Here is a 128995-nt window from a genome sequence, read left to right as displayed (position 1 = left end):
ACAGGTATATTATTGACTGAATATCTTAAAATACATACAAACTTCATCTTCTAACACATATTAAAAAACTCATCGTACTTCATTTTGCTATTTGAAATAGGAAATTGTGAAGAAGACGAAGAAAAAGGCACAAAAGGCCCATATTACGTATATTCTATTCTATGTATTGCTAAAGAAAAACAATATATTTGACAAACTAGAAATCTTGAAAAACGGATAGCACAACACCAAACCAATCCTCCGGAGGTAATTAAAAGGATGACATTCTTCGAAAGGTGAGATGTTCCCCAAGCTTGGGGGGAGATTTGGCACATCTTGAATGATTTCTTCTTGATCTCACTCCAAAGGTTTCTAGGGCTCGTGATAGTGTTTCGACCAAGGAATCCCTTTGTACCTAATCAATCCTTTGTGTGTCATTTTGAGCTTCAAGTTGTAATTCTTTTTGGTCTAACTATAAACTATCAACAAAGGATTACAAGTTTATTTAGTACTGAACGTCTTGCTCAAGTATTGAATTCTCCCCACCCTCTCCTTCTACCTATCTTGGACTACCGAGAAACTTGGGATGTCTGGATTTTAGTCTTTGTGTGATGACATCTTGGCTCCTCCAATTCGATAGCGCATACAAACCTTCGACCAAGGCTGCTAGTGTGGGTGTGAAGCTCACTTCATCAGGGGGTGAGGTGTATTGTTATAGTAAGTCTACACCAACAAGTACTTGCAACTATGCTCAGTACTCGGCATTCATTTTTGGGCTACAAAAGGTCTAAGAACATCGCATCAAGCAACTTGAGGTGCAAGGAGATTCTCAACTCGTGTGTGAACAAGTTAGTGAAAATAGCGCATACAAATCTTCGACCAAGGCTGTTGGTGTGGGTGTGAAGCTCACTTCATCAGGGGGTGAGGTGTATTGTTATAGCAAGTCTACACCAACAAGTACTTGCAACTATGCTCAGTACTCGGCATTCATTTTTGGGCTACAAAAGGTCTAAGAACATCGCATCAAGCAACTTGAGGTGCAAGGAGATTCTCAACTCGTGTGTGAACAAGTTAGTGGAAGGTGGAAGGTGCGGAGCGAAGGCTTGGTTCCATGACATCAACAAGCATTGAAACTTTGCCAACAATTGGAAGAGGTAAAAATTTAGCGTATCCCTCGAGCTCAAAATCTAGTTGCTGATTTCTTGGCACATGAAGCTTGTACTTCAATCACGTATGAAGCGAGTGGAAGCACCGCCCCAACAAAGCCGCAAGCCACAAATGAGGGTGATCATTTGTAAGGAATGCAAAGGTTGTGGTCATCATCATGAAACCAAGCCTTGGGCATATTTGATACGAGTTTATTGACTTCGAAAGATCATCAGAAAGGTCCTCAAGGACATTGCTCAAAAGAAGGATGCCAGACCGCATCTTTCAAAGATTTATGTAGATGGTGTTTGCTCCTTATTTGGGGGTTTTCTTGGAGGTGTTTTTAGATGATTTTTTTATATTCTCGGCACGGAAGGAGCATGTCATGAAGGTTAGGTTGGCATTCCAAAGGGTTAATGATGCAAATGGTAGCCTCAACCCTGAAAAATGCACCATTTGAGCCACTCAAGGGAGGTTACTTGGACATATTGTCTCATCCGAGGGCATTAAGTCTGACCTCGAGAAGGTAGAAGCTATCCTCAAGCTCTCCCCGCCAACAACCAAACGTCAGGTACGCTCATTTGTCAATCTAGTAGAATACTATCGTTGCTTCATTGATCAATATGCTGCTTTGACGTGACCCATGACTATGCTTTTAAAAGATGGGGTTGATTTCTCTTGTGAGGATTGTGATCATGGGTTTATACAAATCAAGAGTGCTCTGGCTTCAGAACCCATTCTACATAATCCTGATTGATCAAAGACTTTCTATATCAATCTTGGGTTTGGTTAGCACACTCTGGCAGGTATTCTTCTCCAGCAAGGGGAGGATCGGTTCATGTATCCTATTCGATTTGCTTCTCGATAATTGCTCGAAATTGAACGATGCTACTTTGAGGCTGACAAGCATGCCTTGTGTTTGGCATTCTGCATTGAGAAATTTACGCATTATGTGGCTGGAAAGTCCTTCATTATAATCTCTAGCAATGGTTTTGCAAAGCAGGTTCTTCAATCACTAAATCCCATGGGCCGATTAGAGTTTTACAAGAATATGATTTTTCTTTCAAAATTGTAAAAGGAGGTTGTTCCAACTTAAAGAATGCTTTGATTGATTTAGAGGAGTGCCTCGATGTAACCCTTGTAGCGGCCATCGAAGTTGGGGACCCATGGTATGGTTGTATCTACAGATTTTTGAGCACTTTCTCCTTTCCTCTAGAAAGTACTAGCTATGAGAAAGAAGATCGGTAGAGATAGTAGGTGCTACTCTCTTTGATGGGGTGTTGTACCGTCAAGGCATGGATGGAGTACTAAGATGGGCCATTGATGCAAATGAAGTACCTAAGGTATTGAAGCATTATCATGATGGATTTTGTGGAGGCCATTATGCCGGTGAATATACAGCTAAGAAGATTTTACATGCTAGGTACTATTGGCCGACCTTGTTCAAGGATGCCACTATGTATTGCAAAACTTGTGAACCATGTGAATTCTTTGGTAGGAAGGATTTGCATCCTGGGAAACATCATCCAATGATGTCCATCCATCCGTTTCAAAAGTGGGGAATAGATTTTGTTGGGCCCCTGCCCATGACTACCTGCAAAAAGAAGTATCTTTTGGTAGCCACTCAGTATGTCACTAAGTGGGCTGAAGCTATCACCCTTCCCGCTGCAAATGGTAAGACAGTTTCAAATTTCATATTTGAACATATTTGCACAAGGTTTGGGACACACATGGAAATAGTATGTGACCATGGGAGTCAATTCTTAAATGAAGCAGTGGAGTTGCTCATGGATCGCATGGGTATTGATCATCGCACTTCTAGCACCTATTATCCAACTGGCAACATCCATGGGACAAACGGAGGACAAACGGAGCGGACCAACAGCCTCCTTTGTAAATCCATGTGAAAAATGGCCACAGGGAACAGGAGCCAGTGGGATCAGAAGGTCATTGAAGCCGTGTGGGCTTACAACATCACCCATAAAACGTCTACAAGTCACACTCCTTTTGAGTTAGTATACAGTATTGAGGCAATTTTACCACTAGAGATAGAGATTCCGATCTTGATTTTAAATTAATGATGGGAGCTTTCTGATGATTTATGCCCACCTTGTATTTCACAAAGTTATGTAAATTTTAAGTCAAGCTTATTGGTGGCATAAAAAAGTTGAAGAGGCCTCTATGGTTTGCTTCAAAAAATTACCATGTCCTTAGTATACTTCATTGTCAGATGGAAAGTTATTGACTAGAGAAGGAAGTTGGTTCCTATCTTTGAGTAAGTATTTTTTCTTATAGTGTGTACTAGAAGAGCCCATGCATTAATAGGATTCATCTTAGCTTCATTATATTCCCTATGATCTTGATTGCATTGTGTTTGGTCACATGCTCATACAACCACTATTGGTATCCTTGAATTTTTTTGATGAGAGGTCAACCAAGGTGGAATAGGCTATAGAAGGGAAATTTTACATGGGATATGCAAAAGATAATAGACTACAAGATAACTATGATTTGCAAGACTATAAAGGGAGATATGATTAGCATATCATCACCACTTTGAATGAAATTTTGATGTCACGATGGATGATTTCTTTTAGAAAATATGCATATCTTCAAACCATAGTAGAAAAAGACCTTTTGAATGGAAAGAGGGGGGGAATTTCGATATACCTCATAGTAGAAAAAGACCTTTCGAATGGGAAGAAGTTGGCGAATTTTGATACACCTCATAGTGAGATTCCAAGGTAGTCAAGCTAGGCTAAAGGAATACCCAACAAGAAAATGAGAGCATCCATTACTTCCACAAGTTCATTGATCTTGAAATAGTATGGAATACAAAGGGGGAAAGATGAACTCCATTGAAGATGATAAAGTAGGCATAGTGATCGGGAACAAAGAAGAGGGGGTGTAAGCATAAAGACAAGCGATCCTCGATCAAGATATGATGCACAGTGTCTATTTGTTAGAAGATGGGGGGGGGGGAGAGAGAGAGAGAGAGAGAGAGAGAGAGAGAGAGAGAGAGAGAGAGAGAGAGAGTAGTGCACAACCAAGATGGCTAACCGTACACTACTTTCAAGATGGCTTAAGGTTATGGATTTTCCTTATGCTCCTATAGTTCTCTCTTTCAATAGTATAAACTAGCAATCCTCTGTGAAGAGAGTGGGAGAGAAGGATGGAGTCTCACTTGCGGCTTTCTCACATACACAATGGGGGAATACACACAAAGGTGGAGGCTGAAAACAGTTTTCCTCTTCTTAGTTGTGAAAGCCAAAAGAACTCTAAGTACAAAAGAATAGGTGAACCCTATACGTGGGTCTCAAACCAAACTCAACTAACTAAGGTGGCATACTAACTGAGCCACTAACTAGAGTACATAAAGATAGCTGTCATCCAGCTATTATTCATGGGTGGTGTACCAACCGCATCTGCAGCTAAACAAGTCGGTGACATAAATGCACAATGGTCACCCTGGCATATCACGAGTGGAGCTCGATATCTCAACACTCCCCCTCGAGCTCAATCCCAATCTTGCATACCAAGCAGGTCTCTGAACTTGCGCAGCTTCTCTGCACCCAATGCCTTCGTGAATATGTCAGCTACCTGATCCTCTGTGCTGACATAAACTAGATCAATAAGACCTACTAGAACCTTCTCCGGCACATAGTGATAATGCACCTCAATGTGCTTTGTTCTAGCATGATAGACTGGGTTATTTGCCAAGTGTATACTGCTCATGTTGTCATAATAAATGATAAATGGCCCATCTGTAGACTGATGCATATCATAAAGTAGCTTATGCAACCAAGCTACCTCACATGCAGCCATTACTGCACCCCTATACTTAGCCTCTGTACTCGACAAGGCAATTGTAGGCTGTATCTTGCTGCTCTAAGTGACTGTAACACTCCCAAAAGAGAACACATATCCATTGGTAGATCGTCTATTAGAAATACTACGAGCCCAATCAGCATCAGTGTATCCATGCAACTGTATCTGAACCCCAGTCTCATAAAATAGTCCATACTGCAATGTGGACTTCACATACCTCAGTATGCATCTAGCTGCATCCAAATGCAGTTTCCTTGAAGCCTGCATAAACTGACTTACCAAACCAACAACATAGCTTCAATATGGCCTGGTAATAGTCATATAAATCAAACTTCCTACTATGCATCTGTACATAGTAGGGTCTTCCAAAAGCTCATCTGCATCTGCGCTCAACTTTTTGCTCCAAAGGAACTGAAATAGGCTTATAGCCTGTCATCCCATATTTGGACAGCATGTCCAATCCATACTACCTCTGCAAAAGCCATATCCCACTTGTGGATCTAATCACCTCAATGCCCAAGAAGTAACACAGCTCTCCCAAAACCTTCATCTCAAACTTCTGCTTTAATATCATTTTCACATGAAGGATATCTTCATCACTATCACCTGTGATGATCAAATCATCAACATAAATGACAAGCAGCATAATACCTTTCTCTGTTTTTCTCACATAAAGTGAGAAATCTGCCTTGGAAATTTGAAAGCCAATAGTGACAAGATACTGTCCTATCTTGTCAGACCATGCGCTGGGTGCTTGCTTCAATCCATACAAGGCTTTCTTCAACTTGCAAGCAAACTCAAGATGAACAGCATGAACATAACCTGGTGGCTACTCCATATAAACCTCTTCTTATAAATCACCATGCAATAAAGCATTCTTTACATCCATCTGATGTAAAGACCATCCCTTTGATGCAACCATAGCAATGACTGCTCTTACGGTTGCCATCCTTGCAACCGGGATTGAATGTTTCTTCATAATCAATGCCATATGTCTATGCATACCCCTTGATAACTAATCTTGCCTTGTATCTGTTCACAGAACCATCTGCATTATGCTTCACCTTATAAACCTACTTGCAACCAATTGCATTCTTGTCGTTAGGCAAAGGCACCAATTCCCATGTAGCATTCCATGTAGCATTTGCTTCCAAGGAATCCATTTCTTCATCCATGGCTTTCTCCCATTTTTGTTTTCCCATGGCTTGCTCAAAAGAAGTGGGTTCTGGTTTATGTATTACCTTGACCATATAGGCATAGTGAATGACTGTAAATCCATCATAATTCAGCCTATCCATAGGATACTTAGCTCTAGTAGACCTGTGCAAAATAGGCTCACTACCATGTGCTCTTAAAACATCCCTTGTCTTCCTTACTCCATGTGTAACAACAAAAGGAATACCCAACTCATCATCAAGGCTCTGTTCTGAGGCTCTGTTCTGAGCCACTGGATTCACCATCCACATAAGAGGGACCTGCATTCACATCAACCATGGGTTGATCTACTTTCTCTTTTCCTTTTTGTGATACTTGCATACCACTATCTGCATTGCTTCGAGGAGATCCTCTTGATCTCAATGTGCTTGTCCATGGCAGAGTATGTGAACCACTTCTAGAGGACACTATATGTCCACTAATATTTTGTGATTGCTGCTCTGAATTTTGTGCAGCATTACCATTTTGTGCATGTACATCATCACCCATGTGCAAACATTGTTGCACTCAATTCAGGCATGTCTACATCTAACGTAAACATCCTGCCCTTCTTCTTCCCTTTTGTTATCAAGCGACCTTTATTTTTCATATCCTCAACAAAGCATCCATGAGGATTAAATCTGACCTGCAAGCCTTGCTCAACCATTTGACCAATAGAAACGAAGTTCTTGGTGATATTCGGGACATGAAATGCATCAGACAGGTATTTCTTTTTTCCATTCTGCATAGACAAAGGAATTTTACTAATCTGCAAAATAGGATGTGCAGTATTATCACCAGTCTCCACAAATCCTGGTCTTTCCATTTTCCTTGCATCCTACATCCATTCTGCATGACCTGTCATGTGGTTTGACGCACCTGAGTCAACATACCACACATCATTGCTTTCTTCTGTACTTGTCACAGAATTGATCATGTGCTGCACCATAAACAGATGCTCATTTCTGTCATCACCCTGTCTACTAGAGGATGCATAATTGCCTTGCTGCAATTTTCTAGTCATGATGTCATTTTGCTTTTTATAGCAGTCTTTAACCATATGACCCATTTTACCACAGTAGAAGCATTCAACATTGTTGTTTGCATTTTGGCCTCTCTGCCATCCACCACGACTTCTTTGGCTCCCCCTGCCTCTAAAGTTACCACGTCCTCCTCTATAGGACTGGTTTTCTTAAATTTGCTTCATATTCTGATTTCTGCCACGGCCTCCAAATCGGCCTACTCTACCTCTGCCTCTACCTCTTCTAGCATTTGCATAGAAGACAACTTCTTTTGAAGTTCCTCTTGAAGAAGATGCACCACCATTTCTCTGCTCTTCAGAAATTAGAAGAGCAATCAACTCCTCAAAATTAGGGAAATTCTCACGGATGGCAATGGATGTCCGGAATTGTGCATAATCCCTAAATCATCATCTTCCACTGGCAACCCAATAGAATTTTCTCCTACAAGAGTAAAATTTTAAACATTCAATATAAAAAATAAATGACTATGATCTAAGTTGCTATTCTATTTTTGTGGTGAAGAAAATTTTTAATATCTAGCAATGTGTGGGAAATATGATAATCTCGGTTCTACATCTTTGTTTGACAAAGCAAGAAACAACCAAGAATACCTATGAAGAAGTACTTTGATTTAGAAGACTTGTATCAAAAATAGAGATTCTTTTATGAGAACCTTTAGTACCCTCTTTTGACAGAATTCAAAAATCAAAGAATCCATGTCTTCATGCTAGAACAAAATACATTTATGTGCATGACCACTTCATCCTACAAAAAGTCCTCAATGAAGAAATAAACCTTGTTCACTATCCAACACAAGAACAAATCGCAAATATCTTGATGAAGCCACTTTCCCTAGACAAGTTCTCACATTTTTTATAATAGCTTGGTCTTCATAAGATACAATTTAGGAGGGAGACATGAGGGCTAATGTACAAGATCTTGTACTAGTAGAATGTACAGCTTGGTCTTCACAAGCTACAGTTACTTAAGAGGGAGACATGAGGGTTAATGTACAAGATCTTGTACTAGTAGAATGTATAGACTTCTGCTAAATATTTAGTCACTGTGCTCACTCATGCTAGTACTATGTTGATATTTTTTAAGTTTTGAAATTGCTATCATATGCAATAGTAAATCCAAAAAGTAAATATTGTACCTATATGCTCTATTTATGTAGTGCACTTTAAAGGGGGTGTTCAGAATAGTATAACTTGCACTATTCAAGAGAGGACTATAAGAGTAAAAGGATAATCCCTAACACTAAAGCCAAAGGGATGATGATAGTTAGTCATCTTGGTTCTGGACTACTCTCTCTCTCTCTCTCTCTCTCTCTCTCTCTCTCTCTCTCTCTCTCTCTCTCTCTCTCTCTCCCCCATAAATCTTGTAACAAATAGACACTCTTCATCATATCTTGATCTTGAGGATGTTGAGATATCGAGCTGCACTTGTGATATGCCAGGGTGACCGTTGTGCATTTATGTCACCGACTTGTTAGCTGCAGATGCAGTTGGTACACCGCCCATGAATAATAGCTGGATGACAGCTATTTTTATGTACTCTAGTTAGTGGTTAAGTTAGTATGCCACCTTAGTTGGCTGAGTTTGGTTTGAGACCCACATATAGGGTTCACCTATTCTTTTATACTTAGAGTTCTTTTGGCGTTCACAACTAAGAAGAGGGAAATTGTTTTCAACCTCCACCTTTGTGTGTGTTCCCCCATTGTGTATGTGAGAAAGCTGCAAGTGAGACTCCTTTCTTCTCTCCCACTCTCTTCACACAGTATCAGAGCTTGGTTTGTGGTAAGGAGCTCAAGAAAGCAAACCAAGTTTGCGGTGTCCTAGTAAGAGGATCAGTGGTGCTTTCCTTTTTTTTCGAGTTTGGGAGCAAATCTCTGTAGGTAGCACAGCCGATGTCTCAGATTGGGACGCCCTTTGTGGTGTGGCAAGAGGGCAGTATATGCTACATTTTTTTTATTCAAGGCCATTTTGGGGCCCGTTTTGGTGGCATAAGTTTTTCGCAGACACTGAGGAAAGTGCCCTCTTTTTGCTGTGCGACCACTATTCTACAAGTTAGTGAAAATTTATCGTAAAAATTACATCGTATGCCTGTGCATAGAGATATTGGGAGTGACAATATCATTCTTATTGCCTATTGATGCATAATCATCACTAGGAAGTGATTGTGTGGTCAAATACCACTCTCGTCAGTTTTGCAGATTTGCCCTTGTGAGGTAGAAGAAGTGTTTTCTGCAGTGACAGAATATTTTACAGTGTTCTGTAATGGCATTTGATGCTCTTTCATAGATTGTCACTGAAAAGCTTAACAAGAACAACTTCCAAGCATGGAAGTTTAGAATGACGAATTTCCTTAAGGGAAAAGGCTATTGGGAGTTCATTACTGGAGCTGAACAAGAACTAGTTATTCCTAATGTTCCCAATCAATAGGAGTTGGAGGCATTTAAAGGCTAGCATGAAAGAGCTAGAAAAGTTATATACTGGCTGTCTATTAGTATTTTAGATTCTATGATCGTGCATATCCAAAATGCAAGCACACCGAAGGAGGCGTGGGATACTTTTATAAAAATGCATAGCACAAATAGCAAGCCAGGAAAATGCAGCTCAAGTAGGAGTTGCATAATGTGCAGAGAGAAAATATGAGCATCAATGACTACCACATGAAGGTGAAGAAGATTGCAGATGCACTTGGAGAGAATGTATAGGAGGGGAGGAGTCGAAACTCGGGTTGTGCCGAGCCACCACTCACTAGCACCTGCATAGAGGGATCGAGGTGATGAACTTTAAGGGATAGTAACTTTTGCATCTAGAATCGGATTGGGGATTTTCCAAAACAATTATGAAGGTCATATAAAAGCTATTGGCTCACTTGTTGGATCATGATGATAACTTAATTTTAAAAAGTCGAGAAGGGCCATCTGAGTCAAGAATCTAGGATTTTGGCTAAGTATTGACCATTCTTGTGTTAGTATAATCTAATTTAATCAGATGGAAGCTATTGCAATAATAAGAGAGAATAAACAGACAAGTAATAAATAACCTTACATGATTTGATGGCATGGTCAATATCTCAAGCTTGGAATGTAATTTCTCCATAATATAGGAACATTAATTGTAAATAACTAATAAATAGCACTTAAAATGTTAATATTTTCATAAGAAGATATCCCAAGTTGATTCACATGTGCATGCAAGAGATATCCCAAGGTGATTCACATGTGCATGCAAGTGTACCCTCAACGATGGAAACCAAATTCGCACCAAGTATAAAATCCACAAGAAGTTTATTAAGATTAAAAAGATGGACAAAGTTATGTGCATCTACAACTCTTTGGTATCATAGCTCACACATAATCTCCCCCATTCGAAAACAGATTGAACTCCATTTTAAATGGTGATAAGTTAACATAGCACAAGGCACCTTGTTGAGCGAGGACCTTGGATCAATTTTGTTATGTAGATTACTTTGGAATTCCCTTTGTGTTGGAGGGAAGATGAGCTCAACATCAATGAAATATGTATTTGTAGCAAGGTAATGAATGTGTTGAGATCGTTCTTTTTTTTTTTACTTCCCTTGTTTGGTTTTGGAGAGTAGATGCATGCAAAATTAATAAAATATGTGTTAATAGCAAGGTAATGAGCATGTTGACATAGGTCTTCTCCTTGTAGTGGTAGCATGCATGTCTTTGCTAAAAGAATGGTGTAGGGAGTTTGTACCTTATTTGCTAATTATAATATTATAAATCTTTGTCTTTATTATGTTCCAATATTCCCTTGCAAGGCCTAGGGCCTAGGCATCACTAGATCCACAAAGGACTATTTTCTATTTCAACATAATATATAGAGATTTTCTCATCTCCCAAATCTAGATGTGTGATTTTTGAGTTTTCTCTGGACCTAAGCATTTAACATTACCATAGAACCCCTTTGACCTACAAACATGCATATTCTATCTAAGAATTCAAAACAATTTACATCTGCAAATGTTTCCTCTCAAATGGAAATGTGAAATGTTTGTGTCTTCTCTCTATAACTAGGGTTTTTGATTTGGAAATGCTTACTTGCACACTAAAGAACTAGAAAGTTTTACTAAAGCCTAGGACACTCGAATGGCATGCAATCTTGCATGTATTCAAAGTTGGGATGTTAATAGGCAGCATACAAGAGTCTCAAGTTAAACCAAGATGACATATAATCCTATATAGGTGACTTGAATGGAAGGAGTACTAGCGGGTTGGACTAGGTGATAGGAAACCATTGCAAATGATGAATCAGAGCATTGATTTGAGGGTTGAATTCACTGACCAAAAATAACAATTATCAAGATTAATTTGAGTTGTTAGCCATGGATCAATGCCACTAACATTTGTACAATAGTGAGAGAAGGGAGGAAGCACTAGAATTTATAAAGGATGCATGAATGAATTTCAAGGAAACTACTAGAATTAGTGGGGAGATAAAGCTGAGTGCTGTCACATTAGTCATCTATGGAGTCTAGAGTAAAGGTACTGGGAAGAGAGGCTAAAATACAGAATGTAGTGGCCAACTACATGAAGCCAAGAAGCTAGAGCATTGTGGAGTTTTTGAATAGCTGGTCCAAGAGGATGGACACTAGAGTAACATAAATAAGTCACATAGTGAGAACCCTTGCAAAGGCAAGCAAACACACAAGATCTCATTGCACCCCTTTGAGGAGGCATGTAGGATCCACTTGTTTCCTTCATGGTTGCAACCTAAGTGTTTTTCTATACTTTGACATGGTCAAAAGCATTGAAGCCCCATCATAGCTATGTGTAATCAAGGCTTTGATTTTGGTGTGACCCATTGTTTGAATCCAACAGTATTTTCCATGTGTGTAAAATCTTCAAGCATGTTATCATGGAACAAATCAAGTGTAGGACTAGATAGAAGCTTTCAAGATCAAGAGTCCCTTAATGAAGAGTTTTCCACTATGCATTAAGGGGAATAGCTAGAAGACAGTTCTAATAATGAACATATTGATGCTATGCAGCTTGGTTGAGAGTTTCCTACTGTGCATTTAGGGGAACAATTGGTAGACAATTCTAAACATATTGATGCTATGAACCTTGCATGATTGGAAATGAGACATGCATGGTAAGCATATCGATGCATAATTTCTTAGCCCTCATCTACCATGTTCATAAATGAGAAAATGCATGCCCCACCACATAAATGATGTTTGATATCATGAAAATTTTCAAGGACATGCACCTAACTCAAAAGAAGTCTCTTTCAAAGTTTCATGACCATCAAACGAAAACACCTAAGGTAGAAGCCTTTCTACATGCAAGTTTGAGACACTTCTATGCCATGCATGGTCGAAAATAAGATGATACACAATGCCCCACCCTACAAATTATGTCCAAAGCTTATGAAACTCTACAAGTACATGGACAATTATAAAAAATAGGTTCTTGCAAAGTTTCACGACCATAGGATGCCTACGTTTATGCCTACAATCTTGAATTAATAATCAACTTGCGATGCTATTCATCAACAAGATTCATGAAGATTCAACGAGATAATGAGTTACTTTATGACTATATAAGAGGCTATTATTCCAAGAGAAATCTAGGTTGAAGTTGTAGGATAAAGATGGTCATGGCAAGGCATTTATTGCTTCTACCTTTGGGAAGGAATTTATGACCATGCACTACTAATGGGAAGGTAAAGGCAAACTTGGAAGGGGAAAAAAAGAAATATTCTTCAAGAGACTCTTCAAACAATGAGACTAAGAAGAGAGGAAATGCTACCATTGTGATCAGAATAGACATCTTGTGCAAGATTGCGAGAAGAGGGGAGGGGCATAGGAAAAAGGTAGTCTAGAAAAGCGAGGAGCCCAATAAGGAAGTCTAAATTAGGTTTGCCTAATCTAGGAAAATGAGAATTGTTCTTGGTAGTTATGGTAAGAAGCCTTAAGGTTGGTGTCAATGGATTTGGGCATGACTATACATGTCCTTAACATAGAATGGTGCTTAGAGTATCTTGGGCCTTTTGTGAAGGTGATGCAAATGTTTCTTAGATATGCTAACAATAAGGGTGTAAAGGACCAGATTTAGGAAGAATGTGAAGTAGTGGAAAATGATTGTGAGTTCCTAGGGATTGATGCCTAGGGATTGAAAATGAGGTTCTTTTAATGGGCTACTTTAGTGAGGTGCCTAGCTTTCTTGCACTGGGGTATGTTTTCCCTTTAAGATTATTGTTAGTTTCCAATACATGCTATGGTCACACTATCTCGTCAAATGAAGAGTGACATAATCCCACAATAAAAAGGGAGTTCTCTTAAGGCAAAAAAGGTCTCTACTTATCATTTGGAGCCATTGGTGTCATGGGACAGAAGCGGGTGTAGATGACATTGAGGATTCTCACATAAGGATCAAAAGCTTTATGGTGAACAATGATGGTGACCTGATTAAAGACATTATAACTATTATGGGGAAGCCAAAAGATTATCAAGGATTGATTATAGCTGACCTTGGTGGGATCAAGATTCAAACCTGAGTGGAGCTCAATGAAAGTTTGGTTTGGGATGTTGCTAGTAGTTGTTTGAAAGCAAAGAAAATATTAGGGGGCAATTTTTTCCCAATGGTGAATTTGTGGGATTTTCCAAGTTGGATGGGCTAATATTTATGACCTCAAATATTATAAGTTCACTCTAAAAATTATAGTAGGGCTAATCTTTGTAGCCCTACATTGGGGAGAGATTTGTGCCCTAGATTTTCATAACTAAGAGGACCTCTTATTTTTTCCCTATTCTAAATCTTTTGAAATAGACCAATTAGTGGAGATATATGTGGCATAACCACAATTTTGTCAACATACAAGATCTAAGAAATAAGCTCGTGGTTGTGGTTGTGTCTAGAGGATGATCAAGTTTAAATATGCCCAACATGATCTCATCTATTCTAAGACTCTAAGGGGGACAACAAGATGTATCTATTGGTGCCTAGGTGTCTTGAGGATATGTAATGCTTGTATAAAGATTGGGAGGGAAATGCAATAATGTTGGGATTACAAATTTGATTCAATTGTTTGTGTACAATGTAGAGTGAAACCTAGAGGTATTGAAGGTCCTAGACTATAGACCTAATGTGATAAAGTATGAAGCAATAGAGAGACTAGGAGAGAGGGCACAACTAGAGAGCACACCAGAAATGACTAATTGTATACTAGATTAGCTATGAGAATGAATATATACAAGTCCGTTTGGGTTAGGGTTAAGGTTTCCAACTTTCTCTTTTTTAGCACTCTTGTGTGTTAGTGCTTATTCATACTATAACATGTGCTATTGAGATGAATCATCAACACTTTCCCTCAAGATCAAAATCATGAAGTGGGATTTCCCTCAAGATGACGACTACAAGGTTTTTAGAGACTCTTCTTTACTATGCATACTTGATCTGATTTTCTAGTTTCAACATATCTCTGAGGTTGTTGCCTTTAAGCCTCTTCATCTAAACATCCATTAAGAAATGGATTCTTGACATCTAGCTGATGCATATCTATTTTTTGATGGTTACCAATGAAATGAAATATGTGATAGAATCCATTTTGCCTGCTAGGCACAGAGTTTTTCATAGTCTTTCCTGTATTATTGTGTAAATCCTTTTGCAACAAGTTTTAATTTATGTGCCTAAATGCTATCATTTGGATTATACTTAACCTTGTTGACCCATTTGTTTGCAATTGAACTCCCAAGTGTCGTTTTTTATACAATGCATTCATTTCTTCATTCATTGTTTTTTGCCATTTTGGTTGCTAGACTACATCTTCAGCTCTTTTGTTTGCATGATTGTTGTCATGCAAAATTTGTGGTTTCAACTTGGATTACTTTCCCTTTCTAGATATAAGTAAACCTTCCTACTTGTTCCTTTATTTTGGTGATCTTCTTAGTCCTCATTCTTTTGGTTGTTCTAGTTTCTCTCTGATATATTCCTTCATTTGTACCATGATAAGACTACATATTTGGGGATTATATTTGATTCTAGGACTTATATGAGAAAAAAGGGTCTTTGGAAAGATTATAAACTCCTAGATTCAAGCATCTTTGGAGAGGAACGTGAAAAGATGATATGATGAGTACATAGGCATAAGGAAACACCTTTTGGGTTCAAGGACAAGAAAAACCATGTCTAGCATATGGACATACTAGCAACATGTAGTGGTTCTTGAAAGAGGAGAACTTAGACTACCGGCTTTAGAGTTAGGATAGGGTTTCCAATCCTCTTTACTTTCTAGCACTTTTTTTGTGTTAGTTCTTATAGAATTAGAAATACTGAGATGAATCTTTAACATAAAGCTATTATCTTTGTCATGTTCTTCAAATTTTATGCATGGGAGAGGAAGAAGATTCTCTTAAGCTACTAAGTTGCTTGATATCTATAGGAGACATGGGTTTGAGAGAAGCTGTGTGAGTAGAGGAGAGGATTGTCACATGGGGTGAATTAAGAACTACCACATGGGTTGCACTAAGAGCTTCCATGTGGCAAGAACATTACACCCTTCTTGTATTGGTTTTAGGGCAACCTTTAAGGAGACCTTGGTCATTGCTTACGGATAACTATATGACAAGATCTCGGACTATATGTGGGATAGAGTAGGCCTTGACATAAGGTAGAAGGGTCCTAATAAAGAGCTAGGTATATATGGCCTTATATGGCATTGAGAGGTGCTTGTATTTAGTCCCACAAAGTGCAATTGCAAGCAATTTGTGGTAGGTTCAACAAGGACATAGGTATGTTAGTTGATATATTAGTGGTTGTGTGGATTTGGTTGGCAAGATCTAGGCACAAGACAATTCAATCTACAACAATTTGAGCATCCTTATGAGCCAAATCTTAGGGACACCAATAAAAGAGCTACAAATGGTACAAGTGGGAAGAGTAGATGAAGCTTCTATAAATAGCTAATTAAGCCTACGATAGTATGTGCCAATGATTTAGGAGAAGCCTATGTAAGGAAGAGGAGTAGGTGAAGCTCCTATGAGTAACTTATTGAAGCCTATGAAAGCATGTGGTGATGATGTAGGAGAAGGTGGCATACAAAGCTAGTTATATGGCTTTTCTTTTTGGATATAATACAGTTGTACTTTCTCTAGATTTATATCTCCTATTTACTTGTATGAACACACTAAAGTGATATAAAGTATTGTAGTATCCTATCATCGTGGAGTACAAGGTTGCACATGAACTAGGGTCATACTATACCAAATAAGAGTGTGGTGCACTAGGGGTTAAGGGCATAATACCTAACACACTAAACAAACACCAAAGAATTTTCTTGTAGGAAAGCATATGATGCAAAGGTGCCTTGCCTTGTCTTAGTAAAGTAAACCACAAACCTAAAATTTTGTTGTCCAATCAAATTCATGTGCATTATTTAAATTCATTAAAGGCCTTATTATCCTATAAAAGTTTGGAATGGCTATTTTGTAGTACCTTATCTTTCCAGTGAAAAAAATCAACTCACTATGGGATTGGAGGATAGTAAAGGTCCCACTAGCTATTAATGTGACACATAAATGCTAGTTCTTTTGAATGCCCCTTGTTCTTTTCATCTTTAATGCCTTTCCAAATTTTAAATATAGATAGAGAACAAGCCTTTTATGCTAGACAACCTCCTTTAGCTTATGCCTATGGTTGCATAGATGTACTTGTTGCAAATTTGATATTTATACAAATCAAATCAAACCTCTAAGAGAAATGAATTCCAATTGTTTTCCATTTTTGAACCAACCAATTCTATGTTTTGCACCAAATGTTATGACCCCTTAAGTTGGGACTAATCAGATTTATGAAGATGTAGGAGCCAAGGACCACCAAACTCATGTCCCAAAAGGTTAGGCACTAGGGGCCTATAAGTAAGGAAGGTTACATGTTTGATTCCCTTACCGACAATTGGCAGGTATACTTTTAATCACACACTCTAACTGAATCCTATTTTTGATAGATCAATTTCTAATCGAGCTACTAGTCCAATAGTTAGCTGAATATGAATGTTCATATTTCCCAAAAGCTAACCAGCATACTGATTTATAGTCTATGACACGAATTGATCCCATACTAATGGTCTTCCCACACTACTTCAACTTTGACCACAAGTCATGCTACATCGCAATTTCCAATCGAGCTACTAGTCCAATAGTTAGCTGAATATGAATGTTCATATTTCCCAGAAGCTAACTAGCATACTAACTTATAGTCTATGACACGAATTGATCCCATACTAATGGTCTTCCCACACTACTTCAACTTTGACCACAAGTCATGCTACATCGCAATTTTGGTACACTCACAGACTAACTAACTAATGACCTTCATTGCATAGACTAAATGAAATTCATAGAACCCTTGAACCCATTGTGAAATGTCCGAATGGATTGGCTTGGTTAAGTGGTCCAACACAACCATTAATGCTAACTCCACTACATTGTGCTAATGAAATCTCTAACACACACTATACACAACACAACACATAACAAAAGCATAATTGCCTCTTTGAAACGTCAATGCACCAAAATGAAAATAGATTATGATTCAACTATGTTTAACCAGATGATTCCTAATGACAAAATATGAGTTTAACTAAACACTACGCATTAATGATTCTATAAAGAGAAACACCTGACAACATAAATTACCAAAATGAGATTGGAACAGGTAAGAAAACCATGTCAAATCAATGAAATCTACTCAATTTCTAAGTACTATCTACTCACTAACACCAATGATAGAATGGTTCCTGATCCATACCACCGATGCAACAAATTCTGACTAACTAGATTGCCTTCAACGACAATCAACACATGAATGGACTACCTTTTGGGTCTGCAGATCTTCTTATAGACTTTTGCCAAACTTTGCTCAAGCTCATTACTCAATAATCTAGAAAATACAATGATTACAACAGCAATACCAATGTAATGGGACCAAGCCACAACACCACACAAAGCTCGTGTTTGGTACATGGCCCTCAGCTCACTATCTTTTGATAGACTGTGGATCAATATGGATAGCAACAGTTGATAGTTGCCTTCTATAAATATGAGAATGGAATACTATAGTGCACTCAACGTTCAATTAGGCATCCTTTTTCAAAAGAGTAAATGTGTGTGAGAGAGAGGGGACGGTCAGGTAGGTCCTCCTTTTATCAATAGACTTGGATTGTCTAGCTCTGTTGTGACTATCTTCTACCTATATCTTCCACTTATATGTTGTAACCGACTTCCACCCATGTCTTGGCCCCTTCCAACCCTGATGAGACCCAAAAGGTATGGAAATTTGAGGAAGGATGACCCTTTCCACTAGCCAAGACCATCAATATAGTCAGCATATTAAAAATATCAATGATACTACGCCATTTGCATGCATTTGAAATATAGCCACAAGGAAACCATGGGTAAAGTGACCAATCCTAGTAATAACTACATCATATATGATGTAAGAAAAATCCATGGCACCTTAGATTTGAATCCAAATCAATTTGACTCTCCTCAGCATCACTAGCATACAAACCATGAAAATGGAAACATAGCCATAACATTTCATAGGTAACTCAAATCAAAGTTATCCAAAAACTAAAATGACCAACACGGCATCCACTAAAACTTATAGCATCCAAAAACCAAAATTATCAGCATGGAATCCACTACAACTTTGTAGCATCCAAACTAGCAATTGACAATTGAAACTCCAAATAGAGACCATAAAGCCCCCAAACATCAATGGCAATACTATGCCATCCAATGATTTACTTTAAGAACTTTCTCATTTAAGAAAGTTGAGATCCCTTCACATATAAACACAAGATAATCCAACACATCCTAATCAATGTCACAGCACCTTAATAGGAAAAAACAATTAACAATCCATTACTAGAGCATAGAAGGCATCATGACTGTGAAACAATGTGCATGGGCTCTCTCATGTGAGTGAAAGTACAATAGGTAAAATTGCATGGCTCCATCTCGTGAGTGTTGGTGCAACAATGTGCATGGCTTCTCACAATTGAGTTCTAAACAAAGTAATGCCTTTAGGCAGATTCAGACCCTCAAAAGGATAAATCCCACGAAAGCAATCTAAACCATTAAAACTTGCAAAGGACAACTCTTGACTGGTTCAACACTCCATTCCCTAACTCAACACTCTTGACTGGTTTAACACTCCATTCCATAACTTATGATAGAAATAGGCTCCTCTAAAGGATTTCTTACCACCACATGCACAAAAGCCCAACCCTCTTACATCACTAAATGGCAATTGTACTGCTAGCTTCTAAGCAACCCATAATAAATCCACAAAGATAGGTGTCTCAGTGCCCACCAGTACAAGTGAGTGATGCCCATATGTGCTCGCACTAATCATCATAGCAAATGGATAAACATGATCCAAACACATAGTGATAATGCAAGTGCTAACTGAGTGGGGAACCCTTCCTGGTAAATGCACAACCATGGTACCCCCTTATAAGTGGAAATGGGACCCTCATGGGCGATGTAACCCAAGCAAGCAACCTGACCCTCCCATCAAATACTTAACCCTCATTTTCAGCTAAGGATTCTACTCAACTGCAAACCTTACCAAAACCCTCATCTCATTTGAATTCCTTTACTTCATCCTCCTCCTCTACTCCTAGTGGCTAGCTAAATGAAAACTACATCCTTGAACACCAATGTATGTTAGCAAGGTTTGCCCATTGTGAGGTGCATTCGATAGTGTCTCGTAAACACTATTTAGGTATAGTGGCAATCCTATAAAGTCTCTCATAGCATGCACGAATTGCATGATTATGATCATCTTCTTCTTGGGCCTTCTCTTGTGTAAGTGGTATCTTGCCTACTTTTGGTGTAAGTGATCTCTTTCTTGCTTAAGGCTATATCGTCAGATGATGGGTTGTCTCTTTCTAATGCTTTGTCAAGATGTGTAAAGGAATGCCATGGTAGCCATGTGTATGTATGGTCATTGAATGTGTTATGCATGAAGTGCATTGTGTAGCCAAGGTATAATGCATTTACAAATTTAAGCACAGGGAAAAATGTAGTCTACATATAATGTTTCACACTTGCACTACTAACACATGTATGTTTGAAATTTAAATGCATGCACATGTTTGAAATGCACAATCATGATGCAACTCTTTTGGCCTTGTTGTCGCATGGTGACTTATCTCCTTTTGATGCTTTATCAAGCTATGTATAGGGAGGTCATGTGTATCTATGGTCATTGAATGAGTTATACATGAAGTGCAATATGTAGCAAAGGTGTTATGCACTCATAAATTCAAGCACATGGAAAAACTTACTCTGCATATATCATTTCACATTTGATAGACTGAAGCATGTACATTGGAAATTTAGGGCAGGAAAAAAAGTGACTATATTAATATAAAAAAAACTTTGTACATCATAAGAGTTGTCCTTCTTGTAGTCAACTAAGACATCAAGTTAAGCTCAAACAAAAAACCATTGAACTACGAGTAACTAAGTGATAACATGTAGGGGAGAGAGAAGAAGAAGAAGAAGAAGAATGTATTACCGTCCTCTGGGGGCCGAGAAACCGACCCATGGGACCCATGAAAATCACAATACAAGTGTCTCCCTTCTTTTATGGAAGGGGTAGGAAAACAACTATTCTGAAATACATTGAGTAATACAACATTCCCGATATTGAAGAATCTTGGCAATAAAATTGCCCAGAGTGGCTATATGGGTATGTGAAAGCAAGCTTGCGAGGGTGTCGTGTTCCTTTGTAATGTTGTTAAAGTCCCTCCTTATGCATGCATATCGTGGGCATGTAAGGAGGACATGTGCCTCTGTCTCTACTTGTTCTTGGTCACATAACTTGCAAAATCTTTGTTCCCTTGAGACATCTCCCCAAGCACCTTTCTCTACCTCCAAAGTGTGTGATCGGGTGCGGATGAGTGCAATACTTCTTCTTGCATTTGCAGGTATGGGTATAGTTATGTACTTTTGTGCATTATCTTCCTCCTTGGAGTAGGTGTCCCAATAGATGGGATTGATATGTGTACAATAGTACTCATACTTAGCCCTTTTCTCAGCTGATTGCCATTTTTGTTGCAATATTCCCAACAAAGCTTTATGAAATGCCTTCTCATCCATTTCCCCGGATGACATCTCAAGGTAGGATGTTACTCTCCATCTTTGGAACCATCTTTGAATGTCTTGCCACCAACCAGATGATAACATCTTGCTTTTGTTTGTCTTTTGAGGCCTTTTACTTGCTTCCCATGCTTTCATTGGTAATCTCTGCCACCCCATGTTCTTGACCTTCTTCACATATTTGAAAACCCTTCGTAGTGCTCTCAGTTCAATGGGCCTTGTACCAGTCTCAATAAGCATGATTGAGTACGGTGTAGTAATTTTGACTCCTAGATGCCGTCTTAGAAATGATTTCTGTATTTTTTCAATATCATTCCATTTTGATGCTGAGATGCTTCCTCCCCATACTTCTACTGCATATAGCACTGTTTGCACCACATATGCATCAAATAGAATCCGTTTGATGCTCCATCTCTTAGTGTCACTATTTCTGCAGTCATTTTCAAAATGATAATACTTTCCCCACCCAGCATCTATCCTTCTATGGACACAATCATTCCATCTATGATTTGCTGGCACATCTATTCCCAAGTATTTGAATGTGTTTACCCTCTCAATTTCCTGCTCATTGAACATAATACTTGGGGTGTTTGCAGGCTGCTTTGTTTTTACTATCATCATTTTAGTTTTGGTGGCATTTACCATGAGTCCACTCTCTGCACAGAGCTTGTGTAGAATGGGCATCATCCTCTGCATACTTTCTGCTGTGTATGAGAAAAAGACAACATCATCTGCATATAACAACAGTAGTACGGTGTATGCACATATTTCAGGGCCCTCTAGCTGCTGCTCTTGCATCATTTCTTTGACCAACTCCTCCAATCTGTCAATACATAGTCCAAATAATGTTGGTGACAAAGGGCAACCCTGTTTAACCCCCATATTACTGTGGAATGTATTTGACAATCCGTTTCTGCCTTTGAGTTGGCAAGTTACCCTCTCATACAATCTGAAAACTGCTGTTTTTAAGTGGTTTGGCACTCTTAATTGGTCCATTCTTTCCCCCAACTTGTTTCTAGGCACTGTGTCAAATGCCTTCTTGAAATCTATGAAGCAACAATAGAGAGGCTTTCCTTGCAACCGGCTCTCTTCCATTAGAACCCGTAGTGTGACCAAGTGATCCACAGTGCTATGGTTTCTTCGAAAACCAGCTTGTCCGATGGCCCTCTTACCATTTAGTTCTGCCCATATACTAAGTTCTGTCTCAATGATTGTGCCAAAGAGCTTGGCCATGGTGGATCCCACCATGATGGTTCTATAATTGGAAAGCTGGTTACGATCTCCACCTTTATATATTGGTTTTATCCAATTTTCTTGCCACTTTGGGGGGAAGCCATTGGCAATTGCATCATTAAGCAAAGAGACTAGGCATATTCGTGTGTAGTCCCCTGTCCATTTTAGTAGCTCAGCCTTTATATGCAATGTATCATCTGCTTTTCCATTGGCCATTTTCTTCAAGCCCTCATTCACATCGTCCAAAGAGAAAATATGTGGGCTATTGTAGTGAGCTATGTCTGTGAATATAGGTAAGGCATGTGGATGGGTGTAAAGTTGCTTGGCATATTGGAGCATTTCCTCATGTGTGAAGTCTCCCATGATTTCTTTTGATCTCCCTTTAGTTTGTCTCCATGTTCCTCTCGGGTTCTTAGCAAAATCAATGGCATCTTGCCACTCTTTGTCTAACTGATATTTCCTCTTTTTTCTCCGAGTAAGTGCATGGAAGTGCTTTTCAGCCTCTTTACGTTGCAAGTCATTTGGCATCTGTTTAATTTTCAGCCTGACTTTTATGCATTCACCATCAAACCATTTGTTTTGTGGTAAACCCTTTGTGCTTACTCTCTTGATCTTTTTCTGTCCCATGACTGTATGTGCAGCTGAGAGTAAAGCCTGTTTCATTTCACTCCAGTTCAGCCTGCAAACATTCTTAATAAGAGCATCAGTGGTGTCAGCATACTCCTCCCTCTTGTCTATGTCCATCCGAAAAGACCAATTCTTTGCTGCCTGGGCTGTAGTTTCTGCCGAATGAGGTATGTGCATTTTGAGATAAAGGGGGGTATGATCTGATTCTGGATATTTTGGGCCAATTATATAATCATGTACCAAATGTACTGCATCTAGTGAAATTAAGGCGTAGTCTATCACACTTGACCCTCCACTAGCTGGGAAACATGTTGGAACTTTTGTATGTGGAAAGAGGCCTGATCCATTCAGCACTATCATATTAAGCCCATTCACTAGGCTTGTCAATGCCTCTCCATGTGCATTTACTTCCTTGTCCTCCGAGTATCTCTGCCACTTGTAGGGGAGAGAGAGAGAGAGAGAGAGAGAGAGAGAGAGTGGAGGAAAGGAGATGGGGAACAAGAGAAAATAAAGGGGGGGGGAGACAGGGGAGTGCAGGAGAGGGGAGAGGAAACAAGGAATAGGAGAGAGGGAGGGAGGGAGGTGTGTGTGTTCTTCTCGAGTTGCAAACATGCTATATTTATTTATTTTTTAAAGAAAAAAAGGCAAAAATAGGACATGTGTGTGTGGGCATGCGAAATGGCCAGATGGCATCACTGTTTGGTTGATACCCATGCTCATGCACACATTGCCTATTCTTGGTGGCAACAACAAGGTGTTAACACCCTATAAAGGGTCAATACAAATATTCCGATCATGAGATGTAACACTTGGGGTCTAAATTGCAATATCTGAGGAGGGGTACTGAGCAGCAAATCCATGAGTAGTATTTTCTTGGATAGAGGTATGAACAACTTTAGCTTGAGAGGGTGATTTCTTATGAAGCTAGTGAGGTTGCTTATCATGTTATTATTCCAAAGTACATCTGCTTATATGGTCAGCAAGATCTTGACTCAACTTGGTGTGCTCAAGATTGTATGCACTTATTTGGAAGTCCAATCTCCTTTTCCTGACCCACCATGCAACAAACAGAACATCAATAAGCATCTCAACATCATTAAATTGGAATTTGTTCCTAGATATCCATATGAACCATAAATCATGGGCTCTTATATGAAACCAAAGCTCTGCTTGATCTTTAATGTATCCCCTAACAAAATGGCATTCTATTTAGCTGGCTCCCAAATTTCTATCTGGATGTACTTCCATACCTTTCAAGCATGAGGATAAGCAACAAACAAATGAAAAATATCTTCAAGAACACCAAGGCATCTTCTGCATTTACCATCTCCTCTCCCTATTCTGAGACCTCTTGAATTAGTCCACACAACTTTATGTAAAATAAGCCAAGCTAGGCATGACAGCTTTTTAGGGACCTGCTTAGTCCATATCTTCCCAAACATTTTATACCACTTTTCTCTTTTGTCCTGCAGTGTCCATCTAGTATTCAGAGATTTGAAAAGATCTTCCATATCAAAGGATGGGGTGGGGATCGGAAGCAGTGCGGAGCTTCCTACCCAGCTAAACTCTCTATGATATATTTAAACAGGTCTTCCATCTTAATTGCTCCTTGTTCCAAAGTTGACCCCAAGTTTGCAGTCCTTTTTTAGAGAGGATGCTGGCTAGAGAGAAATGTTCATCTTTGGGTTGAGCATTTCTAAATATAGTTGAGACCCATATAGAGTCAATAGCCATAAAAGCTCCTTTGCTGAAAATTTGCGAAAAGCCTTTTATCTCCTCAAAGGCTCTCTAAATAGACTGCCAAAGGGAGTTCCCTTAGCCTTACAAGGCTCAAGATTGTATATAGCAAAGAGAATAGGATAATTCTTCCATTTAAGGGCTCTAATTGGCCTGACAAGATTTATATTTCTCAATAGAAGTTGTGCCCAGTCACATTTTGATTTCAAAATAGCTTTAATCACCTAAGTTACAAAGAGTTTTCTAGCTACTGAAGCTATATCAATTACTCCTAAGCCCCCTTCTTCCTTAGGCTTGATGCAATAGGTCCATCTTACTTTGCATATTCTAGAGTTCCCTCCCCAGAGAAAGGATCTGGAAATCCTAATGAATTTATCCAGTCCAGCTTTGGATGGGGCCCAACAAGATAAGTATAGAATGGATATAGGATAGATACAATGATTGAGAACTAGCCTTTTGCCTACAAGATTAGCTTGATAACCTCTCTATTTGTCTATCTTCTTTTGAAATCTCTCCATAAACTAGTCCCATCTTTGTTTCATGGTTATATCAAATCGCATGGGAATCCCAAGAAATATGAAAATAGTTCCCTTGTTGATCATATGGCATCCTAGCTTTTTCAATAAATCCCGACTCTTCCTTTAAGAGTAGCATAACCACTTTTTGTATGATTAATCCTTGACCCAAATGCTTTACAAAAAATATCCAAACACTACATAGTGCACCTTACATCATGATCTATGTTTCTCTGAGTAAGAGTTATGTCATCAACAAACTGGTGACAAACTAACTGCTTGCCAGACATCGATTCTATACCCCTGAGGTTACCCTCCTAGACTTGCTTTTAAGAAACCACCTAAGACAATCAATAGAAATTGCAAATAACAGTGGAGCAAGGGTGAATCCTTGTCTAATTGATGTCTTCAAGGGAAAAGAAGGGCTCATTTCACCATTGACACATATTTTAACAGAGGCATTGGTGAGCAGCATGGGCCAGCCCCCATATCCTGCAAGGATTGAATGAGGAAGTCCCACTCTAATCTGCCATGAGAAAACAAATGTCTTGCTTGGTCTCTTTAGCATATTTACAACCCTCCCAAATGTTAATGATAGCCTCAAGAAGATGATGTCCCTCAATAAATCCTTTCTGTTCTTGCAATATCCAATCCTTCATCTTCTTTTGTATCATAAGTGCCAAAACCTTGGCAAAAATTTTGTAGTTACAATTGAGCATAGTAAGAGGCCTCTAGTTTTTGAGTTCATCTTTAAAACCCTCCTTGGGGGTGATCTTAAGAACCCACCCATTGATATGTGGTGGTAAAGCTCCATTATTTAAGCTTTCTTGCCATAGTAGGAGCAAGTAAGGACCAACCACATTCCAAAAACCATTGTAGAATTCAATGGGTAGTCCATCCTCACTTGGACTTTTCCCCTCTGCCATAACTTAGACAGCTTCCTTAAGCTCTTCTAGTAAGAGAGGCTTCTCTAGACACATATCGAATTTCTCCACAGACTTGTCTCTCACTACCTGACAAAGCTCTCTAGCCCTCTAAACTTCTTCAAGTGGTATCACAAAGGAAGAAAGGAGACTTTAAAAGTGGCTCTGAATCAAGTTGATGTTCTCCTCTTTGGAAGAGACTAACGTATTATCACTCTTCTTCAGCAAAGTGATTTCCTCATGAGCCCTCTTTCTTTTGCTGAGCTTGAAAGTCTCCTTAGTAGGTCTATCTAGCTTGCCTACCCAACAATCTCTATAATAGATTTTGGTGTCATTTAGCCTGATTTGCTCCTACCTTTTGAGCTCTACATTGGAAATTTAAGTGTATGCACAAGTTTGAAATGCAAAATCATGATGCAACATTATCAACGCACATGAATAAGCATGAGTGCAAAATTTCATGAATGCAACATGATATGATGCAACGTTATGGTGCTACATATGCAACATGAGGAGGCAACATGGCAAAGCTACATGACGATGCTACTACATGAGATGATGCATGATAGGATTCATCATGTCATGCACACTCAATACTTAGGTAATTTTCCCTTGGTCTAATGTACTTGGCAAGCCCTCGCAACTCTACAATTGTTGCATTTGAAAATTTTGGATGCAAAGCCCATTTAAGACAATGATGTTCTAGGGATGTCTTGTATGACTTTTACAATATATTAAATTTCTTGCTTGGATCCAGTTTTGTGGATTCAATTGGGGTGGCAGTCTCTTCTTTTGGTCTTTAGATTAAACTACATGTGGGCCCTTTGAAGCTCTTCTATCTATTACCTATCCCTTAGAAACCTCTTCTTTTGTTTGCATCCTCTCTCTCTCTCTCTCTCTCTCTCTCTCTCTCTCTCTCTCTCTCTCTCTCTCTCTCTCTCTCTCTCTCTCTCTCTCTCTTCTCACACACACACACACACACACACACACACACATGTGCATGCACGCGCATGCACACACACACACACTTGTGCATGAATGCACGCATGCACTTGTGTGCACATGCACATCCATGCGACATACATGCATAGGCACATGCGTGCGTGCACACACCTAGCTTTGTGGCTTATCCCAACATCCAATCTAGCTATCCTAGTGTCCTCTCTGGAATAGGTTTTCTGGCATGTTCCAATGTTTCTTTAGGGTTGTGACCCTCCTTTTTAGACACATTTATGCTCCTCCAAGTATCAAGATTTAAATTTTTGCATCATGATGATTGGGCTAAGTCGGTGACTTGTTGATTGACTAAGTGGGCATGTAAATCTTTGCAAAACAAGGTGGAGGATCCGTTGAGGCCCTGCTTTGAGAAGGGTCCATGGAGTTGATATAAGGTCAATGGAAGGTGTATGGATTAAGGTACATGCATGAAGGTATTGTTTGTTTTTAAAAATTATGTTTGCTTGTTTGTTTGTTTTTGGTTGATTTCGCTGGATTTGGTGAATTTATGGAGTTGCGTACTTAGTTATTGTTGAGGAGTAGGTAGTGAAATGATTTTCTCTTGTTAGAGTGCTGTGTATGCAAAGTAAAGGTAGAATTGTTTTATTTGTAAATTGATATGCTTTTTTTGTGCTCTTGTTTGTGGTTTTATTTTTCCTTGAATTAACAGTTTTTATTTTGAGTTTTTGGAATTGTTTAGGTTTTTTTTGTTTATTTGTTTGTTTTTTTGCTTGGCAGATGCTGAAGGTGGTTTCATAGTTGTTTTTTTTCTTTTCTTTAAGGTTGTTATAGGGACTTAATTATCGACATGTATGTAGATCATAGAATGATCTGACCAATATGCATATGTAGATCTACAGTGGTTATTTTTGTTAGACATGTTAGGCCAAATATGATCTAGTTGTGACCCATATATTGTTGTGATATGATGGCATTGTAGTGTGTAGCCGAAAATGTTCATAATCTCTTGCAAGATTTGTGAATTTTTTGTTTTTTGAAGCATGTCATTATTGAAGTCTCCTACGAGAATTATTTTTTGTGTGTTAGTAGTTACCGATAATTTTTTGCATAGTAATTGAAAGAATGCTTTTGTGTTTTTGGATGGTGGTCTATATATGTTTATAATTTCATATCTTTCATGTTTTGTTTTGACTCTAGTTGTCATGATTTCAATTCTGTGTAGTAAAATTTTGTCTGCTTTTTCAATGGCAATGTTGTTGCATACTAGGGTACAACTATTGTGATTGTTTATATATTGGAAGTCGGGTGTTAGATATGGTTGACAGTGTTTGGTTCTTACTTCTTGTAAACATATAAATTGGAGTTTATAAGTGACTATGTGGCTTGTATATTATTTATATAATGACCGTGTTTAAAGATTGTATCAATATAGTTGTATCTATGTGTTGATGGATTTTATTATTTAATGTTTCCCATTTTGATTGAGTCGTTAGTCTTTCCATTTCTTTGTGAACATCTTTGTCTACAAGGAGATGTTGTTGTTGGAGTGGAAGTAAAGGTTTTCTATGTTTTTTACATGTGAAAGTGCTGTGTATGCAAGGCCATGCATGCGAATTCCTACTGATGAAAAAGCTAGTTTATCCATCGTTAGACCTTGTGCTTTATGTATTGTTCTAGTAGTATATGCTTGGATCGGGAATTGCTGTCGAGTAAGGATATTTGTTTTAGATATTTGTACTTCCCTTGTAACTCGGAATATGGGTATCCATTTGTGATTGATGTTTGTAGTGTACGCATGAGAGTTGTTTTGTCAGGTTTCATTCCCAATTTGTGGGTTTTGAAATTGAATCCACACAATGTCATTGTTGTCATAGGTGGACATGCCCATAAAAACTCCATCTACACCATTAACTAACCCATCTTATTGATTAATGTTCCCTGCAACTAACATTCCTTCTTTGATTTGTATAGTTGTTCATAGTCCATCTTTTTCTTTAGGATTTTCTAAAATTTTAGACGAGACACAACTGCCATCATTGAATGCATCGATTGCTTTGATATTGTATTCTTTATCTATTACTTAATGGAATATTGTATTATGTTTGTTTGTTTCAAGGTTGGTATAGTAAAGGTGGGGGAAAGTATGGTCTTTGGGTGGCTCACGAAGGCAACATTGGTTTATGTATTGTATTTGTTTAGTTGTATGTGTACAATTTTTGAAAGAGTTCAATGTTTGTATAAACTTGGTATTTTTTGGCGTATTGTTTTTTTGAGTTCATAACATCGTGGCTTTGTGAGCCAGTATGTGTTTGCCATTGTTTGTAATGTGTCTTCCTATGGTTTAAATACCTAGATGTCTCTTACTGGTTTGACTTGATATAAATCTCCACAGCAGATGACATCAACATTTCCAAAGTAATCTGAATTATTTCTTTTCAATGTTCTCATATGAAGGTCTATGAAATCCAAAGTACGTCTTCCTATTAATGAGATTTCATCAAAGACAACAAGTTGTAATTGTTCATAAAGATGGATTAGTATTAGTATGTCAAGCTTTTTCCCTTGAGAGGGAGGTTAAGTTTTTTGTTTGTAATGGTAAATGCAATGCTCAGTGTATAGTGAGCCCGTTTATGTTGTAAGATAGCATTAATACATCTAGTAGTTCATAATCTACACTTGAAATGGTTTGATTATAAAACCGGAGTAAGCCTTAGACTATAAGTAAGAGAAGGTATGTTTACCTATGCTAGCTCCACCAGTGAGAAATAAATGAATTTTTTTTTATAGATAAATTCTTTTGGGTATCATAATATCGTTAAATAGTTGTCTTTGTTTGATGAGATATTGGTAATGCATATGCCCATGGACGGTGTTTATGCTTAAGCCATTTGGCACTTATTGGCATTTTGGATTGCCATTGCAGTTGGCATTTTCTTTTGGGCCAGATTTGCTCATATGGATGCATAGTACATGCACATGAGTCAGCTGTATCTTTTGATGCTTTGAGCTATGAGTTTTGGTGATATTTCACTCTATTATGGCCTACACATTTGGGTGCACCTGGTATTTGGTGTGATTTCTCTTTTGCAGGCACTAGCATTTGGGATTTTGCTTCATTTGCATCATGGCATCATCTTCCATGTCTGAAAAGGAGTTTTTCAGCATTAAAAAGTTTGATGGGAAAAACTTTTCTTTGTGGAAAGAACAGATAAGGGATGTGCTTATTCAAAAGAAGCAGATAAATCCCTTGCAAGGGATTGCAGCTAAGCCTGCAGCTATGTCCACAGATGAATGGAATGAGTTGGATGCATTGGCAAAGTCTACCATTAGACTTCATCTTGGGAAGATAGTTTATTTCATAGTAGTCAGTGAAAAGACTACAGAAGCTTTATGGAAAAAGCTGTGTGCTACATATGAGAAAGAGACTGCCTCAAACAAAGTCTATCTCATGAAGAGATTGTTTGAGTTGCACACGAAGGAGGGAGTATCCATAGCTTTGCACTTGAATGAATTTAATATCATTTTCAGTCAGCTTCAAGCTCAAAAGCTGAATTTCGATGTGGAAATTAGGGCAATATTTCTCTTATGCTCATTACCATCCTCATCGGATACTTTTTGTACTACTATCAGTAACTCTGCACCTGGTGGAGTATTGAACTTTGATGATGTGGTTGGTAGCTTGTTGGCCGAGGAGATTAGATGAAAGTCAATGGAAGGCAACAAGTAGGATGCAGCCTTAAATGTGCAAAGGGGCAGATCACAGTTCGAGGGGAAGTCCCAAGAAAGAGGGAAGTCTCGTAGCAAAATCCAGGGCACGGAACATTGAGTGTTACCACTGTGGCAAGAAGGGCCATATGAAAAAGGATTGCTACAAGCTGAAAAGAGAGTAAAAGGATAAGAAAAAGAATGCAAATTGGGGTGCAAATCAAAAGGAAGAGAGTCCAAGGGAGGACAAAGGAAAAGTGAAGATCAAGGAGATCAATGCAATCACACATGATAGTGACAATGACATTGTCTTCATGTCTAGTTTATCTGCAGAGTTACCACTTCAGATGATGAATTAAGTGCATCATGAAGTACATGAAGCGTACCAAGGAGATGTGCATCTCCTTTGGTAGAGGAGACATGCGTGTACTTGGGTACACAGATTCAGATTATGCAGGGCATGTGGATAGTAGGAGATCCAACTTTGGTTATGTGTTCACCTTTGCAGATGGTGCAGTGTCGTGGATGTCTCATGCATAGAAGTGTGTTGCTTTGTCTACCACAAAGGCTGAGTATGTTGCAGCCATAGAGGGTCACAAGGAGGCTATATGGCTTGATCGGCTAGTGGGAGATTTGGGGATTCATACAGGTGTACCGACATTGCATAGTGATTCCATGAGTGCTATTCAGCTAGCACGAAATCCGGTCTTTCAAGCAAATAACAAACACATTGAGGTCAGGTACCATTGCATCAGGGAGGTACTTGAGGACAAGTGCATAGAGCTTGTCAAGGTTCATATAGATGATAACCCTATAGATATGCTGACGAAGAGTCTACCTAGTTAGCGGTTTGAGTATTGTCATGTATTGATGGGCATAGGATAGTATGCTCAGTGGTTCTTCTCCCTTAAAGCCACATTGTCCTTTAAGTGGGAGGTTGTGGGGGTTAAAGGTCACTGTGCCTTTACCCCGGTTATGTACAATACTCAAATACATATATAAATGAATGAAAAAGAAGATTAGGGTGTTTTGCACCCACCAAAACTTGTGTGGCTCTTTGTTTCTTTGTCTCCCTCTTTTGTTCTTGCTTCTGTTGAGAGCACTCTCATGGACATCTCATAGACTTCTTAGGTTTCATTATGACCACGTTAGGGTAGATCTATCCATTTGCATCTCATCATAAACTTTCTTCTTAGATTTCATTATGACCACGTTAGGAGTAGATCTATCCATAATGGGAAACTGTGATGTTGGAAATCTTCTAGCAATTCTTTGGGCCAAACACGGACACTATCATGGGGCAAGATCATAGCTAGATTATAGCCTCAATGGAAAGGGCATGTAATGTTGCACGTAGGCCCAATTACATAGCCCTAGTTGTGGGAAAATGTGCTAGGGTAAATCCCATTGGATAAGGTAGAGGGAAGGAGATTTAAGCCTAGGCCTAAACTCATTAACTAGCAAACTAGGCCGGTTGGCCAAAACTCTAGACCCCAATGGACTCAAGGTTAGGGATGATGAGCTAGATTGGACCAACCCTATATAAGGCTTGGGGGACAAGAGACCATTCACTCCAAGTCACTGCAAGCTACCAAAAATGTGTTAGAAGTGCATGCCAGGGTATTAAAAAAAGACATCAGCAACAATTCTAGAATCCATTCTAGCCTTGAGAAGCTCATCTACACATTAGAAAAGGTGGATAGAGGCATATCAGGTTGCAACAATGGCACCAGGAAAGCTAGTAGCCCTTAGCCATTGTGTATAGCTCAACTAATGAGTAGCATATCACATAGGGTAGATAGGGTGCTAATAGAGAGAGCTTTAAAGCTCCTCCCCAAGCCACTGAAGACCCCTATTGAGAAGCATACCGTAGAAGGAGTGAGCGACAATTGGACTGACAATGTGTGTCCTTAATTGAAAGCACGAGTGGAAAGCAATTGAGTGGTTTGTGATTTTGTTTCTACTTTTGGGTCCTATCTTTGGACATCCTTATTCAGCTATTTGTTGCCATATATTGTTGTCTATTCTAGATTTGAGTGTGTATACATTTACATGTATGTGTGCGCATCCCAAAGTAGTTCTAGAGTCTCAATTGACATCTCATGGACAATTCATTGTCCATGTATGTGTGCACATCCCAAGTAGGATCTAGAGGTTTCAAGTGTGATCTCTTCATTGTCTATTGATTATTATGATACAGTGCAAAAAAACATGATGGGGGCATGATGTGATGTAGTGGTACATGATTAGACTTTCCAACATGATATCACAGGCTCTTCACGATTCAAACATGTAAGATCTAAGAAAGGTGATTAAGATCCAAGGACCCATAGGCCAACACGGGGGGGTTTTGGGAAACAGTGGTAGAGAAACTACCCAATCTAGACGAGTAGAACTACCTAGTCAGGAAGGTGAAGATAAAGAGCCGAGGGGCTAGGAAGATTTGGAAGGTGGCCACATGGACGAAGAGTGGAAACCCATGATCAAATGGATACTACAACTAAGATGGTGACACTAGTTAACACAAAACAAGTGGAAGTGTGAGAGGAGAAGGATGAGAAGGTGTTATATCTTATCAGAGGGGGTGTAAACCATACTAAAGACTTGAATGATACCAACAAAACTTGCCAGATCCTTATGCCTCATATTTTTTTTTAACAATGAAGATGATCTGGTAAGTGAGTATTTGATTAAGGTCTAGGTTGTCAGAGTTCGACTATGGGTCAAAAGGTCGACACAAATTATTAGCATTATTAGTGTTGAATATGCTTCCCAAGGGCAGGGGTTTGATGACACTAGCCATTGGGGAGCGATGCAAGCCACTCACTTTTGAGGAATTGGGAACATGTTCATTCATGCAAGAGGAAGACATGGAGGAGAAGTACGAGGACAACAAGAGGACAAGGCCTTTCTTTCTTCGAGAAAGGAAAGGTGAGGGTAAACTCGGACAAGGCAAGCCTAAGAAAAATGGAGCGCATTCTTTGAGAAGTGGGCTTAGGCTCACAACAGCTCATTGAGAGGGGGTATTAGAAAATAAGGGTCAACTCCCTAGTTGAAAGCCCTCGAATCAAAAGAATAAGGGGAGTGAAAAATATAGATGTGTAGGGGATGCGAAGTTGGGTGAAGAGGCTACCATGTTGATAGCACATAGGCTTCTACATGCACAGTCATACATTTCCTTCTTAGGTTTCATTATGTTCCATCCCTTAAGGAAGTTCCATCCTACAATGGATAGCCATGGTGTTGACCTTGACCACACATGGGCACTATCATGGGGTAGGATTGTAGCCAGAGGCTAGCCTCAGGCAGGGTGTGTAAACTTGCATGTAGGCTTACATCTGGGTAGACATATAGCCCTGTTTATGTGCATATGTGATGGAAAAGCTCAACTAGATAAGCCAAAGGGAAGGGGATTTTATAGGCTGGGCCTACAATCACCAACTAGGTTGGTTGGCCAAACCCTAGATCTAGGTCGACTGAGAGCCGAGGCAAGGATGACCATTTTCTGAGTGAAATCTTCAGAGCATCCGAGTAAAGGGGGAAAAAAAGCTTCCAACTATGTAAAAGTATGGCAAAAATGGATCGGAAGAAAACATAGTTTCACTTAGAAATATGCAAAGTATTATAAGAATGCCTATTTCATACACAAATCTTCACATGAATCTTTGGGGATGGTGAATTACATAATGGGATGGCTTTTGAAGAAACCCCACATGTAGAGTAGATTAATCTCTAAAAATTCCCTTATGATCCTTCTTACAACATCTACTTAATAGGGGGGTCACATTGAAAACTCTCTCTCAACCTATTTTATGAAAGGGTTTCTCCAAAGAAGCCTCATTGAAGCCAGCCATCCAAGGTAGTTTTGCCAGTGAAACCTCTTTGAAGTAGGTCTCCCTAAGGAGTTTCGTTGGGGAAACTACCTTAGACAACACTTTAAAAGTGACATAACTTTCGCATCCAATGTCCAAATATAACCATTCAACCACTCAAATTGACCAAAAAATGCCATTTGAGCACATCTAGGGGGTTATATTTTATACTATCTTAAATATTGCATATATTATGTGAGAGAAGATACATAAGCCCAAGGGTTAATACTTATTTATATTAATTTTAACTTCTTTAGAACATATCCATAAATTTCTTGTTATTTATGCTATAAAAACACTAGAAAGCTCTTGTCATATTGACATAAATGTGTTTAATAAGTAATTATATATGTATAATATTATTACATTGAGAGTGAGTGTGAGGGATGTTTCTTAAAGAATTTATTTTTCAACATTCTTTTTAGGTAATAAAATGGGTACAAAGGATGTCCATGAACAAGAAAATTTATGTTATGTGAAAGTGAATGAGTGACTATTTTGTATATATTTATGATAAAGCGATCTAGTTCTTATGAAAATAAAAGTGTAAAAACCATGTATCCTAAAGAAATACCATTTTTCAAATCTCTTGAAAAACATGCTCGGATAAAACTGCTCATAGGTTTCTACTTGTACAAATGACACACCCGAGCCAAGGCCAATCTATCAAATTGGAGGCGGCCTCATTAGGGGGCAAGAGACGATTAAGTCCAACCCACTATAGGTTGTCAAACAAGTCCTCATAAAGTGCATGCGAGTAGTAGAGAGAGCATTGAAGTCCAACAGCAAGAGCAAGAATCCAAGATCTCTTCGAACCACTATGAGTACACCTGTGCACTAGAGAAGGCGGAGATAGAAGTTCTAATAGGGTGTAATAAAGGCAACCCTTAGCCATTGTGAGCAGCAACACAAGTGAGGAGTTCAAAGAGAGTTTTAGAGCTCCTCCCCAATTTTTTAAATCAAATTACTTTTGGTTCCTATCTTAGGACATTCTTATATAGTTATTCGCTACCATATCTTGTTGTCAAATCCAGATTTTGTGGTTTACATTTGCATTGTGTACACATCCCTAGTAGCATTTATAGTTATGAAGTGTCATTTTCCTTTACATGTTCTAACATGGTTCCAAAAGCCATGATCTTAGGTAGAAGTAAATGATAAGCTTTTCCAACAAGTGATTATGCCATGAGATTTGTCACATTCTGATCGTGGAGTATTGTTATAAGTCCTCTAGCATTTTCTCAATCCTTTTATTAAGAGTAGAATACCTTTCCTTTTATGTTTTAATGTTTCTTTCCTATATATATATTTGCAATGTATACATCTCTCAAATTATTTATCAACCGCTTGTAGCATCTCATGTTCCATTCACGTGGCAACGTCCTCTTAGCTTGTGAATGAAAGAGCTTGTACACCTCACATACATTATTATCTTCCTCTAGCATAGGTGACCCATGACTACAAAAAACCCTATAGATTGCTCCTATATAATTTGAGAACAAAGTTGATGCCTTAAAACCAAATAATCCAACATTACACCATGTGCCTACTATCTGATTTTCACACTTTATTACATTGAAACATTATCCATTTTTTAGCGCTAAAAAAAACAAAAGGGGCTATACACGTGCATGCACGTGTGCATACATATTAATTTATTCGTGTATTTATACTTATAATTATATTTATAGCATCCTTCTATATAAGACATATCGAAACCCTTCCAAGAAGGGAAGATGGTTCAATTTCAACCTCATGACATTCACCCACAACTACAACTAAAATCAACCCCCCCCCCCCCCCCGAGACTAGCTCTTATGGCATTCCCATATAAACCTTTGATCATAGTTTAGACAAATGCTCTCAAACATAGATATCCATACACACACCATGGGCATTCATTTTCACTTTGAAGGTGAAGGCAAACTTGACCATGCAAAAGGAGGCTACTAATAGATAGCACTAAAGGAGAAGGCTAATACAACTTCATATGAGGACAAGTATTTCATTTTAGTCTCTCCCCAAACATGCATTTGTTGATAGGGCAAAGAACTATAAATTTGCTTAGAAAATATAGCTAATAGGGCAATCAACTCGCAAAGTCTTTTTCTAAACAAACTTATTTTCCAAATGTACCTTATCTTCCATGAGGATATATTTGGATAGTTACATCTCATTGCAAAGGACTTAGCTCTACTAAAAAGGCCATACTTGTTCAATGTCTACTATCTCGCTACTAGCATATCACCAAACTATTTTGCTTATCATCCGTATTAACCTTGTTTCCCATCTATTATTCTTTGTTACATTTTCACCTCCAAATATGCCCAAACACATCTGACAAAACAAACACTCCCATGCAGTTTTCACCCAATAATTGAGCACAGCTAACCTAGGCATGTCAACACATGTACTTCTCACCCATACAATCACTTATTTCTTCAAACAACAATCGTGTTTGACACTTTATGTACGATTTGTGACACAAAAATATTAAACTATATATTAACTACAAGCTCTATTTTTAACTTGTGATAAAATGTAATATTGAGTGGATTTGGGATGCAAATGTTACAATTGTATTGCCATGTTACAACAACTACATACAGATGCTAAGACTTTTGGGAAGAGTAAGCACCCTACTCATTGACAACCATTGTCCTCGTCCTCAAGGCATTGACCAAAACTTCCATTCTTGAGCCATGGCTACCCTTAATAAGAACAGTGTCCCCTGCTTCCAATGTTCTCACCACCTGTGAAGCAAGCAGCTTTGCATCTGCACATGCAACAACATGACCACTATATGCATCCACTCGATTTAAAGTTTGAAAAGCTTCTTCAAATATTACACCGGCCAGGCCTACAAATTCAATTTTCAAATCATTACAAAGTAAGAGCGTCTCAACATGGGCCTTCATCGACATTGCACCTAGTTCCAACATATCTCCTAGAAGAGCCACACGCTTGCCCTTACAATCCAATGAGTGTAGCAATCGCAAGGCTGCAGCCATGCTCATTGGATTCGCATTGTAAGCATCATTTATGAGAACAATTCCACATGACAAAAGTTCAAGCCTGGACCTCATTCCGACAGGGGAATATTTTGACAGAGATGAAGATGCCAAAGCCAAGGGTACCCCTAGAGCTGTTGCTACAGCAGCTGCTGCACATGCATTAATTGCAAGATGTACACCAGGGCTGGCAATTTCAAACTCCACCTTGTAGAAAGCATTTGGGCCGTTGTTTCTCAAACTAATCTTATCTTTCAAGGCACGTATGTCTTCCGCTTTCTGTGAAAACCAATTATCAGAATCATCCAGAAAGGAACCATCAGAAAAGCGCCTCCAATATGCATTGTGCTCAAGCACCACAGAAACTGCTCGCCCGCCTCTTTTACACTCTGCAGCCACCAGCTTCATTTGACTATCATGCCTGCCTCCAAAAGTAACCTAAAGATCCACAAACATGCACCCCTGAAAACAATTATACAAGAAAACCTACAAGCAAGAGAAAAGGGATGAAAGACGAGCCAAGGTAAGTGCCTCTTTTCAGGCACTTCCCTGGTGCAAAAGCCAAGACTCTTTAAGGTTCCCTCCAAAACGATTTTTTTTAAAATGATTTCAAAAGCATGCATTGTGAGAAACAGCCAAATTAAACGAGAAAGAGGGGTGGGGAATGCAAATCCCTAGGAAATACAATTTCCTTAGGAATATGTGTTTCAACCGGATGTATCTTCCCTTTTTTATTAGGATAGTTAAAACTTCAATTTCATTATACAATTTCATTAAATGTGTGCAGTTGTGCTTTCCCATCTGTGTGGATATATATTAAAGAGAGATCTACACAGTGCAGAGTTCTTCCACCATTGAAGCTCAAGACACAGTGTTGTCACATTGTTGACACCCTTCAACATGTGGTCATGGCACATGCTCATCTCATTACCTGTTTCTGAGTTAATGGTTCACCAACTCCATGGTAGCTGCACACAAAATCATATCTGCTGGTGACATGTAAGTAGAAAACAAAAGAGAAAGACTTGCCTGGGAAAACAGTTCACTCTACTAAGCACGTAAATACCAATTCAAACTCACAAATAACTCAGACTAAACAATGTCCAGAACTGTAGATTTATTGCAGCACCAAAATGGTGAACCTGTGAACAAGGATCCAATGCAAGGGTCCAACAGACTTAAGGAACAGATGGCTGCACCAGAATTCTGCTCCACGTGCCTGTAGGAGAGGCTTAGGTAGGTAGGATAGGCAGGAATACAATCGCAGGAGAGGCTGAGGGGGAGACTACTCAGTGTAGAACTAACTGGAGGAGGGGATTAATATAGGCATGGACACTGTCCAGCCCCTGAACTGGCCGATTTGGCAGTCTGTGCGGAGGACAATCAGCCACCCAGCCTGGTGGCTGGCTGACTGGAACAGACCAGGTCTGTTGGACCTGGCTGCTCCCTTACCTGGCCTATAAAGGCCTCTCTGCTGGGCCTTTGTTGCACAGATCTGGGACTGCTCCTGGCAGCCCAGAGGAGCTCCTAATGCTGCCAAACTCTGCAGCAGACTGCCACCGCTGCAGACAGCAGGGTCTTTAACCTAACACGAAAAGGATCTCTTCCCTTCCTGATCCTTCCCAGAACATAGGGCATAATAACACCTACAACAAAAACCACGGGCAGTGCTAATGTCCCTGTAAATATGCTGCCCTCTTTCAACACGCCCTCTCAATGCCTGGCTGTGGGCCTATAGCCACACACTGAAGAAGATATTCCAGCTACTCCTGAGACAATGCCTTCGTCAGGAGATCAGCTAAATTCTCCTTTGTCAAACACTGAGCAAGCTCCACCACCTGATCTTCAATCACCTTACAGACAAAATAACAGTCCACCTTGATGTGATTTGTGTGATCCTGGAACACTGGATTGTTTGCAATAGCAATGCGACTCTCGCTGTCACACTGGATTACTGCAGGATCATCCTATGTGTCCTACATCTGATAACAGCTGTCTGGGCATGCCAATCTCACAGTGCGGTATTCTACTTCTGTCAATGAGAGTGCCACCATCTGATGTTTCTTACTTGACCAGAGAATGAGTCCCAATCCAAGCAAGAAGCAAATATAATCGCTTACAAGATCTTAGCCTTGAGCCTGCAGTTGTGGCCTCACCTCGCTGACATCATCCATGACACAAACAAGTTTTGTGCACGACATAGTATCTTGGACAACATCTTGGATTGGGCTGGGGACGAGTCTCAGCCTATCGCAATCTCTCTTGCATTCCAAGAAGGCCTATACAAGGTGGAGTCGTCTTTCTTGTGGGCACCATGCAGAGCTCGGGTGCTTCACACAGAGGGATTCAAGGGGTCTCGGCCTTGTTTGCAGGAAGTGTCGGCCAGATGCTTATCAAGTCACACGGGGGAGGCGTTCGCACTTTCTCGCTCAAAACGGCAGGGCTGCCGTCTAGCTCCTTTCCTCTCTCTTTGTAGCAGAGGCACTAGACTATTTCTACCATCCCAAGACGCAGGTCTCACTGGGACGTGGCTCTCGGCTATTTTCTGCCATTCCAAGGAGCGGACCTCACTAGGATGTGGCTCTCGATCCCTTAGGAGGAAGAGCTACTAGAATCAGAGTTTGCAGATGACACGGCAATCTTTATGGAGGGCACAAAAGAGAGCCTAGAGGGAGTCCACAAAGCTCTAGAGAGAGATTTTTTGGCCTTCAATGCTAGGATCAACTGGACCGAATCAGGAGCCTTCCTCACAATGGCTGAGAGGTTCAGGAGATCTTGGATTGGAGGGCCGCATTGGACTCCCGTTGGATCCCACTAAGGCAGACAGCCAGATACTTGGGCTGCCAAGTGGGCATTGACATCTCAACAAAACAGCAGATTGCCCCCTCGCTTGAGAGTGTGTGGCACAAGATTTTGAATTGGAGCTCAACTAAACTCTCCCTTATAGGAAGGGCCCTCGTGGCCAACAAGATCCCTCTAGCTACAGAATGGTATATAGCCTCTTTGTAGGGATGCATGGGACAGCTTAGGCGCCTTGTGGGATCGGATGGCACGAGAGACACTAGAGCCGGGGTCAATTGGCAGATGGTGATTCTGGCCCATACAGAGGAAGGACTTGGCATCATTGAGCTGGAGATGCAAAGTAGAAGCTCGGAGCACCGAAGCTCTTGCTTTAGCGAGGTCTTCTCAGAAACACACCCCACACTGGAGGTCAATGGTAGCAGTCCCACAGGTCGATCTTTTTAGAGGCTCCCCTCATAGGGAAGGGCTCCCCCCCTCACGAGGAGTCTTCGCAGAGTTTGGCAGTGATTGTCCGGAGGTCTCATACTGGCCAGCCAGTCCCCCGGTGCCATGAGGAGTTAGAGTGACAACTCCTCTTGTGGCATTCAGAGGTTCGAGATCAGGAGGGTCTCGTGCTGGGGCTACGGACATTGGCAAAGTGGGATAGTGTCCCACCCAACTCTTTTGAGACATAGAGCCACCTCCCCCCGAGGTAGAGGCACGAATACGAATGCTCTCTCACCTGAGGGGGGGCAAACACTCAGATGATGGAGATTGACGCTGCTATCCTCAAGCCTTGGTGGGAGAATTTGTACAAAGCCTCGACCCCCACTGGTATGGCCAGTTTTCTAGGGCCGAGGTGATCCCCAGGATCTAGCTCTTCCATAGATCCCTTTGATCCTTCCATTCTAGACAATACATAGTGGGGTTTGGAGACCTTCTCTAGCCCAAGACAATTGGAGACCCAAAGATGGATGGGGCCATAGATATGCTTGAGTAGTCGAGGATCGGGGCTGTGGGCGTTTGGGCAAGGACTGGACCATTGAACCAGTTCTAGTCTCGACAAGGCAAGAGGGGGGTGCTGTGGCGCTTCTAGTTATAAGAAGGCTGGCCTCTTTGAGAGGTGCAATGGGATCCGGGAGAGCAGTTTTGGCCTGCACAAGTAGGGCACTCAGAGAGGGTGGAGGAGGTGCCCTTCTTCTCACATACGATAAAACCAAACTGACCAGTGAAAGACAGCTATGGCTTCAATATCACCACTCTTAAACGACAGGATTTATACTCTCAAAAGCTCTCCCTCACTCCCTCTCTCTGGAGATGCACTAGGGCCCAGGACAATTCGTCGGGCTGGACCCCCCCGAAGGTCTTTATTCATCCAAGAAAATATGTTACAGAAGTTCAGCGTAGAGCTATCTCGTAAATCTCCCTCCTCCAAACGTGAATAATCTCTTCTTTTACAAGAGCTTCAAGCTCCATTCAAATTGGCAACATGCCACTTGTCTAAAATCTAGACTAAATCCTATTACAAGCCACTAAGGGCCATTCTGGAGTCTTCAAAGCTCTCGGTCACACGAACCGCCTCCTAAATGCTTGTCAGGCTCCCATTTCGCTTAGGAAAAATAATCCTTCCTAGTACCTGCAACAATTAATTAAAGCGCACCACCATGGTACCCATTAATTGTTAGCGCTTTGCATGCAAATAAATCACTGTCGACTAATCCTAGTCACGGTGGGCGTCCCCACTGAACACATGTGCACATCTAAACAAATATATATACAAATAAACATATATATATTCTCTGGTTGACCGGAGTCAACACTCTTGATTATAATTAAAGAGCTTTGACCAAAGGTCACGGCGCCTTAATTATAGCCAAGTCTCTCCAACCAAAGTTGGCACATCTTGGTTAATCAGGGTTAACCCTCTTGGCGCATGCCAAGTCTTGTTGACCGAAGTCAAACACTCTCTGACCGCAGTCAGGTTTACTTGACTGGAGTCAAGTATCTTTGACCGTAGTCAATCCTCTGACCATTAAAATAACTCTTTGACCATAATTAACACATATAAAACTCTTTAATTATGATCAAATAAATGGTCAACTGTACTTTGACTTAGGATATTTACATTGTAGTGACATCCCCTCGGCTTCTATTCAGTTGACCTCAACTGAAAAGCTTCTTTGTAAACATCCAAAAGTTGTGGATGATCGAATAACATGTCTTTGTCCATCCACTTGGCATCTAATGCCGTATAATTCTTGAATTTTACAAGATACCTGTAAAACTCCTTACCCTGAGGGCCTTTACGTACAATATGGTACACAATTTGCTCTGGCTGAAGGACTTCCTCCAGCTCAACAACTTCTGGTGGATCTTCTGATACTGGTTCTGTAGGCTCTGGTCCTTGAAATTTCTAATCCTCCAATGCTCTGGCAATGCTAATCTGTATGCAACCTCATTTATTCTTTCTGTAACCCTGAAAGGGCCATAGTATCTGGGAGATAACTTTGCATACACTTTCTGTTTGCCTTTAAACTTGCGGAGCCTAGCTTTTTCAAACCTCAAAAGTACCCAGTCCCCTTCCTTGAGATCTAGCTGTCTCCTATGTTTATCTGCAGCTCTTTTATGTTTCTCTTGAGACCTTTCAATTGCTGTCCGGACTTGGCTGTAAGCTATCTGGAGGTCTCTTACAAACTGATCAGCTGCAAATATTTCATCTTTGGTCCTCAATATAGGTGGCAAAATCACTTTCCCATATATGATTTCAAAAGGGGCTTTCCCTGTAGAGCTATGTACTGTATTATTGTAAGCAAACTCTACTAACGGTGGGTACTTTTCCCAGTCTGAACTTTGGTCACCCACGTAGCATTTCAGCATATCCAAAATTGTAGAATTTGCTACGTCACTTTGACCATCTGTCTGGGGATGGAAAGAAGAAGAAAAATTCAGATTCGTCCCCATGTTATCAAATAAAGCTCTCCAGAATAGACTGGTCATTCTGGGATCTCGATCACTAACAATGGACTTAGGCATACCATGATGTTTAAAAATTTGTGCCATGAACAGCTTAGCCATATGATCTGCCTTTATGGTTTTGCCAACCGGAATGAAATGAGCTTGCTTGCTGAATCTGTCTATGATAGTCCAAATTCCATCATTCCCTGACTTTGATCTCGGCAAATCAAAAATAAAGTCCATTGTAATACTTTCCCATGGTGCCTGAGGCACGGGAAGAGGCATAAGTAGGTGAGGCACGGGAAGAGGCATAAGTAGGCCAGGTGCCTTCCGTCTATCGTACTTCATTTTCTGACACGTAAGGCATTCAGTAACAAACTGATGTATATCTTTCCGCATTCCTGGCCAAAAGAAATACCTCTCTAGGGCTAGAGTTGTTGCTGTAATTCCTCTATGTCCAGCATGCATTCCCCCAAAATCTTTTTCCTCATCTCCTGGGTGATGCATAGGCAATCATCTTTCATTAAATACCCATCTTTCAGGGAATAGTGACTGGTGGATTGCCCTTCTTGCATTTGCTGTAAAATTTCACCAAAATCAGAATCATGAGCATATTGTTCCCTCATGCCTTCCAGGTCCTGATGATAAGCAATAGTTACATTATTGACCTGGGGTCTTCGGGACAAGGCATCTGCCACTCTGTTCCGAATTCCTGGAGTATGGACAATCTGAAAATGATACATTGACAGCATGTTTGCCCATTTCATATGCTTCTCAGAAAGCTTGGTCTGAGTCAAAAAGTATCTCAGACTTTGGTGATCTGTTTTGACAGTAAAATCTGCACCCAAAAGATAGTGTTTCCATGTATGGATGGCATGAATTACAGCCAATAACTCTTTCTCATAGATTCCTGAATATCTTTCCGCATCCCGAAGTCGCCTGCTTTCATAGGCTACTACATGACCATTCTGATGCAATGCAGCCCCAACACATTCTCCACAAGCATCGCAATCCACATCAAACGACTGATAAAGATCCGGAACTACCAGAATAGGCTCTGTAATCAACTTTTCCTTGAGTGTGTTGAATGCTTTCTTCTGTGATAATCCCCATGTGAAGGCTGCATTTTTCTTAGTGAGGTCATGTAATGGAGCTGCGATATCAGCAAAATGTCTGATAAACCTTCTGTAGTAAGAACACAAGCCTAAAAAGCTTCGAACTTCATGCACAGTTTTCAGCTCTGGCCATTCCTGAATGGCACGGATCTTCGCTGGATCCATTTGTATCCCATTCTTGGATATTATATGCCCCAGATAGTGGATTTCTTCCAGGAAGAATTCACTTTTCTTGCTGTTTGCATAGAGCTGATGATTTCTCAGCTCTTGAAACACTATAGCAAGATGTTCTCTGTGGTCTTCCTCTGTCTTAGAAAAAACTAAGATATCATCAAAGAAAGTACCCGTAAAATGCCTGTACTTCCGGAAGATACGATCCATCATTCTATTGAATGTGGCTGGAGCATTTGTCAACCCAAAAGGCATCACTAAGTATTCATACAACCCGAATGTAGTGCGGAATGCTGTCTTGTGCACATCCTGAGGTTGTATCCTCACTTGGTGATAGCCACTCTTTAAGTCTATCCTGCTGAAAACTGAAGCTCCATTTAACTGATCCAGGACATCATCAATACGCGGAATAGGGAATCTATTCTTGATGGTCATTTTGTTCAGTGCGCGATAGTCGACACACATACGGAATGAACCATCTTTCTTCTGTACTAATAGTACAGGGGAACAAAAAGGAGACGAGCTGGGCTGAATCAACCCTTTGGACAGCAAGTCCTGTACCTGAGCCATAATCTCCTCTCTCTGAGTCGCACTGACTCTATAAGGGGGTCTGTTTGGTGGCTCACTACCAGGCATTAACTCTATCTGATGATCTTCTGGTCTCTCTGGGGGTAACTCCCCTGGCAAAACATCAGAAAAACAATCTTTAAAGTTTACCAGAAACTGAAACTTATCTTTGTCTGCATCATTCATTTCAGCATGCATATCATTCTCTTTTTCTTTTACAAAAACCATGTACGCAGAAATTGCAGACTTTATTGCTTTACCGCATGAAACATCAGATACAATGGGGATAGTGTCCCCTTTATTCCTGGCAATTAAACGCTGATTTTTCCCCCTATGCACAAACTCCAGCACTCTTTCAAGAAGAGTCAACTTCACTGCCTTGCGGTGAAACCAAGGCATCCCCAAAACTACATCATAATGTTTCAGTGGAGAAATGAAGAAGTCTTCCTGATCCACATAACTCTGAACATGAAGACGGAGCTTCCCTATCAAGGGAGTAACTGGCACAGGATTCCCACAAAACATTTGATCGGCATCCAAAGCCCTGCCTAACTCTTCCGTCTTTATTCCCAACCTCAGGGCTAGATCCTCTGATATGAAATTATGAGTAGCCCCTGGATCAAATAAAATTAGCGCTTGCCGGTCTCTAACTTTGCCCCATGATAGCAGCAATTCTCGTTCTTCTGGGTTCAAAGCATGACCCAGTATATCAGGAATTCCCTCTGCCTCTTTTCCCTTCGATGTTGAAGGCTTTTCTGGGCACTGGGCAGCCACATGCCCCTCTTTACCGCACTTGAAGCATTTCCCATCTCTACGGAATTCCGCTATCTGTTCAGGGGTAAATAGAGATTTGCCCTTATAAGTCTTTGAAAACTGAGTACCCCTCGGCTTCTGAGGCTGAAACCCTTTCTTTTCAGCCTTGGGGTACTCTTTCTTTTCTGATTTTGTAAAATCAGTTTTCTTTTTATCAGCACGTCCTGCATGCAAGGATGGCACTGTAGATGGATCTTGTAGCGGCACAAGACTCGCTACTGAAGCTGAATGCATAAGATCTTGAATATTCTTTGCCCCCAAAGCATTCACTCCTGAATTCTTGGAGTGAGACCTGCTCTGTACTTCCTCATTTGGGTGCCTTTGGAGATCTTTTCGAACGGTGCAACCTGCAAATAAGCATCCCAGAACTTTTGGTTGTACCCATCCACTGTATCTCCTACATCCATGTGCAAGCTGTCCCAATCTTGAAGAACATGGTCTCTAAACTGTTTAGGCATGAACTGCGGGTAGAAGGCTTTCTTGAAGCCCTTCCACTTCCTTGGGGCTGACCCATCTGTGGTCAATGCACTCCACCATGCACTAGCCGTTGCTGTCAAGTGTAAACTGACCATTCTTAATTTGGAGGATTCTGAAAATTTTTCTGTATCGAATGCAGTATCAAAATGTCTGATAAACTGCAATGCTTTGTCTGTATGACCATACTGTCCATTGTAGGTCATAAACTTGACAGATTTTCCTCCCTCTTTAAATTCCTTGGTCGCTTTGGAAGACTTTCTCTTCCTAGACTTCTCGTGTTTCCTTCTTTTCCTGGATGATTTATCTGATAAGGAAGAAGAAGACACAGAGGTCGAACTCGAGGTAGACGATGATGGACTAGGAGATCGGTGATGATGCCTCGATCTCTTTTTACTATGGGACCGTCTCCTATGAGATCTATGAGATCTCTCTCTCTTGTACACGAGAGTGTGCCTCTGGCATTGGCACGTCATATACTGGATTAGGCATAGCTTCTGCTTGAAACAAATGCTGAGCCCTGGGATCCCTTTTGAGATTTTCCAACTCTTGTATACGAGTGCGTACCATCTGTTCAAATTCTTGTTGAGTTTGCGGCACATTTCTCTGTCGTGGATGTACATCCCTATCTTGTGAATCCCACTGGATAGGTGATTGATCCATATTCTGAGATCTGCAGATTTCTCACACAGTGCGGGTAACTGATGCACACTACTTTTGCTTTTCCAACAGAAAAAGTACCTCAACAAGAGGTGTTTTGCATTCACAATCTATGCCAGTACTGGCTGTCAGTTCAAGGCATATACCCACACAGTTGCCAAAGCATCAACAATTATATTGCCCTTTTCTGGCTGCTGCAGATGGCTTCAAAAGGCATCTGTTTTTCCCTCTTTTTACTGCTCAAAGGCATGCATACTCTTTTTCTGCAAATCTCTGATTCCTCTGTTTTTCTGCTGTTTTTCTGACAGTGAAAGTCTGACAAACAGATGAAAATTACTAGCAGAAACAATCTCTGCAACTGTCTTCTTTTTTTTTTTTTTTAAAGACAGTAACCAGATAGGTAACCGGCTGGATACTCTAACCAGACTGACTGGTTCTGGTCTGGTTAGTCTGCAGCTAGACTAACTGTACTGGTTACACCAACCAAACTGATCTGGTTAGTTTGCAACTGAACCAACTAGACTGGTCACAGTCTGGTTACAGTGACCAGACTAGACTGGATGGGTCAAGTAACTGGACCTCTAACCAGTCCACTAACCAAGGTTAGGTTGGATAAATCCAGGGTCTGCCACCTCAGCCACCTGTCTAGCTGGCACTCCAGGTCAGCTACCACATGTCCTGCCACGTCATCTGTTGGACTGGTTGCCACGTCATCTGACACGTGTCCATATGACACATCAGCAAATATCTGTGCACTGCCACGTCAGCGCCTGTGCCACGTTTACTACCATGTCATCTGCTGACCTGGCTAGACGCCACATCAACCCACTACACGTGTCTGCCACGTATCACCGCACGTGTCAGTGTATCTGTGCATAGAGCCACGCCCGCCGCACCTTGGTGACCGTCGATCTGAGCCTTCACGAAGATTTGTTGAAGGTCTTCGTCAACATCTCTGTCAGACAACAGAATAGCACACCGTGCGTTGCCTTCACAAGGTCTTCAAGGATCTCCACGAATTCCTTTGGGCATACCATCCAGCGACCTTCCTGATACTCCTTCGCCAATTAGGAGGCCAAGAATCACCAGAATCGCTCCCATCTGCGCTTACTCTCCGTCAGGGGCATCACGCAGCCGTCTGCTCATTAATTCATGGTCACGGAACCTTTTACATCGCCATTCACCAGCTGACACCCCCGCGCTTGCCAACCATTCAGTGCCCGCGTAAGAACGTCTCTTTGGGGTCATCAGCACAAGATTGCCTTCCCGATTTCCATTGTTCGTCCTTTTGCATTCACAAGACCCCTTCCTTTGCCGTTCACGATGGCTCATGGAATCTCTCCTTAGCTTCCTTTGGGAATTCCATCACGTAATTACCCAGCAAGACACGACGCTGCTTGGGCTCTTGCCTAAAAGAGAAGTTGCACTTCCGGTAGGCTACCACGACCATTTACATCCCACAATTGCGTCAGCTTAAGCCATAGCTAGTTAGGCCTTTCTGTACTCCATTCACTCACGCCAACTTTCGGGTCTCGAAAATGAAATACTGGATCACGCTACGCCAAAGATGTTTTCCCCGTATAGCTTACGCAATATGTTTAGCCAGACTTGCTGCCGTGTGCATAAACACTCGCATGCTCCTCTTTATTCCAACACTTTGAATCGTCAAAAACTTCAGTAAGTTTTTGAGCCTCGACTCTGATACCAATAAAACCAGACTGACCGGTGAAAGACAGCTATGGCTTCAATATCACCACTCTTAAACGACGGGATTTATACTCTCAAAAGCTCTCCCTCACTCCCTCTCTCTGGAGATGCACTAGGGCCCAGGACAATTCGTCGGGCTGGACCCCCCCGAAGGTCTTTATTCATCCAAGAAAATCTGTTACAAAAGTTCAGCGTAGAGCTATCTCGTAAATCTCCCTCCTCCAAAACGTGAATAATCTCTTCTTTTACAAAAGCTTCAAGCTCCATTCAAATTGGCAACATGCCACTTGTCTAAAATCTAGACTAAATCCTATTACAAGCCACTAAGGGCCATTCTGGAGTCTTCAAAGCTCTCGGTCACACGAACCGCCTCCTAGATGCTTGTCAGGCTCCCATTTCGCTTAGGAAAAATAATCCTTCCTAGTACCTGCAACAATTAATTAAAGCGCACCACCATGGTACCCATTAATTGTTAGCGCTTTGCATGCAAATAAATCACTGTCGACTAATCCTAGTCACGGTGGGCGTCCCCACTGAACACATGTGCACATCTAAACAAATATATATACAAATAAACATATATATATTCTCTGGTTGACCGGAGTCAACACTCTTGATTATAATTAAAGAGCTTTGACCAAAGGTCAAGGCGCCTTAATTATAGCCAAGTCTCTCCAACCAAAGTTGGCACATCTTGGTTAATCAGGGTTAACCCTCTTGGCGCATGCCAAGTCTTGTTGCCCGAAGTCAACACTCTCTGACCGCAGTCAGGTTTACTTGACCGGAGTCAAGTATCTTTGACCGTAGTCAATCCTTTGACCATTAAAATAACTCTTTGACCATAATTAACACATATAAAACTCTTTAATTATGATCAAATAAATGGTCAACTGTACTTTGACTTAGGATATTTACATTGTAGTGACATTCGTACATGCATTAGTTGTCACCTGCAGTTGGAGGTTGTAGTTTGGGCTCCCATGAGAGAGCATCACTAGGTCGAGCAGCAGGTTCCCCAAAAGGTTTTTTCCAGTTTGATCACGCTTCGCAAACCATTAAGATTTTGTACTTCTTTTGCATAGCAGCCCCTGGAGGTTTGCCCATTAGTCCATGGTTGGCAGCATAGATGGTAAATGCCTCTGCTACACAGATAGAGATATAGAGGCCATCCTACATTGTCTTTGGAGTGACCCTGCAGCACAAAGGATTCAGTTCTGATGGGGGCTCTCCAGATTGTTGCTAGGACACAGGATGCAACAAGCCTTCACTTGGGCGATGGCTGCCTAGAGGGGGCTGACGCCTTCTCCATTCATCCGGCCTCTCTAGCTTACAAGATCCGGGTCTACGGGTCTTCCGAATAGAGACAAAGGATGCAACCCCTCTTCCTGACAACACCCATGCCTTCACCAGTGCATGGCTTATGGGAGATGATGTCCAGCATCAATGCTTGGGACATCTAGGTTGCCTTGCAGACATCCCTAGTTGGCCATATGGCAAGACATCACGACACCCTACGCACCATTTGGAAGCGTGGGACATCAAGATCTCAAACAACCGCTGAGCATTTTTGGAAGGCTTGGCCTACAAGTGTCTCTTATGCATTCACGGAGCAAGGCATTCCCTGGATGTATAATCCTCCACCCTGGTTGCTAGCCCCTCTTTCAAAGTTCCCTAGGCAGTGAGCTGGGTTCTCTAAAAGCAAGATGGTTGGACAATCAATTCTTCTTGTAGCCGTTCTTCCTTTGATTAACAACCAACGGTTGACTGATTTGCACGGATGGTTTTTAAAGAAGTAGAAGCGATATCCTATAGTAGACTGTCGATTATCAACGTCTCCTCCCCGGTGTATCCTTCCAGCTCAGACCCTTGGGAGTAGAAGATTCCATAATCCTGAGTTCCCTTCAAATATTGGACAACTCTCAAATCTACAGACCAATGTGTCTAGTCTGGTGTGTGACAACCTGCTCAACACCCCCACTGCAAAAGATACGTCTAGGCATGTATTGGTGAGACAGAAAAGACATCCCACCAATTGATGATATCGTGTGCCATCCTGTTGGGTTTATCTCGGTCACCTCCTCACCTACGAGCCCCCAAAATGAGAAGGACATGGGGAGGCAGGCCATAAGCCTACGAGAAATGCCACATAGGCAGAAAGAGGGCTTCCACGGGGGCAAATCTGGGATGGTATGCAGGTCTGCCACATGGGCAAAATGCAAGCTGTCATGTGGGCAGCATAGACAGCAAGATAAGCCGTCAGAAGACTGTGACTAAGGCAGTAGCAGCCTGGAGCTGGGAAGACTCTGCAAGGACAGCCAACACGGGCTGTCAGGATGTAGTCAGAGGGCTGCAAGCAGACCTGCAGACCTGTTCAGCTAACAGGCACAAACTGGAGCAGTTAGACGGGTCAGGGCAGGCTGGAAATGTGCATGAAAAAGGTGCAGCATGGAGGCACGTTGCATCATTTAGGCAGACAAATGCTTGCAAGACTGGGTCGGGCCAGTCTGCAGACTGGCCCATGAGGAGGTAGGAGAAAATCTTGGAGTCAGCAGCTTGCTGCTAGATGGTGGCATATAGTCTGCACACCTTTTGTACAAGGTTTTGGTCCATCGTTGGGACAATATAAACCTATTTTTTCTACTCCGTTGAGCATCGTTCAATTAATGTCTGCATCTCTCTCTCTATTCACATGTACATATTACAGAAAGAAGTGTGATTTGAATCAGCACTGTGTGGTTTCTGGGCATACCCTTTCATTGTCTTCCACTGCAGGGAGCGCTAGGTGTAGCAAGCAACCTCCACCTCTGATTTTCTAACATGGTATCAGAGCACTAAGGAAGACTCACAAGTGCTGGAAGCTCGAGTAGGAGAACCTTTAAAAGGAGATCTTGGCTTGTAGAAATCGACTTCTACGTCTGAAGGACAAGTACCCAGATTCAGACAGGTGTAGTCCTCCTAAGCCTTTCATTTCCTCGCCATGGCTGCTAGACTGCCCATTCCAAGTTTTGGGGAATTCGGTAAGCTCGACAGAAGCAATTATCCTCTCTCACGAAGATCCGGAGCCACCTGGTGGTTCGAATGATCTGGGAGATAACGACAAGAGTGGAGCTATGGCCACAGGATATCAAAAATGTGGCTGGGGTAGTTGTGACACCAACTGATCCAGCTACAATCCGAAACTGGGTACTGTGAGATGCAGAGGCCCTCCCCATTACATAGGCACGACTGCGGACTCAATCATCCATCGCATTCAACAGGCGGACACAGCAGCTCCTCATCACTCAACCCCTCCCCCTTCCTCTCAATGCGCCGAATGCTAGCTCTAAATCTAACGCACTGCAAGCTGCCCCTGTGAAGGATGAGAAACCTATACGATTAATTCAAGTTCAGTCCAGCATAAACGCTGCTGCTAGCTGGATGTAGTTTCTGCTAGCCTCTACTATGTACCACAAGGCTGTGTAGCTTAAGCATAGATTTTGATCTGTTATAACCTTGGTTTCATCCTAAGGGGGCATTGCTCTCAACAGCCATCATCTTATAAATTCAATCACTTGGATACCTCGTTCTAATTTTTGTCAAGTAGGAAAAGGTAGTACAGACTGTCTGCACACCTTGGCGGAGTGGTGTGGCTGAGAGAGAAATTAGGACCATATTGGAAAGCTCATAGACAAGAATGTTTCTCAAACTTTTCGGCTCACGTAGTATATACAGTTGCGTAGAAAAATTAGGACCATATTGACATGTGAAAGAGCAATGCTCATAGACAAGAATGTTTCTAAAACCTTTTCGGGTCACGTAGTATATACAAGTTGTGTACTTACTTAAGTAGAAGCCCATCTAAGGCTGTAAGAAATGTCACATCTGGATAAGCATTTACACGGGTGACTGAGGTGCCTGATGTTAAAACAAAGAAGCTGCATGCAAAAGTCTATCAACTGCATGCTTGTTGGTAAAGCAGGACCAGAGCTCTGTACTTTTGGTCTCCCTCCCCCTCCTCTCTCTCTCTCTCTCTCTCTCTCTCTCTGTGGGGGGGGCGCAAAGGTGCCTAAGAGGGTCGAGTTGCACATACCCGCTTTACCCCCTCAGGAAGATCCATGCACATTACAAGAGGATCGTCAGCATTCATTACACACAGGTCCCCTTCTTTGGCCCCGACAAAAATCTCGGCTTTTGCCCTGGCAATGTCTTTCAAACTCCCGAAGTTTTCCAAATGCGCAGGTCCAACATTCAAAACCACCCTTACGGATGGCTGCGCTATATCTGCCAGCTCCAAAATCTCTCCCTCGCGACTCATGCCCAGCTCTAGGACGCAGGCGGCAGCAAAGGATGGTAATTTCAGAAGTGTCAACGGGACCCCTATATGATTGTTCAAATTGCCCTCAGTCTGATGAATATGGCCTAATGATTCAAGGGCAAGGGCGGTCATGACTCTGGCGGTAGTCTTTCCAGAGCTTCCAGTAATGCCCACGACAGGTCTTTTGTAACGGCTTCTCACTGAAGCCGCCAAGTGTTGCAGGGCCGTGAGTGTGCTACCTTGTACCTGAACAAAGCCCTTGGTCCAGCCGGCAGGGACCCAGTTAGCGATGACACCAGCGCAACCAAGGTCGGAAGCGTGCTGCAGGAAGAGATGGGCATCAAATCGGGGACCGGAGAGGGGGAGGAACCAATCACCGGGTTCCAAGGTGCGGGTGTCGGTGGAGATGCTGCCAGGGGGGCCGTGAGAGATGAGGAGACCACGGGAGGCGTGGGCGAGAAGGGGGGAATCCCACAGGACACCACGGGGGCCATCTTGCCAGAGGCAATGGGGAGCCACGGAAGGAGCAGCAGGGATGGTGAGGCGAGGGAGGGTGGGCGAGAAGCCATAGCCGGCCACAAGAGAGGAGCTCCTCTCCAACAAGACAGTCATCTGCTCTCTCAACTCACATTTAAAGAGAAAACTACAAGCACTGTCATTGGGATGTTAAAAGCTCTCTCTCTCTCTCTCTCTCTCTCTACATTTAGTGCACTCACTCTCTAACCTAGCCACTCTCCTCCCCACCCCGGTGACCTGACTAATCATCTCTTGCCTATTTCCCTTCCCTAACTTCATCCTTATTCCCTTATTATTTAACCTCCTTACTAACTAACCTCTTCTCTTTATTTTTTCTTTTACCTCTTCAATAACAATTCTCCCCTCTTTACTAACCCTTCTACCCTCTTTACTAACCCTTTCTTATTAATTTTTCTCTACGTCTTTTTTTTCTTCTACCTCTTTATTAACCCTTTATTAAGTTTTCCCTCTATGGCCCCCTTATTTCTACATCTCACTTCGTCTTAGAACTTAAATTCTTCTTAGATTCTCCTACTTCCATTTCTATTTTACTTATAATTTCATTAGTTTTTCTACTAGGCTTTACTATTACTTCTAACCACTTTTATCACTAATCTCATTATGTTCCCCATTATTCAACGTCCTTGTTAACCTCTTCTTTGTGTTTTTTCTTTTACCTCTTCACTAACCCTTTTCCCCTCTTTACTAACCCTTCTACCTCTTCACTCACCCTTCTACCCTCATTACTAACCCTTTCTTATTAAATTTTTTCCATGTCTTTTTTACTTGGCCAGCACTAGAGAGTTTCGTAGCATTCTGAAATCCTATGACACCATGTGGTGCATTCTAAGGCGTGAGATTATCATGTTTAAAAACAACCTTCCTTGTCTAAAATTAGTTTTCGTTCGATGCAACCAAGAGCAAGACACAACTAGGAGCGCGTAATTGGCCTTTGCATTTGCATATTATCGGGACTACGAGATCAATGAGGTTACGATTTCACCTTAAGATTCTAGGGCTTGCACATCAAGTTTGTAACCATTCTTACTTGTGTGCATACTTCTAGCGGTGGTGATATAGCAGAAGATGTCCTCACTGGGCTGGAGCGCATTGCATCTTTTAGCTGGCAAGCCACAAACTGGGTGGGTTATCATCCACATTGCTGACTTTCGCCTTTTCATGGCATCAAGTTCCACAACCATGCCGTGAACGACGATCATCTGCATGATCTAATGCCATTAGCTTGCTAGAAAATTTGCAACACGGTCTCATTGTTTGAATCGTCTATAGTACTGTGTGCATACCTCTCGCTCTCACATAGCCCATTCAATGGTTGCTCTCCTCCTTCCTTCAAGTCTGACGTTCCTTTGGGTGCAAAATGCTAAAACACTTGCGACTGGCTGCTTTGTGAGGTAACAGGGAGTCGTGGCTTCTTTGCATTGCTTTTCCAAGGTTTTGTGAGGGATCTTCTGACTTTGTCTGCTTGCATCTTCATTTCTGTTGAGTTCGTCTTGTTTCCAAGGTTGTGTAAGGATACTTCTAAGTTGGAGGATTCTCTTCATGCTGGCAGTTCTGCTACATCGTTTCTTTCTTGCTCTAGTTTCCATTTGCCATTACGCTTCGATTTCATTGCCAATACGTACCTTCATCTATGTACCAGAACATAACGCGCCCACAATGTAGCTTCAACTACTGGCTGCTATGTACCTTCATCCGTCTGGTATGCATCTCTTCATATGCACACATTCGAGTTGCAAACAATCTTCTTCAATAGTTAACAAAACATTGCTCACCACAAGTGACTTTCCCTGTGCACAAATTTTCACGTGGAAGGCATCGTCGTGCCTTGTTGATCTTCTCCCAACACTGACGTCTGGATTGTCTGATCAGATATCCACTTTAGAGTTCAGTAATGAAAGTTTCTTGTTGCTAGTTTTGCATTTGCAATTCGACATGGAGAACTAGCGCTCCATAAGCATGGAGAAGTTTTTGTGTGTAAAGTTTTGTGGCTTGCGTGCAAAATTCATTCTGAATTATTTGCCATCCATTTTCTCATACAAAGATTGGAGATGCTGTTGATAAGCTCCGAGACCAGATAGCATGTTAGTTGAACGATGAAGAGACACTTGTGAAGGCGGATTAGTGGAGCGATGAGGGAACATCAGATTATTTGAACGTAGATAGTTGAGCGATGAAGGGTCCCAACATATGGTTGTTGAACAATGATCGTGCCATACTTTTGCATCGATATGCTTCTGTACAAGCTCGCTTCTACAGATATAGTGTTGGGTGTGACTTGTCTTGCTTTTTTCTACCTAGCCCTCCTTGTCTAAAATTAGGGAAGGGTCCGAAAACAACACAGCTTGTCTAGAAAATTAGTTTCCCACCGTACTTGAGCTTTCCCAGCGTTGTACTCTTCCAGACAGGAAGAATGCTAGCCTTACGTAGTAGCCTTGGATTGCCCTCGCGGCCTTTCCTGATTTCTGCAAGGGACTTGCACACACCAATGGATGGGTTGAATTCATGATTTCTCAAGCTTCCTTGGTCTCTACATTCACCTTTCGACAAGAACACATACGCACATAAGTAGCCAGGAAGTGAATCAATATCAGGTCTCCCTGTAGCGATCCCTTGAGCTTTTTTGGTTTCAAAAGCAAAAGAATGTTATGTCGGCCATTTCTTTTGTCCTCAATCTTTGCAAACATATTGGGTAAGTATTCATCACCATCTCCGTATTTTGTAGTTCCCCAGGGCTTGTTTGTGAGAGTTTGCATAATGTGTTAAGGGGAAGTGTCCGAGAAAACCAGACGTTGAGTTGGCTAACTTGGTTTGATTGAAAATTGTGGATACTTGTGAATAAGCTGTTCAATAGTGCTGCTTTTCTCAACCGCGGAATAGATAAGTTGTCAAGGTGAATCGAAAGACTATTCTGTTACTTTATGCGACCTTGCATGTTTGGCAATGCGGGTGTGTTATGACTCTCTTAACAATATCGATGTACTGCATATCCAACAGCCTGGGGATAGGGTTTTCTATTTGTCCTATGCAGAGCTTTGAATAGGCTAGGACCCCCACCCCTCCATTTGTCGCTGGAAAAGCATACTCCACGAAAGTGCAAAAGCATATGAACTTTTAGGGATCCACGAACCCACGACTTGCTATGAGGTGCTTGTAAGCACATGCTTGTGCACATATGAGGACTATTTATAAACATATGTTTATTAGCATGCTTATAAAGATTTCGGTGCTAGAAAAGAGCTTCGACGATGCTGGGCCTGCCACATCCACATAGGACAAACATGAAACCCCTATATCTATCAAACATATCCTATCTTATTTCTATAACTTCACTTCTACAATAGCGATTCCCACGTATGCGGACAATGGCATCACATTGACTGTCGCTATTGTTGACGCTCATACACAGTGGAGAGTGTAGCCAAATCTATAAGATCATAATTTTTGTAATGTATATAGTAGGCAAGGGGACAGAGCTGTTGCAAGGGTAACAATCATTGTTGCGATGCATCATGCCTCAGTGTTTGGTTTAGGGCCCCTGCCAGGAATCCTTTTTGAGCCTCCCATACTAACCAACTCATAGGCTAGAGGGTCTGATCCGCAAAAATTCTTACAACTCCATTAGCAGGCACTTTTCTAGCGAGAAATCATGAATTCTACATTTAGATATTTCTTTTGGGTTGTAGGCTACCGTGGTAACTTTGCATGCATTTGCCTTGTTTGACACAAAAGCAATCTATTTCATTTTAGTGTTTTTTTTATTATTTACCTCTCTTTGATGCGACCTTTTAATCTCTAGTATTGTCGAGTATGGAATTGGTATCGCCGCTCATATAGCAATATCCAATAATATTATGTGATCATCATGCTAGAGTTGCCATAGATTTTTTGAGCTAAGGAGCCTTTAATTGTACGATATGTGGAGAATTTTCAACACAATGGAAAGGTCAAAAGCTTCACGTGTCGCGATTTCCCATCTGCAATAAAGGGTAATTGAACAAAGTCAAGGCAATTTGTGGCGGACGAGGAGGCAGGATTAGGGCGGCCCATCTGCGAGCTCGTCTCCAATGTCATCCTCCTCGTCTACTTTGCAGCCACCATCTATCCAATAGCCAATAAGCAGAGTGAACTTGCCAACCATTGACAGTCTATGTAAGTACGACATTGCAAGATTATTTTATTTTTGTTCAACACATCCAACACTAGATGTCTAACACCATTGACAGTCTATGTAAGTACGACATTACAAGATTGTTTTATTTTTGTTCAACACATCCAACACTAGATGTCATGAGAAAAATGTGTAGTGTGCTCCTTAGAATGTGTGCGCAAGGACATTGGGAAGAGAAAGGAAAGGGAGAAAATAAAAATAAAATATATGGCGGAGAATCAGCACAACTCTCTCCATAAATTTATAATCATAGGGGAACATGCCTTTCCCCGGTTTTGAAAAAGATGTGACCACCAGTGTTGGAGGTGTAGCATATGAGAGAGCCATCTTTATGGTACTTTAGAATTCCTCTCCAAATCTATTAATTCCTTTTGTTTTCATTTGTTTCTGCTAGAGTTTGCAAATTCAAAACAAACATCATACTTTGGACAAATATATTCTTCAAAAGGTATACATATCCCAACCTCACCTATGCGAGACCTATGCAACAATTAGAAAATAGACATTAGACACGAGATTGTATTCATCATGTCAATTATCATGCACATCAAATCTTCAAATCACGTGAATAGAGGTCTACATGTTTACATACTACATGTCTACTAAACTCAATGTGAGTCATGCACTTGCTGCATATGACCTGGCCAAGCATTCTAGTTTTGTCTACCTCTTTATTAACCCTTTATTAAGTTTTCCCTCTATGGCCCCCTTTTTCTACATCTTGCTTCATCTTATAACTTAAATTTTTCTTAGATTCTCCTACTTTCTTTTCTATTTTACTTATTTTTTCATTAGTTTTTCTACTAGGCTTTACTATTACTTAGTTTTTTTGTACTTCTTCTACTAGACCTTACCCTCCCCTCACTAATTTATCAAGGTTTGTTATCACCTTTCTGAACCTTTCCAAACTCTTATTTAGTAGCTGTCATTTGTTATAGTTCATAATGTTCCTTTAACCTCGTCATGTTCTATGATCTAAAAACCTCTTTCCATTATTCTACCATCAATGTTTTTGCTTCCCCATTTTTTTATATTTATACTTTCGTTCTACAAAAGTGCCGAATTCGCCCTCCACAATCTCAAAAGCTCAAAATTCACTCATTGTTACTCCAAGCTACTCAACACTCATAAGATTAAAACATGCTTGATAGGTTTGTGGTTAAGTGTTAACTTTTATTGTGACCCCTATAACAAGGGAGGGGTATTTATGACACCTATCGTCTTGTCTTCCCAACTAAGGTTTTAAGCAGGTTCTCACCACATTTTTCTTGTTGGATGGTGGCAGGTATGCAGACTCTGCACTTCAATAAAAATGATGCTTGCTAGGACTTACCCAACTCAAATTTTTGCAATTTATGCAAAATCATTTTGACAATATTGCTTATCTCTTGTTAACTTTTAAAAAAATATAAGTATGGGTTCACCTACTTGTTCAAACTTTTCCTTTAACGCAATACATTTCTCTTTCTATTCCATTGTCTTCACTCTTTTGTCATTTCACTATGCAAAGGGGTGTTGTCAAGTCTTCCACACATAGGTCCTTCCCCCTATAACTACGGGCAATTCCACATAGTACACTTAAGTCATCAAGGCCTCTTGGCTTCTTGACTCCTTTGATTAACTTTTTCTTTAATTAATTTTTTCATTAAAAAAATTGTTTAATAATCCTTTTCTTGTCCTTTCAAAAATATTCTTGGGACGTCACACTCCAATCAAAATCTCTCAACAACCCACTCTCAACTCCCTCTCCCACCTCCCAAGTGGTACTTTCTTGTTTTCAGCAACTTGAGTTCTTTGCCTTTACTAAAACTCATGAACTCAAAGCTCTTGCTAAAATTTTTCCCTAACTCTCTCTCTCAATGACTGGATTAAACTCCTAAAGTTCTCTTGTATAGCAAAAGTGATGGTTCCCTTGGTAGACTTCAAAGCATTGCCTCTAACCTTGTTGTCATAAATCTCAAGGATACTAATAATTTAAATCAGTATCTTCCTATCATTCCCGGCCTTGCAAATGACATCCTCATTCTCAATGGTGCTTTCCTCCTCCCTATCCCCACTGGTCTAGCCCCTTCCAATAGCAACATTCATAGCTTCATCAACCTTCATCAACACCTCCAATAGCAACATTCATAGCTTCATTAACCTTGATTTTATATCCCCAAAAGATAAAGCCTCCTTTGAAACCCTCTCCTAGTCTCTCTCATAGCCTCCTAAACATCTTGGTAGTAGAGAATTCAAAAGCTTTGCTTCTTGTGTGACTCTTCCCTCCCCTAGACGTATTGAAATGAAAGCTCATTCCGTTGATTACAAAATTAGTACCTAGACAACCTAAGTTTCCTAACACCTTCCTCCATCCAATATCTCAATTACATTTGCAACCTCTCATTGGAAGAGGTTGATCTATCCAAGGAAGATGCCTATCAGGGCTCTCATCATCTAAACTCAAACAACTTCTTCAAAAACCCCTAAACTCTATTGACCACTCCAAATGCGGCCTCACCAAAGAAATCTTCTTTTGGTCAAAAGATTCCAATTGTAACAATGCTAGCTCTTCAAAGAGAGATGACAATTATTATATCAATAATTGTTGGAACATCTTCATACCCTATACAAACATGTCCTGCAAGTCTTCCATCCTCTGGCTTGATCATGTCACCTAGTACATGCTTAACCACCTTGACATTTTCTTCCCCATTGGTTCCTTACAAGAAAATATTTTTGCTTTCCTAAATTGGATGTCGTAATTTTCCAAAAAGGTCACTTTCTTCATTTTCACCTTTTACTACTTCAGGATCTTGCTTCTTGAAACAACCAAATCCCTCTCCTCCTCAATTGACTACTCCCTCCCTTTCTCCTTTCTCAACCTCCTAGGACCCTCTTTAGCCCTCAACCTTATCTCCTTGTCCTTTACTTCTAAACTTAACCCCCCTCCACCCAAAAGCACACACAACTCTCCCCCAAATTCTAGAAAACTATCCCTTCAACCCCGCTTAGTAATCCCTCTCTTACCTATCATGTAAAAGGTTTCTAACTTGACTCTTCTGCTAGTTCAACTCCTAAAAGAAAAGCACCAAATAATGATGATACCCCACACTTCTCCATCAACTTACTGTCTAACAAGTGTCATATATGTCCCTTTATTTTTTAAAAAATAAAATTTTATTTTTATATGTAAATACTTTTACCCTATGTTTTCCCTCCCTCTCTATATAGATCTATCTATATCTACTTTTCCCTTCTCTATATGTCTCTATAGATATATACTACCTTCCCCCCCTTCCTTCCCTCGCCCCCCTCTAATTTTCTATTCCCCTTACTAGTTAATATATTTCAAATTTTCACGCAAAAAAAATTATATTCCCCCTTTGTTACTTATGGAAACGAATCCCCACTTTCAAATAAACTTTCTAAGATTATTTTTTACTTCCTTAGCCCATTTAATCATCTTTATTTTTTTCCTTCTTTTTAGCTTACCTTTATTTAGATTATTTCTTTTTCAAACTCTTCTAACCCCCCTTGTTTAAATTCCTATCTTCTTAACCATACATTTAAACTTTCCATCTTCATTTGTTTGAATTCCCTCCACATCTTTTTACATTACCCCACTCCCTCTTCCCCCCTTCTACAAAGGTTCATTATTTCTCTCTTTAACCTCTAGACTGATCGTGCTACCCAAACAATCTTGTATTTACATTAAGCTTGATAAGTGTATGGCCAAGTATTGATTTTTATTGTGACTCTGATAATAAGGGAGGGGTGTTTATGACACCTGTCTTCCCAACTAAAGTTAAAACTGGTTCTCACTATTTTTCTTGTTGGATGGTGGCAAGAAGGTAGACTCGCCTCTTCAATAAAAGTGATGCTGCCAATGACTTATCAAAGCTCTACTACTCACTTTTCCTCTTGCAATTTTTTTTTTCACCCGCTAGTGATGCTACTTCATTTTTAGTGGATGTTTATTTCAAAGTTTATCTATTAAAAATTTCTCATTCCTACTCTAAATTGTCTACTCTTCACTATGGAAAGGGGTGTTGTAAATATCTTCTACACACACACACACACATGCTTTACTTAAAAATCATCTCCCCTGATTTTTTCGAATCCCTATTTTTTTGCCAACCCCTCTAGTTATTTTATTTGTGCTTATGATTTATACTTATTGTGTCCTCTTTTATCTTTATTTCCTTCCCCCTCCTTTTTACATGTTTTATTCTTATGAAATTGATAAAGCACCCCCCCTTTCCTTCTTTACTTTAATTAGTTTCCCTATTTTATGTAAAGTTGAGAAGATGGATTTAATTGATGTGGTGGTTGATTACCAAAAGTTTGTAGCTTCATAGAATAGCTTTAAACCCAACCCCTAACCTCAAGATAATTCTAACCAATCCCCCAACCTTGGTATTCTCCCCTTCATCATTTCTTTTCCTTACACACATGCCCCATTCGTTATCCCATGAAACCTTGCTTCTTGAGTGATGTATCACTGCTACTTAAGCCCTTCTCTCCTTACACCTGCTTCCTCACCCTTGCTTCTACAAACTCACACTTTTTTGAGTTTGCTAGGGATGCTTGTGATGCTTCAAGCCATCATGCCTCTTTTTCCCTGAACCTCATTGTCTGTTCTTCCCTTTTCCTTCGGCCTACTTTGGTGCCCTTACTTTATCAATGCGACTCTCCTTTACGTTTGTTGAGTTGGCACCCCTACTTGCTCAATGCCTCTTGCTCAAGTCGACCTTTACTCAAGTGCCACTCTTCAACTCAGTCAGCTACGACAGAATCTCTCCTTACGTACTTTGGCAGGTCTACGATTCCCTTCCACCCTTCTTCTTCTTATTCTCTCCATTTACTTTGGTTCTTTGCACCTCCTTCTGCTCTACGTAGCACTTCTGCTTGCTCTTCCATTGGTAGCTTGTGATGGCACAAGCTAGCGTCATAGTATTTTGAGTCATCATGACGTTTAGGTTATTCATTTGCATGTTCCCTAGGTTGCCAGTGCACTTGGCAAAACTTACATAACTTCCCTTATTCTTGTCAAGCGGCCTCATAAGTGTGGCTTCCTTGAGCAGTTATTTGCTTTGCTTCTTAGCCTCACAGGCGTTGCTTTTTTTATATTCAAAGCTCTCTGGTTGTGTTTGTTAGTGACTTTTTTGCTTGTGCTTGCAACTTATCTCTCGACCGTGACTTTCCTTATTACTTCTTGCACTACCTTTTCATGCTTGAGCCACTTACATGGTGTGTGTCTCTCTCCTAAGGAACCTTTTAAGATCAATATCCTTTCACGTCTCTCTGTACCACTACATCCCTCACTGTATATATAAATAATCAAACGTATGTATGTATATATAAAAATAAATAAATAAATAAATGTAAATATAAGTATATGTATAGGTAGGTAGGTAGGTAGGTAGGTAGAGAGAGAGAGAGAGAGAGAGATTTTTTGCTTGCATTTTTTTGTTGACTCGTTTTTTATTCTTATCCCTTTTAGCTTTTTATGGGGATATATTTATATCACCTTTCTAGATTACTATAAGCCTATATAGACTTATAATTATTTTATTATTTCATTTGCTAATTAATTTTTTATTCAATTGCTTTTAATCCAGTGTACTTTCTTCTCCTTTAAATCATTTAGTCAAATTAATGTAATATTTAGGTAATTACCTCCACACTTGTTTATTAGAATGTCTCTTGATCTTTTAATAGTTTTTAATGATCTGTAATTTTCTAGCTTACATTTTAAGAACTTCGTCGTACATGCTTAGTTTAAAATACAAATATGACGTAGTTTCCTTAAATTAATATACTTAAGTCATCTTCTCCGTTGGCCCTTAACTCGATTGCTTTAATTTTTGTAATTTATTGCTTATATTTTCCTTTATTAAATCTTTTTCCTTATTCATACTAATCTATTCAATTTTCCTTCAATAAAATGCCTTACTTTTTGTTGATTGATTGTTGATTAATTGCCTTAATCAATTAATTACCACAAATATTTATAGAACTTATGGAAAAAATTGTTTTATTTCCCCTTGAGTTTAAAATCTTTGGCTAGATGTCCTTATGTGCAATCATGGGTGTGGTATACCCCTCATAATTAATTTCTTCTCAATGGGTGTGGACTACCCCCCATTAATAACATTAACGATATCAACAATTAAGTTGTTCTCATAAGAAGGTGCTTCATCCCTTGGTCTATTTTAATGGTGTTTCTTCAAATGGGTGCGAGCTAGCACCTCTTTTTTCACACATTAGATGTAGACTATCTCCCTTTAATTTTTCTTCGTAATTACTCTTGTTATGCTCTAGAATCTAGAAGGTTGTGCATGTTCCTATGTAAAATAATAACAAGATGGGGAGCACAGGCATTACCTGTCTACCCAAATCAAGCTATATTGTTCTAACACATGGTTTATTTGGAGGGTGGCAGGTAAGTGGTCCCTGACCTTGGAGCGTGGACTACCTGATGGATTCGACACTTATTTACTCATTTTTATAACCTACCAGAGTTTGGTTATAATAATACATTTAAAATTATACTTAATTTGAGTTCTTCAAGTATTTATTTTCCATATCTGAATTATTTCTAGTTAATGTTTTTAAGCTATTCTATGACTGAATCAATTGTATGGTTCACTTATTAATCTAAACACACACTTTCTATCATTTCCTCCCTTTTGTAGCCCTTCTTTCTCCACCTTTCGTTCTCAAAAGCCCCAACCCACCCTCACACCCCAAACCCCCCCGCCTCCCCCATCCCCTGTGTCCCCTTCCCTCTTCATCTTCTCCTTTCCCCCTATTTGCCTCTATTTCCCCTGTTTTTTCCCCTCCCCCCCCTATTTTTTCTTATTTTTCTCCTAATCCCCATATTTTTAATCTATTTTTTTCCCTTTTCTTTCCATATTGATCCCCTATTTTTCTCTAACTTTTTCCTTCCTTTTCTTTTTGCTACAAACCCCCCTATTTTTTCCTAATTCCCCCTAATTTGTCTCTATTTTTCTCTTATTTTTCTAACTTCATCTGCATATGGGGATCAAGGAGGAGAAGTTGGAGGCTCAAGGCCAAAAACTCTATTTCTCAGGATGGCCAGTGTTGTCTCCCCACTCTTGACCCTTGGTCTTCCGATTGGTGTTCATCATCCTTGGCTCTTGATGAGCCTACTCCACCTGCTACTGGAAGGGCATTGGGCCACTATTGCGAGATGATGATGCCACATGCAAAGATGAGGGTTGAGCTTGTAGTGCATCTACCCCCTACTTACTACCTTCAATTGAGACTCAAACGCCTTTTTAAAGTGGTGAACCAGTCCACTACAAGGTCATCCTCCAATGCTACCACCTACCGATGAACATGGAACATAACCCAAGCTCTCCTTAAGGCCGATGAACTCGGACAAGAGTCTGCATACAACCCTTAGGCCATCATCAATGAGGTAGCCCTGTGAAGTCGAGTAGCTATCCTCATCAAAGTAAGCATCACACCTTTCAACAAAGGCTAGCTTCCCAGGCCTTGGTGGTGCTTTGAAGTGAAATACCTCATGTAGCAACTTTAGGCTCACAGGCGGACATGTATATTATCTATCATGACACCGTGATCTTCTTTGTTGTATGAATCCAAGTTCTCTTCTACCAAGGCTTTGTTCCACACCTACTTCCATGGTAGTTGAGCTAACTTTAGGAGCTTATTGCTCCTAAGTATTCCTCAGGACTCATCCAGGTGGCGTAGCTGATGCAATCATCCCTTAGTTGCTTCTGACTCATCCAAGTGATGGTCGGTAGTGATATCAGGATTGGGAACAAAAAATTCTAAGGGGACTATTGCTTCTAAGCCAAAGGCCATATGAAAGGAGTAAGATTTATAGTGACCTTATAAGCAGTTCTATAAGCCCATAAAGCAGAATGAAGTTTAGTATCCCATTCACTCTTGGATGATTGCACTATTTTTTTGAAAATAAGCTAAGTGTTTTGTTCGTGGACTCAGTTTCACCATTGCCATGAGGATAATAAGTAGTGGAAATTGTGTGCATGATTTTGAAATCAGTCTTGAGCAACTACACTACATCATTAAGGAAATGTGAACCTTGATCACTAACAAGCTATAGAGGACACATATCTGCAAATTATATTTTCAAAAATAAACTTGGGAGTGTTCTGAGCCGATTTATCCCGGAGTGCCTTAGCTTCAGCCCACTTAGTAGCATAGTCAATAGCTATAATGATCTACTTATTCTTTATAAACCTTGCCGGTTTGAAAGGGCAATCAAAATCCAAACCCCATCTTTGAAAATCTTCCCAAGGACAAGTAGGCTATAGTGGCATACACTGATTGGGCAATAATCATCTATTGCCTTGATAAACATCACAATGTATACACTTAGCTTGAGCATCTTTAAACAAGGTTTCCTACCATAATCCTGCCTGCAACATTTTTCTGATAGTTAAGTCCCCTTGGAAATGTCCTCTTGAAGGACATGAGTAAGCTTCCTACAAGACGCGATCACTTGTTCGCTCATGTGGCATAACCCATCTGCACAATGATGATAAAGGTGTCCACCAATTAAAGTGTATTTCCAAGCCTTCAAGGCTAGTTATATGCCTTGTCATGAGTCATTGTATCACGAAATGTACCCTTAGACAAATAATCGATCAACTTGGCATATTCATGCTCACAATAGTCAACTGCAAAGAGTTTAGCATCTAGAAGTTTAGTAGTAGTAACTCCCTAAGTATCCTTGGCTGTAGGATGTCTAGATAAACAATCACCTCCTACATGGGTTTTCCCAGGTCTATGAATAATTTTAAAGTTGAACTCTTGAAGAAGAAGCATCCAATGCACAAGGCACCCTTGAATAATAGTCTTATTGATTAGATAAAGCAATGCATGATGGTCCGTATAAAACACAAATAGATTTTTGAGTAAATAATGCCTTAATTTTTGCAAGATAAATATCATACCCAAAGATTCTCGCTCGGTGGTACTTTAGCTAGACTCAGTAGGTGTCAATAACTAACATAATACATTGGATAATCTAGCCAACCATCTGGCTAAGCACTTGGCAAACAAATCTTTTGTAGCCCTTAATTGCTCGAAGAAAGATTAGCACTTTACCACTACCATTGCAGGGTTTTCTATTTCGAGATTGAATTCTTGTGTTGGATCTGGTACTAATTGCTAACTCTTGTTCCCCTTCTTTTTGCCTAGCAATCTGCTTAGCTTTTAGCTTTTGTTTGATGTCTGTACCCAATTGAAAAATATCATTCTCACCCATAGGTAGGATTTGCAACTCCATCAGTCATTGTTGTGACTCAACATCTTGAGGAATGGATCTATAACTTCAAATCCTTTGGCCAACAACTACTCGAAACCTTCCAAGGATTCATAGGAATGCAAACATCTTGACTATCTACTTTAATGATTATCTCTTCTGAACCCCAATCATGGAGTACTTTTGCAATTTTAAGCCAAGGTCATCCCAATAATATTGGATAGGCATGGTACTCCGTAGCAATCACAATAAAACTAACTATATAATAGATACCACCTATAGAGATGACATCTTGTAGCATATCTTTTAGGACAACTAGCCATCGATCTTCCATGCATACTTGAAAAGGTGATGGTTTGAAGGACTAGAACTTCAACCTCTTAGCAATTTCTTCAAAAATAATGTTGACCTTAGAACCATGATCTATTATCACTCCCTGTATAGTCTGTTTCTTAAGTTTGATGGTGATCAGTGGTACTTCCTTGTTAACTACTCGAGTATCAATAATAGATATAGTGGCTAAAGAATCTACCTCTTTTGGTTTCTTGGATGACTCTATAATCTGTTGGGCAAAGAAATCCCGACAATGTGGAGCTATTCGCATTAACTGAGCGAATGTTAGGCTGACTTGCATATCCTTGAATATTTCCCATGCTTGGGCTAGCTCTACACTAGATTCTGTTGAATGCTCTATTTGGATGCATTTGCCTTAGATTTTGAGGATTTCCCTTGGTCACTAATGGACTACTAAATTTGTTCAGGCATTTCCACTACTGGAGCTTTACCCTTTAAATCCCTTGCAATTTTAGCAGCTAACTCCTTTTGATCCTTTCAATTAATTTCCTTATTTGAGGCACCCATTCCTGTAGTGGTCACAACTAATCCTTTTGACCTGGTAACCACTTGGGCATCAAGTGCGTCTGGTAGCTCGGCTACAACTGCTCTGCATTTTGAATCTTTCCATGTTAGTTTTGAGAAATTTCAAATGTTCAATCCAAATTGGATAATCAAAGCATAGATGATTTTCTAGACAACAAAAACATTTAATCTTGGATGGATCGGTTTTGTCCTTACCATTCTCACCTTTATCCTTCTCCTTAAGACATGGTGACTTACCATTCGATAACTGAGCATCAGTTGCTTCACCTGATTGCTGATACTTTGAGATTCTTATAATTGAATCAATAGTCTGAGTCAGTATGCCCAAACTTGGTGCAAGTATTGCAATAATTAGTTTTGCATTCTTCTTCTAAGTGTCCACCCCTAGAATGCTTATTATAATATTTATCATCATTGCTTGATTTCCCTCAAATGCCCAATTCTTTCAATGCCTTCTTCAACTCATTTTTAAGCTTATCTTTCTTTGTTGGCATCTCCTCGGGGTCGCTACCAGCATCTTTATTCTTTGCCTTGCTCTTTAATCCTTCACTCGTCTCTAGAGCAACAGCTCATTTTAGCAATTCTTCATAAGTCTTAGTTAGATTGACTACGTCTAGCTTGTGCAAATCTACTTGAGTGTAACATGTGATCAACCACGCTCACTCAGACTTACTATCTGGTACAGTATTAGACTGATTGATAAGAGCTCACATCTTGACTAGAAAGTCTTGGAGGAACTCTCCTTTGTTTTGCTTTACCTCACTTAGGTTCATATGAACATCTTCTTCATTGATCTCCCACCTAAAACCTTTGCAGGAATAGGAAAATATCCAATTGGAAGCTCGTTGAACCATCTCTAAGCATTTTTTATTAAGGTACACAAAAAATAATCCATGTATTCCTCATCTGTCATGGCACCATTTGTGTGGCAAACTTATAAGAAACTATGCAAATGACTATAAGGGTCTTCGTCCATCAATGCCCTTGAAGTTTTGAAATTTTACCTTGATGTTGTGGACTTAGATTCTCCGCTTATTCCAGAGGCAGTCTCATCCTTACTCCATAGCTATGGTAGATAGGTCTTCCGCTCTATAGAACCAAGTCACTAGTTCTCCACCTATCATACCTGCCTTCATGTGTATGGGATCGCAGTCGACTATCCCATATCATGCTATCTTCGGGCCTTTCAAGTGTAGGTCATTGTACATGTGCAAGTCGAGTAGAACTTATGTCCATGGTAAGAGGAACTTGGGCAAATTGCCTAAGCTGTTCCATATTCACTTCAGGTCTTTGGTGGGATCTCTCTATTAGAAGCGTGCCGCTCTTCCTGTCGATTGATCCTCTCGCCATCTGCTATGGTTGGTCTTCATCCTTCATCTCTCTCTCGATGTAATTCCTCTGGAAATAGTCGAGTATTGTCAAATTCATTCTCTCTGTTCTATAATTTGGTCTTCATGTTTAATTTGATGTTCTAAAGAGGGAATGGCCAACTACTCAAAATCCAACGTTTTCATAGATATTCGCTCAGACTCCACGTACCATGACAAACCTTCATCTGCCAATCTTCTAGGATGCCTCATCCCAAGACCAGTGTTCCATCCTTCTGACTCACTTTGGCACTGGTCAACATGAACCTCACTGACCTCTCAATTCAAAGGTCACTACCTCGGTTCTCTACATCTCTTGAAGTAACAACTTGTCAACTCACAATTCAATTGACCCTTCAGGTGAGAGGGAGAGAACTCGGCACACCGCTTCTTGTTCTCTGCTGCCTTCTTGTTACAACCGCTTTCTACTAACTATGCAACAACAAACTTTGGCAACAACCTACCAAGACATTCTCAAAGAAGTATATGTAGAAGTTGTCGAGCTACTTGGAGAATAACAGTTACTAGGCCATTATGGTCTCATTGTTGGGTTCTAGAAATGTTTTTTGCTATTCAAAGCATACATATATTCAATGTGATTGATGAAATTTGTGGTGATGGCTCATTACTTTTGGGCTAATTGCATTGCTTCCCAAGAAGCCTAACAGGTTAAACGTGATGTTTAATTCTTTGTATGATACCTTGGCCAATCATTGGTAGTTAGAACCAAATACTTTACTGGGAAACTAAGTAAAAAAGGAGCAACATGGGTTTGTGTATATCTATGGCATTTTTGAGAGAATATTCAATATAGCCCTTGAAACAGACTATGCTCTAGACAAGGGCTTTGAAAAGACTTGAGAAAGCATCAAATTTCATTACATGTGATTACACCATGATTTATGGAGCACGTGGCATCTTTGTAAAGATCGTGTTTCTCCCTTATCCTCCATTTCCTTTGCTATGATGGTAGTGAATGGGGGCCTGTATAGGATGGTTCAATTTAAGCAATTGGTAAATTGAATTTCATACAATTCTTATACTCTTTGCCTTTAAAAAATATTCCTTGATTAAGTAGATTTATAAGGCTACAAGGAGAAGTTACTTGGAGAGGATTGGTGCTACATAGTGATGCTCAATTAGGGATTTAGTCATTTGTGGATGGCGTTGACATTCATCAAAAGACCAAAAGATATATCGAGGACTTTTGTAGAGCAAGGTATACCTTGAGGAAGATCATGCTATCCATTTCATTAGGAAGTCCAAGCATATCTTCAATCAAGAAGCATATCTCTTAGTCCTCATCATGGCTTGGATCGAGTTTAATCTAGTGCAAAAATCCAAGCAACCAAGTAAGTATGGAAAGGATTTTGTGTGTGCATGCGTGCATGCACGTGTGAGTGTGCGTGTGCGTGCACGTGTGGTTGCGGGTGCATGTGGGTGAGCGTGTGGGCCTATTATTTCATTCACCTCTTCAACTTCCCCTTTAATGGGATGTTACACATCTCAAAACATGAACCTCAAGACCAAAACCTTATCCATGGTTACACAGATCTTAGCCTATTTGAAAATACACATAGATTCTTTCTCATTAGTTGTAAAAATCTTGGCATGGAAAACCATGACAACCTACTAGATAACATAGAAGGAAAAAGACCAAGTATTAACTAAAGTATCCACAATCACATTCACATGCTATTGGAAAGGCATCCCCTCTAAGAATCTTCCATTCTCTTATCTAAGACTTCTTGGTTTTCTTTTCACCTACTTGGTTCCTCTTGTGAACTTTGATATTTTCTTCTTTTTCATCCTAAAATCATGCAATCAATTGATATCCTTAGCTTCAAGATGACTATCCTTATAGTATGTTTTGTTTTGAGAGCCAGCTTTGCTGTGCAGGCACTTACAACCACCAGACATCTCATGGAGAACTCTTCCCCCCCACCTTATTTATTCGACACCACCTCAAGTGTGGACCCTCTGAACCAAACAAAACTCGGAGAGCGGAGAAGACACTAGGACCTTGATGGACCCACGCATGCAAGGCTTTCCTTCGACCCCCAGGCCTCCAACTCACCACGCTAAAACTCCATAAACCGACGGGTGCTCAATCTGGAGCTGCCATACCCATACTGGGTATTGGCTCAACACTTGGATGGAATCGTTTCATACACTTGGATGTCCACAAAAATATCTAAAGGGTTGATATCACTCTTTGTTTGTTTATTTTATTCTTCTTTAGAATGGATGGATTGGCTTTCATATCCTCTTAAAACACTAATTTCTAATGCTTCAGTGTGTGCTTGAAACACTAATATTATGAGCATCAAAAGTGGCTATAATATTTGCTCCAATATCATCTTCATGACATGCCTCATCTTGTGTAGAAGATTGCCTGGGAAGCATATCTTGCTCATCATCAACAGAGTCATCTACATAATCATCAAAATGCCTACTACATGTGTGAGGTACTCTCTCTAGCCTTTATCATTCCATCCTTTTGTGTTGTCCATAAAAAATCTAAACACCAAACTTGTTTTAATAGCTCATGTGATGCAAGTTGCTTCTTTTTCTGCTTCCATGGTAACATAACATGATGTCATCATTAGAGCTACTATCATTACTATTATCACTTTACGCTTTATAAGAGTCCTCCTACATTTTCGATCCCATTTCCTTTCTTTGACTTTTTATAGCTAAGCGCAAATATGTTTATCTTCAAACAATATCCCTTCGAAGATTTGAATTCTTTGATTAATTTCAAAAGCAATCCACTCATGTATGATACAATACTTGTATTTGCCAAGATATCATTTGCAACAAACATCCTATCTTTTTGAGGGAGAATACTGAGTGAAAGAGGAACCAAATATTTACCTTACACTTTAAATTGGTTCTCTACAACTTGTTCATCTATGCACCTCAACTTTATGCGATGGTTCCATTAATATCCCTCTCTCGTATTGGGATCATAAATATGATCATTTATGAAATATAATAATTCTTAAGTAGTTTATACTTCATTTGAAATATATCACAAAAATAGGTGATTGTCCTAAAAAATTTGCAACAATGCAAAATTTACTAGGGCTTCAATAATGCTTAAGATGTTTGACACCTCAATTAGAGCACAAATAACTTGTTTAACATTTCGTTTCACATATGTCAATGAAATGATTGATTTTGTTGATAACTTAGCCCATTTTACCCTTGCAGCATAAAAAGTTATCTTGCTTTTATTTTAGATTTTGCAATTCTCTTCAAACTAAGCATAGGTGATTTCCCAATTATCTTACAAAAGGGGGCACCTTTTAGTGAGGGCTACAACCCCTATCCTTGCAAAGGAGAACAACTCAAGGACCCTAGAATGCATTTGTGTGCACACAATGCTTTAGACTGAGGTTGCTGTAAAACAATGAAAACATTATGGAGGCGAGTGAATATTGCATTTGATTGAAGCTGAGGCCTCATCTAACCTTTTATGACTGCTAGCAGTGTATAAACAACTAAAAGGTGATCTCATGAATAACATTAGAAATATAGGAGGAGCACAAATAAGGTTTTGAAGAATTAAATGTTTATTGTATAAAACTGCATCACAATTCTCTGGATGCCATTCAAGATTGGAATGTAAGCTCAAAGAAATGTCCCATTTAAAGTATTTGCAAGTACTTGAGCGGGCCAACGGATGGAGGAATCTGGCCAACCCCTTGAGATTGAAAGCTTCCCCATTTCTGTTGGGATTGTTGTCCTTGGTGATCCACTTATGAAATTTTCAATGAAAGAGGGACTTCTTCTAGACTCGCAAACTTTCACAAGTTGCAAGATTGAGCAAATTCACACATCATGCCTGTCTAAACAATAGATATTGGTTCGATTGATGTGATTCTACTACATAAATGGATGTTCAACACAAACCCCTATGAATTTTGAAAACTGTTCTTGTCAAGACCAAACTCTCGTGGTTCTTTGTGTGTCAAGTTTATGGATCAAGCAATGGGTTCACTAACCAAAAGACTGGAACTTATGTTAGGATTTTCAATCCGCAACGCCTTCATATCTAATTTACTTACTCAATCCAAGAAAACCCCACCCTATTCAAATCAAAGGGCCAAAGACCTTACAAAATATTGACACAAGAAAAAGATTGAATTGTTTGCCTATACATGGGACATAGTATATTGCATTCTCTGCTCAGAGGCTTCAACAAAGAGAGGCTCTTTCTTCTTCGCTAAAAGGAGCATTAAAAAATAAAGTTACATTGCATATATGTGAACAATCCTCTCTGCATACAGCATTTTAGTGGGTGCAGCACGATGGCACACAATAGTAGTGCTTCTAACATCGTAGAAAAATACGGCTTGAATTCAAGTCTATCATTTCTACGAACTAATAACAACAATTCTACAAGGAAGAAAACATAATTGACATTCCAACAGCTTTAACGCTCTTATCCGACACATACAAAGTAGACAGGGGCACAAAGAACATGAATTTTTTAAAACAATAGAGCAGCGCACTTAAACTTCAAATCCACTATTCCTAAGAACTAATGAGAAAAATTCTTCAGGAACAGTATAACCTTAGTACTCAAATCCCAAATTTTTGCTTAGTGTCGTAATGCTGCATGGACACATGTACTCATTCAAAACTTGAAAAATTACAATGTAGAGACAATGACAAAGGCACATCTAACAGAGAAAGGACAAGGTACCATATATATATATATATATATATATATATGTATGTATATGATATGTATATATGTATATGTATATGTATATACATATACATATATGTATAGGACAAGGTACCATATATATATATATATGTATGTATGTATGTATATGTATATGTATATATATATATATATAGAGAGAGAGAGAGTATAGGAGAATTAAAGGAAGAAAGACAGAAGCAGAGGTAAGGTGCGAGCACTTTGAGTTTGCAGGCATCTTCACAAAGAGACATGAAAGACAGAAAATGACCATAACTTACAAAAACAATAAGAAGTCTAGGAGAAAGGAACACATTGGACTACAACTTGCATGTTTCCTCATAGGACTGCAGCTTTTCCACGTATAGTAATCACTCTCTATTAGAATCAAGATATAGTCTTAGATAACGTGTATAATGTGTGAACAAGCTGATATGTGGATCATCATAGTTAGGGGAAACGGGAAACGGAAACGTTTCAGGATTTCTGGGAGGGCTGAAATGGGGAAAACACCACATCATCAGGCAGGGGGGAGGGGACTGCTTAGAAAAGGGGGTTTTGAGCTGAGCACATGCACATTTAGAATGATCTACCTGTAACCTAAAACATAGTACATAATACATACCTGAAAGAGACATAGTGCATAACATAGGATGGAAGAGAGGGCTGAAAGAGGGGGCTGAAGGAGGATTGAAAGAGGGCTGAAGAGGGAGCTGAAAGAGAGGTCTGAAGAGTGGAGACTGAGCTTTAAAGGAGGGCTGAAAGGGAGTGGATGATGAAGTAGGGCTGAAGGAGCCTGCAGGAGTGAAAGTTCAAAGGACTTCAAAGGAGTGAATGGGGCTCAAGGCGGGTTGGAAAACCCTTAGAAGTGCAACTGTATGAGGCTGAAGGAGTGGAGGGAGTGCAATGTTGGAAGTGGAGGCCAAAATGCAGGTAGAAACAGCAAAGGAAGCAGTGGAGGGGGTGGTTGTCTGAAACGGCACATTTCAGCTGACTGAAACGCGTTTCAGACCAGGCTGAAATGTTTAGACACCATTTCAAAAGTCTGAAACGTTTCAGACACTGAAGCGACATTTCGGACCTGGACCCTTTCTGAAATGGCGTTTCGGGGCAGTTGGGCCCTGAAACGTGTTTCAACGTAACTATGCAGGCTGTGATACAAGGAGTGAACAAAGGCAGATGGCCTGCTGGGGGCAATGACTGTGCCGTTGGGTTGGTTTTGTTAAAGCCTTCCCAATGGTTGTGGAGCAACTTTAAATCAGCAATCAGTGTGGTTTCAACTGCCCTGATCTATTAAACTTTATACACAATGATCCCCTATAGAGACACTTGCATGCTCAAAGCTATATCATACAGAATAACCAGAACGCAAGATAATGCATAGAAATTGAAGAACAATCTGCGATATTCGATTTGTTCAAGCAATCATACATCAGAACCATCCCTAAGACAACTCATAGACATAGCCCCTTGGTACAATAAAATAAATTATTTCTTTACAAAACTAGCGGGCTGCATAAATTTATGTAGAGAAGTAGACCATCATACAAATTGCCCTAAAGCTTGCAAAACAAAGATTGCAGATTGAGAGATCAGCAATGTGGTAATAAGATTACAGGCATGACAGCATCTGATGGCATTGCTGTGTGGCACTTGGCAAAACCTCATGAAGTCATCATTTCAGTTGCATGTATTTCGCATAACAACTATCCCCAATCAATAAGAGGGAGAGGGAGATATCCATTTTCTGGTGGTGGTCTCAAGGATGGTGGCAGATTGAAAAAAGCTGCCGGTAATTGCTCAGCCATATTGTCTGTGCCTGAAATATAAAAATGTCAGTTGGGAGGCAGTACCTGAAAGCAAACTAGCATACTCAATCTTGAAATGAGATCTAACAAAAAATCCTTTGAAAAACAACAACTTCATGATTTATGAAGAAGAAAACATGTCTACAAATTGGTCAACAAAGATCCCACATCCGTTTATTCAAATTCTGAATTTGAGACTTGAGTTTCATTTTCCTCATGAATCCAATAAAAGAGTGTCATAGTATCATCATACATAGAGTCTGCCAGACTCAAATCCAACTTTGCAATGTTGCAGCAAAAATCATACCGTGACTGAAAAGCATAAGCTTGGTGAGGAAGTGTTGGACTGTCTTGAACAGATGCGACTTCCAATCGGTCCCAGTTCTTCGAAGATCCAATTGATATTGCATCAAGCCTTTCCTCGATGGACTTTACAATTCAACACTAGTCTTCTCTTTTTCATGAGGTACTCTACCAGTTACACCTATGCCTTGGAGAGTTTTTCCCCCCAAATGGAAATGGGCAAAAGCCTTATTGGCTTCTGCCACCTTGTGAGTCTCCTCCTTCCATACAGCACTACCAGAATTTCTGGCAGCATCCATTAATTCATCACTCGATCTTAAACCTGAGCAATCAGGTTTTAATCCTTGGTTTGGGTAAAATCTCGGTTGATGGTGCCCGTAGAAGGAGCAGGACCATGTAAGAGAGGGAGGTAGCAAGAAAAAAGCAAGGAACTTGAGCGTTTTTTGTATAGTGCAGAGGTGGCCTGACATGAGGAAAGTGTGCAGCCAGTTTTGAGGTTCTTCACCAAGGAGCTGGTTGATTGACTCATGATGAGAGCAGACTTTGGAGGCCTTGTTCTAAAATCTGATGCCTGATTTTGGGCTATATTAGGCAATTTGGTCAACTTCTAGAAAGTGGGATACTTTTGTTGAAAAGTAGTTATGTTTTGTGGCTGAATTGGGGAGGGATACCTGGAAGTGCGGAAGCTTGTAGATGGACAAATTCAGAAAGATTCCTTGAATTGAGGCCTTTCTAAAAGCTCGGTGAAGTTTCTAGGACAGGCGCTAAATACCAGCCACTTTTGGATGCTTTTCCTGTGTGTTTTCCAAAATTAAGCTTCCAAGGAAGGCACCCAGGTTTTTACAAATATGCCCAATTGTAGTCTTTCTTTTTGCAACTTTACCTCTCTATTGAGTGCAATAGTGTATATACCTAGATGAATTCAGGAACATTCCCAAACACATCCTCTAAAAACACAACATAGTGCAGTTTCAATCTCACGACAGTCACTCATAAGATTGAAAACCATAAACTCCATCACGCATAGCAGGGACTAGCTACTATGACATCCCCACTGACGTCATCAGTGCCCAACAGTGGGGATAGACCATAGTATAAAAATATGCTCTCACACATACAAATCCACACACCCACACATACTTGAGTATCCATTTATATGAAGTCTTCGTACTGAGTTTCTGTCGGCACTTTGGAGGTGAAGGGCAGACTCAGCCATGACGAAGGCTAGCACTAAAGGAGAAGGTTAATCAAAATGAGTGCAATAGTGTGCTTCAGCCTTCTCATATCAGTCCATTATAGTTCCAGCTGATGAATAACTCCATATTCCTCTTCAGATTGCTGATTTTTACTTGTTCTAGCCCCTTCTCCAGATCCTATCCTTCTACCCACAACTTTCCTCTTTCCACACACTCTTTCCTTCTTCTATTTCCCATATCAATTTCTCGTATGAGATAGTGTTGTCATGAGGGACAAGGGTGACTAAGCTACGGAAGACACCATGTCTCATTATAGGTGGAGATGAGATGGACCTTGGCATAGACATGATCAGACCAAGGATTTTTTTTGAAAAAATTAAAGGGTTGGCAAATGGGTACACGTTCATGGTCAGGAACAAGTAAGCAAAAATGAATGGCCAAAGGAACTTCCTCACAAAGAGAACCACCACTGTTGTTGAATGAGCAACTAGAAGTCCAACTAAATGGCAGATGGCTAATCAAGCAAAGGAGGAGGACCAATCAAATGTCAATAAAATCATATAATACAACAAATGTGGTAGTTGATCAACTCCTCTTAGTGGTTGCTTCCAGCATTTTTGAGGTGAGGTTTGCAGATCAGGGGTGACACTGTTAATGCAGGACTTTGAGGAATGGTCCACTGAATTGTACTTTGTGGTCGAGGATGGAAGATGTCATCAGTAAGAGGACCTGAGGATGAGGCCAGTACCATCAGCAAAGATGAAGACTTCCTTACCTTTTCTTGCATTCATTTATGTGGTGTCCATGCTTCTTGCAATAATGGCATTTACCATTTTTCTTGGGCTGACACACATTTTCCGATTTTTTCTTAGATGGCTGAGCTGAACCAGTCCTAGACTAAGAACTACCAAAGTGAGGCTTATTTTTGCCGTTAGCCAACAAGGCTTGATCATCATCATGCACCTTCACAGACATATTTGTACTTCTATTCTTCCTCAACAACAGCCCCACAAGCCCTAAAAAGTGAGTGGAACTATACTACCCCGATGGACAAATTCTAAGTATGGAAACTTTGTTCTTCTCTAAGAGCCTCGATCTTAGTCAAACGATTGGACATTGAGTTACCTTTAGCATCTTTGACATTATCACATTCTCTTTTCAAGAAAGAGACCCTGGTCTCATTCCTTGCCTTGTACATATTCTCCAAGTTAGCTCAAGCTTGCTTGGAAGTCCTGCCGCTTCATTGTAAAATGCTAGTAGAGGATTCTACATGAGAAGAAGAAAAATGGATAATACTAGCAGCTTTTCTGTTGCAGCTACAACTAAGGACACAAGTTCTCGACTGCAAGCTCATTTTGTATAGGATAATAAAGACTGTATCTTTGTAATAAATGACTATACCTCTACTTTTGATGCTATTATTGTAGGGAAAATCCCATGAGCATGCTGAAAATGCTTCTAATTCAGATAGGACAGCACGTTCTAAGAATGTTTGTAATGCCTTCTTTTATGTTCAAGTCAAATAAAAAAGCACATGTAGTGTGCTTCTAGGCACGTGACTCCAAGGAGTGGTTTGAGAGCATTAAACTATTTATGGAAGGCATGCTTCTCAAGACATCATGGGAGTGGAAGATGTTCCAATTTGTTTGTCAAATAGCAAAGCTCAATAGACTTGACTTTCATGGATTTTCTATAAAACATAATTCTTTCTTGGACTTTTTTTGGTTGTTGGTTCATTGTGCAAATAGCCTTTTCCACACTCCTTGACTTCCTTGCACTTTCAATTAATGTTCTAACCATTGAGCTGTGTCTCTTTTCTAAAAAGCCAAGAGGAGCAGAACTTCCCCTATGGCAAGTGTGCTTCCGTCAAGGCTTTGATACCAAGTTACAAAGCAGAGGGTATGGAACAGCATAAGCTAACCTAGAAAGAGTTATGGAGCCTAGGAACCACACTCTGTCCCGGCTGTTTGCTCCGGTATGCCACTCAGGCTTCCATCTCCATCACGAATCTGTTCCAGCCCATGTTCCAAGCCATACCATTGCTGAGCACTACCCAAAACATGCCACGTGTCATCATGGCACTTCTTGGCAGGGTTCCATGTATTGCTGCTGCTCTAAATCTATTCCAAACTCCTCCAGACAGCCAGGCACTTCTCTTCCTGATGCTGCCCATGTGGCAGCCTTCTTTACTGTTTACTCTCTCATCTCTGCCACTATGGAGTTCCACGTGGCTACTCTGAGGTCTCCCTATTGCCACTCCCCCATGAACTCCTCATTTGAGGGCTCACAGATGGGGAGGCGACAAACGTATACTCCAACATAAACTTCACAAAAGAAAAGTATATAGAGCTAAAATAGTAGGAATCCCTTTGATTATATCCCTGGTCATATATACATATATACCAAGGTAGCTTAGCCACTTATTCAAACTAATAAATTACAAATCCCCTACAAATCCTTGCTTACTATCAAGAATATTGTCCAAAAATCTTCCATTAACAATACAATGCTCGTTATATGATACAAAAATGATTGAAGGACCCTTTTCACAAAACATTAAAAACCACCTGGTTTAGCTGGAAATAAAGATCCATATTGAGATGGCCCTATAGTGTCCACCCTTTCTATTTGTCCAGCTCCAAAATTGCCACCTAAAGAGAATAGAAAATAACTGTCACTACACAGGTTTATAACAGCACATAGCAAAACAAACATGCTTGCCTTCCTCCCACTCGAAGAGGAGGCAATGAAATAGAAAATAGAAGGAAAATTGGAACGTTCTTATATCATCCATTACTTTAATTTCTCTCCCTCTCCCTCTCTCTCTCTCTCTCTCAAACACACACACACACACACACACACACACATGCACTAAGCAGAAAAGTAGAGATATAAACAAGATTCAAGATAGATATGACCAACCTACAAATCTTGGAACCATAATATTACTCTAGATGAATTTTCTCTATGTACTACTATGTACTTAATATGTTCTACACACTCACAACTTTAGTTAGGCAACCATTATCATTCTTTTGTATTCTATTGTGTTCCCACGAACTAAGTACACCAAATGCGATCCGTTTTTTAGATCAAAGGAGAAAGGGCCTTTAAAGGGTCCCATATGTGTCATGTTTGGTCTACATGACCCTTAAAAGGCAAGAAGGACATGCAAGCACACTTGGATACACTGGGAAATTTCTGCAAACACTCAGAAATGCAAGTCAACATAGCAAGACAAAAGTAATGGTAATTGGGACTCGAAATAAACAGATGGATTCCACTTTCAAGGGGGAACCTTTGGATACAGTCACCACATACACATAGCTAGGGCTGGAATTTGAAGATAGCTACATATGGAATGCATGCATGGAAAGGAGAATTTTGGGAGTCCTGAAAGCTCTATACAACTTCCAAAATAAATGTAGAACAAGCATCTATGGAACTAGGAGATGAGGAAGTTCCTATATACAATGCTTGTGCAAACAGTGATCCTTTACGAGTGTGTAGCCTGTGCACCCAAGCTCTCTAGAGCTTATTGGAAAAGAATAGAAACAATGCATAAACACTTTCTCATAGGAGAACTAGGGGTCAAGGAACAAACACCCTACCGTATCCTACTAGCTGAGACAACCATGATACCTCTCAAAGGGGAATCCTTATGCCAATACATGGTCTACCTCAACAAGCTTGAGAAGATGGATACAAACAGGATACCACACAAAGCAATGGAAGCTACAAGGACCACTGGATGGCCAAAAATGGGAGTGAAATGGATGGAATTATGGGGCATAACAGCTGCTGTTATACCAAAAGATATAGGAGAAATCAGAAATTTTGTGATACAGAAACTATGGCAAGACCCAAGGACAACGATGCAGTTTTATAAGCAAGAAATTAATGTGATGAGCGATTATGAGATGCAAAAATATCCCGGGGAGGATATATCAATGTTCAAAAGGCATTTAATCTAGAAAAAATAAAAATGGCTCGTAGCCTTACATCTTGAAAGAACACCATCATCTATATACAACACACCATGGTCTATATACAATGAAGTAGAACTGAAAGAAAATACATCAAAACTGCTAGATCCAAAATCCAAGGGAACTGAAAAGAAAGACATCCAATAGTGGTAGATCTAGGAACCACTGCTTGCGGTGGCTCCTAGATAAAAGTTAAGTAGGAGGCAGTGGTGGCAGTGGGTATGTGGAGGCTCCGGAGTTGGTCTGCTCCTCCTCCTCTATAATGTCCATAAGGTTGTGCAAGCCTTCATACTTTGATTTGTATCAATGGGAGTCATACCTGTAATGATCATGTTTGGATCAAAGAGTAGAAAGTTCAGCCTGTAGCCCAAGAAGATCCCCCTACAACCTTGTATGTGACATCTGCAGATTTTCTTTCTCCTCTCAAAGTCGCTGCTGCTGATTTTGTTTCATCGTAGTCAGGTGACTCTATAACTCCACCACCTGCAGATCAGCTTTGGCTTTCTCTGTGACCATGGAGGTCTTTCACATAGAGCTGTGGGTTCTCTCTCAATCTCAGGCTGGTGAAACCAGCCTCAACAACTTAAAGGGTGGTAGGATCCACTTAATTACAGCATACACAGCAAATTGGCAAATAAATATGCACCATAGAATAAATCACAGGGGACCTAGAGCGCTGAAGTGCATTCCCCTTTAGAAAACTTGGTCCACCACTGAAGTGCATTCCCCTTTAGAAGACTTGCAGCCCAGAGTATTTTGGATGACTCTGTGAAATTCCCTCCTATGTAGGCTGCATCGAACTGCTGCAAAAAGGTCAAGGCCTGGAGTTTATCCTGCACCCCACTGAATGTCTCAAATTTTACGGCTGCACCGGCCTCTTTGTTGTAGTCCTTCATCTTCCCTTGAGGTGCCAAATTATCATATATAGGTGCCCAGGCAAAAGAGACAGTAGCACTCACTCTATCTCCCAAACTACCAGCATTGGGAAAAGCTGTATTATTCAGACCAGCACCCATATTTTGGATATTTCCCAAGCCTAGGTTACCCGCTGCTACATTAGGCATACCTATTTGCATCCCTGGGGCTGCTCCAACATTTGCGTACATCATATTCTGTCCCATGGGCTGTAAACTAGGCTGAAACCCAACGCCTCTCCTACACCTTGGTCATCACCAAAAGACTGAGACATCCGCTCTTCCTCCTCTCCAGTAAGGCTCACAAATCTCTCCCTGTGTGACATATTTACTAAATAGTATGCTGTCTTCTTCACTTAGTCTGCTGGACTTGCACCAAGCCAACCACAGGCTCCCCTCTTGAAGAAGTTAGGTGGATCCCGGCAATGGAATCACTGAAACCAGCCTCAACAACGTAAAGGGTGGTAGGATCCATACACAACAAATTGGCAAATAAATATGCACCACAGAATAAATCACAGGGGAGCTAGAGCCCTTCTACTCAGAAACAAGGACACTGATTGGCCCTAAACATTGGCGCCCCTTGCGGTATTTATTTAACATTCATTTGAAGCCAAGTGTCTAATTACGAAGGTCTCTGGGAAGCTGCACCACAGGCAAACCAATGCCCGCAGACTCCCCGTCCAACACACCTTGTTATTCCCAGCTCAACTCCAAATGGTGAACGGCATCTAATCACTAGACAATCCTATATCCTCAGCTAACCAAAGCATGCAATAGAGACTCCAATAGCATCCATTGTCTGAGCCACACCTGCAATTGCATAACTAAGTGCCCAACCAACCAAACACGGCTGAACAATTGCACGACAAAGCCCTCAATAGCTAAACTCTGGTGCAATCAATCGACAAAGCAATTCCAAACAGGTTGCCTCAATCTGTAGCCTCCCTAGCCACTGCCCAACAGCATAAATCAACCTTTCTAAGCGAGGAAAGAAACCAAACGTAATAACTAGCCAGAACCAATCAGGGAACGGCAAAAGCAAGCAAAGACAAGCCCTCTTCTACCCAATATCCAGAGAAGAAAGGTCGCCGAAGCTGGAAAACCCTAGATCCTGCAGAGAAAAGCTGATTCTGTCCTAGCACAGTCCCGAAAGCAGCTTAGAAGAGAACACCCACGCTTGGAAAGTTACCAAAATCCGCGGTAACACCCGGAAGACTCCAGAAATCAAATCGCAATATTTCTTGCAAAGCTTGGTCAGCCTGATAGCAAATTGCAATCTCTTGTGGCAGCCTAGACACACCTGGAAACAGCTCCAGAACAAGACGCAGTCACCTGGCACAGCCCGGAGGACCTGGAAGTGAAATCGCAATTTGCAAAGGACACCCTAGCTGAAATCGCAATCTGCAACAAGCTCCTGGATCAAGTGCGATTTCTTCTGGCAGGCCTTGGATGCACTGGTACTGGCCCTGGCTGATGATGATTTTCCCTGGCAGGCTCTAGAAGCTCTTGGCAGATGGCAATTTTGCTCTAGCAGCACGTGGCAGGCTCTAGCAACTCACAACTGATGGTTTGGCTCCTTCTGCAACTGATTTTGATCTTCTGAGTCCAAAAGAAGGACTCTGGGCTCTTTTTGAAGTCTTGTGCTAAAATTAGCAATTTTTAATTGCACCACTCTTTTGGCCCCCTTGTTGCACACTTTGGCCCTGGAATTAATTGCCTAGTAACTAGGCGCACATTCACTATTTCTAGGGATTTTAATTCCCCAAGTCCCGTCCCATGGCCGGACCATCGTGTTCCAGAGACTCAAGGCAGTCACACACAAATTACGGGAGTCGCTAATCAAAAGTCCCATAATTTCACGTCCTCGTGACAGACCCCCCCTCTTGAAAGAAGGCAAACGTCCTCGATTGCTTGCAAACCAAAACAAAAAGTAATAATAGCAATGGAAAAATCAAAAGCAAATGAAATAACCAAAGCTGAAATAGAAAAATAACCAAATAATGAAATTTGAAAGATAGCCAACAATGCCATCAACAAAGCAAGCAAGTCGCGACCCAACAAACCAACCAAACCTGAAAGGACAGCGTACCAATGCCTCCAATAGGTCAACTAACAATAAATATGTATCTGTAGAGCCATGGTAACAAATACATAATACATTGCACACAAGATGCATCATAACCAAGTGGCTAGCACACCAATCATAGAAGCCATCATAGCGAAGATATTGTCAACAACCAGTAGCTCGGATGTAACAAAATGCAACACCAAGTGTCCTCTAGATACATGAGTGGGTCTGTACAACAAGAATGGAAGCGCTAACTCCCCCCCTGTGCATCAGGTAATGCTACAGATACCTGGCGCTCTCCTGAACCTGAATGAGTGCCACGCAAAGTGGGCTCCAACTGGAAAGCCTCAAGATAAAGCTATAACACCTGAGGAGTATTTGCTGCCTCATCCTCGTCCATCCACTTCGCATGCAATGATGAAATTACCAAATTTCATCAAGTAGCGTCGTGCAACTTTACCTCTTACCCTCCTTTCCCTATGTGCTAGTATCTGCCTTGGTATAAGAATCTCATCCAAGTCTTCCACCTCTGACTGGATCTCCGAAGGCAAATCCATAGGCACATCACCTTGAAAAGGCTTAAGGAGACTCACATGGAAAGCATTGTGAATCTTAATGGTCAGGTAACTATAAGCGAAATGCTACATCATTAATCTGTTGGGTTACCTTGAAAGGCCCATAGTACCTCATACTTAGCTTAGGGAATAGCCGAGTACGACCCCGTGTACTTTTCAGCCTTGCTTTCTGAAAATGCAGCAAGACATAATCACCTTCCTTAATGAAAATGTCACGCCTGTGCTTGTCTGCTACCTTTTTCTGCTTCTCCTATGACTTCTACAGGAATGAGCTTGCTTGTTGAAGCGATCAATGATCGTCCATATTCCATCATTACATGTAGGTATCCTCGGCAAATCAAAATATAAAATCCATGGCTATGCTCTCCCATGGTCCATCAGGTATGGGCAAAGGACATAAAAATCCAGGAGTCTTCTTGCGATCATACTTCACCTTCTGATAGGTTAGGCATGTGCGAACATACTCCTCAACATCAAGATGCAGCGTAGGCCATGTAGGATCGTATAGAAGAGAGAGTGCAGGTAGCAAAGGGTCGCAGAAGAACACCCGTCACGTCAAACTTGGATTATCCAAAACAAAAGAATACAAGGTACAAGTACCTAGACCTAGGACTAAGTGTCCTAGGTGTCACATAGGACTAAGTGTCCTATGTGGCCTAAAAGACACTAACACTATAAGTGTCTTTATTTATGCCTACAAGGCACATACCATGGCCTATAGGGCATCACTAGAACCACCAGAGGATGGCCTACAAACCCCCCTTCATGGGATGGGCTGAAGTACTCTAGAAACGTCTCAGAATACCTTGTATTTTCTAGTCATGGTGGCACATGTTCATCCAAAAGGATATAGCCACCTATGAATGTACAAGGGATTTCAGATCATGTAACAAAGAGAACCAAGTGTAAAGCCTGTCGAAAGACTTCGAACTTGGGACGAGGAAGTGCCTTTGTAAACATATATGATATGTTGTCCTCTGTGGGAAGATAGGACAACTTTATGTCTCCTGCAGACAACCGCTCCCGAACATAATGATAGTGAACTTCGATATGCTTGGTACGCGCATGAAACACTGGGTTACACACAATGGCCAAAGCACTCTAATTGTCAGTGTAGACAATAGTGGAGGATGTCTAGCGAATACCAAGATCTGTAAGTAACTGTCGAAGCCAAACACACTCTACTATAGCGGTGAAAGCTGCCCTGTACTGAGCCTCACAGCTAGACGTGGAAACTGTTGGTTGCTTCTTGCTGAGCCAAGAGATACATGAATTGCCAAGAAAAAAACTATTGCCAGTATGTGACACTTTGGTGTCGGAACATCCTGCCAGTCACTATCCGTGTAAGTATGCATGGTAAGTGAACCCTGATCACCATAGAAGAGGGCTAAATCCTGAGTGCCTCTGAGATATCTGAAGACTCTCTTCACTGCCTGCCAATGCTGTGAACTGGCCATGTGCATGAATCTGCTGAGCTGAGATACTGCATACTGCAAGTCAGGTCTGAGCTGAGAATTTGAAGCCAGGGTCCACTGGAGTAGAGATTGGCTTGCAATCCTCAAATTGAAAATGATCAAGGAGCTGTCCAATATACTTGGACTGAGACATCATGATACCCCCCTCAACATGAGCAAACTGAATGCCCAAATAATAATGGAGCCGTCCCATGTCTGACATGTCAAAATCTGCTGCAAATCAGCCTTGAAAGCTGCAATTTGCTGAGTATCTGGGCCCGTGATGAGCATATCATCCACATATAAAATCAGCACTAAAAAATCAGATCCACTCCCACGGACATAAAGAGTGGGTTCTGTGGGACTATTCTGAAAACCAAGGGATAGTAAGTGTGCATGAATTTTGGCATACCATGCCCTGGGTGCCTGCTTCAAACCATAAAGGGCTTTTCTAAGCCGGCATACCTTATTTTCAGAATTAACAACCTCAAAGCCAGGAGGTTGTGTGACATAGACTTCTTCTTGCAGATCCCCATGAAGAAAAGAAGTTTTGATGTCAAGCTGGTGCACTTGCCAATGATGATGGGCTGCAATGGCAATGACACATCTAATGGTAGTAATCCTGGATGTGGGAGCAAATGTCTCCTCAAAGTCAATGCCTTGTTGTTGGTCATACCCTTTTGCAACAAGACGGGCTTTGTATCGATCTATGCTGCCATCAGATTTCCTTTTTGATTTGTAGACCCATCGCGTTCCAATGGCATGCTTGCCGGGAGGGAGATCTACTAATTCCCATGTGTCATTGCAATAGATTGTAACTCAGCTCTCATTGCATCCATCCACTCTTTGCTGTCAAAAGCATCTTTATGGCACAGAGGCTCTTCATTGCAAGCTGTAGCAAGGAGTGCAAACTCAAGAAAGTGACCATGCTGTCTATTCCCCGATCTTGTCCGGGCAGCAAAAGGCTGATCTTGTTTGCTGTCCCTCAATGTATCCAGAAGCCATCTGGGAACTTGCCTTTGCTGTCTATTGACAGCTCTTTCTTCAATGACTGCATCATGAATAGTGGGATCCTTTTGTGCCAGAAGAGAAACCTGCAAATCAGCATGAGGTTGTGGCTGATTATTGCTTAGTGGAGGGCCTGCAAGAGGCTCATGTTGCTGGTCAAAATCCTCTTCTGATGATGGCAGAGGTGACCAAGATTCAAAGGCATCAAACATGTCAACATTTAGTTGATATAACCGATACCCTCTGCTCTCCTGGCTGTAACCAATAAATATGCATTTGATTGCCTTGTCATCAAGCTTATGTCTCAGCTGAGATGGTACATGAACATATGCAAGAGACCCAAAAACTCTCATGTGTGAAAGTGAGGGCTTCCTGCCTTTCCATGCTTCATAAGGTGTAATAGTCTTCAATGCCCGTGTAGGTGATCTATTGAGCACATAGTTGGCACACATTACTGCATCAAGCCAAAATTTTTTGGGCAAAGACTTGGCCTTAAGCATGCATCTGGCCATCTCCATTGTGGAACTGTTTTTCCTTTCAGAAACATGATTCTGTTGAGGAGTGTAAGGACTAGTGCATGAGTGAATAGAGTGAATAATGCCCCGTGAAGACAGAAATGCATCAAACTCCTTTGACATATACTCTCCCCCCCTATCTGTGTTGAGGGTAGTCACTAGCTGATCAAAAGAATAGTGGTCTGAATTACCCATGGCCACTAATCGAAGGGTTGTAGCAAACCCTTGATATGTATCTGGCAGTCCATTCAATGTGGTACTGACAAGCTGTGAATTTGGCACCACCTCATCAATGTTGGCGAGCTGTTCCATGAGATCCTTGACCTTTGTCAGGTATGCATCCATAGACTCACCTTCATTCATACTGACTTCCTATAATTGCCTTCTCAAATATGCAACACGAGCTTCATTGCGAATCTGATAGAGAGAAGCCAATTTATCCCAAGCATCCTTTGCTGTCCTGCAAGACCGGATGTGTGGAATAATGATTCTCTTGCATGATAAAGCAATGCATGAATGTGCATTTGCATCTCTTGCATCCCATCTTGACTGTTCTTGAGTTGGAAGAGCAGCAGCAGGAGTGCTAGAGGAAGAGGCATCAGGAGGAGTACCCCTTGCGGAAGGACCAGCAGTAGAGGCAACCACTATAGCATTGGCTGGCCTCGGATCAGCCCCAGAAACAATATTCCACAAATGCTTTGCAACAAGAATATGTTTCATGAGATAAGACCACATCGGATAGTTGGTGCCATCCAACTTATCATCTTCACGAAGAACTCCAAATAAATCTTGATTGTTCCCAACCATAGCAAATGTGATACCTTGAAAAAGACCTAAAAACCCAAAAGCCTCAAGGCTATCACTACAAAAACCTAGCTGTCCAAAAATGACAGCAAATATCTGCAAATTTCTGATCCAAATCAAAGGGCAAATGTAGATCTGACCCAAATGTGACTGTGACAAGCAATGTTCACTGCAAAAACAGCAAATCTGGCAAAAGCCCCAAATTTATTGAGGGCAAATAGGCCAAAAAGAGGGCAAATACAGAAAAGCCCCAAATTTTGCTGAAATTTTTGCAAATGTGACCCAATGTATGCAAATCTAACTCAAAGTCCTGCAAAAGTGACTCGATGTCATGTAAAATGACCCAATGTCCTGCAAAATGACCCAATGTCCAGCAAATGTGACTCAATGTCCTGCAACTTAACCCAATGTACTACAATCAAAAAAGAAATTGCACACCAAATCCCAAAACTCTAGTGTTCTTGCAAGAAGTTGCAACTAGAGGAAATGAAAGGTATTGAAAACCCCAAATCTGCCAATGTCTTGCAAAAGCCCCAACACTGCAAATACCAGTACGGAATACATCATGTGTCTTGTACGAAACAGTTGCAAGTACGATTGTACGAAAGTACAATGTAGGTACGGTATACTGTACGGATGTAGGTTGGTACAAATGTACGGTATAGTGTACGGATCACAGGTATGACGACTGTACGGCAATGCACGTACTATTGTACGGAATAAGTACGATGCCTATACCGGCAAGTACGGAGTGTTGGTACAGATCTGTACGGATGTACAGCAACGCAGATACGTGACTGTACGTCGCAGATACATTACGGACCACTATACGACGCAGGTACAACCTTGTACGACGAGTGTACGAACCAGTTACATCACCTTCCGTACGTAGGTACGTATGTACGACGATGCACGTACAGTCCTGTACGAGCGAAGGTACGAACATACGATGGCGTAGGTACTATTGTACAGTGTCAAATGTACGTACAGATGTACGGAAGAAGTACAGATAGTTGCAGCAGGAAGACCGGAAGCAGGAAGACAAGTCAAGCCCTGAGCTCTGATACCACTATAGGATCGTATAGAAGAGAGAGAGTGCAGGTAGCAAAGGGTCGCAGAAGAACACCTGTCACGTCAAACTTGGATTATCCAAAACAAAAGAATACAAGGTACAAGTACCTAGACCTAGGACTAAGTGTCCTATGTGGCCTAAAAGACACTAACACTATAAGTGTCTTTATTTATGCCTACAAGGCACATACCATGGCCTATAGAGCATCACTAGAACCACCAGAGGATGGCCTACAGGCCAATAAAAGAAATGCTCCACCGCCTTAACTGTAGCATCAATACCTCGATGTCCTGCATATGGTGGATCATGACATTCTCTCATGACCTTCTGCCTTAGCTGCTTAGTTACACACAACCTGCCATGCATCATCATAAACCCATCCTTAAGCACATAATGCTCATGCCTCTGTCCATTATTCAGCTGGTCATATATTTCAGTGCTCATCTTTCACATAGTAATCCTTCATTACATCCAACTTATTGTGATCACAGCTGAAACTTATGGCTTCCTGGACAAAGCATCTGCAACCACATTCTTCTTGCCCTGCACATGTACAATCTGAAAATGAAACATTGACAAGAAGTTTTCCCACCTCATGTGCTTCTCAGACAGCTTAGATTGCATCAAGAAGTAGCGCAAAGACTGATGATACGTCTGTACTGTAAAATCAGCTTTCAATAAATAATGTTTCCAAGTGGATAAAGCATGAAGTACAGCCAATATCTCCTTCTCATAAATCTGTAAATGTAACTCAGCTGGCTGTAAAATGCAACTCTCATAAGCTACAGGATGCCCATCCTGAGTGAGAACAGCTCCAATACCATTTTTACCACAAGCATCTACATGCACATGAAAAGATTTCCTCAAGTCAGGCAAAATCAACACCGGATCTGTTGTAAGCTTACGCTTCAACTCCTCAAAAGAGTCTTTCTCCGTTTGTGTCCACTAGAAAGGTCTTTCCTTCTTGGAAAGCGCATGCATAGGGGCTGCAATTTTTGCAAAGTGACGGATAAAACGACGGTAGTAGAAACACAAACCCAAGAAACTACAAACCTCGTACAAATTCTTTAGTTGTGGCCAACTCCGTATTGCTTCTACTTTAGCTGGAACCATACGAACCCCATCCTTGGAAACAATATGCCCCAGAAAATGAATCTCAGCCATGAAAAACTCACTCTTTTTGGGGTTTATGAACAACCTATGCTTCTTGAGCTCAGTGAACACAATCGCGAGATGCTTCCGATGCTCCTCCTCATCTTTCGAAAACACAATCATGTCATCAAAGAATGTACCCATGAAGGCTCTGTGGTCTCGAAAGATCCTGTCCATTATACGATTGAAGGTGGCAGGAGCATTAGTGAGTCCGAAAGGCATAACCAAAAACTCATACAACCCAAAATAAGTCATGTACGCCGTCTTATGCACATCTTCTGGACGTATGCAAACCTGATGGTACCCACTCTTCAAATCAATGCGGATGAAAACAGCTCCCCCCTTCAACCTATCTAGAATATTATCTATCCTGGGTATAGGGAAGCGATTCTTGGAGAGCAATAAGGCGATGAACTTGGCTGAATCAGCCCCTTCTCCAAAAGTTCATTTACCTGACTCATTATCTCCTCCAGCTGCGCCGCACTAACTTTGTAAAATGGTTTATTGGGTGAACTACTGCCAGGTATGATGTCAATCCCATGGTCCTTCGGCCTTTCTAGTGAAAGCTCACTGGGCAACTCGTTAGAAAAGCAATCTGAAAATTCAATTAGAAAAACAGCCATTTGCTTTTCCAAACGGGAAACAGTACGCTCTTCATTTACAAAGGGTATCTCTTTAGCAAAAACCATGTACGCAGAAATATGACTTTTCATTATAGAATTAATGGCAGAAGCCGTTACAACTGAAACAGACTCCCCTTTTAATTTTGCGTCAATTACATGGGTCTTCCCCTTATGCAAAACTGTTACTTTTCTCTTCTTGGCTTCGATCATCGCATCCCAATAATGCATCCATGGCATACCCAACAAAATGTCACAACCTGCAAGTGGCATAATATAAAAGTCTCCGCTGTCCACGAAAGACTGAATATGCAAGCACAACTTCCCTATGATAGGTGTGACAAGAGTGGTGAACTCCGGGTGAGCCATACCAGCTTCACAGCTCAGTCCCATCTCCTCAGCTCGAATGCACAATCTCGCTGCCATCTCTTGAGAAATAAAGTTGGGCTTTGCACCTGGATCAAAGAAAACAAGGGTTGTTTGATCCCGAACCTTACCCCAAACTCTGCATAACTCAGTTTCCTCACCCTGGGGCTGTTCATTGATCACATCAGGCATCAAACCAGCCATGGCCTTCTGTTTCTTCCCCTTCTGATCTCCTTTGCTTGCATCAGCCTTCTCCTCATTCCACTTTGGGCAATCCTGAGACACATGACCTAGTTCTTTGCATTTGAAACATTTCTTTTCCTCATAGAGAGTTTTCCGCTCCTCCGGACTCAAATATACAGCTGCCTTTTTATTGTTTTGTCGCCTCCCTGCAACAAACGCAGCTTGATGATTAGCCTTCTTTTCTATTTTAGAAAATCCAAACCCAGGTCTCTTATCTGTGTCATCCTTCTTAGATTCCTGCTTCTATCCACCTTTGAACCCGTAAGTCCTCCCCTGCATCAAAGCATATGCCATGCTAGCATTCTCAATAAGCTGAGACATATTGGAGACTTTAGTCTTCGTGCAGTAGTCTCTCAACTCCTTAGGCAGCCCGCAACAATATTTCTTAACCTGCTCAGTGAAAGGAACAAGCCAGTAGGAGCTAACGGGCAACAAAGCTGCCCAAAACTTGTTGTTATACTCCTCTAAATTACGGCAATTATTGGAATTCAGCTCATGCCAAGCAGTCGTGATACCCACCTCAAAAGTCGTGGTAAGCCACGCGGCTGAAAACACTTGCTTGAAACCTACCCACGTGTTTGGTGCCGTGTTTTGCATGAGCATAGTGGTCCACCACTGAAGTGCATTTCCCTTTAGAAAACTTGCAGCCCGGCGTATTTTGGATGACTCTGTGAAATTCCCTCCTGTGTAGGCTGCATCGAACTGCTGCAAAAAGGTCAAGGCCTTGAGTTTATCTTGCACCCCACTGAATGTCTCAAATTGTACGGCTGCACCGGCCTCTTTGAAGTCCATCTTCTTCCCTTTAGGTGCCCAATTATGATATACAGGTGCCTGGGCAAAAGGGACAGTAGCACTCACTCTATCTCAAGTCACCACCATACGCACAGTCCCAGAGAGCACTCCAATTGTTGAGGCACAGATTGCGAGCATGCAATCTGTAATTGAGGAGACTTCCAGATGGGTCGACGTGGCCAAACGAGAACCTGCAAGGGCAACCGTTCCGGCTACCCTCATGGAGCAGCAGCGCCAGTAAGGCTCTCAACATCAGAGTCCATGGGATCCCGCGCACTGAGGCTACACCGATGACAGATGCGATGGCCTTCATGGCCACTACACTGAATGTAGCTGAGCACAATCTCGAGAGGACATGGTGGGTAGGGAGAGACCCCATCCAAGAGCAGCCCCTGATTATACAATTTCATGATGCTCAGGCCTATGGCGCAGGTCAATCCTGCGAGATCAGCTAGCGATCTCACTATAAAATTACAAGTACAAATTGAGATCGAACACACCATGGTCTATATACAATGAAGTAGAACTGAAAGAGAATACATCAAAACTGCTAGATCCAAAATCCAAGGGAATTGAAAAGAAAGACATCCAATAGTGGTAGATCTAGGAACCACTGCTTGCGGTGGCTCTTGGATAAAAGTCAGGTAGGAGGCGATGGTGGCAGTGGATATGTGGAGGCTCCGGAGTTGGTCTGCTCCTCCTCATCTATAATGTCCATAAGGTTGCGCAAGTCTTCATACTTTGATTTGTATAAATGGGAGTCATACCTGTAATGATCATGTTTGGATCAACGAGTAGAAAGTTCAGCCTGTAGCCCAAGAAGATCCCCTTGCAACCTTGTATGTGACGTCTGCAGATTTTCTTTCTCCTCTCAAAGTTGCTGCTGCTGATTTTGTTTCATCCTGGTCAGGTGACTTTGTAACTCCACCCCCTGCAGATCAGCTTTGGCTTTCTCTGTGACCATGGATTTTACGTAGAGCTATGAGTTCTCTCTCAATCTCAGGCTGGTGAAACCAGCCTCAACAACGTAAAGGGTGGTAGGATCCACTTAATTACAGCATAGACAGCAAATTGGCAAATAAATATGCACCACAGAATAAATCACAGGGGAGCTACCATGGATTTCACGTAGAGCTATGAGTTCTCTCTCGATCTCAAGCTGGTGAAACCAGCCTCAACAACGTAAAGGGTGGTAGGATCCACTTAATTATAGCATACACAGCAAATTGGCAAATAAATATGCACCACGGAATAAATCACAGGGGAGCTAGAGCGCTGAAGTGCATTCCCCTTTAGAAAACTTGGTCCACCACTGAAGTGCATTCCCCTTTAGAAAACTTGCAGCCCGGCGTATTTTAGATGACTCCGTGAAATTCCCTCCTATGTAGGCTGCATCAAACTGCTGCAAAAAGGTCAAGGCCTTGAGTTTATCCGTCACCCTACTAAATGTCTCAAATTTTATGGCTACACCGGCCTCTTTGAAGTCCTTCATCTTTCCTTGAGGTGCCAAATTATCATATGCAGGTGCCTAGGCAAAAGGGACAGTAGCACTCACTATCAGAGCCTTAGCACTTTGGTCGATTTGGCTTTAGAGATGCAATAAACTGTTTAATAATGTTCTAATAGATACTAAAAGTGTTTTTGAATCATTATGCATGACCACAGGAACGAAGAGCTCACGTCAAGAAACTTGGCCTTCTGCACACTCAAGCCCAAGACTGCTTCAAGGTTGAAGAAAAACTTGCAAATGAAGAATTCACGCAACTCGACCAAGCCAAGGCGCTGGCTGAATTGGTGGAAGCCGAAAAAGAAGAGTTCCTGCGGAACAGTGGCACCCCAACCCCAGCCCAAGCCCCAACTCCGGCCCCAGCCCCCTCTGTCTTGCCGACTCCTCCCCACCCCTCTTCAGTGAAACCTTAAAGGTAATTATCTTCAACACAAATTCACCACTTAATCAATTGGAGAAGAAGAGCACAATCACACCACGAAAACGACAGCAAACTGGGTACAATCTCCCCCCCCCTAGATGAGTGGCTCACGCTTCCTCATCTAGAGTATTTATGATATTTCATAAAAGCACCAAGGAGCCAAAATTATCCCTCTCTTCCAAAATGAGAGATTTGCTTTACATAGCCATCTTAGGGCCCAAAAATGAATTATGTCCACTACAAAATACATTGCTCAAACTTGCAACAATAAAGCAAGTACAAAATTGGCCCATGGCCATATATAATGCGCTGTGCGACACCTCGATCTGTACCCTCGCACTAACTCCAATCCTCGCTATGAGTTTCATCACATGTACTCAAGCCGCCAATTACATTAGTTATTAACAATCGATAGAACGAATCACCGAATCAACCGATCCCAACATAATCGCGCAAGCACAACACCAATAACACTAGCGACATCAGTATTGACATGGAATCACCCACAATACCGACCATCTAGCATGGCAAAACACAAGCTAGTCAGGCGTCCCCAACTAACCACACGAAGTATCCACTAGGACCCCCGCCGCGTCCGGTGCGCTCCTATGGAGTACTTTGCCATAGTCACACTTGACTAAAATAAGAATGTCTAAAGCAAGATATACCAGAAATATAATTTCCGTAACATCCCTCTTGCTTGGATTGCAACTGACCTCAGTTGCGTGTTTGATTATAGGAACTAATGAGGTCTGGAAAAGTTCGAAAGAACCGCTCAGGCATCCACTGAGCATCATCTCTCGGATGATTCTTAAATTTGAGCAAGTATTTAGTATAGACATTTCCTTTTCGAGTTGAGGTCTGTTGATGATCAATAATGCATTCGGGTTCTAGAATTTCTTCTTCATTAATAATCAATGGAGCCTCTTCATAAACAAGATGAATAGGTAAAGGTCCTTTGAAGGGCTTTAAGAGGCTAATATAAAAAGCATTATGTATTTTTCAATTATCTAGTAATTCAAGCCTATAAGCTAGATCATTGATTTTCTGAATTACCTTGAAAGGTCCATAAAAACGAGGGGACATCTTGATTAACTGGCCATTTCTCAACACTCTTCAATCTTCTTTTCTCAATCCGAAGAAGTACATAATCACCTTCTTTAAAAAGCATGTGTTTCCGTTTCTTATTAGCTTGTTTTGTGTACTTCTCTTGCGCGATTGCAATGGCTTCTCGAACCTCTTTGAGAATATTTTGATAGTCATGGGTAAATGCATCTGCTGCCTCCACTCTATGGGTCAATCGTGTGATAGGAATAGGTAAAACCTTCCCATAGATAATCTCAAAGGATGCTCTTCCAGTTGCAGAATGAGGAGTATTATTATAAGCAAACTGTAAGAGATGAAGATATTTGTCCCAAGTCTTTGGTTGACTTCCCGCATAAGCTCTTATCATATCCAGAATAGTACTATTTGTAACTTCAGTTTGTCCATTCGATTCTGGATGAAAAGCTGATGAGAAATCTAACTTAGTGCCTAGATTATGAAATAATGCAGTCCAGAAATTACTGCAAAACTTTGAATCTCGATCAGACACTATAATCTTAGGCAAGCCATGATGAACAAAGATATGCTTGATGAATAAATGTGCAGCTTGCTGAGCTGTTAAAGTCTTCTTGCATGGGATGAAATAAGCTTGCTTACTAAAGTGATCTACTATTGTCCAAATCATATCATTTTGATTCGCTATAGTAGGAAAACCTGTTATGAAATCCATAGATATTTGTTCCCAAGGTTGCGTAGAAATAGGCAAAGGCATTAGCAATCCTGGGGTCTTTCCTTTGTAACTCTTGATCTTCTGGCAAGTGAATGTATTCGGCTACAAACTTAGCCACATCTTTTCTTATAGTAGGCCAATGAAATTCTCTTGCTATGGTGGTTGGTGCATTTCTTCCATTACAATTTACCTAAAGGGTCGAGTGATGCATAATTTCTTTTGGTATCCATCATTGCATGAATTGTCCAACATAGGATTTCAATTATTATTCTCTAATTTGTTCCATATATCGAAAAAGTCTAGATCCCCTTGATAAGAATTCTTCATACCTTCGAAAGGCTGGATCTCTACAGCAGTGATGTGATTAATACTTGGCTTTCTGCTAAAAGCATCAGCAACTATATTTTCTTTTCCAGGTTGATACTGAATCATGGGCTGAAAACTCTGTATAAATGATGTCCACTTGATGCGCCTATCGGATATTAGTGACCGAGTCAACAAATGCTTGATACTTTGCTGATCGGTTTTGATAAGAAACTCAACTCCCATCAAATAATGTTTCCACATTCGTAAGGCATCCACAACAGCAGTTAATTCTTTATCATATGTGCTATAATTTCATTCCGCTCGTTTTAATTTGCGGCTCTCTTATGCTATTAGATGTCCTTCCTGCATAAGCACAGCTCCAATTCCATATCCACTAGCATCGGCTACAACTACAAAGAATGGCCTAGAGAAATCAGGTAGTTGCAACATAGGAGCTTGTGTGAGAGCTTCTTTCAAAGCTATAAAAGATTTATCTTGACACCCAATCCATAAGAAATGCTTAGCTTTTCTAAGAAGGTCTGTCAATGGATGTGCAATGTATGCAAAATTCTTGACAAACTTTCTATAAAAGCTACACAATCCAAAGAATGATCTTAATTCATGTATATCTCGGGGTTTAGGCCATGTGACTATGCATTCAATCTTCTTTGGGTCCACTCGAATCCCATCGGCGGATACAATGTGACCCAGATACTCTATCTGATCTTGAAAGAAACTACTCTTTTCAAGATTTATGTACAATTGATTTTCCTTCAAGAGTAAAAAGACTAGCTTCAAATGTTCCTTATGCTCCTCAATGTCTTTGCTAAACACCAGAATATCATCAAAAAATACTACCACACAATCTTGGTGTTTAAGAAAGATTCGGTTCATCATTCTACTAGAAGTAGCTAGAGCATTAGTTAGCCCAAAAGGCATAGCTAGGAACTCATAATGTCCCGTTTGAGTTCTAAAGGCAGTCTTGCATATATCCTCTTCTACCGTACGAACTTGATGATAGCCAGATTTGAGATCTATCTTACTGAAGACCTTGGCCCCTTTCAATTTGTCCAAAAGATCATCAATCCTAAGGATTGGATATTTGTTCTTCACTGTGATTTTGTTTAGTGCACGATAGTCTATGCACATTCGATAGGTTCCATTTTTCTTTTTGACTAATAAGACAGGTGCTCCATAAGGAGAACTCCTGGGTCTTATCAATCCTCTCTCTATCAGTTCCTCCACTTGCTTTTGAATTTCCTTTTTCTCTAGTTGGTTGACTCTATACGGAGCTTTGCAAGGTGGAGTATTGCCCGATAGGATTTCTATCCTATGATCTTCAGGTCGAGAACATGGTAGTCCAGGTAGTAAATCCTCTAAGAAACAATCAGAAAACTGAGAAAGAAACTTTTGGTGGGTAGGCTTAATGTTTAGCTAAGTAGCCGTTACCATATTCACCAAAATCAGATATGTCTTCTCACGTTTTCTAATTGCTCTCTTGGCTTGTGTGTGGTTGAGTAAAGGACTGATCTCACGTTTCATTGAGCTTTTTAGAAATATCTCTTGTCTGTCCTTCTCAATCCACATCTGGTGTGAATCGTAATCTATCTTAGGATTATATTGATGTCTCCATGGCATTCCTAAGATGATGTCTACTCCTTGTAAGGGTGCCACTAGAAAATCTCGTCTATCCTTGTAGGGTTTGATTGAAATTTCAAGATTCTTAACTTCTCTAGTGCAATTGTACTTTGTCTTGGTAAAAGCAACTTTGACCTTATAGTTAGATGGGAAAGACTCTAGGTTTAGCTTTGCTAAGGCTCTTTCCGAAATGAAATCATGTGTACTACCATCGTCATGTAGAATAACAACCTCTTTGCCATTAATGAAACCTTTCATTTTTAGAAGAGCATGACAATTATACTTACCTCCCTCTTGCTTGGTTGCTTTGTCGTCGATCATGTGCACTTTCGTTGTCGGGGTCTTCTTTCTTTCGGGACATTCGGTGGCTATGTGTCCCATCTTATTGCACCTGAAACACCTTATTTCTTTCTTCGAAAAATTTCCACCGTTCGGCTTCGAAGAAGAATCTGTCTTCTGTGAAGCAAAACCATTTTTAGATTTAAAGAAGGGCTTTTTATCAAATCTCTTTTTCTTATGAAAGGGTACATGCCGTTCCAAATCTTTCCCTTCCTTTGGGATCCCATTCTTCCTCTCACAATTCATTGCAAGAGAAATCGCAGAGTTCAGTGAGCGAGGATGAAACATGTTAATCTCGGCTCTCAACTTAGATTTTAGACCTGCCACATACTTCCTGCGTTGATCTCGCTCATTAACTTTCTCTATGGACTGTAACTGGATCAACGTTTGCCAAAACCTATCAGCGTATGTGGAGATCGTTTCCTTATCGAATTGCCTGAAAGTATCCCACTGTTGTTTGGCTTTTGCTTTGAAATGTGAGGAAAGAAAATCTCTCTTGATGAGCTTTTGAAAAGACTTCAAAGATTTTGGTCACCTTTTACTGTGCTTAGTGATGTTCCACCAAAGTGCAACACTCTCCACCAAATGATTTGCAGCACATTTAATCTTATCTTTTTCATAGAATTTATCCCCTGAAAAGTAATCATCTAGCTAACTAATCCGAGACAAAACAGTACGTGCTTCTTTCTTTCCATCGAAATTTTAAAATGAGAAAGCTTTTCTACTTAACTTACTCTCCTTTCTCGTATTATATGTTCTCAGTGTGGCTTTGACTGTCCTGATGATAGGATCATTGTCGGAATCATCGTCGGATGACTCATCGTCAAATGAATGCCTCTTCCTTTTCTTACCATTGATTTTCTTTTCCAATCTCTCCCTATGCTCACGCTCATCGGCCAACTGTGCCTGAAGTGCGTCTAACTACTCTTGAAGCGTGGGTGGTTGTGGCTGATGCGCCATGATAATGTGATAAATACAAATAAAGCGGAGTGGAGAAAAATAAGGATACTAAGTGTATGAGAAATTAAACGGATGAAAAAGTGTGATTCGAGTGTATGGTAAGAAATGGATGGCGGAAGATACTAAGTATATGAAATATAAAGCAAAAGAAATCACTTATCTCGCTCTTTGATCGGAGGTAGAAAGACTAGAGTGGGAGATATGTGACCGATGATGTCCCTTGTAGTCGTTTTTGTGCTCGACCGATCTCCAATTAATTGCACAATGATTTTCTTGGTTCCAATCGCCTTCTAGCACATCGTATAGCAGAACCTTGGGAACATCACAAGATCAATGTGCAGCAAGCTTGGTACCGTCCTTATTCCATCAATGAAGCAAGAGAATTCACACTATTTGCTCATAATATCAGGTCACACGCACTCAGTGTCCCTGTTGGTGAATATGATATTCTCTGATCACATGTTTGGAACCACATGATATATGCATGAAGGAGATGGACCGGAAGAGGGGTGATGAGGAGCTAAGGGAGGAGCACAAGTCTTCTCCTAGAATTTCCACACCCCCCCCCCCCCACACACACACACACACACGTATGTGCATATTTTTATAGACAAATAGACAGACACACAGATAGATAAATATAGATATAGGTCTCGATCAACCTACCTATCTGTCTGTCTGTCCATATGGGATTGCCATCAAAAGGAGACTTCTGATTCAAGCGTTCAGATTTGGCTGTGGTCTTCGCCTTGTTGAGCTCCGATCGCCTTGTTGAGCCTCGTAGCTTGCTGAATTTCCTCTTCTTTTTTTCTCTTTTTTTTCTTCTTTTTTTAAAAACGCCTTTGTTGGTTGGTGGAGTGGCCTCGCACTTTGTGTTCCAGATTGCCAAAAGGAAGGCTTCTTTTGCTGAACTTTAGAGCTCTCTCTTTTTTTTTTCTTTCTTTTTTCTTTTTTTAAAATAAATAAATTCCTTAGAGGCCTTTTTGAACCTTAGGTCCTTTACCCTTGCTCCATATATATGGTCAAAGGAAAACTTTGACTTGAAAAGAAAAACGTTACACGCGTAAAACTCCTTGCAGAGGCTGCTCCTGAGTCTGGAAATCACAGAGCGGCAGTTGAGCAAAGAGACTGTGAATTAAGACTTCATTGACGCGGGCGTGTGGATAGAGGAGTAGGGCATGGAGGCCAAAAGATGATGGGGCTGCGCCGCTGCTGTTTGCTGTCCGCGACGGCAGAGGACCAGAGGTTGAGTAGGCGGCTACGTAGGCTGGCAGAGACAAAGGAGGCGGCCTCTATGTAATGAGACTGCAGGGCTGCACGACGTGCCGAGTCAGAGGCCAGGCTGCCAGTCGGCAGTAACTGTAAGTCTACGGGCGCAGACAGAGAGACTCCAGGAGAGTCTGCAGCGGGCACGCATAGATCCCGAGGCAAGAGGCTACGTCGAAATGGGTGCACGGCCCAAGGCGAACGGATGGCACAAGGTCTCCTTGTAGCTCTGCACAGTGCAGGCGGGTGGTGTGTACCAACGTTCGCGGCGGCTTGCTCCAAGGCTAGATAGAGAGGAGTTAAAGGCACGGCAGACGAGGCTTCCTTTGAATTTTTTTTTGAAGGAGACACAACAGACAAGGCTTCCTTGGAATTTCCTTTTGAAGGAGGCACGGTAGATGAGGCTTTGTTGGCCTCCAAAACACACGCTTTCTTTGAGATTCTTTCCCCACGATTCACGAGCTCTGATTCTGCACACATCCTCTTGAATCCTCCACAAAACTTCTCTCTTTCAATTTCCACACGTCACCAAGGCCCTAATACCACTGAAACCTTAAAGGTAATTATCTTCAACACAAATTCATCACTTAATCAATTGGAGAAGAAGAGCACAATCACACCACGAAAACGACAGCAGACTGGGAACAATCTCCCCCCCCCCCCTAAATGAGTGGCTCACGCTTCCTCATCTAGAGTATTTATGATATTTCATAAAAGCACCAAGGAGCCGAAATTATCCCTCTTCCAAAATGAGGGATTTGCTTTACATAGCCATCTTAGGGCCCAAAAATGAATTATGTCCACTACAAAATACATTGCTCAAACTTGCAATAATAAAGCAAATACAAAATTGGCCCATGGCCATATATAATGCGCTGTGCGACACCTCGATCGGAACCCTCGCACTTACTCCAATCCTCGCTATGAGTTCCATCACCTGTACTCAAGCCGCCAATTACATTAGTTATTAACAATCGATTGAACGAATCACCGAATCAACCGATCCCAACATAACCGCGCTCAAAACACAATAATCAAGCACAACACCAATAACACTAGCGACATCAGTATTAACATGGAATCACCCACAATACCAACCATCTAGCATGGCAAAATACAAGCTAGTCAAGCGTCCCCAACTAACCACACAAAGTATCCACTAGGACCCCCGCCGAGTGGTGCTACTTTGCCATAGTCACACTTGACTAAAATAATAATGTCCAAAGCAAGATATACCAGAAATATAATTTCCGTAACACTCAGCTCCCCCTGCATCACCACTTCCTTCTGCTGCTGGACCAAACGTCGTTGCTGCTTCAGTGGATCGGATCATGTCTCCTCCTGTGCATCCCTTCAAGAGACCAACCTCGCGTGCAGATCCTTCCAGCGTTTCATAAAAGGTTCGTTGAGAAGCACTCACTGCTGAAGAATTCAGGGAAAGAATGCACAATCTTTTTGCCCGTCCACCAGCTACTATGTCTGCTTTTTATAGCTCCTACTGCCTCTCTATCAGTTCCTGCTGAAGTCAAAGAAGAACTGGAATAGATGCGTATCTTATAAGGGATCCATCTTGCTGGGCCAAATCATGTTCTATTGTATCCCTGAGGACTACTTGTTTGTACTCACGTCTCTCTGCATTGATAGTATGCTTGTTGCCCTCAACAGCAACAACAGATCTGCTGCAACAACAACAGCCTCCTGCAACAGCTCTTCCACAACAGTAGCATCCTCAGAGCAGTTTTTCATGTAGTAACCCCCCTGCAGTAGCCTCTTCTTGCAATAGCTTCTCTTGCAGCAATATCCCCTTCTGCATCAGCTTCTCCTATTGAAGCAGCTCCTCCTGCAGGGGTGTGTGAGCAGGTTGGAGCAGCACAGAAGGGAGCAGAAATGAAACACAACGGGGGAGCTGTAGAGGCTTCTTGGGGTGCATTAGCAGTTGGAGCAGAACAGAAGGGAGCAGAAATGAAACACAACAGAGCAGCTTCTAGGGTCATTTATAGACCAGGAACAGGTCGGCCACATCTACAGACTGGGTTGGTCCAGTCTGTGGGAAAGTCGGCTGAATTTGGAGGGATACAGCCCTATAAAAGGGCCCCCAAAGGGGGCACTCCATATTCAAGTTTGTAGAGACTTCGGTGCCGCAATTTTGACTGCTACCACTGCAGCAAGGAGAACCAGAAGACTTGCAAAAGACCTTCACCATTGGCTGCCTACACAGCAGCAAGGAGGACAAGATTCAAAGGGAGACTTGTGTCTCACCATTGGGCTGGCTAGACCGCAGCAAGAAGGTCAAGAATCCAGGAGCGAACTCTGCCTTACGATACGCTGTCCAAGGGAGCAGCAGGAAGGTGTATTTGCAGGTTACCATTACGAGGCCCACAGAAGCTCTAGGAGAGTAACACAAGCTGTCTGTTTTGAAGGTGCCACGAGGAGGGAGGAGAACAGTTTTGGTTATCACAGGGGTCCACATCTACTCAGCATCCTGCTGATAGGTACATTGTGCCCTTTCTTTTGTATATGATTTGGTACATCCTTTGACAAGAATCTCTCTCTCTCTCTCTCTCTCTCTCTCTCTCTCTCTCTATCTATCTATCTATCTATCTATATACACGGCATTGTTAATTTACTGTCTGCACCTCTCTCTCTACACTAGTACACATCACGGAAAGGAGACTGGATTTGAAATTGACATTGTGTGATTCCTGGGCACTATCTTGTTTATCTCTTTGGTTAGCTTCTACTGTGAGGAGAGTTGGCCTTAGCAAGTGACACGAACCCAAAGCTCCTAAAAACCCCTCAAAGCAACAAGCTGAGACACCGGTACATCTCCCAACCAAATCTCAAACAGCTTGGCGCCCCATACCACCAGGTGCCCTATGTGTTACGCTAGAAGCATGTGCGTGTCCGCAACACAATCCAAGATCCAGAATGGCAAGGAAGAGCTGAGTTTGCTCTAACTTGCACCACTGAAAACTGAACCACTAGGCTCCTTATATAGGCTCGAGCCCAGTGCGCCAAAAATAGCAAAAACCCTCTTTCGAACCCTAATCCATTTGTGCCCTTTCAACTCAACCTGAGAATCACCTACCTAGCCCCAAGCCTCCTCAGGCTTCCTAAGCTAGTCCTGTGCGCCTAAAGCACAAGTCAAATATGGTTCATGCACATTCTGATATCCTTCTTATAATTCTCTCACTTTTAAGGATCATGTTTCTCTTGTTGTTTACCTACCCTAGACATCAATAAGAAGTAGCTAGGACCGTGACACATGTTGGACATACTCCCCCTCCCGAGTTTATGAGAAAGTCCGGAAACTCTCTTTGAAGGTTAGTTGATGTCTGGACTCTGCAGCTCCCAACCACCTCTAGCACAGTCTCCTTTTGTAGCTGACTGCTGGGCAGCCATCTCCTGCTTACATTCATACCTTGGACACCTGTGCACAGCCCTGATCTAACTTTGCACACTCTGCCTAACTGCCATATGGCAGTTGCACAGATCCATCCCTCTTCTCGTGCTGTACATGCTGCCCACATGGCAGACTTCATGCTGCTCATGTGGCAGCCTTGCACTCCTTGTCAGATCCCTGTGGGCAGACTCTATCTCTGTGCCCCATGCTCTCTGACCTTCTAAACCGAACACCATCGCTGTAGATGCTCCATTGGCTCCCATGGAGAAGCCCTCTGGAACAAGTTGGAGTAGTCCTTATTCATTGGTCTTTCAACCTGCAACTCTTGCTCCTCCAGGTCCGTTCCGTGCGATCAAACCACCCTGGTACACTAGATTGGCGATAACATAGGTCTATGACACCACCACCTTTTCTCAGGAGACTGCCAGTGATCTTGAGCACTCCTAGTGCAACCATCATCCAGCTGTCCCCCTCATAATCAGTGAGCAGCATGGAGTCTGCCAAGCACCGCGCTCTCAAGGTCTGTTTCAACCTATCTCCACTCTATCAAAGTCCGCAACCAAGAAACCAACTTGAGCGATGAGACCTTACTCACTGATCCACATAGATCTCCCAACCCAAGTGTATCTCCAAAGAACCTGGACCATGAGCTCCCAATGAGCTCTCAAGTAGGTAATCTTCTAGTTTTAGCATACGCCTTCCACCTGTAGATGTCCTATCTCCACCATGAAGGTTTCAACCGGTTCAACATATCCCAAGCTTCAAAGAAGCACCAAGTTTTCCCTCTCTGCCTTCCAAGAAGACTCGCCCTCAAAACATCTCCTAACTTGAGAAACATGAAGCAAAGAACTATAAGTATACATAAAACATACATACCCGTAGATCCACCTGCTTGAATACTTGCTCTGAAAACAAGCCACGTACCTCATGGAGGCCCTCAAAAGCTTCCCTAGCCTTCTTCTTGCGGTCCTTTGCGGAATGTCCTTGCTAGTCTCAGTAGAAGCATTTCTTTTGGTTCTCTCTTTTTTTCTGGTTGTTACCATCAGAAGCATCCCCATCATCCTCAAACTTGTCATTCTTCTTGGACGTGCCGTCACCAGGCTTGCCTTTCCCTGTGCCTTTGATCTTGTCGTTGACATTGAAGGCCTTGTCATCGGATCCATCATATTTCTTCTCCTGAGCTTCCTCCTACACTCCTCAAAAGTCATCGATGCTGACCATTGCCCTAGAATCATGGTTGTAACAAATCCTTAGTAACTTGTGAGGAGCATGCCAAATAGACCCTAGCCATCCTTGGCGAATCCGTCATTTGACCAACCATGGAGAGTTGATCTTTCACCACCTTCATCTTCGTGATGTGCTCTTGAACTAAGTCCCCCTCATCCATGTGCATGCTATACAATCTACCTTGGTCAAGAATTGTTTACCTCGTACATGTCCTTTGGGATGGTCCATGCACAAAATGTTGTATCTGCAAGAGGACAACTGAATCTGTAGTCGTACCAGCCCCTGCGTCACGTAGTTCCCAATCCCTTACTGCAACGGGATCTACTGGGCAATTGTCATCTCCAATATATCTTTGAGGATAGAGAAGATATTTGGCTTATCTCATCTCTCACGCATATGTATGTATGTATGTATGTATCTAGAGCTATCCCCTTGGTGATCTAGGCCCAACAGCCCCCTCAGCTCATCATCCCATCTAGCACTTGAAGAATGGTAGGAGTACTTTGTACACCTGCCCTTAGCAGCCTGTAATTCCAATCTAGCGCACTCATGCCAATCAGCTAGCCATGATGAGGAGCAGTGTTGCTCCCTATGTCCCTCAATGAAGACGAGGTCATGATGGAGCCCTCTCTCCCTCTCTCACAATACCTCCTAACAATTGAGTGCCAACTCAACAAAGCTTACTACTCCTTTGCATGACATCCTTCGTGTCTTCAACAATCCAAGTTTGAGCGCTCCAAACACATAATTATGGAAGAGTGGTCGAACATTGTAGTACTGCTAGGATGCATGTGGTCTACCACTTCATTGCCAACCGCCCATGCCAAAGAGATCAAGCCACTCTATAAGCCATCATGTTGACGTTGTTAGTCAAGTGAGTTTTGGTTCCCTCTATTGATCCCTACCTCAGATAGAAAAGATGAACTACTCTCGAGAGCCCCACTGTGTGGGTGTGATCTCCAAAAAGAAGGCACCTCCTAGCTTGCCCTCCACAAACTCTAGATTGTTTACCAAGAACCCACCTAAGGCTGTACAATTTGGACTTTTTTCACTAGGAGAATGCTTTTTTGTGGACAAGCCTATGACTCCTATCATTGATTGTTGTGGGCCATTGATCCATCCTTGGACGACCTTTTGCGAAGTCCTTAATTTGGCCCACGTACAACTTTTCAGCTTTGTTGGAACCCAAACAAAGTTGAGATGGACATCTCGGAGTTCGACTTACAAAATCGTGCAAATTTTTTAATATACCACTAGGATTGGTTATATGATACTTGAGTGTTCTAGCAATAACAGCCTAGCAACCATTGGCAATGGAGTGACCAAGACATTACTCCATGAATTTTGTAGTGGATTTGCAAAATGAGTGGTCATAATTAATGTCAGCCTCCTCAATCTTAATAACCTTATAAGAGACTTCATTTCATGTGGTATCAAAGCCAGCTCTATGCCCTAAGAAGCTTCGGACAACAATGGACAGGCATGTGCTTATTCACCTTAAGAGAAGTAAACTCAACAACCACTACCTTAGTCGCCATAGGTGGTATATTCGTACATATGTATGCGACAAAAAAACACGTGCATGCCATTATGTTAGATAAAAGCACAAAAAGCCTGCAAAGATGCTTCAATGTGTCTGCATACATGTAAAGGGCAATCTATGGAAAGAGGCGTACAATGTATGTTCACCCAAAAAGAATGCAGGTGATTTATTGCAATAGAAAGGTCCATACTTGCTTGAGCTAGAGGCTGATTTTGAGAATGGGGAACATGTTGATATTTGCATTGGTTGCCAAAGTGACAAAACCCCTATCCATCAAGCCAAAAAACTATGAGTTGCTTCTTTTATTTTCTTGTACACACATAATCTTGTATTTCTTGTTTTCTCTCTCTTCTTTCTCCTTTCGTCTCTCTGTATTCCTCTTTAATTTGGATATCCTACATCATTTCTATCATTTCCTGTAACAAAAGTATTCACAATTATTTATCTATCATATACCTTCATAAGACTAGAATATATCCAATCTTACAAATTAAACATTTTATAAAACAAGCAAAAAAACAAAGGAAAGAAGGGAGTTTATAAGCGACTTTAAACAAAATTACGAGTAGATGAGAAAATTACAAAATAGGATAAGCAAAGCTACCATTATCTTCACACATGTATCCAAACATAAATTGCCATCCGAGTTTCAAATTATTTCAGGATCTCTTGAGTAAACCCAGTGCTTACTAAGCTTTGAAATCCCAACCCAAACAATAGAAACTTTGATAGCAAAAAGGAAGACACAAAGTTGAATTTAAGAAAAAGAAATGCAGGAGAGTGAAAGTGAGAAAGAAAGAAAGAAAGAAAGATGTATTAACGTTTGCAGAAGGCCTCACTAGGCTAGGAGACAAAGTACACACCAAAAAGAGTAGTTGCTACATCTCTAAATCATATTAACAATGTCTAGCTAACAAAAGTTAACGAATGACTTTGCCAATCTATATGGACATTCAACTTATGTAGCCATTCTTTCCCTAAAATTATGTCCAGCCAAGCTAAATTCATCAACACGAAATTTACATCTTCTATGTAATTCGGTATGGTATCATGAATTTACATTGCATGTTGATCCCAAACCTGCTTCTTGGCTACCATATCCACCTTGTACACATGGTCACTTAGCTGTGTTAGTACTCTGAATTTCTACACAAGTTTAGCATTCATGAATTTGTAAGTACTACCAAAGTCAATTAGGACGTAAACTGTTCTACCCATGACTAATCCATATATGTGAACAAGTACATTGGGCTTGCATATTTTCATGTCAAAGTTACAATCCTTATTGCAAAGAATGCATTCTTTGACTTGATCTTTAACTTCAAGAAATACATCTACATGTGTGCCTTTTGTGCACAAATCAAGCAATGAGCCTTCTTCACATACTGAAGTTTTGCTCTGCTTTCTTTACATGCTTTGTAGCTGCTTCAACTAGAGTCTGCAAAGGACTCACGGCTTGAGTCTATGCAGCCCTTGTAGAGGATATCTCATCTTCTGAAGAGAGAGAGCTACCACTATCAGAGGTGTGAACCGAGGGAACTTGCCTTAATTTTGTAGCAACTAGATTCAAAACTTACGATTTCCAATCTGATAACAGACCTTGGACCCCTAAAGATTCTTCCACTTGGATAAAAAACTTTGAAATTCCTTTCTCTATGGCTTTTGATAGGCACGAGAAGAAAAAAGTAAAGTTTTTCGTACCTTAAAGAAAAGCTCCCTTTAAAAGGCAATAGGAAGAATATGAAAATCACCAATATCAACATGTCCTAAAGAGCTATCAATGAAACGAGCAAAGTTTTACTAGTGCAACCAACAAGGGCTACTAAGAATGGCTAGCTTTCCATGCATTGTAAGGTTTCTACCAATGTCTATCCTAACGTTTTCACGCATTTCCAAGAAATCATACGATGCTTCCAAACTCCTCCAATCCAATGAGGAAGACCACGCATAACTTGAGGTGACTTCAATATAATATCTTATCAAGCTTAGGAGGAGTAACTATTGTGATTATAAGCTCTTTTCTTAACATGGGAGCACTTTAAGACCAAGAACTTGGGACTTCAGAAACTTCTCTAACAATACTTTCAACTGAAAGCAATGTTGATTTCTTAAATGAAAACCTTGACAAAAGAAGTTTCCTGAAGCATAGGGAAGTTTAAAAAGAACCTTAATATTATACCTTTCAGAAACCTTAACAAAAATTTAACCAAAAACATAAGCGATCCAAGAACTATAACCTTCTCTTATAGTCTCTATAGGCCAAAATTCTCGGGTTTGAGAATTACAGTAAATGCTTGGAGTGATTCATCGCTACGCTTCATTGTAGTTGATTCAAGAAGATTTCTCATGCAATTCAAGAATCAGGCGGGCCCCATAATACCAATGGATACCAATACCAATGTAACTGAATTGATCTAACGGTGGTCGTAACCAAATAGCGTGCTTAATATATTATAGATGTTATTAGTCTTTGGATGAGTTGAGAGGATTCGTTTGACTAGCCCTTTTATTCTTGTGATTAGCCAACTTCCCTTGTAAATTAAAACCTGTAGTAAAGTTCAAATCCAAAAAAGTTTCACGGCATATATGCCTTGAAAACTTCTTTCAAGTAAGCCATTCTTCTTCAATATGCTCAATAGGAAAACAATGAAAGGCTTCAAAACCAGATTTTTCCATTGTTGCATTTAAGGTTTCAAATCTCCAATCAAAGAATCATTTTTATGAACTTTCCTAGCTTCCCTAACATGCTCTTGAAAACACACAAAAGCAGTATGATAAGTTTGACCAAATAAAGCATACTACTACCATGAATATTGTAGATAATATAGATTATTGGGACGTCTAAATAGGACTGAAAGGTTGAGGGCTGCAAAGATGTTTACTCCTAAGGCATTTTCATTTATTGAGAATCGTTATATCGTTATTTGTATAATGTGTACTAACGAATATTGACTTAAAACTAGGCCATCTGATGAAACCTTCCCCAAAATCATGAAGTTTATTCAAATTCAATCTAGCTAAGAAATCAATTCTATATCTATATGGGTTTCCCACACGTCTAGAAAAAAAACAATGGGTGGAAGAGTTGAAAGAACATGCCTCATGAGAGTTGAGATTTGTAGAAGTCATGTTTAAATTTTCAATAGTCAGGATGGTGTTTAAGACCAGGCCCGCCAAAGGGGCAAATGATCTGAGGTCAGAAAGGGTAGTGTTGACCACACCCTGGGGGCCCTAAAGAGGCTGCTCGATACACTTAAGAGATCGTCGACAATAGCGTGCAGCCAAATAACCTTGGCTTGTTGTTAGAATCCCTACTTAGTTCCCCCTCACACCAAAAACCTTTCAAGAAACTGCACAAGAAGCCCTTGGTCCAAGAAGGACCCAAATAACTGCAATGACAGATAGATAGGGAATAAAAAAGGACATGATGAGGAGGAAGTACACCAGAAAATCTTAGCAACCCAAGAAAGATAACACACATGCAATAAGAAACTCAGCCACACTAGATAAAGCATCAACTAACTGAATAGGCAAGGAGGTAACAGCATAACAGAAAGCAAGAATCATTGAAGAAGTTACAACAAAGCAAAGAAAAGAAAAAATATACTCGGCAAGCAAAATCACTCAACATATGCGAGAACTCAACACACAAAAAGCTAGTTTTCAGGGCATACGGGGCATACACACCCTATAGAGATGAAGCAATGAAGCACAACAGTTCGACACTAGTTGGACCAAAATTCTTATAGAGCTTGCATGTCCACTAACGTGTCATAATTTTGTATTCCGTGTATCCCTCCTCATGCTGAAGGCAGCCATATTGCAGTCCCCCAATGTGTAAGATCATCTTATTGTGTGCTCTGGTTTCCTACTCTTTTATTTCCACATAAAGGTCCGCTCTATTGACTTTGTTGCTAGCATCAACAACCATTTCTGGCTTGATTGATGATCATATCCTTAACCATGGAGACAAGTATTGGTGCTTATGGAGATGCATTAAATTTGTGTATGACCTCTGCAATGATTTCCATCTTTCCATACTTTTCATATCCTGCACTTTTCTCCCAAGGGCTACAAGTTGAAACTTGAGCTTTCTGATTGCTTGTTTTGCAAGTAGTAAATTTGCTCCTGCGGATCTGAGATGATCCTCCATCTCTAGTATGTCTTTTCACAAAGGAGAGGTGTCGATAAGGCTACAATGGCTGTATATGAAGGCTGCAATGGCTGAATATGAAGGCTTGCTTACTGGGGTGGAGGTGGCAAACATCTTCATCTTGGGAAGCTCCATGGTGACCTGGATAAATCTGGGTACCCCTGTGCTGAAATTAAACCCCAAGTTGGGCCACATGTTCGGCCCAGAACCTAGAACGACCTATGAACTGGACGACTTGTGAGCTAAACTGGAACCTACAAACTGAACTGAGCCAAAACCCACTGGAAGGTAAGAGCCTAGAGCTTGGAGCCTAGAGCAAGACGGGGAACAAGGGTTGTTGGATTGGTGTGGCTGTTCAACAACTTGTTAGGTGAGCCTTCCTCCCTTTGATGCACCTACCAGCTACCTGCGACAACCTAGGAAATTTCGCCTAGGGCCAAGAGAGGCACAAAGAACCTCAAGATTGAAGTTGGTCATTGGTGGGGTTTAAAAAAGGCCCCACTAGAGGGGGCTAGGCAAATGAAAGCCCTTAGGGGCAACCTCATGCAATCCCTTTTGGAAAGGAAGCCTTTGAAAGGCCTTGGCTGAGAAATGGCGCGGGAGAATCACGGACGACAGGAGATGGTCTTTTTCACGCAGCCAGACAAAGGCACCTTGTGGCCGTACGACGGTACGGAAGGGACTTACAGGCTATGTACGGCCACCATACGGGCTGGCAGTGGCATGCTGAACAGAGGGAACGAGCTATGGAGTACAGCAGCTACCATACGGACTATAAAGACATTCCGTACGTGAGCAATTAATGCGATTGTACGGCTTGCTTGGGCTTCCTTCTACGGGCTGTACGGAAGAAACCAGCCATTAAGCACGGGCTGTACGGAGGAGTTTCCTTGCTGTTGTACGGGTTGGTACGTACGAACTATACGGGCTGGTACGTCTTAATTGTACGGGCAAATGCATAGGGGCTGTACGGGAGGCACAGGCTGCAAGATGGCCATGGGATTCAAGGTGTTGGTCTTGGAGTTGTACGGGTTGTACGACAGCCTCCCTTTCGCTTTTGATTAAGAGCTCCTGGTTGGTAAAGGGCATATTTATGCCTTCTAGTGATTGCCCGTGTGCATTGGGCTGGTTGTTTTGAAGAGACTTGTTTGGCAGGGTGGTTTACAATGAATGCTTGCAGAGGTTCGTTCGTGCTTCTGAGCAGTTCAGTTATGCTTTCACCCATTGTTTGGGTATTCCGGTGAGTCAGTGGACACTTGTGGTTGTCAGGGGAGCGTGTGGCCTGGTTTGGGCTGCTAGTAACCACTTCCAAGTTAAATGCAGGTGTTTGCACTGAGAATGGATGCCTAGGGTCACATGGGTGTGAGAGCGGAGCCCCGTAGGGCTCATGTGTTGTGATATCGATGCCTATTGTGCGTGGGAAGAGCACTGAATGCAAGTGGGTTCGAATTCATTGTGTATCCTATTTGTTGGCTTTGGTAGGTAACATGTTCCATGTGGGAATATGTTTTTGGTTTCTCCAGGAGATGGGTCACATGCAGGCAGTGGTTGCTATGCAAACGGCACATCTTTGGTACAGCCTCATTGCTGAGTAGGTAGGGGTCGGGAAATCCATGCTTGGAATGGGAAATATCCCTGGAACCCTGAGAGGGATGGTACAGGTGTGACTGCCATAGTGTTTGCTATGTTGTAATGCTAGTTCTCTTATGAGAAACAAGTTGAAGTATCAGCATATTTGCTGCCCATAGGGTGAGAGACTATAGGTAGTGGCAGTACTGGACAGTTGAGAAAGCGTATGTATGCTTTATTTCTCTGCATTGAGCAGATGGACGACTAATTGGGCACTAGTGACAGCTTTCGGGAACTGAGTGGCTGAGTGGGCTGCTAGTAACAGTTCCAAGCTGAGTGAAATCAATCTGGAATAGAGATGGATGCTCATTGCCAGATTTAGTGAGAGCAGTGAATAGTAAAGGCTATGCAGGGTATGTGGATGCCCACTAGGATGTGGAATGCCCCAAATGTAAGAAGGAATGTATCCTTTATGTATCCTGGATTTCAGGGCCTCTCACTTAATTAAACAAATACCGAAAGGGACGCCAAGGTTTGGGGCCAATCTGTGTCTTGGTCTTGGTGCAAGGGCACTCTAGCTCCCAATCTGCTGGTAATACTTTTGCTGAATTGTTAATGTAACAGTGTTGTCTGGTTACTTGTTAGTTTTATTGCCCTTTAATTTATTGAAGGCCGGTTTCATGGTTCTGGCGCCGGGGCATCACCAGCTTCCTCAAGGAGGTGAGTCCATGGTTGCTTTGATGAGGAGACATCACCATCTTCTTTAAGGAGGTGAGGCTGTGGTTGTCTCTGGTGCAAGTATTGCTTGCTGTAATTGAATTGAAGCAAGGAGAATTCAGCAAGTATGTCACACAGTTAGGAGGATTGGGATAGCGGACAGCAGTCTCTCAAGATGGGCAATCTTTGTTTGAGGAGGCCTTTGTTGATGATGATCAGAATGCTAATAGGCAGCCATATGGACCTATGCCATTGACTGGACAGCCAATAGCTATGCCAAATGGACAGGATGCTCCGATGCAACAGTTTATTCATGATCCTAGTGTAGATTTGCATGGTCATGGCAATGTTTTTCACATGCAAATCTGGGACAGCAAGTCATTCCGCACCCCATAGTGCATCCAGGATATTTTGGAGGTGGTTTAAGTGTCTCAAGCAATGGCTGGCCAAGTTGGGAATGCTTGGAAATCACCTTGTTGGTTTTCAGCCTGGAATGCAAGGTATGCAAGGCACTATGCTTGGGGGTATGCAGGTTGGAATGCAGAGAGTTATGAATGGAAACACTGGCATGCAGCCAGAAATGCAAAATGGAATGCATGGCATTATGGGAGCTCCTGTAGGCATGCTTGGTATGCAAGGCACTGCCCAGGTTAAATGCAGGTGTTTGCACTAAGAATGGATGCCTAGGGTCACATGGGTGTGAGAGCAAAGCCCCACCGGGCTCATGTGTTGTGATATTGATGCCTACTGTGAGTGGGAAGAGCACTAAATGCAAGTGGGTTCGAATTCATTGTGTATCCTATTTGCTGGCTTTGGCATGTAACATGTTCCATGTGGGAATATGTTTTTGGTTTCTCCGGGAGATGGGTCACATCCACTCTTTGGTACAGTTGAGTAGGCAGAGGTCAGAAATCCATGCTTGGAATGGGAAGTATCCCTAGAACCCCGAGAAGGATGGTACCCGTATGACTGCCATAGTATTTGCTATGTTGTGATGCAAGTTCTCTTATGAGAAACAGGTTGAAGTATCAGGATATTTGCTGCCCATAGGGTGAGAGACTATAGGTAATTGGTCTTGGACAATTGAGAAAGCATATGTATGCTTTCTTTCTTTGCATTGAGCAAATGGATGACTAATTGGGCACTAGTGACAGCTGTCGGCTGAGTGGGCTGCTAGTAACAGGCTGAGTGCAATCAATCTGGAATAGAGATGGATGCTCATTGCCAGATTTAGTGAGAGCAGTGAGCAGTAAAGGCTATGTAGGGTATGTGGATGCCCACTAGATGTGGAATGCCCCAGTTGTAAGAAGGAATGTATCCTTTATGTAGCCTGGATTTCACGGCCTCTCACTTGATTAAAGAAATACTGGGGCGCCAAGGTTTGGGGCCAATCTGTGTCTTTGTCTTGGTGCAGGGGCACTCTAGCTCCCAATGTACTGGTAATACTTTTGCTAAATTGTTAATGTAACAGTGTTGTCTGGTTAGTTGTTAGTTTTACTGTCCTTAATTTATTGAAGGACGGTTTCACGTGTGGTGTGGATCGACCTACGAATGGAAGACTGTCCATCCTGCGGCCACGGAAGATCTCTTATTTCTTATGGTTGGTCGCCCACAGGGGCTTGCCCATAGTCCCTTGGCTGAAGCAAATGCGGGTGGATGCCACCGCTGCATGGACAGAGTTCTGGAGATGACCCCACACTGCTTATGGAGTTACCTAGTGCTCAAAGGATCTAGTTGGGATGCCTATAGATTGTGGTTTGGATGCAGAGGATCCAACAGGATTTCACTTGGGGCATGGCAGCTTGGTTGACAAAGGGGGGGGGCATGCCGCCTTGCACATTGATGAGGTCTCCCCAACCTACAGGATACAAGGACAGCATTTACACGATTGAGCTACATGAGGCAGTCCCACCAACTTGGCATCGTCCTCTTTCTTCTCCAAAGGACAGCATGTGGGAGATACTGGCCAGCATCGCACGGCGTGGAACATTTGGTTTAGGCGTTGCAAGCTAGTGATGGGCGAGCACCGTGTTCCACCGGCGGCAAATTTGGTTGCCATCTGATGGGGTATCATCTACACCCTGCACACCACTTGGGAGCGTGGGGCATTGGGTTCTAGAGGTGGGAGCGCTTCTACAAGGCTTGGCATGCAAGCATTTTGTAAATTTTGCGCCGCGTGGTATTCACTGATTGTATAGTCCTTCCTTGCTGTCAACCCTTGTTCCAGAGATACCCTCGAAAGAGCTGGGTTTTTTGGAAACAGGCTGATCTTCTTTCAGCCAGTTTTTTGTAATCTTGTTTCTCATGGGCATGTGGTTGATTTTTCCAAGCATTAATAGAAGGTTCCTTTCTCTGTAAAAAAAATAATTGATGCCGCAGTCCGTAGTATGATTCACACTGTTTGCTGATTCATTGTTAGAAGATTCACACTGTTTGCTGATTCCTTTCTCTGTAAAAAAGATAATTGATGCGCCAGTCCGTAGTATGATTCACACTATTTGCTGATTCATTGAGTTTTTTCAAACACTTCAACATTGGTTTAAGACTACTGTTTCTTTAAAGCCTACTTTTAGATTTTCACTGAAATAATATTTCCGCTAACTGAGTCATCAAACAGTGCTTCCAGGTTTTCATACCGTTCGCAAGTATTGCGCACAAATCCCTCTGCCAGGGTTCTCTGCTTGCAGCTGCGTGGGGTCTGCATCACAGCAACCATTTCTTTTCAGAAATTAAGGCCATGATATGACGTTTCATTAGATTTACTGTCTTGTTATATTGGTTGCCATGCCCCAATGGCACCCATTTACCTCAAACGTTCACAAAGAGAGCATATTGCACTTTCCTGAATTATTGGATAATAATCTTTCCGTTCTATCTTATTTTCTTATTTGCAACGCTCCAACTGCAACTGACAAGCTCTTACTTTGCTTCATTGTGATTGATTCAACTTAAGCAAACGTGTAAACACCGTCTCATTACACAAATTATCATGTTCATTCTCCAAACCTTTGAAGGAGTCGAACCACAGCTTCTTAGCACGTTGATGCATGGCCCCCTGCAAATGGCGACGCCGAGCTACAGGCGTATCCTGAAATTGCTTGTCACAATAATCGCAATAATATTTCGGCACGGGCATGGTGCAAATTCACTTGGAAACGAATAAGGAGCCGAGCAAATTTGAATTAGCTTTTGGTCTTCACGCCAAGTAATGGTAGTGGAACAACCTACTGACCCAGATTTAGGAGGTTTCACAAACGGGGGACCATGTGCCCTACATGTCCCAACGGCTAAGGGGGAGCTTGGACAAAGCACTCTCACAAACGGGCACCGGACAAACATATAAATTTAACTATATCAACAAATGAGAAGTGGCCAAGTGGTTTTATCATGGTAAATTCTCTACTCTTGTCCGCCTCCAATTTTTTTTGGGCGGCCTTGGACTGCCGCCTAAGAAAAATCCTCTGCCCAAACTTTATTGGAATGCCACATAAGCATGTCTACGCCCATTCGTGAAACCATTTGAGGGTGGACAATTGAAATGGCAGCATGCTATTCGCGGATATCATTTTTGCTAGGACGTCCACGCCCGTTTAAGAATCCTACCTTATTCGTTCATCAATTTTTTTGCTTTTGCACAGCACATTGAATTTAGCATGTCAAATTACATCTGGCAAGGCGCACATAAGAGCTTTGTTGGCCTGCCCAAGGGGGGCAAGGGTATAGTGTGTGTGTTTAGTGAAGCCAAAATTCACAATTTTCTTTTTGTGAAAGTCCTAAATTTTATGATTGGCCCAACTCCCCACGTTCTATTTCTTTGCATTTACTCTCTCTCTCTCTTTCCCCCCCCTCTCTCTCTCTCCGACATGACTATGTTGTACTTAGTACTTAGAACTATGCTCGTTTAGTAGTTCCACAAACTGCTCGTTTAGTAGTTCCACCTTTTTGGACAATTGTAATATACTAATATGGCATGACAAAGCACAACAATTAGAAAACCATTTTGTCACTATAGATTATTGCACACGCAATCATGTATGGGTCAAATTTTTGGTATTGCTAGCACCAACTTGTAGGAGGTTATCATGAAATGGTAGCATGCTAACATCTAGTGACTATGCACCAATTCTTTTTTCTTTTTTTCTAAGCGGGCGATCAAAACATTGAGGCTAGCATTCATAGACCAACAATCTTGTTGGTAAGGTCAACGTTGCCATTGATCTTGTGATATTGCACAAAATTATATTACATATAGTTTAGGGGGGGGGGTGCACATGCGCCCATGCCTTGGCGCCCATGCCTTGGTAAGTGGACCCTAACCTCAGAGCCTGGACTACCTAATGGATTTGACATTTTATTTTACCAAAGTTGCGCTCAACCTTTGTAAACTCAATTATATGATTTTTTCCCCCATTTAATTTGAGCTTCGCGCATCATGTTATTAATGGGTCTTTTTATTTAAACACACACGTGCGCGCATGCACATGTGCACACACACACACACACACACACACGTATTGGTGGAGGGATATTGCATGATGAAATATAATTAGCAAAAATTAGATAGTATGTCCCCCGTGACATTGAAAAATGAAAAATTCATGCTAAGAAGAGGGGTGAAAAGGAAGAGGGCAAGGCCATGATTAAATGAAGGGATAAAGAGGGAGGGGAGGACTTTCAATTTGAAGAATAATGGAGGGTCGGGGACATTAGAGAGGGAGCTACTTGAAGAATAATGGAGGGTAGGGGGCATTAAAGAGGGAGCTACTTGAGATTGGGGAGGGAGGAGAGGGACCACTTATGAAGGGGGCATCAAAGAGAAACCATTTAGTTATCTTTAAAGTTGTTATACTACTCTACAGCTTAATGGTAGAGCTCAAGTGTATGAAAAACAAAATTATGGCTTCAAATCCCTTCTTATATAATGTGTACCCCTCTTATACATAGGCTTAAAAGATTAACCTATGCATCAAAATTAACCCATGCACAAACATAGGTTAAGTAGCCTCCATGGGCCAAAACATATACAAAACAAATAGGAATATCAAAGCACGTGGTCACCGCCTTATCTCGAATACAAGACCTATCAAGGCATTCATATAAAGTTTTCAAAGTTAAGTTGAGCAAGTATGTCCCCACGAGATAGTATAATTGTGAATGTCACTACTGCTACTCCCGTAATCATGGGCACCTATGTCCCCACAAGATAATATAATTGTGAAGGTGTACTACTCCTACTCCTATAATCATGGGCACCTATGTCCTCACGAGATAGTATAATTGTGAAGGTGTACTACTCCTACTCCTATAATTGAGCGAACCTATTGTCCCCATGAGATAGTATAATTGTGTGGTGTACTACTACTACTCCTATAGTGGTGTACTACTCCTACTCCTATAATTGTGTGGTGTACTACTCCTACTCTGATAATCGTGGGCACCTATACACTTGCTCGTAGAAATTCATTAATTTGTTTGCTCACTCGCCTCTCTTTTTCACTGGTAACCTAAGCCGTTTCCTATTATTAATCTACACCTTGCCTCTCCCCTCAGCCTATTATTAATCTATGCCTTGCCTCTCCCCTGTGCCTCGCTACCAACTTTCTCCTTCTGCCTTCCATCGCTCTTCCCCTTCCATCACTCGCCCTCCTTCTCTCAAGCTCTCCTCCCTCTATCTTTCTTTGCTCAGCCACATTCACCTCCTTCCCCTCTATATACGTGCTTGGGTGCAACCGGGAACCTTCTAGGGAAAGAACTTTATGGAATTGCAGCTTCTCGATTAATGTGGAATCGTAGCTTCACAATGCATTTATTGACTCTCACCTTACCTTAATTGATTCTCACATTAGCTTACGCCATCCCGTCACAAATACTAATACCAATTTTTCAATATCGGGGGCACCTATTTTGCAATGCTAGCATTTTGGTCTTCATATTTTGTAACCAGCATGTTCATGTTAGACTCTACAAGCGCCCAACCCCTTTAATGTGCCATCTCATGCTTGCTAAAAAGTAGCTTGTAGCTTGTGACCTCTTGCATATCCCTTGAGATTGCTTGTCAAAATTAGTCTCTATACACCTGTATCACTCCCTCACCTCCTTACTATATAGACAAATAAATATATAGAGATATATGCCTATATATATCTACATCCACTTAGATACCGACATATATACATATATATAACTTTGTGTGTGTGTGTGTGTGTGTGACAATATCACTGCCGAGATCCACTTGTAATCGATGTCACAATATCAAAAGCACTTATAAATGCATTTTAATTTCCTTAGCAAGAGGTACATATTAGGCAACTCAGTGTTTGAGTCATGAGCATCCAATTTTTCCATAAGGAAGCTAACATATCAAGCAATCATATTTCAAAGAGTTGGTTATGACCATTGATATCTGAGTGGTTGTCTGACCACCACTAGAAAAGCGGAATGCTTGCCCTATATTTACTTTTCACACTCCTACATGTGTTTGTAGGAGACTTCCATGTATTTGGGGGATAGTCCTATAAGAAAACAATACAACGTCTGTGCTCAATAGATAACAGGATCTCGTATGCAAGAGAGAAGTAGATAGTATGGAGAATAAAAAATTTGATTACTGTAAAACTGATACAATAGATGGCGCTGCCTCCCAGCCGTGTGCTCCTATGTGAGAAGCTTCGATGGCATGCTAGAAACAGTAGAGGACGGAGGCTGGATGCTAAGGAATCAGGGTTGCTGTAGCCAGTGATGATGATGGGCTTCACGGGCTTGCTCTTATATAGCCACCAGTCATAGTCGGTTAGACCCAATTGGGAGACCGACCCAATCGGCCCAAAACCACCGACTGGAGGTCGGTCTCGAAATAGGCCACCGACCACACGTTAGAACCGTGGCACAGAATAGAGCAACTAACCTACAGTTTCCATTTGGCCCAGAGCCATCCGAGATCATTTGGGGCTCCAAACGGGCCCTGCAACTCGAAAGTGGGCTACCTCGGGAAATGCTCCGTCTACCCTCAGTGCGATCAGTCATGGGATGCCTTCTCGCACTTGCATGTAGCCTAGTTGGCAGTATGCCAACTCTATCTGAAGCCGTCCAGCCATCAAGCCACACATGGCTCTCATCTAGTGTCCAAACCAGGACCTACCGGATAACTGAGCTACTCAAATGCCTTCTCCTCATATGGGGGGCTTACAAGTAGAGTTAGCTGGTTCCCGCGTAGTTACATGAGAGTGGAGCATTGATATCTAACACCCCCCCTCAATGTCCACCCGTAAGTGAACTACTTTTTCGGCCCAATGCCAAGTCGATGAAGATGCCTCTCCAGCAAGTCTCTTCCAAGAGCCTTCATGAAGATGTCCGCAGCATTCTCTGTAGTCGGACAATACACCAAGTCGACCTCTCCATCCATGATGAGCTCGCGTACAAAGTGATATTGAATCTCAATGTGTTTTGTGCGAGCGTAGTACACAGGGTTCTTGGCAATTGCCATGCAACTCTGATTGTCACATGATAACTGCGTAGGCTTGTTCTGCACTGCACCCATGTCCCCTAAAGTCCTTCTCAACCACACTGCCTCACAAGAAGCAAAACATGCTGATTTGTACCCAGCCTCGGTAGAAGAAAGAGCAACTGTGGGTTGCTTCTTGCTGACCCATGACACAGCTCCAGATCCTAGTGAGAAACAGTAACCTGTCACTGATCTCCTGCTGACCATGTCTCCTGCCCAATCTGAGTCACAAAATCCGGTCAAGGTGTTGCCCTTGGTATAGGTGATGCCATAATCAAGTGTGCCTTTGATGTATTTCAGCACCTGCATCCCTGCCCTCCGATGGTTCTCTCGGGGCTTATTGGAAAACCTGCTTAGTACACCAGTCGCAAAACTGATGTCTGGCCGTGTGTTGCACAAGTAAATCAAACTACCCACAAGCCTTTTGTACTTCGCTTCGTCCACCAGTGGTGATGAATCCTCGTTTGAGAGCTTCACATCTACCTCCATAGGAGTGCCAACTGTCTTGCACTCAGCCATGCCAAATGCCTTTAGTATCTCTCCAACATACTTCAGCTGTGAAATGAAGATATGTTTTGGCTCTTGCCAAACTTCAATCCCCAAACAAAAATGCATCAGCTCGAGGTCTGTCATTTCAAACTCTCTTCCTAGCAAATGCTTTGTCTGCAAGATCTTCTCTTCATGATTCCCTGTTATGGCAAGGTCGTCCACATAAAGGACCACGATCATACACCTGCCTCCTTCTCTGTAGATATACAAATTTGCATCAGATGGGCTCATCCTGAACCCGTTTTGCAGAAAGTAGGCATCAATCCACTGGTACCACACTCGTGGGGCCTGTTTTAGCCCGTAAAGTGCCTTCTTTAGTTTACAGACTTTACCTTCTGAACCCGGGATCACAAAACCTGGTGGTTGTTCCATGTATACCTCCTCCTTGAGATCTCCATTCAGAAAGGCAGATTTTATATCCATTTGAAACAAGGGCCAACTTTCTTGTGCTACTAAAGCCAAAACACAGTGAATTGTGGTTAGTCGAGCTGTGGGAGCAAAAGTATCCTGATAATCAAAACCATGTACATGTGCGAATCCTTTTGCCATGAACTGAGCCTTGTACTTATCTAACGTGCCGTTGGATTTGTACTTGGTCTTGTACACCCACTTGGTGCCGATTACCTTGCATTTTGGTGGTCGATCCACAAGGTCCCAAGTGTTGTTCTTCATTATGGAGCCATACTCCGACTACATAGCCTCCATCCACCTATCATCACCCTGTGCTTCTTCAAGACACTTGGGTTCTTCAGTACGGATCACCTCTGTCATCAAAGCATAGTTGACCAAGTGTTCCTGCGCCCTTCTTTGCTCCTCTAATCTCTTGGACCAGCGGTGTTCGGATGGTTCCTCGTCAGCATCATGAAGTAGTAGGAACCACTCAAAGCTTCTGTCTCCATCTTTCCGCAGAGGTCCGTGTGAGTGAGCTCTAGAGGAGCCTTTGCCCTACTGGCCTCTTTAGGAAAGGGCTGCCTGTGCTACTTGCCCATCATGTAAGCTTCACATACATCGGGTAGATCTGTAATTTCTAGTAGGTCTACAATCATTCCACTTTTATGCATCTCCTTTAAAGAACTAAAGTTTAGATGACCAAACGTCTCATGCCATAGCTTAGTGTTGCTCACATCAGCTCGAGCATTGAAAGCTGAGAGTTCGTAGATGTTGTTGCACTGTGTACCTTTACCAATGACCTTCCCTTGAAGATCCAAAATCTGTGTGCCATTCTTATCGAAGTGAACTTTGACGTCCCGATACGTGATCGTAGAAACGGACAACAAGTTCCTCTTGATATCTGGCACATAAACAACATCGGACAACTGTTTTACAACTCCACCTAACTTGAGAGCAATCATACCTTTTCCTTTTGCTGGACATTTTGCATCATTGCCGACTACTACCAGGATGTCATTCCCTATCGGATGTAGAGAGGTATACCAATCCTTCTGACTGGTCATGTGGCGTGATGCACCACTGTCAATAATCCAAGGTTCATCCGTAGATACATGAACTGTTTCCGTGCAAATCTTCTCAATTGCTATGAATAGCTCTACTGGTACTGCCTGTGCGTTGTTGCTAGACTCTTTCTTTACTCTGTTCTTCTCATCTACAATCTTCTTTCGACACTCATTCTGCTTGTGCCCGTGCCCTGACTTGTTGCAATAGAAGCACTTGATCTTCTTCTTTCTCTTTTTATCATCAGAAGAAGATGGGTTACCAGAGTCCTTACCCTTACCTTTCTTTGATCCAGTCGAGAAAGCCGAATCTTCTCCAATACTCGTCTTTTGATGCATCTCCTCCTCCAGAAGCATTGTGCTGAAATCCTCAAAGTTGAGGGGCGGATTTCTGTTCTGCGTATTCAGCGCCATAACAAGACCATCGTATTGTGGTGGGAGAATCCGTATGCACCTTCGTGCTAGATTCTCACTAGTGATGGTGATGCCAATCGCAGTCATCTGATCGCACAGATTCTTCACCCTGGTGATGAACTTCTCTGCCATTTCAGACTCAGGCAGTATCTCGTTCGTGAGTTGAGTCTTCAGATTTTGAATCCGTGTTTGATTTGTGGTCTCATACTAATTTTTCAAGACCGTCCATGCCTCCTCCACTGTGGTGACATGTTGAATTAACGCCATGACAGAATCACTTACATTGTAAACAAAAGAACATAGTGCATCTACATTTCTTCTTGTCCATGCGAGAATCTGAGCCGCAGTTTATACTATCTATTGTCTTGCATTGGCCGGATTCGTCGGTCTCACAATCGGCTTCACGTCCACCCCAGTAGCAATATCCCAAAGCTCGTATGCACTTAGGATAGTCTTCATCTTGAACTTCTAGAGTCGATAGTTAGTGCCGTCCAACTTTTTGCTTTTACCAAACGGTGGGATTTGCAGTCTTTTGGGCTGGGCCATCTCTCACAATTTGCTCGCAAACAGAAACACACTACCAAATCTTCTTGTTAGAGCCCAAGCTCTGATACCATGTAAGAAAACAATACAACGTCTGTGCTCAATAGATAACAGGATCTCATATGCAAGAGAGAAAAGTACTATAAAGAATCAAAATTTTGATTACTGTAAAACTATAGATGGCACTGCCTCCCACCCGTGTGCTCTTGTGTGAGAAGCTTCGATGGCGTGCTGGAAATAGTAGAGGACGGAGGCTGGATGCTAAGGAATGAGGGTTGCTATAGCCAGTGATGATGATGGGCTTCACGGGCTTGCTCTTATATAGCCACCAGTTGTAGTCGGTTAGACCCAATTAGAAGACTGACCCAGTCAGCCCAAAATAGCCGATTGGAGGTCGGTCCCAAAATAGGCCAACGACCACACGTTAGAACTGTGGCGCAAAATAGAGCACTTACCTACGGTTTCCATTTGGCCCAGAGCCATTCGGGATCTCATCTGGGGCTCCAAACGGGCCCCGTAGCCCAAGAGTGGGCTGCCTCGGGAAATGCTCCATTTACCCTCAGTGCGGTCAATCATGGGATGCCTTCCCGCACTTGCATGTAGCCTAGTTGGTAGTGTGCCAACTCTATCTGAAGCCGTCCAGCCATCAGGCCACACATGGCCCCCACCAAACCAGGACCTACCAGATAACCGAGCTACTCAAATGCCTTCTCCTCTCATGGGGGGCTTACAAGTAGAGTTAGTTGATTCTTGCATAGTTAGACGAGAGTGGAGCATTGATATCTAACAAGTCCACCATGCCAAGTATACAATTCACTCAGAATTATCCTCAAAATAATTCATAAAACCACAAGTGTAGTGGTATGAGCAACATAATTAAAAATTTCCTAATGCTATACATAATAAGATGGCCTAGGAGTCTTCATCATCTGCAAAGACCATATGTATGTTTCAAGTTTGAGGTGGGTTTTTAGACACAAGTCTATCCCACACAATAGCTTCCATGAGCATCAATTCTTATCGAAGAGCCTCCATGGGCCTTAAGCCTCAAGCACAACCCCATTTGTGTAGGGTGAAAATTGTATGTGTCAACGTCATTCATAAGTGTATATAGATGACCCAACCAATTCTACTATTGTGCATCATCCTACATGTGTATGTAGAGAAACTTAAAAAGTATCATGAAGGTAGCCGATTCAAGTATGGTTCCTTCTTTTTGGGCAGAAAAAAAGTTTTGTTTATATTATGATCATCATATGATTTGTACACATAATGTCTTCAAAGTACAAAAAGACCTCTCATAGGAGCAGGTTTCATCCTGAAACCCGGATTTCTCCTTATCAGAGTAGAAAAATCAACAAAATCTGTGGCTGTTGACCTAGTAACAGAGGAACAGGGTGACAGAGGAACAGGATGACTCTTTAAGTTGTGGGTTCTTCCTTAACTAGGAACAGAGATGGTAGGAGCTATGCTTGCAAGTCAACACTAGAGTTGATACACCTCCTTACATCCCTGATGTGGTCTTTAAGTTATGCCTGTAGTTGTGAAACTTGATCATTATAGTTATGGAACTCTTGGTCCAACAAGAATTTGGCTTGAACCATGGCAAGTAGTTTTCAGTTAGTAGAAAAATATCTTTCATACCGATTAGAAAAGATCTGATCAGCATCCATGACCTCATCATTGAATTGATAAGCATTTTTGGAAATCCAAATAAACCATAATGCATGTGCCCAGATGTATACCCATGTGGCATAAGAACGTTTGAGTGCATCTCCCAATAGAATAGACTTCTAGTTGATTGGTTCCCCTATCCTTAACTGAACATATTTTGAGACCTTTCTTGCTTTGGGTCAAGCTATAAACAAATGGAAAATGTCCTCCTTGATACCAAAACAATATTTGCATATACCATCTCCCTCACCAATCATGAGGCTTTTGCAATTAGTCCAGACAGCCTTGTGCATAATTAGCCATAACAAAGTGGACATTTTCTCTGGGATTCTTCTATCCCAGATCAGTGCAAATCTGTTGCCCCATTTCCTTTCAACATTAGCATTGTTCCATCTGGCATTGAGTTTGGTCAAAACCTCTTCAATGCCTTTAGAAGGAGTGGGGATAGGTAAGAGGGATGAACTACCTACCCAGCCAAACTCTCTATTGAAGTTTAGGACCTTGCCCCCTTTCCAAGTGATGTCTCCCTCCCACAACTACATTTTGCTCATAGTCAACTCTTGGTCTGCATTACTGAGTCTGGATTCCCTTCTTATCTCAAGCCATGACTTTCACTTGAAGTTGGTTTTGTCCCACCATCTCCCCAACATATTAACCCCTTCTTTGAAAGATGCCATGCTTTCAAGAAGTCCTCATCACTTAACTGTTGTTTGGTGAAGAAGACAAAAATCCAAATTGAATCTAGAGTCATGAAGCTCCCTTTACTAGAGAGGATAATGTGACTCTTGATCTGCTCAAAGGCCCACCATAGAGTTTTCCAAAGATAGCTCCCCTTGGTTGTGCAAGGTTCTGGGTTGCTTATAGCTGAGAGAAGAGGAAAGTCCTTCCATCTAGGGGCCCTGTAGGGTCTCACATACTTGAAATTTATGAGAAGGAGGTTAGCCCAATCACTTTTAGGAGAAGGCCCATTTGACCTTGGCTATTCTTCTTCTTGTGTCACACCCCCCCCATAGGAAGGATCTGCAGATTCTTATAAACTTTTCTAATCCTATTTTGGAAGGACACCAGTAGGAGAGATAAAAGATAGCTATTGGGTATATGCAATGGTTTAGCACAACCCTTCTCCCTGCTAAATTTGCTTGCAACCCTCTGAGCTTGTCTAACTTTTTTTAAAACCTTTCTAGAAACCATTCCCATCTTAACCATGAAACCCATAGGGATACCCAATAGTCTGAAAATCTGGCCATGAGGAGTTCTTTTGCAGCCCATATGGTCCAAAAGGTTTTGGGAGTCACCAATTATTAGGGCATACCTAGTTTTTGAGTGGTTTATTTTAGATCCAGTTCCATACAAAAGATGTCCATACATTCCATAGCTCTTTGTGTATCTACATTTGTGTTTCTGATGGTGAGAGTGGTGTCATCTACAAATTGCTAGTTCACTAGATGCTTTCCTAAAGGAAGGTCAATACCATTAATTTCACCCTTTGACACTTGATCTTTTATCAGCCATCCCAAGGCATCAACAACTATGCCAAATAAGAGAGGGGCCAAAGGGCATCCTTGTCTTATGGATCTTTTGAGCATGAAGCTCTAAGACATCTCTCCATACACACACACCTTTTTTGAGGCATTGGAGAGCAGTAGGGCAACAAAGGAAGTAAACTTGGTTCCCAGCCCCAAGCTGTTAAGGGATTGCAATAGAAAATCCCAATTCAGCCTGTCATATGCCTTGTCAAAGTCTATTTTTATTAAACAAACCTCTTGATTACTTTCTTCAGCATCCTTCCCATAGGTTGATAATTGCCTCCAAAAGATGTCTATTCTATTTTTTATGCATCCTTTCTGTTCCTGTAAAATCCAATTGTCCATTTTACATCACCTCAATCTCAAAGCAATAGCTTTGGCATAAATCTTGTAAGAACAATTTAACATAGTGAGGGGTCTCTAGTTTCTAGGACTGATCTGTCTCCCTCTTTTGGGATGAGTTTTATCACACCTCCATTTAGGTGGTTTGGTAGAAATCTCTAATCAGCACTCTCTCTCCAAACTACCAATAAAGAAGGTCCCACTGTGTCCCAAAAAAACCTGTAGAACTCCACAGAGTAGTGGTGAATCAAGATGCCCTTCACATGCAGGATGATCAAGCGGAAGGTATTGAGCATGACCTTCATAAACCATCTTACTCATATGTTTGGAGTATCATGCATTCAAACTAGCACCACAAATAGTACAAGCATGGTACCCTTGTGTTTTAAGTCCTACATATATGCATGCACAAATAGGTCATTAGACATGCATAGGTCACACCACAATAAAGCATAAATGTATCAATAGGAATGCGCAAGCACGTACCTGCACACTCCCCATATTTTGGATAGTCATGCATGGTCCACATCCAAATTGCCTTGATGAAAATGTTTGCAGTCAGCCTCGAGGCTCTATAAATATTAGACATATATGACCCTCTATACTGTCTGTAGCTCCTTGATCAAAGGTGCCATGTACACATCCATATTTTTGGCCTTGTACTTCCCTGGCACAAGTAGGGCAAGCATGAGGTGTCCCTTCTTTATTGTTAGCCATGGCGGGATATTGTAGCTCACTAAGACTATTGTCCATGTCGACCAAGATGTCGAGCGTAAGCCAAAAGTGTTCACACCATCCATTGTGATACCGAGAGGTAAATTGTGTGGCTCCCTCATAAAGTTTGGCCACATGTTATCTATGTGCTTCCAAGTAACACAATCTATAGGGATCCTCAAAGTGTCATCAACAAACTGCCAGTGTGTAGC

The 128995-nt window shown here is 41.4% G+C and overlaps 3 protein-coding genes across 4 annotated transcripts; all 3 read right to left on the bottom strand.

Moving 5' to 3' along the window:
- Nucleotides 1-22089: 22089 nt before the first annotated feature.
- On the bottom strand, nucleotides 22090-23540 carry LOC147882892 (uncharacterized). The gene is made up of 2 exons (XM_087400529.1): nucleotides 22257-23540; nucleotides 22090-22143 (listed from the first exon to the last, which is right to left on the bottom strand). Exons 1-2 carry the CDS (start codon nucleotides 23538-23540, stop codon nucleotides 22090-22092), a joined length of 1338 nt encoding a protein of 445 aa, XP_087256655.1.
- A 13843-nt stretch (nucleotides 23541-37383) lies between these two features.
- LOC147882891 (uncharacterized) lies at nucleotides 37384-54081 on the bottom strand. Its single transcript, XM_087400587.1, has 2 exons — nucleotides 53213-54081; nucleotides 37384-38338 (listed from the first exon to the last, which is right to left on the bottom strand). The coding sequence occupies exons 1-2, from the start codon at nucleotides 54047-54049 to the stop codon at nucleotides 37529-37531; spliced, it is 1647 nt and encodes a 548-aa protein (XP_087256713.1). The 5' UTR covers nucleotides 54050-54081; the 3' UTR covers nucleotides 37384-37528.
- Nucleotides 54082-75754: 21673 nt separating this feature from the next.
- On the bottom strand, nucleotides 75755-117364 carry LOC147882890 (C2H2 and C2HC zinc fingers superfamily protein). 2 transcript variants are annotated; one of them, XM_087401007.1, is made up of 5 exons: nucleotides 117076-117364; nucleotides 116706-116767; nucleotides 107821-107896; nucleotides 80242-80325; nucleotides 75755-76186 (listed from the first exon to the last, which is right to left on the bottom strand). In XM_087401007.1, the coding sequence occupies exons 1-5, from the start codon at nucleotides 117203-117205 to the stop codon at nucleotides 76074-76076; spliced, it is 465 nt and encodes a 154-aa protein (XP_087257133.1). In that variant the 5' UTR covers nucleotides 117206-117364; the 3' UTR covers nucleotides 75755-76073. The 2 variants fall into 2 exon arrangements, with proteins under 2 accessions (XP_087257133.1, XP_087257134.1); XM_087401008.1 differs by having other exon boundaries at nucleotides 75755-76180.
- Nucleotides 117365-128995: the final 11631 nt, after the last annotated feature.

The sequence above is a fragment of the Dipteris shenzhenensis genome, chromosome 29, assembly GCF_047967505.1.
Source record: "Dipteris shenzhenensis isolate YYH24624 ecotype China chromosome 29, Dip_SZ_1.0, whole genome shotgun sequence".
NCBI lineage: Eukaryota > Viridiplantae > Streptophyta > Polypodiopsida > Gleicheniales > Dipteridaceae > Dipteris > Dipteris shenzhenensis.
The sequence above is the reverse complement of the archived record's forward strand: the minus strand, read 5'-3'. Positions and strand labels throughout refer to the sequence as shown.

What these genes read in the sequence shown, in the direction of transcription:
- LOC147882892 (XM_087400529.1), bottom strand. Translation starts at nt 23,540, where the DNA reads ATGATAGTGCTGAATGGATCAGGCCTCTTTCCACATACAAAAGTTCCA. An exon ending in TTTTCAGATTGTATGAGAGG is followed by an intron (nt 22,144 to 22,256) that starts GTAACTTGCCAA and finishes ATGTATTGACAG; the next exon opens with ATTGGAGGAGTTGGTCAAAG.
- LOC147882891 (XM_087400587.1), bottom strand. Translation starts at nt 54,049, where the DNA reads ATGACTGTCTTGTTGGAGAGGAGCTCCTCTCTTGTGGCCGGCTATGGC. An exon ending in TTCCTGAGGGGGTAAAGCGG is followed by an intron (nt 38,339 to 53,212) that starts GTATGTGCAACT and finishes GTGGATCTTTAG; the next exon opens with GTTACTTTTGGAGGCAGGCA.
- LOC147882890 (XM_087401007.1), bottom strand. Translation starts at nt 117,205, where the DNA reads ATGCCCGTGCCGAAATATTATTGCGATTATTGTGACAAGCAATTTCAG. An exon ending in GTGGTTCGACTCCTTCAAAG is followed by an intron (nt 116,768 to 117,075) that starts GTTTGGAGAATG and finishes GCTGTGATGCAG; the next exon opens with ACCCCACGCAGCTGCAAGCA. An exon ending in TTTATTTCCAGCTAAACCAG is followed by an intron (nt 76,187 to 80,241) that starts GTGGTTTTTAAT and finishes TTTATATTTCAG; the next exon opens with GCACAGACAATATGGCTGAG.